Consider the following 133,791-nt stretch of genomic DNA (forward strand, 5'->3'; position numbering starts at 1 on the left):
TGTCATCGTTTAATTGGTGTTTATTACTCTGTGGTAATCTCAATTTCAAGTCTGCTCTACGCATGCGCTAGGCTCGTATCTCACATAATCTCTACCCACTACCAGTACTTCATGAAATGAAGACCAAACTTCATACTTAAGTAAGTACTCGTTTAATCTTTCCATTATGTTCGCCCAGATTCTTCCGTGTTTGAAAGTTTGAAGGTGAATGGTATTCATAGAAATAAGCGAAGGAGAGGCTGTCGTGGTGGTAAACATGTTTTTAAACAACGTAATTCCACAACTGTTTTCAATTCTACACTGTCTCCAAATGATAATACTGGGCCGGCTGGTGTTAATATTAGGCCTATAGTTAATAATAGATCCCTAGTTGAATTCTGTTTAGAATGCAAGGTCTCTTAGAAATAAAACCTAAGAGTTTGTTGACTTTGTTGCTTCCAATACACTCGATCTTGTTGCAGTCACAGAGACATGGGTAAAACCAGACGAAGACATTGCCACTGGTGAACTTACTACAAATGGTTTTGAATTCAAGAATGTTCCAAGGCTAGGAAGAGAAGGAGGCGGAGTTGGCGTTTTGCATCGATCCTCTCTAATTGTAAAAGGAATGAGATGTCTCCAGTTTTCAACTTATTCGAGGCCATTCATTCAACTGTCAAGTCTGATTCGCAATCAGTGCATATAGTCAACATTTACCGTCCTCTTGGTTTTTCTCATTTAGACTTTTTCAATAATTTTCATATGTTATTGACAGATGTTATGCTACTACCATCTGATGTAATTATATGTGGTGATCTTAACATTCATGTTGATGATCCACATCCACGTCAAACAGCAAAAATGGGACATTAAGTGTTCCGAGAGCCGTTTTCATTGTTTAAGTTAGCCGGAGCCTTTTTCGATTGGCTATAAATAGAAAGTTACCGAGCATTTCGAGCGACGCGAGTTCTGACTTCCGTGTTTTATAGGCTGTCTAAATTTCCCTTTCAACGGGTTTATATTAAATTATATTGTTGTTTGATTTATTTCTGTTTATAAAGAACATTTATATTAAACACAAACCACAACAATAGCAATTTTAGTTGATTATGGATTAATTTATTCGAATTCTAAGATAAACGTCTAAGCCAAGTGTAAACGTAAACAAAGCGAGTTATACGGCGAAAACAAAAAAGTGAAAACTAACTAATTTGTTAAAATAGCTAACATTAATTTGCAATTTTTAAATGAAAAACGCTATAATATAGTCTTATATGCATTTTCAAAGATTTCCAAATATAAGCTTGGGGTTATTTTTCAACATTTCCTTTGGTAGTGTGGAATCCCTATTGTTCACAGCACTGTGTGAGCTGTCTGGCCAGGACATTATCCTATTAGTAGGCCCCCAATCCATATTCAATTCAATTCATCGACATTTTTATTCCATAATCAAAATAAAAACATATACAAATACAATACAAATAATAAGATAATGGAATGGGATACAAAATAAGCACAAGTGCTTTAAGCATGTAACCCTAACAAAAAGATCAAACAATTAGTACAAACAAAAAGAACAAACCAAAATAACATAATGTGATTTACTTAACTTAAATATTTCTATTGTTATAATATTGCTTTAATCTCTGTTTAAACAAACTTAAAGTGGGGGATTGTTTTATATAGTCTGTTAAATTGTTCCAAATATGTGTTCCTTGGTAGGAAATACATTGCTGTCCGACTTTGGTGCGTTTTAGTTGTGGACAGTAGTTTGACCTGTTTCTAGTTGAGTAATTATGGAATGAGGCAGATGTACTAAATAAGTTATTAAATGATTCAGGTAATAGATTATGTTTATATTGATACATAAATATAGCAGTGTGTTTCGTATAAAGGTCAAAAATATTTAATGTTTGGGTTGAAATAAAAAGTGGATGAGAAGGATGCATAAAATGAACATGACAAATATTTCTAAGTGCTTTTTTCTGGAGAATATGTATACGGTTTAAGTTTGTAGCAGAAGTAGCACCCCATACTGTGATGGCATACGTTATTCTAGGTAATATAAGTGCATTGTATACCGTTAACAAGATTTTACTTGATAACATAGACTTCACTTTGTTTAAGACACCAATTATTCTAGAAATACTGTTTGCTACCTCATTTACATGATAATTAAACGATAAAGTTTCATCCAGAAATAAGCCTAGAAATTTAACTTCAGTAGCTTTTACTATACATTCATTTCCCATCCTCAATTCTAGTGAGGTAGTGTCAGCAGACTTATTTCTAGCCTTAAATATAACATATTTTGATTTGTTTACATTTAGCGTTAATTTGTTAGCAATAAACCAGTCCGAAAGTATAGATAACTCCTGGTTCATTGTATCAAAAGCTTGAGTAATATCATTGTGACTATAAAACACATTTGTGTCATCTGCATACATAATCATGTCTACATGGTTACATGCTAGACTAATATCATTAATGAATATGAGAAATAATAATGGACCCAATATGGATCCCTGAGGAACTCCAGTGTTTACTGTCATTTTACTAGATGCAGTATTAACAATAAATGTGTATTGTAGTCTTTTTTTAAGATAGTTTGAGAACCAGTTTAGCGGAACTCCTCTTATACCATAAAATCTTAACTTATCTAATAATATATCATGATCGATTGTATCAAACGCTTTTGATAAATCAAGGAAAACTCCTAGTGTGAACTCTTTATTCTCAATAGCGTTTGTGATTTTTTCAATCGATTGTATTAAAGCATGACTAGTTGAATGGTGTTGTCTAAATCCATACTGTGTTTTACTCAGTACGTTATATTTTGAGAGGTAACAAATCGTTTGATCATACACAATCCTCTCAAATATTTTGGAAAAAAAGGGTAAAATGGAAATAGGCCGATAATTATTTATATCGGAGATGTCACCATTCTTAAATACCGGGATAACTTTAGCAATTTTTATATCAGCCGGGACACAGCCCGATGATAATGACGTATTAATAATATGCAATAAAGGTTTTAAAATAAACGGGGAAGCAGATTTTATGAGTTGGGCACTTGTACCATCATGGCCAGGAGAAGTATTCTTTGTGTTTTTAATATAGTGGTTAAGTTCATGTTCAGTAACAGGCTTAAAAAACATTGAAGAGGTAAAATTTCCCTTTAAGAAAGTTCTGTGGGTGATTTCTTCATTTTGAGATTCATGCCTAAATTTATTATTTAGTTTTTCTCCAATATTAATAAAAAAAGAGTTGAATGCATCAGCTTTCTCATCATTATCAGAGAAAGTCTCAGTACCCAATTTTATTTTTGTAGGCAAATTGGTAGTCTTTTTCCTACCCATTATATCATTTAGGATTGTCCACGTTTTTTTAATATCTTGTTTATTTCGTTCAAACTGGACCATATAATATTCTTTTTTCCGATTTCTAATAGTAGTGGTTAACTTGTTTCTAAAATGTATGTACGTACTTTTATTAGTAGTGGTGTTATTTTGTTTGTACTTTTTATATAATTTATGTTTTTGAGAGATAGCTCTGGCAATTTCAGCTGTGATCCAAGGAGATTTTAACTTGTTCGCCTTATTTCTAATTCGTTTTAAAGGGAAACAATTATCAATTGTTTTATTTAAAGTGTTTGTAAAATTTTGATAAGCAACATTCGCATTATTTGAGAATAGCACATCATTCCACTGATTACTTTGTAATTCTTGCAAAAAATACTCCGTTTGTTGAGGAGAGTATTGTCGTTTATATACAAATCGAGGATATTGCTTATTATGTTTTTCCAAAGTATCTACACAGAATATTGGGAAGTGATCAGAAATATCAGTAATAAGTATTCCACTTTTAAGGGACGTAGTAAAAGAATCGATGTTGCAATAAATGTTATCAATTATTGAAGCACAATTATCGGATATTCTAGTAGGACTTTTTATGATTGGCTGAAATGACTGAGAAAATATTGTGTCTAAGTGTGATTGGATAGTGTTGTCGGTAGATTGTTGGAGTAAGTTTATGTTATAGTCTCCCACAAGGTAAGCTTTCTTTTTTTCTAGATTAATCATTTGCATTACACATGTTAATTCATCATCAAACTTTTGCAAGGAACGTGAGGGTGGTCTATAAACTATACCACAAATAACATTATTTCCTGATTCTAACTCAATCTCAATAAAAATAGTCTCTGCTTCAGTCATACAAGATGACAGATCATTTCTAATAATATATGTTAGTTTGTTGGTAACATAGAACGCTACCCCACCACCTCTCTTATCTTTCCTATCATTGTGAATCAAACTGTAGCCTGGTAACTGGTATAGATTAATATTATCTTTTTCGGTTAACCAGGTTTCACTGAAGGCAATGACGGAGAAGGCATGTACGAGTGAGTCTAAATAGTTTGAGATTAAGTCAAACTTATTAACAACACTACGACAGTTTAGTCCAAATATAGAAAAGTTTGATGATAAATTAGAATGTTCAAGTGAAGAAATTAAGTTATCTTCGTTAAAATATTCTGTGCTCACATTTACATTATCAAAAAGGTCACATTCAAACATTTAAATTAGACAGAAAAGGAAATGACAAATGAATAAAATTGAGCAAGCTGCTTACAGCAGAGAATAGTTAACACTATATAGCCTAAGTTAACAAGTATGTACAATAAATTACAATATATACAATGTAATATGAATTGTTTTATCATGACATACCAACAACAACTAAACGACAGGCAGCGAAACAATAATGATGATCATGGACGCCAATTAAGTATTTGGTTAACTTAAAAGATTTTGATCAATCTAACTCACCGATGTCCAGAATGTATTATTATGGCAAGTTATCGTTACTCACTGGTAAGTCAAACATCGCCGGTAAACAAACAGCTACGTTGAAACGGTCTAGAACATGATGTCTCAATAACGGCGCTCACTTATTAATCACATCAGCCACTTAATGTTGTTATAATTTGTCATTATACATCACTAGTAAAGTACGGATAGTATAACTTAAATACATTTAGTTGTGTTGTGTTTCATTAAAACGATGTGTTTAACGTTTACGAGTTTGATCAACCCAGTAACTCATCGATGAATTACCGGTAAACAACTACGTTGAAACTTACATCGTCAACAGCCACTTAATTGTTGTTGGTATTTCTCATTATGTAACACTATCGTCGCACACCTGCCGTGGGTCACATGAATTAAAGTTTGAATGGACAGAGATATCCAGAACATAACACTAACAGCCAGGTGCGCGACATAAACAAACAAACTTCGTTTATTTACAATTTATAACGGTAGAAATACTACTACAATCACATAATTAGTCTACGTTCTACAAGACAATGATAGACTCTGCGGTAATGTAGGTATGAAATATAATTCATAAACATTAATTAATTGTGTTCAATTGAACATTAATTAATTTGGCTTAATGACTTAATTATAGTTATTTTAGTGGCTTGTATGGCTTACCGTCGATAAACAGTTGTCCATTTCTGAATACGGGCTTACGTTTTTCGGCATATGCCTGCGCCATAATTGTAGATAATTCTCTCTTTTTCTTCATGTCCGCGTCAGGTAAATCTTCAGTAATAAATACGTTTTGTGATTTACTTTTTAATTTTACTTTTCCTAGTTTTAGGACTTGGTTTCTTTGTGGACGGTACAGAAATTTAGCTATTATATGCCTCGGTTTGTTATCTAAACGGCGTTTCCCGGTGCGATGGCAATTTTCAATTTCGATGTCCTCGAGTCCGAGTTCTTCGCGTAGTACTTTTTGCAATAAGTCCTGGGTGTTTTCTGTAGCATTTTCTATAACTCCTCCAAACCTTAGATTAAAACTCCTACTGTATCTTTCTTGTTTTAGGATTGAATTTTCCATGTCCGCCATTTTATCCTGATAAGCCGCCATTTTGTTTTCATACTCCTCCATTTTCTTGATTTCATTTCCAATTTTTTTTATTTCTTCCTTCGTTTTGTTAGTTGAATCATGCGCATATTCCACACTTTTTTCTAGATCTTTGACAGTTGTTTCCAGTTTGGTAAGCCTTTTGTTGTAGTTTTTTTGATTTTCTAGGACTTTATCTAGTTTACCATTAAGTTGTTCTGATAGCCTACCTAGTTGATCGGCGAGCGTTTGAGTTTCCCCCTGTCGATCGCCGGAGGCTTCGATTGGATCATCTGCTTCTAGACTTTCGGAGGGTCTAGCTTTTCTTGTTAAGTCAATTGATTTAGTATTTGCCCTAGTAGGCCTATTAGTCGCCATCATGCAGTCTTCTTTTAGTTAGTGTATACAACTTTTAAAAATAGTAGAGTTTGTTGGCTATATATTACCTTTAGTCTGAATTTAAGATCTTTTTCCCTGCGTGTAAAAGTTAGGTGTTGTCTCTACTCGCGCATGCTCGATACTATGCTATGCTAGATACAGTTCTTCAATAGGGCTTATTTAAACTCTCCCTTATACAGGTTAATTTTAATACATTGTAAATATAATAAACTTGATTAAATTTAATTAAATTGTGTACATAGATAGTTTTCTTAATCCTTGTAAATAAATAAATAATATTAATAATAATAATAATTAAATGTATATATTTTATCTGAATTTTAGGTAATCATTTACTATATCGAATTGTTAAACAGGACATAGGCCTTTCTAATTTATTGACTGAATTTATTAATTTCTTAACATAAATTATGGTCTATTATTCACAGATATTTATTGTTTTGATTAGTTTAGCTTTTTGCCGTTATTGTCTTGTAGTTCCTGATTCAAATTGTTTAAAGAATGGTACAGAGTTTATTAATAAAGTTTATTCTAGAGTTTATATTGGGATACCTAAGTACAAGTCAGTATATCGTAGGTCTATGCTACAACATAGGCATTTTTCAAAGAGCAGGGTGGCCCATGATACCAGTTCAGTGTCCACATTTAATATAGATCTTCTATCATTATGCGTCGATATCCACCCTAACCCGGGGCCTGATTCCACTTCTAGGTCGACTGATGCTCTAAAACGTTCTGAATCTAGTATTGTAGGTAGGTCTGGTGTGACAGGCTCTATTATATGTGGTACTTGCGCTAGTAACATTTTTCGGAACCGTCAGCAGGTTACTTGCTGCAACTGTCAAATGGTTTTCCATGCTAGTTGTGTCTCGATTTCTCAGGTTAATTATAGACGGTTTTATAAAGGTAGGAATTACACCTGGACATGTTTTGTATGTGCATTGCCGCGGTTGAATGACTCTTTTTTTAGTGATGACTTCTCACTCAACTCCACTTTGGACTCTATCCAAGATAATCAATCGGATGCTAGTGTTCACAGAAACAATCCATGTCTGACTGGAGTATGTATGAATGCCCGCAGTTTGAAGAACAAACTTTCCTGCTTTGACAATCTGGTTCATCAAATGGACTTAAGTCTGATTGGATATCCATAATGCCTCAAATATGTTTTCTTTTCTGTTGTATGCTGATGACACAACCCTTATTTACACTGATAAAAATATAGATTCCCTTTTTAAAATATCAACCGAAAATCTACCCAAAATTTTAACATACTTTTCTGCAAACAAACTTTCTGTTAATCTAAAAAAGTGCTGTTGTATGGTGTTCAAAAATTCACAAATACCACTAAATACTAGTACTTTTAAACTAAAAATTAAAGATCAATTAATACCTATTGTTGAGAAAACTAAATTTCTTGGTGTTTATCTGGACTGTAAGCTAAATTGAAAACATCAGATTACTCAAGTCGAAAACAAAATATCCAAAAGTTCTGGTATCATATTATATAGATTATCATCTTTCATCCCTCAAAACATACTCCGGATTCTTTACTGTTCACTAATCCTCCCTTACCTCACTTACTGTAATATTATTTGGGGTAATACATACCCGTCCTACTTAAACAAACTGTTATTGATCCAAAAGGAAACCGTAAGATACATAGCAAATGCTCCTCCTTTATCCCATTCCAATCCTTTATTTTCTTCATTTGGTCTTCTTAAAATTCAGGATATTAACCATCTTCAACAAAGTGTTTTCCTCTATTCATGGCTAAACTCGATCCTGCCATCACACTTTAATGATTTATTTAGTTTCAATCTTAATTTTCATAACCACAGTACTCGGAGCGCAAATCAAATACGTATTCCTTTTTTTAAAACTACTTCTTTTAAACATAGCATTAAGTTCACTGGTCCTAAACTTTGGGATAACGTACCAGTTAATATAAAAAGTGCTTTGTCTAAGAAGAGTTTTTCTTTTAAATTGAAACGGCACCTCTTATCTAGTTATGTTTAATTATCCTTTCACTCATTGTAGTTTTGATATTTAGTCTTTTCGGTACCCTGAATCTAAAAGTCTTCATTACTGTTTTTGTCCTGTTTCCGGTTCCCGTGTTGTCCTGTTTTTTTTTTTTCATTTTCTATGGGCTGCCTTATACAAGCTTTGCTTTTTAGGAATGTTGCCCCTCTTATTTTAATAATTTTTACTGTTAATTTTTATTTTCTATGAAAGACAAGAGAAATAAATGTTACTTTGATTGATTGATTGAGTCACAGAGAGTTGGCTTGATGACACAATCCTGGATGGCACTATCTCATCTCAACATGTCATCTTTAGAAAGGATCGTGCTACCCGTGGTGGTGGAGTCTTACTGGCAATAAAACCAGAGTTGGACCCTAAACGCATTTTACATCCCTCTATGGCCGATATCGAATGTGTTTGGGCTGAATTCAGTTTAAAAGACGGAAAGTGGCTATGTGGTATATATTACAGGCCACCTGGTGATGCCAATTCTGCCATTCATCTGGAAGAAGTACTGCTGAACTTAAACATCCAACAGTTCAAAGGAGTTGTCCTAATGGGGGACTTTAATATCAACTGGTTGGAAGCTGGTTGTAATCCGGCTAACCAGCTACTTACTAAAGTCTCCGAGTGGACTTCATCCTTAGGCCTTCGTCAGATGATTGAGGAGCCAACGAGAATTGCAACCAGTTTAGATCGAAATAGCACTCTCATTGACCTACTATTTACCAACTGTGATCAACAAGTGTGTGAAATACGTGTTATGGAACCATTCTCAACCTCTGATCACTGCATGATTTCCTTTCGGATTCGCGGTGAGCCTAGGGTCATGGCCCTTCCGATAAGGACAAAATACCTGTATAATAAGACTGACATAGAATTACTTAACAATAGTGTCAGAAGAATCACATGGGACTCAATTTATGATGACAAATCTGTTAACAAAACATGGGAAAAGTTCCAATCATTATTTATGGACTGTATCAATGCTACAATCCCTAACAGAAGACAGAAAAAGAAAACCAAACCGTGGATTTCTCCGGATATTAAGCGTCTTGTAACATTAAAACGTCGACTATTTAAACGTGCAAAGTCTTCAGGCACTGTTGAACACTGGAATAGTTACAAGAAAATTCGTAATAAAGTAAAATATGATATAGGTCGATGTAAAAGTCAATTTTTAAATGACCTAATGTCTAAGCCGCACAACACAAAGCAGTTCTGGTCTTATGTAAAATCTAAAAGACAGTCAGTTCAGTGTTCCATCTTTGAGGTCAATGGTATAGCATGTTCCGATCCTATCATTATTGCAGATTCATTTAATTCCTTATTTTCGTCATATTTTACTGAGCCTCCAAGTGACGAAAATTATACTATATTCCAACTCTGGAAAACATATATATTCACCCTGTCACTGTATATAAAAAATTGAGAAACTTAAAAAATGGAAAAGCACCTGGTCCTGACTGTCTGACATCGTCTATGCTGAAGCTATGTGCTGCTAGTCTGTCACCGTTGCTGACAGACATATACAATTATAGCTTGTCTAGTGGCGAAGTACCTTCGGCCTGGAAAGATGCAAATATTGCTCCCATTCACAAAAAGGGCAAGAAAGGCGAATTGAAAAACTACAGACCGGTAGCCTTAACTTCGCTATTTTGCAAAGTATTGGAGAGCATAGTTGCTGATGAACTTCGTATCCACCTAAACGAGTTCGGCCTTCTGTATGATGCGCAGCATGGATTTACTCCTGGTAAATCTTGTTCAAGCTTGCTAGCCGAGGCGACAACATCATGGACAACCTTACTTGACAAAGGTTTCCCACGCATTGATATTGTTGCACTAGACTATAGTCGTGCATTTGATTCAATTTCGCACTCTACAATGATTTCCAAACTAAAAAGAACCTATGGAATTGGTGGTTCCATGTTGCCTTGGTTGGAATCATTTTTAACTGGACGTAAGCAACAAGTTGTTTTTAATGGAAAGATGTCCGGCAAGAGTTGCGTAAGATCAGGGGTTCCTCAGGGGTCTGTGCTTGGACCCCTGTTATTTAATATATATGTTAATGATCTACATATGCACCTACATGCAAAACCATATCAATATGCAGACGACACTTGCATTGCTAAATGTATAATGACGGAGGAAGATAGTTTATCTCTGCAACAGGACATTGACACGATCTCCTGGTGGTCAGCACTTAATTCACTTTCCCTTAACCCTAATAAATGTCAAGTGTTGTCATTGTCCAGAAAACGAGATCCCGTTGTTCCATCTTACAATCTAAATGGACATGAACTCATGAACGTTAATGACATTACGTTACTTGGTGTGGTAATATCCCATAATTTGTCATGGGCACATCAGGTAGATAATGTAACTTTGAAATGCAATAGGATGTTAGGTTTTATACGGTCAATTGCCACAGGTTGTTCTACATCTGTTTTACTTAAACTTTATAAATGTCTTGTTCTTCCCCATATTCAATATTGCTCCCCTGTTTGGTATCCTTATCGTCAATGTCATATTAATAAGATAGAGAAAATTCAAAGAAGGGCAAGTCGATTTATCCTTCATCAACGAATCTTAGATCAGCCATATTCTGACCAATTAACTAGATTGAATTTGATGACAGCCGAATCAAATCGAGATTATTTTACCGTTATTTTTGTTACAAATATATTATATAAATTACAGAATAGTTTTATTTTAAATATGTTGATTATCAATTGTAGGCATTTGGATGTTCTGACTTTTAAACATCTTGCATCCAAAACTGATAGTGGAAAGTATTGTATCCCAACCAGATTTATTCGTCTGTGGAATGCACTACCGGTCAATATTACAGACGCCTTTGTTTGCGGAAGTTGGGTACAATTTAAAAACATGTTAATGGACCACTTTAAAAACACTATGCCTCTTTAATGTATATAATCATAGTATTTATATTACTTATTTACATTGTTTTATGTTTTATTGTATGCTTTGAGTGCTGGTGTGGTACGCCTTATGGCGACAGTGGTCCTTCGACCTCTTTTGCCACTCCTTGGCACACTCAAAGTCTATGTATTGTTTTAATTGCTAAAATTAATAAATTAAAATTAATTAAATTAAAACAAATTCTATAAGGAGTTGAAGATAGTGTATTTTGAGCGAAAGTGCGGTGCGCGTAGGCCTATGAAGAAGCGGCAGGGCTGGAATACTCGTTTCCTTTGGCGACGAGAACGACGGAAGATGCGCTCCATCACTGTGCTCTCAATTTTAGTTCTTGTTAAGTGTATGATGCAGAATCTTATAATATGGGCTTATAAATTTTAAAATAAAGTGCTCAACTTTCATTTTTTCAAGATTAGTGTGAAGTGGTGACTGTCTGCATGCCTGAACGGCTGACTTGGTAAAATACTGAAAAATCAGTCAATTAGTTAGGCCTAGGCTAATTAATTAATGTACAGTATATAATGTCATATTTTTATGAATAGAGCTAAACCTACTAGTAGGCTTACTAGTAATCTCATAATAAATCTGTTAATGTCACCTGTCACTAACATATGATTGATTTAAATATATGCTGAAAATGTTTGCTTTTTATCGGAGCTAAAATGAAATTTCACGGTTCCCTGCTTTTTATTATAATAATGGAGCAATAAATGAAATACAAATACACACCAATTAACATTTTAACTTTTAATATTATCACAAATTTCACCTTAAAAATCAGACAACAAGTTTTTTAGATCAACTTAGCTAACATTTTTTGAACTAAGCCTAATCTTCAAAAGATTTACTATTACTGTAGTAGGCCTATTACCATTATTTATTTGCCGATTTGAAATGTACATTTAAACTTTATTAAACTAAACAACCAACCGCCACTTGAACCTAAATAAGTAAATTAGGATAAGTTAAAGTTTTTAAAAAATACATGTCTTTGTGGAAATACATCTATAGATATCCATAATTACAGTATTAATAGTGCTTTTTCACATTATATGCCAGAAGTAAATTAATATGACTCATAAGAAATTGTTGTTGATTTAATGCTATTTGTATTGAAGTATGTAGAACAATCCTATGTGGTCTGTAAAAAAAAAACAACATTCAATTAATAATAATCATTATTTAATTATATTTGTATATTTATTCCTATTTTCTTAGGCCTATAAACAACGCGCGCCTGACAATGAACACGCGCCAATAATGCACGCACTACTAAAGCCTGGCTCTCCTACTGTACTACTAGGCCTAGACTATATTGATTTATAAATAAAACAAAGAGGCTTTGTAGAGTTTTATGATTTAAAACAGCTTTCCTATATATTATATGTTGCCCTTATTAATTTACAAAACCACATTTTTTATCTTATGGCGTAAAAAATGATTTTAGCTACAACCATGTGTTCCATTTTCAATAGTGAAATACCTAAAAGGCACATGTTTTAGCAGCCATTAAAAAAAAATAAAAAATAACCCCAACGAGATTTTTTTATTAACTACTATTGAAAAATCAAATATTCAGAAACTATAAAACCCACCTTCTCAAAAAATTGCGTTGTTTTATTACAGCCTCAACAAATTAGACGAAATTTTAACATTCGAATAGCCTAAAATTGTTTAAAAAACATCGGTGTAATTCACCCTTGTTTCACACAAATATAATGGGTTCGTAGATGCCTTGTCAAAGGTTTTCATGAATTATTCATTAGTAAATAAAACCAAAAGTTCCAATTGGCAAGTTTGCAAAAACCTAAGATTTACTTTTCAAAACAAAGTTGCTTCCGGGTAATTGTCAACGCTGTCTCGTGTGCAAAAACGATTCGCTGTCAATAGAGGGCTCACTACTTTTTGTCCCTGGTGAATCGAGTGTGGATCCTCGTAATCCTATTATTATCATGTTTTTGGACATTCTTCGTCCAGTCAGCCTTCATCAACATGTGCATGAAACCACGCATATTGCTGGACATTGTTTGGATCTTGTTGTTACCTGTGATGATTTTAGTGGTATCAGTGACTTGAGAATTCATCCTGGTCTTTCTGATCATTTTGCGATTTTCTTCAAGTTGAACCTTAAAAAACATCCTCTTCCATGTATGTTAATTAAGCGACGCAATTTTAAAAATATTGATATGACTGATCTCTGATGATATTAAGTCAGGATTAGCAATTATTGAAGATGGTGGTCTAGGCCTTGGGGTAATCTGTTGAGATGTTTGAGAAGGTACTGCAGTCAGCTGTCGATCGTCATGCTCCTTTGAAGAGCAAGTTGGTTCTCAAATGAGATTAGATCAGAACGGAAAAGACGTCGTCAGTTTGAACGTAAATGGATCCGTAGCAGGAGTACAGAAGATCGGAAGAACTACTGTAAGCAAAGGCTGGTTGTTAACACCACGATTGAAGAGTCAAAGGTGGCTTACTACTCTACTAAGATCTCTGATTGTAGTGGTCATCAGAAGAAACTGTTTGGAGTTGTCAACGAACTAATGCAGAGAAGAAATGCGGCCATATTACCAAGCCATGGCTGTGATAAAGTACTTGCCAATAGCTATGCAGACTTCTTTAAGAACAAAATCCAGACATTCGTGATGAACTGCACGGTGATAGCAGCAACATCCATGATGTCTCTGTTCATGATGATCTTCTCTCTCCAGTTGAGAGTCTATCATTAGCAGTTCATCCTGTAAATCTTCAATTGACCTCGATCCAATTCCAAAATCGCTTTCGAAGAAATGTCTTGATGTCGTGTTACCATCTATAACTAACAGAAGTATTGCAGAGGGATTTTTCCCTGATTCTCTAAAGATATCGAACATTCGACTTTTAATCAAGAAACCTAACTTGGATACTGATGAGTTAAAAAATTATAGGCCTGTGTCCAACTTGAAGTTTCTCGGAAAGACCATTGAATGCTTTGTCTCAATACGTCTTGCTCAACATACTGACGTACACAGTTTGCCTGACTCATTTCAATCGGCGTACCGACCACATCATAGTGTTGAAACTGCACTACTGCGTGTCTCCAATGATGTCCTACAAGAAATGGACAAGGGAAATCTCATCGTACTTATTTTACTCGATCTCAGTGCAGCTTGACACAGTTGACCACACTGTTCTATTGGCGCGACTCAAGCATTACATAGGGCTGGATGCCAAGGTTCTTGATTGGTGTTCCTCATACCTTTTTGGCCGTCCACAAAGAGTGTGTGTAGGGAATTCAAAGTCCGATTCTTTTGTACTGGACTATTCTATTCCACAAGGGTCAATTTTAGGACCCCAGTTATTTAGCATATATTTACTTCCAATTCATGAAATCGTCTTAAGGTTTAAAAGGTCTTACCATATATGTGCCGATGACACCCAGGTTTACATTTCATTTAAGTCAACTGGGGATGTAGAGGTTAAGACCTCAGCTTCAGCATCGGAGAGTGCCATATTGCTTGACTCATCAATGACCATGAGTAGACAAATTTCCAGAATAACCAGTAGATCAACCTATCATCTTTGAAATATTAGAAGGATAAGGAGGTATATTTCAAGGGAGGCAACTGAGCAAGTCATACATGCATTTGTGACGTCGTGCCTTGATTTTGGAAATTCTCCTATTTATGGTATTCCTAAGGAATCCATACATCGCCTTCAACTGTTACAGAATACATCTGCTCAAATCATAACTGGAACAAGGAAATTTGATCACATCACTCCGATTTTGAAAGATCTTCTTCACTGGCTGCCGGTCTCCTATAGAATAATTTTCAAGATTTTACTTATAACGTTCAAGACATTAAATGGTGAAGGTCCACGGTACCTCCGTGATTTTCTGGTCAGGCATGCGCCAGCTCGAAATCTTAGGTCTAGTAGTCTGCAACAACTTATTGTGCCTAGGTCCAGGCATTCATGGGGTGATAGGTCATTTGCTGTTGCAGCACCTCGTCTCTGGAATGCATTACCATCCCATATTAGATCTAGCAAGTCTACTGATGTGTTCAAGAGTGCGCTTAATACACATCTGCTGTCGGCTGCCTTTGGAAATTTGTAAGGTTATTGTTTAGCTAGATACCCACATTACTGAGAACACATGTGAGTAATGTACTGGCAGGTCTGTGCACCTTAAATTGCCGGTAAACGGAAGCAGTGATGTGGGTTCGATTGGTCTGCTTTTAAGTTTTTGTTGTTTTTAGTTAGTATTTTTCATGATTTTCACAAGCGCCTTGAGCACTTTGTGGATATGTGCGCTCAAGTAGAGGGTCTTTACAAAGAGATATTAAAAGAGTATGGAATTGATGTAAAACTTAGCCGTGAAACACTTAAAACGAATATTCTCAGAAATATTGAAAATGCTGTCATCACGCCTTCCTTTGGCAATAAACAGTAGCATTTACATTCACAATTAGCTGGGAAAGTTGCAATTAATAGATCAGCTGATGATCAGAAGACACAAACAAAGAAATTGTACAACTGTGCGAAAGGCCTGGAAACACTTATACGGGATAACAGACCTCATCAATGAAAGTTTAACGGTTATCTGGTGGGTTCATTAACAGAAGGAATTCCAGAGCTCCTTGGGATAATCCTGCAATGGATTATACAGGGACCACGTAATGCAAAATCACAAGAGAGGAATGCTACCTTGAAACTAAATGCAAATCTGATATTCCAACAAATTCTTTACAGTTATGTTTCTGATCGGCAAGTAATTATATGCAAAGCAAAATCGCAAATCTATCGAACAATTGAAACCCCACCAGCAATCGGAATAGCTTTTCACTGCCATAAAGCACATAGAAGCCGCAGAGCTGTTAGTTTTTTAAATGCTGCTAATGTTGGTGCACCATACCACCGTGTCAACGAGATCAACAATCAAATTGCATGCAGTGTCCTACAGATAATGAACACCGACGATGGGATTTATGTTCCTCCAGGCCTCCCGAATTGATTGCTAGACAGACAGGCTAGACAGACATACAGGCTAGACAGACAGACAGGCCAGACAGACAGGCTAGACAGACAGGCCAGACCAGACAGGCTAGACAGACAGACAGACAGGCTAGACGGACAGGCCAGACGGGCTAGACAGACAGGCTAGACAGAAAGGTTAGACAGACAGGTTAGACAGACAGGCTAGACAGACAGGCCAGACAGACAGGCTAGACAGACAGGCTAGACAGACAGGCTAGACAGACAGGCCAGACAGACAGCCTAGACAGGCTAGACAGACAGGTTAGACAGACAGACAACCTAGACAGACAACCCAGACAGACAGGCCAGACAGGCTAGACAGACAAACAGACATGCTAGACAGACAGACAGACATGCTAGACACGACAGACAGGCAGGCTAGATAGACAGACAGGCTAGACAGACAGACATGCTAGACAGACAGAGTCATTGTCACAGCCTTTTGTATTAGAGCATCAACCAACAAATGCTAACCAGATGAAAAATACACCTGTAACTGTTGTTAAGATGAAATCATGTAGAATTATTGGAACACCCGAACTGACACAGCATGGTTACTTGCACGTTACCTACAACGACAGGAACCACTAGTGGCTTCAACAAGCTCAGATGATCAGCCTCAAACCATACCAGTATGACGAGCGTATAATTTAGCAATATCGTCTTTAACAACCAGGCCACTAGATAAGTCACATATAACACCGATCATTAACGCACCAGCTCATGAATGGCAGACAATTGTAACAGCAATGGATGGTGTATACAAGTTAAATCAGTTAGCTGGCTTGATGCGAAACTATACAGTTCAGTTGTAGTCAATCAAATAACAAAAAAGGAAGTCACTATAGGCGTGCAGTAGCAGAACATGAAACCACACTACAAGCTTTATCAGATCTTTGGTTTGATTCGTTTTTTACAGAGAAGTCAGAGGTTTTGAATGTTCTTACTGATGGCATCAGTAAACTATCTGATGTGTGTGAAACCGAGGACAACACATTAATTAGGAAAGCACACCAGGAACTTCTTTCTTATTCAGTTTGAGAGCATTAATCTTGAGGTGCAATTTAAGGCGTATCATGAGAGTCATATGCAATATCCTTTGTATAAGCGGCTCCGTATATATAAGCAACAGGTCGAAATTCTATTGCAGTTCCATATATCCGTACGTCAGCCGAACTTCTTCCTCTATTTGGCATCTCTTGAAGATATGTCTACATACTTCTTTGCTTATCGAATGGAATATGCTCAAAATATCATGGAGTTTTAGGCACGTGCATCTGAATCAAGAGAAGTGCAGAGTAATATCTGGGATAGGTTAGTTTCTGCAAAATGTTCAGTAACCAAGAGCAACATTCCATTCACAACAATTGGAGCAGACCATGCCCAAGAACAGATAACCAGAGAACTCAAAGGCGAAGGTGGATTGCAGGGTATCACAAATAAACCAGCAACTTTGCTAAGATATTGCCTTGCTGTCCCTGTGTTAACGTCGCATTGCAAAAGAAACAGAAGATATGTTGGGAGTTTTGACATCAAAGAGAAGCACCACCTGCCGAGAGCTAGAATCAATAAACAAGAGGAAGCAGTGAGGGCGATGAAAGAGATGCTTGCTCCAATGAAAATATTCAATGATGAGAACAGTAAACTACATCATATATTAATCAAACAGGTATTGACTGAAGATGCTCAGGAGAGTATCTTGAATCTTGTTGACAGAGGGCAAACGGCCAAAACTAGCTTTGTATAAGAGCGTATTGTTGGTGAAAGACATTTTTGGGATCGGATGTGAAAGTGAAATATCTAAATTGGGATACGTTAAATAAAAAGAACAAAGAACTTTCAACTCAGAGCTACAACTAACTTATTCAGCAGGCTTTTGCTAATAGTCACGTCTGGACATGACCTAAATTTACAGCAAGCAATATCAGAGTACGAATTTAGTAATGTAAATCCTTTACTTATGAAGCCTGATGGTACATTAAACCCTTGTGTTAACAAAAGTCACATAATCTATGCCCTGGAAGGTCTTGTGGAACCTGAAATTAACCAAGAAACACCACAGCATGCTGATGCATACTAAACTGTTACAGAATTAGAAGGTCGGGAAATCACATCACCTCATCCTGTGAATCGCTACCTCATCATCGATGGAATGGCATTTGTTCAAACTCTTATGAATGTTCAGACTTTTAACACCTGCAAAGATTTTGCGGAGGCATTTGTAGTCTATATAGATTCTACCATATCAACAGTGACGCAACTTCCGGGTTCCCATGAGAGGCACGACCAGTGTCCGCTAAGATCATTTTGTACTTCCAGAACCGCGACAGGTCAGACGTGTGCGCTAGTTGGATATTGTTTCTTTAGATACATACGGCGTGAGGATCATCGCAGTTGTGGGCTTCATAAAAGGTAACGTTAAAATTTTGCTTTAGGTGTAGTTGTAGTTGTAGTTGTAGTAGTTGTTAGGAGGACTGGGCGGAGTGTATTACCGTACGGACACCCTTAATTTAGCCTATAATGTCTTTATTTCTATCTCCTTATCTTATGATGAATTCGGAGTAGGCTATTATAAATTGGGAATGATGGCGTGCTAGTGAGGCTATATGCGTGGCCGCCATCTTTAATGTGGCATGCCGCATATGTTTGTTAAAGGGAAAGTAAGTTACTCGTTTCCGTAATGCAGTGTTTTGTTTTACACCTGCACAATGGAGAGTAAGCTGATAGTCTCCGTTCACTCAATTAACCAATGCGTTAAAAAGGCTATAATTTATAAATTCATTGCTATATCAGGCGGTTGTTGGGCCTTCTACTATACTACTAGGCCTAGAGCTATTACCATAGAGATATTATAATTTCTCTATGCTATTACTAATTAATAGTAGGTATTGCTAGCTAGGCCTTGACTGGCAAATGTGCATGTATGCGAGTATACTAAGCAGGTCATGACCTTAATGGTATGTCTGTTGCATACAGGTGTTATAACAAGCCAAGCGATGAGATTTCTTGGGTTGATGTACAGTGACTAAGCTATATAGTACTGTTATTCTAGTGCAGCTTCTAGTGTTAGTGATAAATTAAAGGAGGAGTTGATTAACTCCATGTCGTCAATGGTGGCCAGCATGAAGCAAGATTTGGTTCAACAAGTCAAAGATATGGTTGGCTTCACAGAGGAGCCTGATGAGGGTCAGTCCTATATGCCTGTGTGGTCGGATGATGAGCTCCCCGCTGCAAAAACAGCACAACGCATTGATGAGTACACAAGTGGGCCAGCGGAGGTAGCTACAGCTAGTCAAACCAGTGATTTTGCTGACTTAGCAGCTGCATTTAGTACAGCCACACTTACAGGGCCAGCTGTGGATGATAAATGGGCTACAATTGTAAGTGACCTAATTAGTGGAAGGATACCCCCTGCAAGATGACTGAGCTTACGGGAAAATATCTTCGACCACTCAACTGTGAAATGCTAATCACACCCAAGGTGAACTTACCTGTGTGGGGCCAGTTGAAACCTTCTACCAGGACCAATGATGTTGGGTTGCAGAAAGTGCAGGCACTGTTCGTAAACTCTATGTATGCTGTGCTCCAAGCATGTCACAAGGCCTCAGGTGATTTGAAAACTACATTGACGCATGCACTGGTTATAGCGCTGACTGCAAACCGGGAGTTTAACCTGAAGCGAAGGGACATGTTAAAACCAGACCTTAACGCACGATTTGTTGCACTCTGTGGGGTTACGACTCCCATAACCACAGAGCTCTTTGGAGATGATGTTACCAAACAGATAGACGATCTCTTCAAATCAAACAAACTTGGCGAGAAATTATCAGGTGCTAGAAGAGGTCGGGGTCGTGGATACAACCCATATGCAGGAGCCAGACGAGTTGGTTTCCGCAGCCGAGGTGGAAGTCGCTCAGGGTTCCAGAGGTACCAGTCAAACAAGTCTTTTTTAGAAGGAAAGGGCTCCTACCAACGCAGACAGGGAGCCCGGCTGGCTGCTCAACCAAAGGGAAATCGAGAGTAGAGGTCAGTTTTGTTAATCAGATTGATAAAATTCTTAATAATCATGGTAGTTTTATTGCAGGTCAATTAAGGTTCTGCGTGGACCGTTGGAAAGAGATCACTACGAATCCCTTTGTTCTGTCATGTGTTACCAATTGTGAAATTGAATTTGAAGCTATGCCTGTGCAGGCTGGCTATAATCAACAATTAGAGTCGCAATTTTCTGTTGCTGAGCAACGAGCTATTGACTCAGAACTTTCATCTTTTTAGGCCAAAAGGGTTATTGACATTTCCAAACTATGTAAAGGAGATTTTGTTTCGCCTATCTTTATCCGTCCCAAAAAAGAACCGGGTAAATATAGAGTTATTTTCAACCTTAAGGAACTTAATGAGTATGTCACTTATAGGCATTTTAAAATGGACACGATAGATTCGGCAATAAAGCTTATGAAGCCGGGGTGTTTATGTCATCCATCGACCTCCGGGACGCTTATTATTCGGTGCCTATTGCAGCAAAGTATAGACGGTTTCTTAAATGTTGTTGGAAAGGTGTATTTTACCAATTTAATGCGCTACCTATGGGCTTATCTTGTAGCCCTCGCGTTTTTACAAAGCTGCTGAAGCCAGTTTTTTCTACTCTAAGGAGTAGCTTTGGTATCTCATGCCTTGGTTATATTGATGACTCGTTTTACACTGACGACACATTGGCGGGGTGTCAAGAGGCTACTTTGCAAGCTACAATGCTGCTAACAAAATTAGGTTTTTCAGTGCATCGGGAAAAATCTGTACTTAGACCCACTCAGCAGTTAGAATACCTAGGATTTCAATTAAACTCGGTGTCTATGTCTGTTTCGGTTACCAAAGCAAAGATATCAAGCATTGTTGGCCTTTGCAGAGAGTTTGTATTTAAGAAATCTGGTAGCATCCGGGCCTACAGACATCTTGTCCGAGACAAAGACTTGGCATTGCGGCATTCAGCCGGTAATTTTGAGGTGATGATGATCCTCTCGGAGGAGAGTATAATTGAACTTGAATGGTGGATAACATTTCTCCCAACAGCCTCAAAACTGATTAATCATGGCCCTATTAACTATACGATCTTCGTAGATGCTTCCCGCAAGGGCTGGGGGGGGGGCATAGTTGACGAGAGCAGAACGCAGGGGCTGTGGTCCCTAGAGGAAGCTGTTCACGACATAAACATTCTAGAAATGCTTGCAGCGCTATTTGGCTTACAGGCACTTTGTGGCCATTTGCACAAAGTGCATATTCGTATTATGTCGGACAACGCGACCGCTGTCTCATATATAAATTGTATGGGAGGTACGAAATCGTGGTCATGTAATTCGGTTGCCTACAAGATTTGGTACTGGGCAATAGAGCGAAATATTTGGCTTACCGCTGCTCATACTCCGGGCATAAAAAATGTAGAGGCAGATGTTCTGTCTAGAAATTTTGTATCTGGGTTAGAATGGCAAATGAATGCAGGTATTTTTTCTAAGATTGTTGACTGTTTTGGAGTGCCGGATATTTACTTATTTGCTAGTCGAATTAATCATAGGGTACCGGCATATGCGTCTTGGAAACCAGATCCAAACGCTGTTATCATTGATGCTTTTACCAGTGATTGGTCAACATTTAAACAATTTTATGTTTTTCCCCCTTTTTGTCTGATAGCTAGATGCCTACAGAAAATTTGACTGGAACACCATCATGGTGGTGCCACTGTGGAGAACACAAGCATGGTTTACGAGAGTTCTCGACTTACTCATTGACACACCACGCTGGGTGAGGGTCAACAAGTCAGTGTTAGAACACCCACTTATTCATCACCATCCACTAAGCTCACAGTTATGTCTACTAATTTGCAAGTTGTCAGGGAAATCATCGCTGACGTCAGCCTACCGGCAGAAAATGAGGACGTCATCTTATGTTCTTGGCGACAGAGCACAAGGAAGCAGTATGACGTACACATCAGAAAGTGGCGTCAATTTTTGTTTTCAAAGGAAAATTGATTTCTTGCACCCCGTTGTAGGAGATGTCTTAAAGTTTTTACATAACCTTTTTAAAGAAGGTCTTTCTTACTCCTCGCTTAACACGGCTAGGTCAGCGTTAGCATGTTGCTTCACTGACTATCAGGGCAGGGAGGACCGACCCCTTACACATCATGTACTAGTGTCCAAATATATGAAAGGGGTTTTTAATTGCCGGCCTCCGGCTCCAAGGTACGCAGTTACCTGGGACGCTAACATTGTTCTAGATTACTTAGCTCTAATGCAGCCATTAGATAAGTTGTCACTTAGGGATTTATCGTATAAACTAGTCATGTTGATGGCTCTAACGTCAGGGCAGAGATGCAATATGCTGGCGGGACTAGACACTAAGAGTATGATAAAGTCGGAAAACAGCTTTGATTTTTCAATTACTGTACTTGCTAAACAGGACCGGCCCAATAAACTGTTTTCATCCCTAAGATTTAAGAAATATTCAAAACAGGAATTGTGTGTGTTTAATACTCTTGAATCATATTTGGACCGTACACAGCCACTGAGAAGCGAGTCAAAACTGTTGATCTCGTATGTTAGACCATTTAAATCCGTTGGGGTTAGCACCATTGGCAGATGACTTAAAACACTACTGGGCCTAGCAGGAATTGATACAGCTACGTTTACTGCGCATAGTACAAAGGCAGCTAGTGCTTCTAAAGCCAGTAGGTCCATCCCGGTGGATGAAATTTTAAAACACATAGGTTGGGCCTCTGCTACTACGTTTAACAGGTATTATAATAAGCCAATTGATAATAGTAACAAAAATGCATATGATGTTGCAGTATTACAATAGAGCAATAAAAATAACGTTGGCATGGCAACAAGTATTCTGTGTTGGATAATTTGTCCTTGTGTTCACTCTGCTTTAAAGTCTCATGGGAACCCGGAAGTTGCGTCACTGTTGATATGGTAGAATTGAAAATTAAACGAGGCTTACCTGTAAGGTGAAGTTTGATGTAAATTCTACCATATCAGCAGTGGCACTTCTGGGTTAACATGCCCTTCCCTATTAGCTACCCGCCCTTATCGGTTTTTTTCTTACCACGTCGGATCGTGCACACAAGGATTTGAAGTCTGATCTTAGCGGACACTGGTCGTGCCTCTCATGTTAACCCAGAAGTGCCACTGCTGATATTGTAGAATTTACATCAAACTTCACCTTACAGGTAAGCCTCGTTTAATTTTCAATTCTCCAATTAACAAATAAATTGATGTTGGTGGACGTGTCATCTTTGACAACTATGAGAAGACACTTTCGCTTAAAGACGATATCCGATATCAAACATCTTCTGTAGCAGGGTAACTTAGCACTTTTTTTGTGCACTTTGTGACAAAAGCACCAAATTTGGCACAAACCTTCTTTAGGGTATATCTAACAATCCTAGAAGGGGTGCCCAAAAATCGGAACAATTTAACGACGTCATTTGGACCACACCCCTTTTTTTAGTATTACGTAATTAGGTGAAAACTTAAATCTTCGTATATACATACCAAGTTTGGTATCAAATTAAAACTCATGACATGTACATTGCAATACACACATAAAAAATATATGATTTCTCTTTCTCGGAATATATAGGTCAAATAATGTAATTTTCTGTCATATTGAAGGGGATTTCAATCAAAACGCGCCAATATTGGCCTATGTTATGAACATTGTAGTTATCAACAACATTCATTTTTGTAATAGAACAACTAATATATATTTATCCTGTACCAGTTACTTTCCTTTAACATAATATTAGGAACCACTGAAAAAAGTATATAAAACATATACTGTATCAAACTTGGCTCAATAACCACTGGACTATTAGTAAACCGACAAAAGACCATTTGACTGACAATTATGGCGTTAGCATCCATAACAATATATGGAGGTGATTATCAACTTTACTTTATGAAATTATTTATCTGGAAACAAACACTTATAATGGTACAGAGTTGCTAGATGACGAACAAGTTCCACGGCATGGATAACAACGACCAGTGCACTGCTGAACGGCACTTGCAGTTCCCTGAGCAAAAAGGCAACATTTTGCAGCCACACTTTAGCAATTCCCTACATGCCTTGGATGCTTCAGGTAGTATTGTCCAGACTGGTGTCCATGTACTGCCGGTTTTAGTCCAACCAAAGTCTTCTGGTGATGGAGCATTCTGCTGTGGCTGTAGACTGGTGGTCCAAATGCATGCTTGGTATATGGATCCGTTGGAATGCTGTAAAAGTGCATCCTGCAATAAACAATTTAAAGATTGGTGTTACCTTTTAATGAAAGAAAAACATGAACCTGATAATAAATTATTAAACGACAATTGACAATTATATGGAAGCTCCCCTTACCTGTGTAGGAGGAATGTTGTCCATTGTCCGTGCCTTTCTTGAAAAAAGATCTTGTCTTAGCTTAGTAACACTTCTTAAAGTACTTGTCTTGTCGTATAGATGACATGTAAACTCCTCTAGCAACTGGAATTGAGATGAGTTGACTCATGGAGGTTTAATACCTCCATGGTTGACTCCTAGAGATTTGAAAGGGTGATGTGCCATGGAAAGAAAGGCTTCGGTGACTTCTGGAAATGAGTTCCACGTCTACCATGCGGAGTGTTTTGCTTTTCCGAAGAACTGGGATGTAGTATCGGACACAGTAAATGCATGAAAAACTGGCAGCCCTCTTGACTTATCCTCTCCTAGGTTATGGCAGATAGTATTTATATTAAAATATTGGAAGTGCTTACCCATGCCAAATGCGACCCAGATACACGTACCAGGATAACAGGCTATTAGATTGCAGAAAATACCAAGCAGGATAACAATGACATCAGTATCAACTGTATACGCACCAAAATAACCCTGCTACCTTTCTTTAAGGCATGATGAATGTGAATGCACATCCTGGAGTCGGCCTCTTCATGGTCGCATATTGACATAGGTTGAGTAGATGTCAACATACAACAGACTCGCCTTCAGGACATATATCAAGAATTACTTACTAATTTAATATGCCTTTTTTAATTAATGGTATGAAACTGTAGGCTATAAGTAAATTAATCGTTTGGTTACCAACAAAATAAATTAGTATGTATCATAATAAAACTTACCTAATGTAATGTAAACTTCTTTGCAGTCAGAGTAATAATGGGTAGACACCTTTGTAGTTAAAAAGTTAAATAACTCCTCTTTATTTACTGGAATCTTTCCTCCTGATCCCTTTTCCTCTTTTTTCTCCTGTAGACTGCTTAAGACTATCTGTTCTGTAAGTGTCCCACACTATATCAATTCTGTTACTATTCTGCAGCTGCTGTCTGGTCCACGGTAGAAAGACCTATCATACAAATGATACAAGAATAACGATCCGCATATAGAAGTGACCAATTATGTGGTGGTTAAACAATAGATACAATCCTGAATGCAAAGAAATGTACTCACCTTATCACCGTAGTCATCAAATGTAAATGCATGGTTGCTGGAAAGAGCATGGACAATAGCAGCTCCGTCGAACACCTTTACGTCAACATATGTAGGAGGTTCAGGCTGGCCTTCAGTCTCCAAATGCTGTAGCAACTCAGACTTATTAGTTGGTAGTCGAAGCTTTCCATTTACTGCCAAAGAGGGTGGCCATGGCTGGTTTTCATGCATGAAGAAGTCTTCCAAATCTCCATCACGAGATTGACTTGCAATATACAGTCGACTGAATAGGCTGCCGTCACTTTTTAAACTCTTAACTTGTTGCTTTGTTTTGGACACTGATTTTGACCATGGTGTGTTGAACAACGACATCTTATTCTGTTTGATGGCTTGTTGAATTGCAACACTTCTGTCGAGAATAACTTCCTTGAAATATTTTTGGTACTGGGTAGTACCTACATCCTGAATTGTACGAACTGTAACTACTGCACTTTCATTGGCACAATCTCGAGCATCCAAGACCAGAAGTTCTGAACAATTATCGAGGAATGGGTTGCCTGCATTGCTCAGGGAACTGCAAGTGCCGTTTAGCAGGTCTTTCTTGCACTGGTCTTTGTTACCCATGCCGTGGAACTTGTTCGTCATCTAGCAACTCTGTACCATTATAAGTGTTTGTTTCCAGATAAATAATTTCATAAAAGTAAAGTTGATAATCACCTCCATGTATTGTTATGGATGCTAACGCCATAATTGTCAGTCAAATGGCCTTTTGTCTGTTTACTTATTCCAGTGATTATTGAGCCAAGTTTGATACAGTATATGTTTTATATACTTTTTTCAGTGGTTCCTAATATTATGTTAAAGGAAAGTAACTGATACAGGATAAATATATATTAGTAGTTCTATTACAAAAATGAATGTTGTTGTTCTTATAACTACAATGTTCATAACATAGCCCAAAATTGGCGCGTTTTGATTGAAATCCCCTTCAATATGACAGAAAATTACATTATTTGACCTATATATTCCGAGAAAGAGAAATCATATATATGTGTGTATTGCAATGTACATGTCATGAGTTTTAATTTGATACCAAACTTGGTATGTATATACAAAGATTTAAGTTTTCACCTAATTACGTAATACTAAAAAAAAGGGCATGGTCCAAATGACGTCGTTAAATTGTTCTGATTTTTGGGCACCCCTTCTAGGATTGTTAGATATACCCTAAAGAAGGTTTGTGCCAAATTTGGTGCTTTTGTCACAAAATGCACAATCTTCATAAAAAAATGGAAGTTAGCAACCCTGCTACTGCTAACATTGTGGAAGTTATTGTGGAAGATTCCACACCGATTAAAAACAAAAAAATATTCTTGTCAAGCAACAAGACAAAAGATCAACTCACAGTTTATCTTGTCGATCGACAAAACAGTACGAAATTGTAAACATCCTATTGTAACAGTCACGCGTCAACACCTGTGAGCACCCAAGAAGAGGAAGATACCTCCTCACGCTTTAGTCAAACTCGTAGAAGACAATATGCCATCTTTCAATATGAAGGCAGGATGCGAGGAGTTTCTGTCTTCTTGGAACGAAAAGGGTGTCAGCCAAAGATTCAATAACCCTGAGATGGAAACGGTTCAAAACACTGCCAAATAATCAAGGTGTGGAAAAATTGCCACCAACTTCTGGAGCGTTGCACATACTACGTGCACATCTCCAGGCTAATTTATGGAGCCAATATATCACTATTGACCCAAAAATTCCCGATAACGGCAAACTAAGACCAGTATTATCTGAAAACCAGGCTGCTCCAGAAGCAGTTGTGGAGTCAAACATACGAACATTGTTGTCTACATCCGATTCAGACAATGATAGTGATGACGAAAGTAACGACGAATAAGTAAAGTAATACACAAATATTATTATGTTGTTATGTTGGTACTGTTATATTATGTATTTAATCAAAGTTAAAGAAAAAACAATTTGATTATGTGGCCATTTCAGATTTGTGTTCATCATGGACCAGGCATTGCCAAGCCACTTTGTTATAACTAGATGGTACGCTGGCTTCGCTCGCGTACCATCTAGGTCGTGCCCACAGATGGTTCTCGAATACATAATAATTTCAGCGTTAAAAAACTGGCGATTTCAAATGTACGTACCGCAGGACAATAATACATGTCGTTTACAGCCTACAGGAACGAATAAATAGATACTGTGATTTATTTACTCAACTAAAATTAGCACCATGGGAATTACTTCCGAAAGAGAAACCAATTGTTTAAGTCAAATTTAAACAAACTTAATTTGTGTTTTGTATGTAACATTAGGGTTGAGGGATGGGGAAGAGGATGGGTGCAAAAAGGAACAATTTTTAAATATTATTCTTTATCCATTTAGTAACGAAATATTAATTGAACTTATTCAACCTTATGTTCCTAAGCGGTCTCTGAGATCTAGATCTGAGTCTCTTCTTGCCCATATATTTCATCCTTCCACTAAGTTTTATGGAAATCGTTCATTTTCTTCGGTATCCGTTTCTCTATGGAATGCGTTGCCTATTGAAATCCGTCAGGCTACTTCCACCAGTGTCTTCAAATCTCTCCTCAAAACCCACTTTTTAATTTGTAAATTTCTAAATTGTTCTGTCTTTGTAAAGCGCATTGAGGCTTTCAGCATAATGCGCTATATCAAATACCAGTTATTATTATTATTATTATTACTACTATTCTAGGCCTACCTAGGCCTAGGCTAGCTAGCTAGAGGCCTAGTTAGGCTTCCTAGGGCCAAGCCTAAGATAAGCTAAATATAGGCCTAGCTAGGCCCCTAGACTAGGCCTAGGCTAGTTATTTAATCTTGGCCCTAATTAATAGCGATATACCGTACTATGCGGCGACTATAATAGTCCGGCTAGGCCTAACTTTTAGCTTAGCTGACTAGGCCTATGCAACTAGTTTTTAAAATTGGTACCAACTCACCTCACGCCCAGCCAGGCGGCAAAAGCCGCATCACTTAGTTAGACGTACCTAGGCTAGGCCTAGAATAGAAGACACTGACAGAAAATTAAAATACATGCCTCTAGGACCTAGAATTATTTATAAATTTGGTGAAACAGAATTTAACCATTTAATTATTTGTTCTATATAAATTGTAGCCTTAAGGATTGACACTCAAAATAAACATAGATCGGGTCAGTCGGTTGATTTTACTTCCCCCTTTTTAGTGTAAAATGGCTTTAAGGGTAATATAATAAATTCCCCTTAAGGCATCGATTGTGGTATGAAAACGTTAAGGGGAAAGGCCAAAAAGGTTATATCTGCCATTTTACCTACAAAATGAAAACAAACGATTGTATCGTAATTAGAATCATTAAAATATATGTTAAAACGCAAAAAAGATTATATTTAGCCGATATTTTGGTTTAAAACGGTTGTTTTCCTTATTTTCCCCTTAAGGTCAGCATTTACACACTTTCCCCTTAAGGTGCCTACTAATGTACGTGTTATTATTATTATTATTGTTTTCATGTTTTACAAATAATATACCACTAAACACAGTAAAACATTGCGATGTAATACTTTGTTGAAACTATCACCGTCCTAGTCGATTGAAATAGTACAGTAGGCCCTACATGTAACGATACATCACTACGACGTGTATATGTTTATATAATGTAAAACAATTTGTGAAAACCACCTATTCGGGAAAATCATAAATTCGATTTAATCGTCAATAAATATTAAATTATCTAACTCAACTTAATTAGTAGGCCTAATGGTTTTCAATTGTTTCTTAGAGCCAATTCATACTTAAGTTGGTTCCTACCCTACCCACCAAAGTTGTTCTGCGTTTAGGGCATTTGATGTACTGTAGGCCTATCCTCTACTGGTTTTACAACGCTACTCATGCCAGTGAGGGAAGGGTGATGATGTGGGTGGTTTAACTGCAATAATAAAGACTTATACATAATATACGGCGAGTGAAAACGCTAGCTCTTTATCCGTTTAAAAATTTATATCCAACCTCTGCAGCACAGATTGAAAAAAAAAATGGATCGAATTTCTGTTATGAGTATACAGTACTTGCCTTTACGACGCCTGAGGGAATAGACACTTGTGGAACAGAGATTGGAATCTTCCATTCATCGCAAATCAATACATTTGTATAAACGTATATTAAATCTATCAAAATAGTATTTTTTAAAGAAAATCGGCCTGTCTTCAACATTATGATGCTGTACTCGAGCTGTTCAACCGGTTTTCAGCCATTAAAAACAATTATCGTAGGAGGAGATAGGAAAATGCGAAGCATCCTCGTATTATCGTCTGCGGGTATTTTTCAAGACGGACATCCATTAGACAGGTGTATACCACGATCGAAAAACACCCCTATTTGGGGCAAATCGTTGAACCTAAATTCGTTTTAATCGTCAATAACTAATTATCGAACTCAATTTAATTAGTAAACAGGGTTACATCAGGCGGTTAAAATCAATACCGAAAGTACGAACCAACTTTATATACCATCGAGTAAACATTCTAGAAATAACGCGTGATTTACCGAATTTTGCCCTTACGTAAATTTATATATAGATAATTCGCCTATCGCTTGCGCATATCTTACCCATCACATAGTCATCGAGCTTTAGGTTGAATTCCACCCCGACTCTCCTGTCCCATTGACTCTGAAAATGGAAGTACATTTTTAAGCATTTATTATAGTCTAAATTTTATTGGATTGCTAGTGAAAGTTATAATTATTATTAAAAATCAGTTTTCACTATAATATCGGTATTTTAACTGACCTTTTCTTTTTGTGAAATTCTTAATCCCATTCCTCTAAATATGACCATCGGCCGTACCCTAGGGATTCCATCTGCAAATATAGTCAACTGAACCGTACACTGTCGTTTCTCGAGACCAGATGAGCCACTCGCCACCCATATCTCTTTCTTTCCTTCTACGTCATACGTCCTTCCATCGGACATAATAAATGGCAGTGGTGTTTGATCCATGTTAGTTATCTCACTATCTGCGAAGTCTCGCATTAAACGTTGTCTTCGGACGGCTTGGTGGAAGAAAGTAATGGCTGGACCCAAAGCTGTCGGTGGCTTTTGTGCTTGGTACGTTTTCCTTCGATGGCTTAGTTTATTCCTCTTCTTGAAATTCATAAACCATCCATTTGAGGTTTTAAAGCCAACTGCTCCCTCTTCTACTGCGATTTGCTTAGCTCTAGACTCTATCCACCATCGTTTCACTTCAATACCATTATTCCGATTTTCTTTGAACTCTTGAAGAAGCTTTTGCTCAAGTGTCTCATATGGTGTCTTTCTTCCTCGCACGCCAACGAACGAACAGTTCTTTGAATGTATTGCAGCAATTGCGTCCTTTCTCTTTTTACACTCTCGCACCAGCTTACGATCAATACTAAATTATTTTGGAGTCTTTGCGACACAATTGCCATTAGTGCTATGCCACTGCAAAACATTAAAGACACCTTCCCTACAATTGTGACGTTTTGTAAAAATAATACATATATATTACTTTAAAAACATTAAACCAGGTCATTCCTTGTCTTAAATGTACGTTTTACGGTAAATTATAATAAAAAGTGAGAAACAATGCAGTATCTAAGTAGCTCGCGGCGAGTGACCTCTCGTGGACGGTCTTTAGGCCTAGTTTTGTAGGCCTAGCTGGTAAACATCGGTAACGTACGAACATCGTACGCTAGCTATACCTGACGTTGTATAGTTACTGCATTAATTGTCTTTCTATTTTTGCCAGACTCCGTTGATACAGATTGTTTTGGCCTCACGATCGATCGAAAAGTGGGTAAATTACAGAAAAAAAAAATATCAATCCGCGCGCAATGCATTTTGGGATTTATAGCGGGACGCTATAATTATTAGAATCGACTTATTTTTCACATTTTTAACCATTTAAAGACGAAAAAAGTTATCGCAATAGGACCATATAGTATTATTTTTACATTAAATATAGTTTGTGATCTTAAATTATATCTAAAAAACGTAGGAAGGTGTCTTTAAGCGTATAGTCTCGCGTATACACTTTCCTCGTCTTTACCATTTTGCAAAAGCAAAGAAAAATAGCGAATACACACACAACGTGTTGTTTACTGTCACGTTTGACAAACTACGCAGTGCAGGCACGTCACTATTCGCTGTGCGTACCGCGTATTGTCTAGGCTCAGACATTTTTTACTGGGGTCTTATACTTTTGCTTTAGCTTGTACATAATATATAAACAAATAATACAGTAAACGAAAATGGCTACACCAAGTGCTATCCACAAAGTGGCAATTGTTTCATTACGAGTAAGGGCGTGTGGCGCAGTGTGTTGGACGTTGGACTACCGATCGTCAGACCTAGGTTCGAATCCAACTCTCGCCGCATTGCTTGTATCCGTAGGCAAGATACTTTACTTATGTTGCCTCTCTCCACCCAGGTGTATAAATGGGTACCCAGTTAGATCTAGACACAACTTTGCGCTGGTTACCGGCTGCATTATGGGAATACTGGGGTAATAATGCTTGTAAAGCGCATTTGAGCATGATTACTCATGAAAAGGGCGCTATATAAATGTGGTATTATTATTATTATTATATATTACGAAATAAACGAAGAAATGATATGTAAACTGGAACCTGAAAAGAAAAGTCTAGCCAGAAATGCAATCGAGGTATGTTCGTTGAATGGTGCAGATGTTGGACATGTTCCTGAATGTTTGGCTCAGATAATAGCTCCGTTGATGAAAGATAGGACAGTAGTGCAGCTAGCCAAGATAACTGGAATGGAACGAACGGCCCCAGAAGGAAAATGTGTACTTGGTGGAGGTGTGGAAATTCCCTGCCGATTTTACATATTTGCCAACGAAGCAGACAAGAAAAAGATACAAGATGCGATCAAAGGGCTTAGGTGAATTTATTAATTAGTAGAGGCCTACATGTAGAATACGTGCGTATGCGCTGCATTAAATTTTAATTACTCACAATACAAGCATCGGTGGCGTGCCATACAATTCGGCTTTTTAATCCGGCGGCCGAGATTGTCGGCGGCCGAGATGGATCTAACCCGATCAAAGCACCATTTGGACGACAATAAACTATAAAATAAATGTATGATAAACACAATCATACATATTAATTATTATCATCAGTCTGCATCACAAGTATCTGGAATTAAATTATCCTACTACAGTAACTCTTAATCACGTGTTTGTATTGTTTATTTCTGTTCCTTTGACGTTCAGTAATAATAAACCTACATTCTTAATACAGTATAGTAGTCTATCTCGAAAAGAAGCCCATACTATCTTGAAAAGAAGCCCAGGGGGCTTCATTTCGAAATGGGCTTCTTTTCGAGAGTACTTTTGCAAACTGTAGAGGGGGGCTTCTTTTCGAGATGGGCTTCTTTTCGAGGTTTTACGGTAGGCCTATATGTAAATCAAAGTTTTAAAAAAACTATTTAATTGATATATGTGTCCATTTTAGATAAAATGCCGGTCATCTTGGATAAAATGGCGGCCATTTTGACTTGTTCCGTTAAAAAAATGATGTTAGATGAATGAATAAGTTAGACATTTGTAAGTCTCCTGGTCCAGACAAAATAAACTCTCGAGTTTTATAGGAAACAAGTCTACAATTGGCTGATCTTTTGAAGCATTTGTTCACTAAACTGATGAAGCAAGGAGCTATCCCCCTATCTTGGGGCCTCGCAGACGTTATACCTATATTCAAAAAAGGAAATAAGTCTATACCTTTGAATTATAGACCAGTGAGCCTGACTTCACTAGTATGTAAAACTATGGAAACATTCATTAGGAATAATATAATGGATCATATGGAAAGCAACAATGTGTTTACCAAAAGTCAACATGGTTTTCGGCCAGGTAGGTTATGTAATACAGCACTACTAGAAGCGATTAATCAGTGGACCAAATGGTTAGATGAAGGTTCGAGTTTCGATTGCGTTTTCTTGGACTTTTGATAGCGTTCCACACAAAAGATTAATTAAAAAGCTGAAAACATATGGTATATAGGAGGAAACTTTTAGTGCAGTGGATAGAGGCGTTCCTTACTAATAGATCACAAGTAGTTGTAGTCCTCAAGGAAGTGTTCTAGGACCACTGCTTTTCAACTTGTATATCAACGACCTTCCTTATCAAATTGATTTCGAGATAACAATTTTTGCAGATGACACCAAGATTTTTAGACAAATAAATAATTTAGATGATGCCAAAAAGTTACAAGATGACATTGACAAGCTGTTTAAATGGTCTATAAAATGGCAACTACCGTTTAACTTAGAAAAATGTAGTGTCATGCATTTTGGTAGGAAGATCATTAAATTTCAATACAAGATGGGCTATGCATAAAACAAGAAACTACTACAATGGGTCTCCAAAATGACAGATCTCGGGGTCGTAATTGATGATAACTTAACTTTCGAATCACATGTTTCTCAAGTTGCTATGAAAGCGAACCAAAAGCTGGGAATCATAAATACGTCTTTTAATTATTTATCCTGTCACTCCTTATCTCTTCTGTATAAATCGATTGTAAGACCATCCATGGAATATTGCAGTACTGTTTAGCTGCATGCTTTTTTTAAAGGAATCTGATAAGTTGGAAAAGGTTCAACAGCGTGCATCAAGAATGATAACAGATTTACGCAATAGGGTTGGTGAACATCAGTCCAAAATACGCAGAATTTTTTCCAAAATACGTCAAGTTGAGGGCGCTATACTAATCCAAAATACGCGAGTCTTTCCAAAATACGTCAAGTTGAGGGCGCTTTTCATTTTCCAAAATACGCGAATTGTCCAAAATACGTCAACTTGAGGGCGCTATTCATTTTCCAAAATACGCGATTTGTCCAAAATAAGTCAAATTTTGGGGTGCTAGTAACTTTCCAAAATACGTCAACTTGAGGGCGCTATTTATTTTCATAAATACGCAATTTCTCCAAAATAATTTTTGGGGCACTTGTTCCAAAATACCTCATACCTAGGCTACTATTAATTTTCTAAAAATAGGAAAATTATCCAACTTAAAACAACTTTTGTAGCGCTATTAATTTTCTACAATAGAAAGTTATCCGACATACCCCCCAACTTGAAGACACAGTTTTCTCAAATACGCGAATTTTCCACAAAATATTCGAACCTTCAAAACGCGAGGCTGTTTTCAAAAATACTATAAAGGATTGTATCTTCAACATTGAAAAGGAGAACCATTTTGGTAAGTTTTAAGTTCAGTTTGTATCATATAAGATATCGATAATACAGTAGGTACGGTCTTGTAGTAGTCTCATTGGCTATAATATATATCAATATTTGTTGTATGTTAGGCCTATATCTATATTGTCCCAAAAAGCAATAGCTTAAGTATACGTGTAGGCATATAGTTTAATTGGTATACTTAACTACCTTAGTAGGACAATGCAAGTTATGTTATTTTGTAATAAATGAATGAAATAATAAAAAGAAACAAGAATAAAAATACTCTAGATGATTATACTAGGTTATATCATTTGGTAGTGGTGGTCCTGTAGCCATACATTTTTTTTCTGAAAACAACCAAAGTTATACAAAGTTTTCAACCTACAAAAATACGATAACCAGTTACTATTTTTGATGAAAATATTTTCTCAAATCAACTAAATTACGTTGTGATAATAATTGAAATAAATTAAAATCATACATACGATATAACGATTTCATTTTGAATCATTTAAAATTTTATAAAATCAGTTTCATCTAAGGCAGTATAAATGCTTGTAATAGTTCTAGGATACACATTTTTTCAATACATTTTTGTTTTCTGTATAAATATATAAGTTTATTTATTGTCGACGATGTCGCCCACAGTTAATAGCATTCAACATAAGTATACCACAACTGACCAGTTGCTCTAACCACGCACGATACGTAGCCTCCCAGGAATAAAGTTGATATAACCTCATGACCTTTTCCATCGTAAAATAGTTACAAGTGGCAGTTTTAAGCGATTTTTGACAGCATTATTAATCAGCCCCTAAAATGTGCAGACAACTTAGGATGAAGCAAATGTATATGAATATCAATTTCAATTCATTGGTGGGTAGATGTTTGATTTTAGTGGTATAGGGCGAGAGAGTCCTCGTAAATTGAGGCTGAGGTGAGAGACCTTTTAGATGAACCTTTAGTTGGTCGGAAATCACTCACAAAATCACAAAAATAAAAAGAATAAATATTCAAATGTTTCAAACAGCATTTAATATACCTGTCGATGTACAGTAAAAAATCTATAATTTTATTGAAATTTAAAATGGTATAATTAAGCCTATGACTGATTTTGACTCCTGAAAATTTAATTGGTGGGGAGGGTACAATCCCGCCGTTCATTCTCAAGGCTGCACAATTTTTCATGGTACCCATAACCAGGGCTTTGTATCTGCCCGCCCCAATCCATGTAATTCTAGATAGAACCAGGTAAAATGAAACAAAAATAAATTAGCCTATTGCATTCATTATTATTATTATATTATCATATTATATATTATTATGTTTATGTCTTCTTTCCTAATGTAATTATTTGTTTGTATTTTTAAAGGATACTGTCAATACATATCGACACATCGATTCCTAAGTATAATGTTTAATAGGCAAACCAAGATGAAGATGTAACAAAGGTATGCTACAAGATATAATAATATGTGTGCAATGCATCGTTTTATCGAGTTAATAAAAACTAGATTTATTTATGGTACTGTATCTAGATTTCTCCAGTATAGGAATATTCACATGTATCTATCAAAAACCTAACCCTTAGCCTAACCTTACTTGGTACAGACTCCAAATGTGATACACACTACTGAGAAGAATCGGGTAAAATAAGTATTAATACTAACTTATTTTCCTTAATTTCAGAGTTTGTTGCTGTTTAATTAAAGAAGATTTTACATAAAGTACCACTCTGAGAATTTCTAGCAGAGAGACAAACACAACTGTATATAACTATATATATATATAGGTTTTAGAAAAAAATGAAGTGCCCATATTGTCAAAAAACCTGGTCAAACAACTCTGAATTAAAAAGACACATTTCTTGTCACGAAAAACGATCGGTATTTATCCCAGCCACAAACAAATTAGCACAAGTACATGTGCTTGCTTGTAAATGTGAGGAATATTTGTATAAATGTGAGGATAGGTACCATTACCATTGTCCACATTGTAAACTAATAATACGAAGGAAGAATGAAGTTATTCCGCACATAAACTCACATCATGATAATAATGCTGAAGTTCCAAGTACTCCAAAAGACGCACAAGCTATCAAACAGGACAAACGGAAAGCCATCGATGACGAGGGAAAGCTTAATAAACGACCCAGATTTCAGCCAGGTGTATGTGTTGACATGGTAGAGGGTATTTTTCTTGTGAGGAAATGCATGCATGGTGGTGTGGCATATCCATGCCATGTTCAGAAGTGTAACATAAACAGCAAGATATCTATGTGTGAAGTATCAGAATGCCGCATAGTGATGGATGTTGCTAACAACAGTGGTATTCCGGTGTATGAGTGCTCTCATTTACAAGAAGCATCCAGGGTTTCGTATGGCACGTTTACTGGTCTTGAAGAACATGTACTTACAAGTCTGTCCGAAGATGGATCTTACAAGATGTTTAGCAAGACAACGACAGAGCGATGTACTGTTCTTCGGGATGCTGCTTTAATTGGTGGAAAAGTTCCAGTGGCCTATTATAGAGATGGTCGATACACCCATCTATCAGTTTATGATGGTGAAACCGGATATTACAAAAGGTTTAAGAGAGTTGCGTGCACATTTGATGCAAAGACGAATAATATATCTTGTGGTTGCTGCAAACTCAAGTTTACTTGTGTTCATAAGGCCATGTGTTTTTGGCGCATGGTCCAAGACAACATTATCCCAAAAGCAACACCAATCAAGAACGTAAATGACCAGGAAAGCGAAAAGAACGACAATTGTAAAAAAATGGATCTAGGAGTGAAGACAACACCGAAAGATTCAGTTGCTAAAGATACGGTATTATATATATACACTAATAAACAAATTCCAGAACCATTCAATCAGTTTCTCCCAGAAAATAATGACTGGCCAACTGAATTAATACCATCTGAAAATATTTGTCATAAATGCAATGCCAAATTGGGGCAACCTATACGTATTCTAAGGAAGTCTAGTCTGCTTACAATGACAGGAACGCACTTTGTACAAGTATATGTAAAGAAATGCACTGAGTGTAAATTAACAACCTATTATAAGGAACATCAACAAGGTGTCTTCAACTTTAACGACTCATTTATTCTTGGTTTTGACGTTTGTGCCTGGTTGAGAGCGGGAGTAAATCATCATGTAGCAATAGGGAGTGTTGTAAAACAGATAAAAGACATTCTTTCAATTGATCTTGACGAACATCTTGTTATCAACGCTTACCTAGCATTTGAAGCCTTAACAGAAAAAGAACATCCAATGAATTGTGTCGTGTGTGGCTATTATCCTACTATTATAATCATGGACGTTGATCGAAAAATACATTTTAGAATTCCAGTTTCAGATCTTCGTAGACCACAACATGATGATCATATTAACGAGACAGTAGATTGTGAGACCTTTTACAGAAAGGTGGATCTCCACATAATTTCACGAGGCCTCATAAATGTAGCACACGAGAATCCATTTCCTATAGAGGTGAGCTTTGATAACTGGGCACCCTACATGGGAGAACATACAAGAGGATCAATTGAGCTATTTAATACTGAAATAAGGAAAGTAACATCGGATGGAAGTCTATCTAGCGATTGCCGGGAGATGAGCGAAGAACGTCTGCTTGAGATGTTAACACAGTCTAACCTGAAAGAGGTTAAAAAAATTGCAAAGATTCTAAATTTGAAAAAAAAAGGAGCAAAAATTGACATTATTTGCGCAATAAGAGAGTCATTAGCAAAAAACTCTGAAAATTTTAACAAAGTTATGAAGAAAGTATGGGGATGTTCAGGAGGAATTTTGACCGCTCACTGTCCCCACGGAATTATCTATGGTTTCAAATATATCGTTAAAGCAGAGAGCCCACGAGACTATGTTGACATTATTCGGTCTATGAAACACAAGCCCAACATAGTTGTAGTGGATATGTCCCATATTGTTGTAAAATTTGCAAACAATTTCCACTACACTGATCAAACAGACCCAGTTTTTTTTCCAAATGATGGTAGATTGGCTGAGCCGACAAAAGAAAACATTGATCTTGCAAAGTCCAATAATCTTCAGGTACCCATGACATGGCTTAACTCCTCGTCGAAAGTGTTTGACAAAGGTCATCCTGTAACCGGAAGAAACGAGACCTTTGCACTGTTTGACAAGTTTCACGAGAAAAATGCTAAGGGTGCAGAAGAAATAATCAGGAGAGTTGATTTGGTTCCACAATTAAAGGGGATACTTAACACACAAGTCGCTGAACAGTTTTATTCAGATCTCAACAAATCCAAGCATTTCCTCAACTCAATGTCGATTCCAAACCACATATTTACAGCAAGGATGATCATTGACATGTCAAACCAAGTTCTCAACAGAAAACACATTAAAAAAATTCAGAAATCAGTAAACGTTCAAGTAACAAGTGACCTCATTGGTAGGATTAAAATGACTATTGGTTGTGCTGATGCAAGAAATATACACCATATCCCAGACGATGATGCATCATGTTCTTCCCACAAATTCACAGACGTACCAACATTAATCCCAAAGGCAACTAACCCAGCCTCAGATTGGTGGATAAAAGATCTTGGTTTGAAATTGGAAGACAGGAATCGGATTGCGCAATGGGGTTCCGAATTAAACGATCGCGTAATAAATGCTGCCAGTTCTGTACTTAAAGACAACTTTCCAGATAAGCTTGGACAGCTACATAACATTGTGTGTCACTTCCTTGCAACTGAGAATGACGAGATCGTCTTAGTCAGAGAACGAGTTCAACAACAGTCTGGAAATAATACATGTGGTTTCTATGCAATAGCATTTGCAAGTGCCATATGCGACGGTCTAAACCCCAGTTTATTACAATTCAATACAGATGAAGCAACGATAAGAGAAACTCTCATAAAAGGTATGGAAGAAAGAAACTTAAGGAAGTTTATGAGGACAGGTTACAATATCGTTACCAAAGAGAGTGTTAAATATGATGATTCATGGAAAGTAAGTGTTGTTTGCAGTTGTCGTATGCCACCAGATGAAGATACCACCATGTGTTCATTGTGTGGTAAGCATTTACACAGGAAATGCATACAGAATAAGGCTGCTGGATGGTGCGATGAATGCGCCATCAAAAGAAGAAGAGAAGAGGAAGAGCGACAAAGGAAACCAGAAGAAATGAATCAAAAGGTGAGAGAACAAATATCATCCAAGAGTCCACACAAACTCCTTGAAGAAATCCATCATCTATACTCAACCATAAACGGTCTAGTATACTTCGGAAAACTTCCAAATCCAGATGGCCATGTATTCATCCATGAATTAACACGAGATATATGCGTACATAGATGCTTTGGCCAGACTTTGTTTTTGGGCAAGTCGTCCAGCTTTATAGTACTGGACCCAGGAGTAAATAAATGTCTCAAAGATTACTACGAGACACTCATACACGAAATGGGGCATATGTATATTTTCAGTGTTAATGTAAATGAGCAGCCTCATGGACCAAAGTTTACAAGCCAGGTTAAGAAGTCTGTTTCCATTTTAAACAAGCACAGGAATTCACTACCAGGGCAATTTAAAGATATGATTGCAAATAAAGACAAGGTAGCTAAAGCAAAAACATCCTCAAGTAGTATTATCTAGTTAAAAAGAATGTTTAGACATTGTGTCGGGCCAATTTAGAGCGTTTACTTTTCATAAAAATTTAAGATAATTATTATAGTTCTATTTGAGTATCATAATAATGTTACATTTTAGCATCACAGGCATAGAATAACTCAAAACCGCCCGGTGATATACTGAAATTTAATTAATTAATCTGAAACGATAACGACGAGGAAATCTGTGAGAATAAGAAAAAGTCATTAGACCACTGGGGCTTTCATTGGATTAGTTCAAACTCGATTGGATAGCGACTCTTTATATTATCGGCGTTGTACGGCGGAAAAGCACTAGTCCCTTAATTGTACGCACGCGCACCAGGATCAAATTGATACGCCCTCATCTTATATATATAATTATATATATATATATATATATATATTTATTTCGAAAAATAACTCCAAACTAGTCACCTCATTTTTCCCCTTCTCGTATTAATCATTTCATTTCAGGTATTTTTTAACAATAAAACACCCTAAAGTAAATGTAATCATATGTATATAATATACATATACATATATATATATATATATATTTTGCCGTTTTTGCGTAAAAAACAATTACTTACTACTTATATAACCAAATATTAATATTATTTGAAAAGTTTTAACAATAATGGTTTTTAATTATTACTTACTTTTCATAAGGATTGAAGATGATATTATAGTTCAGTTTGAGGATCATAACAATGTTATATTTAGATCTCTCTCACTCAACCGAACCATTTTGAACTTTAACTAACTGTTTTAACTATGGGTATTTTGCCGACGTTTTCGTGTAAAAAATAATTACTTTAATTTTTCCAACCAATTATTGATATTATTTTAATTACAATACCATATGCTTTTTAATTATATAAAATATGAAATAACTATTATGTTAAGTTTTCAGATTAGGTAACTTGTATTAGACCATAAGTACATTAAATTGAAAGCGATGTTGGTCTGTCGAGCTCGGAAAAAATATCAATTTTGTAGATCACCAAATATATAACACATACCTATGACTATACTTGTACATGCTGTTTTTGTAGCCGGTTTATGCCTCATTTAAACAAGCTACGTCTGGCAATGAAATCGTACATCGTTCAGACATTATTAATGTATATTATAGGCACTGTCTATTGACTGATGTTAGCACATATTTGTTTTTATTCAGTAATAAATAATAATTGGCTACTCTATGGCATTTTATTTACAAAAAAATCTGCCTTCCAATAATTTCATTTATAACTAAAATGTCCTTGTTTGTTTTAGTCTAAGAAACTTTTTTTTATTACATTAAACTCTCAATATGATATGGTATTTTGGAAGAAAGTTTGCCGCCCTCAAGTTGACGTATTTTGGAAAATTACTAGCAGTCTCAAATTGACGTATTTTGGACAAATCGCGTATTTTGGAAAATGAATAGCGCCCTCAATTTGACGTATTTTGGACAATCACGTATTTTGGAAAATGAAAAGCGCCCTCAAGTCTACGTATTTTGGAAAGACTCGCGTATTTTGGATTAGTATAGCGCCCTCAACTTGACGTATTTTGGAAAAAATTCTGCGTATTTTGGACTGATGTTCACCAACCCGACCCGATTTACGTCAGCTTTTCAAAATGCACCTTCCTACTCTAGAATACAGAAGATTGAGACCCGCAATGATTGAAGTATTAAAAATGTTCTACGGTTTTATTAAATGTAACAATGAGGATTTTTTAGGTTAAACATCGAATCTAGAACCAGAGGACACTTTTTGAAAATTAGTAAACCTCGTACTCATTCAAGGATCCGGCAGAAATGTTTTACCAACTCTGTTATCAACAAATTGAACAACTTTCCTCAGGATGTAATAGAAGCTGCAAATGTTAATCAATTTAAAAACCGATTAGAAAAGTTTTGGAAACACCACCCACTAAAGTTTTTCCCACATGATAGGACATGTAATAGAATATACCAGAGGGACACACAAGCATTGCTTTAGATGTCCAAGATCAAGGTAAATTCAAGGTAAATAATAGAAGATGAATTCCATATAAATTATTCCACCTTTTTCTATCTGAGAGTGTGAATAAAGTTATTCTTTATTCCTTGTTGGTTATTCCTTGTTGGTTGTTATTTGTTATTATTATTATTATTATTATTAAGCTTTGAGTGCAATTCTGCCTATTGCTTTACTTTACTCCAACAATATATTTGTACTGTATTAATAAACATTTAATTTCAGTTATGATATTTACTCTTGAAAGGGTACATTTGAAATGTTAAGGGCAAATCATTCCAAGTTTAAATTCTAAATGCTCCAGTATCTGTAAGAACGTCTCCTATAACTAAATCTGGTACTTACATTGTGTGTATTAAAGTATTCCATAGGTTGATGCAGTGTTTTGTAATTAAATTAGGTTATGAACAAATTTAACTATACTTAATTAAGCCATCAAAATAAAAAAAATTAATAGATCTCTGACATTTTTGGATAAGAAAAATGTAGCCAATGCAATATAACTTTCTACTTTACTCTTGAAAGGGTACATTTTAAAGTTAAGGGCAAATCATTCCAAGTTTAAATTCTAAATGCTCTCCTATAACTAAATCTGGTACTTACATTGTGTGTATTAAAGTATTCCATAGGTTGATGCAGTGTTTTGTAATTAAATTAGGTTATGAACAAATTTAACTATACTTAATTAAGCCATCAAAATAAAAAAAAGTAATAGATCTAAGACATTTTTGGATAAGAAAAATGTAGCCAATGCAATACAACTTTCTACTACACTTCATTTAACATTTCAGTTTACATCTGTATGTCATACACCAAATGGCATCTAGATACTTTTCGTTTTTCCACCAAATTACTTTCTTTTAAACTCGATCACCAGCTCACAATGTAATGTCTGGGGAAACATATCAACTGGAACAGCGTTAATTGGATACCAGGCTTTTCTACTAGCAGTCCCTTCTCCCTCTGGTTGACATAATCTGAAATTTCAAGACAGAATAATAATACAGTAACAATAATTATTTATTAATATAAAGTACCCTGTTTATGGTCTCAAAGAAAATATATTTAGGTATAACAGACTCATTAACTAGCAGTAACCTGCGCTCCGCACAGTCTTTTTTTGCCTTAATATGTGGTTCATGGGCAAGTATAATATAAAAGCGCACTCTGATAAGTACTTTGACAAATTATCAAAATAAAAACAAATTGTATCAAGAATAAAATTCTAAACTATTTACGGCCATTGATTTTTCTATACACTATACCTTCACTTTGAAATATATGTAAGCTAAAAAATGAAAGCAATACTGGATATGGAACTTTAGACTTTACTTTTGACTGTCAGACTTTATGAAAATAAAAGATGCTACAGAAAAATTGTGCTGTGTGAATTAGTGCTCGCAAACACATAACGAAAGTATAAAATGCCAAACTATATTATTGTGGGTGTTTTTCATGGTGTATTCATTATTTGATACATATAGGTAAAATAAAAAAGTGGACTGTTGTATACTAAAGATGTTTGTGGATTACAATTGATTGTTTATAGACCTCATGACTTAAACACAGTGTAAACAATCGTCCATTTTGTAAATCAGTATTATTTCAACATAGGTGGCGCTATACTAATATTTAGGAGTATCTGAGAATACTATAGCTATACATAATACATTACAATTCTCCCAGAAATAATTTAAAGGTGGGTTAAACATTTGGGCGTGTGAACAATATGAGTTAAAGTTATTTGTAAGAATCTTTTTTCTGTTTTATATTTTTTTATATATATTTTTTTTTTTTTTTAAAGTTTTATAATACGATATATACAAAAGAACATTCAATAATTGTATGCTATAATACAAACATATTTAAAATTATGAATCTGTAAAGTGAATATATCTTAAGGTCCCTTAATAATGATAATTGATAGTGAACAGTTTAGTGTTCATCCATTACATATATATTGTTGTACAAGGTGAAAGAGAATAATTGAGATTTATATATGAATTAAAAATCAATGTTCAGTTCAAAAGTCTTGTGTATTTTATTGGAAGACAATGAGTTCATTATATTTCAGCTATAAGCCTTTTAGGGCTTTTGACCACTCTCTTGGATCGTCTTGGTATTTTAGCATTCATGATTTCTTTATTTACTGCTTCTTCGCTTTGCTGATTGTTTGCAATTGAAGGTGGTGTTTCCTTTGTTGGTGTTGGTGTCGCTTCCGGTATGTACTGTGGTGTCAATGTCGGTGAGGTGATTTCTGTAGTTTTCAATAGCGTTTCGCGCAATTGTTCGACATGTCTATTCCACAGTCCTCCTTGTTGTGTTTTCACTTCGTATGACAGTGGGCCATTTACTGCTATAATTTCAGCTGTTACCCATTTATCCTCATTTCTGTAATCTCTAGCTAACACTTTTTGTCCAATTTTGAATTCACGTTGTTTTCCTGGGTTTACTCTTTGCTTGTTTTGATTCTCGAACACTTTCCGCTTTAGATCAGGTTTAATTAGGTCAAGTCTTGTTCTCAAATTTCTATTTAGGAATAACTGTGCTGGACTTACACCGGTTGTAGCATGTAGTGAATTCCTGTAGTGTACTAAGAAATTGTCTAACTTTAGCTGTTTACTTCCTTTGTCCAGTTTTGCCGTTTTCAAGGCATTTTTAAATGTTTGGACTATGCGCTCTGCGAGACCATTAGTCGCAGGATGATAAGGTGCAGAAGTAATGTGAGTGATACCATTGCTTTTCAAGAACATTTCGAACTCACTTGACTTAAATTGCGGTCCGTTGTCTGACACAAGTATCTTGCATAGGCCGTATCGTGCGAATAGACTTCTCAGCATGGTAATGGTTTTACTCGAAGAGGTATCTCTAGTCGCTAATACTTCTGGCCATTTGGAGTGCGCGTCTACAACTACTAAGTACATAATGCCGTCGATAGGACCTGCGTAATCGATATGGATGCGGTCGTATACGTTTTCAGGCCACTCCCACGGGTGTAATGGTGCTTTTGGTGGCTCTTTCATGTTAAGTTGCCAACCTGGACATGCTTTCGCTAATGTCTCAATATCGTGGTCCATTCTGGGCCACCAACAGTAGCTTCTCGCGATAGATTTCATTTTTACTACCCCGAGATGTCCCTGGTGGAGTTCGTCGCTTACTTCTTTTTGTAGCTTGGGAGGAATAATTATTCGGTTCCCCCATAATAAACATTCATAGATTAGATTTAATTCGTCCTTTCTACGGTAAAATGCTTCAAGTTCGTCGTCTCGTTGGCTGGGCCAATCGTTTTTCGTGTACTCTAGTACTCTAGATAATATTGGATCACGTCTGGTATGTTCCTTAATTTGTTTAAACGTGACAGGCAGTGCTTCAAAGCAATCCGCGTAAAATAACTCTATGTCGTCAGGTTTGTTTGACTTTTCGCTTTGCATGTGTAGTGGTAGTCTCGACAATGCGTCAGCATTCATGTTATCTGCGCTTGGACGGTAGACGATTTCATAGTCAAATCCTGAAAGAAAAATTGCTTGTCGCGTTAACCTGGCTGCTGCCGTAGCTGGAATTGCTTTCGTTGGGCTAAACAGTCTTGTGAGTGGTTGGTTATCGGTTAACAATGTGAACTTTCTTCCTAACAGGTATGCTGTAAATTTCTTTACTCCATAAACGATACCTAGTGCTTCTTTGTCTATTTGCGAGTAATTCTTTTCCGCAATTGTAAGGCTTCTCGAAGCAAATGCTATTGGGCGTTCTTCACCGTTTACGACGTGTGATAATACGGCACCAAGACCGTATGGGGATGCATCAGTTGCTAATCTCACAGGTAGCTTTGGATCGTAGTGCGCGAGTACACACTCTTCCGCTATCATGTTTTTTACTTTAACAGATGCTTTCCATTCGCTAGACCATTTCCATTTTTTTTCTTTCTGTAGTAGCTGATGTAATGGGTAGAGAGTAGATGACAAGTTGGGTAAGAAACGATGGTAATAATTGATTAAACCAATAAACGATCGTAGCGTTGATACGTCTGTGGGTGCTGGGGCATTTACCACCGCGTCAATCTTGTCCAACGACTTATGAAGACCTTGTTTGTCTATCACATGACCTAAGAAGGTTACCTTTGTTTTCAGAAATTGACATTTGTTCTTATTCAGAATTAGACCACTTTCCTTTAGTCTTTCTAAAACTTGTTTTAGGCGCTCCAAATGAACGTCGTCATTTTGACCAGTTATAATCATATCATCTAGTATGCAGGCAACTCCTGGGATACCTTGGAGTACTTGCTCCATAATCCGCTGCCATATGCCGGTCGCTGGGGTTATACCGTAGGGTAGTCTATTTACCTGGTATAGCCCTTTTTGTGTGTTAATGGTGAGTATTCGTTTTGCTTCCTCACTCATTTCCAAGTGTAAGTATGCGTTTTTTAGGTCTAACTTTGAGAATTTCTCTCCTCCAGCTAGTGTTGCAAATATGTCCTCAATTTTTGGCATTGGGTGTTTGTCAGGTTTTATTGCCGGGTTGACAGTGACCTTGTAGTCACCACATAATCTAATAGACTTATCAGGTTTTACAATGGGAACTATAGGTGTAGCCCATTCGCTGAATTTGATCTGTGTGATAATGCCTTCTTTCTCGAGTCTGTCGAGTTCCTTGTCTACTGCTGGTCGCAGTGCGTAAGGTACTTCCCTGCTTTTGCAGAATTTTGGTGTAGCGTTCTCTTCCATGTGAAGGTTTGCTTTTTGTCCTTTCAGTAGACCCACTCTTCCTGAAAAGAGTTCAGCGTATGTTTCTATCAGCTGAGTAACTTTTGTATGAGCTTGGCTGTTTGTATTTACGTTGAAGATTTCATGCCATGGCAGCTTAATCTTGTTCAACCACGCTCTTCCAAATAATGGAGGTCCACCATTTTCTACAATAAACAATTTGCTATCTACTGTTTGTCCATTGTAACTCACGTGAGCATTACAAGCACCAATGCATGTGATTGGTTCGCCGGAGTATGTTTTGAATTTTTCTAGAACCGTATCTAACCTCGTGTTCGGGAAATACTTGCGAAAATCATTGTGGTTCATAATTGAGTAAGTAGCACCAGTGTCTAGCTCCATATTTACTTTCACTCCGTTTATGTATGGTTGGATCCAAATTGGAGTCGTATCAGATTCAATATTGTCAATTGTCACTGTAATTTGATCGAGTCCCTTTAATTCAACGTCATCGTCCGACTCTCCCTCGACATTGTGAAATTGTTTAAATTTATGACGGTTCGTACCTTTGTATGCAGGTTTCGCCTTTGAACCCGCTTGACTTTTCTTCTTTTTGAAGCAAGCTTTTTCAATGTGACCTTTGCCCTTACAGAAATTGCATATCGTGTCGATAAATTTGCATTTGTCAGATCGGTGCGTGTTGCTATCGCATCGGTGGCATATTGACTTAGGCTTAGTGTGCTGTGCTTTGTAAGTTTTGCGTGCGACGTAATCAGTGCTGGCGGTTGGTTTACCACTTATTTCTGTGGCGTCTTTTTGAGCAGATTCCATTCCTAAGGCTAACTCGGTTGCTTTTGTAAGTGTTAAGTTGCTTTCTGTTAGGAGGCGTTTTTGTATGGCTGTTGACTGCAATCCTACAACTAGTTTATCCCTGATGGATTCGCTTAGCTTGTCACCGAAATCACAGTGTTTAGTCAGATGCCGGAGTTCAGCTAGAAAGTCCTTAATTGACTCTCCTGGTTTCTGATTTCGTTTGTAAAATCGGAACCTCTCCGCTATAACTAAAGGCTTGGGTGAGTAATGCGTGTTTAGTAAATCGCATAGCTCTTTAAACGTTTTGGTTTTTGGTAATTCTGGTGTGCATAGGTCTTTTAACAGGCCATATGTTTTGGGTCCTATCACTGTCAGTAGTGTTGCTACCCGTTTATCATCCGCTATACCATTAGCGTCAACATAGGATTCCAGTCTTTCCGCATATGCGGTCCAATCTCCCGAATCGCCTTCGTAAACTTCTATGTTTACAAAATTGTAGGCATTTTTGGTTATAATTGTTCTATAACGTTACCTTATTTTAATCTTCGTCGCCAATTTGTTGTATACTAAAGATGTTTGTGGATTACAATTGATTGTTTATAGACCTCATGACTTAAACACAGTGTAAACAATCGTCCATTTTGTAAATCAGTTTTATTTCAACATAGGTGGCGCTATACTAATATTTAGGAGTATCTGAGAATACTATAGCTATACATAATACATTACATGGACATCGAATGAAAAACACGAAACTGCGGAAACACGAACTGTTAAGTTGTTTTCATGTTCAACGATATATCAAACGATTTGGAATCATTTTGTTTGTGTGTGTTCATTTTTATTCATTTACATTTTTTTTCAATGGCTTTGATATTTTGCAATTTTTTTTGTGTGGGAGATTTGTTACCTATTTGCTACTTTTATAATTAAATTGTTGTCTAGCCATGTGACGTGTGAATATTAATCTAGGGTGCGCATCAGAAAGTGACAATGCACATTAAGTCCGTCAATCAGTTAAAAACCTTTTAATGATAAAATATGAATTGGTAATTAGTTATAAGAATTAAGATGGAATATAAAAAAATCAACACAAAGTGTGTGGTAGTTGAAATTAGATCGGACACAAACTGTAAAATTTTGGAATATTTTGTGGAAACACGACACCCATTTGGATTCTTTTATTTTTTATTTTGTTATTGTTCATTTACATTTTTTTTATTTCAATGGTTTTTTTATATTTTGCAATTTCTTAGTATGAGGTTTGGCATCTTTTTTGCTATTTTTGTAATTACATTGTGGTCTAGATTTGATTTTTTGCTTTAAGCGGTGAGACTTATTATTTACAATTAAATCGCGGATTCAAATTCGAACGTACTAAGCAATGGCCACAGCATTTTACTCACTGAGCCACACAGTGATTTACAAAAATCCTTCTGTTCAAAGGACAGGTGTAATTAATTTCGAGAGACTTGGTGGCCCGGCATGGTATTTGAGATCCAGCTATGGCGATACACAACAAAGTAGGTTGCATAGTTTATACAGTGACGTAACATGGTCGCTTAGACGTCAAATTACTGTTATTTTTTCGCTTTTTTTTGTTTATCCTTAAAATTCAGAAAAGTGACATAGCCTAGCGTGTGCGGCCCCTCAATAAACATCAGTATGCCACATTTGAGCACGGTACGTTCGGTGGTTTCGGAGGAGATACGTAACATTACGCAAACAATTTAGTAGCATTAATATATAGATAATTACACCATTATAAGAGATTGATTTCTAAGCCAACAATTTTATCTAAAAAGTATTGAAAAGATTTTTCTTATTACATGTTGAGTGACAGTCTGTTATCATGCTCATCAGACAATGCTTTTGTACAGTACATCCAGGCAGCTCATCATTAATTTTGTTAATGTATATACATTATGTAAAATATTATTGTAAAATATGTGTGAGATACAAGACATACTTGATAAAATCTTTGAATGAATTGCCGTCTGGTTTACAAGAAACATAGATCAACTTGCTAACTGATTCACAATTACGTAATGATTTCACAACATTTGAATCTATAAAAAATAAATTAAATTAAAAGATAACATTATACAAATAATGAATGTTTATGATGGTAAAGACCTATAAATAATTTCAACCAGTTGATAGTTTTCTGTAGGCAAGGTCGATTTCTTGGTAAACAGTCACAAACTGTATAGCAATCACAAATATGTTCCGGGTACTTTAAAATATATTTCAACCAAATTTGTACTGCCATTTATATTGCCAAAATTACAGCATCTTCATAATTTACTTACGAAGTCCATTGCGGGATGGATCAACCACAGCTACAACTTGTTGGTTTGGTTGTAGAGATGCAAGTATCTGTGGCAATACTTTCTCAACTGATCCACACAGGAATTCTGCATTTGTAATACCTTCAATAATAAATGCATACTGTATAGATATATTCATAAATCTACAGATATACTGTAGTAAATAGTTTATCACTTATCAATGATTGTAAATCACTGCATGTTTATCATTCAGCATCAATTCTTTTCATTTTCTTTTTAAAATCATTCATTTCATTTGATTTCATCTATTCATGGTCAACACAGTAAAATATAGTAAGTATAGAAATTATTTTCATTTGTTCAAAGTTAAAAATTCACTTAAATATATAAAAATTTGTTAAAAAGGTTAACATTTGGTAAAATACAGATAAAATACATTGGTGTGTGTAAGGATATAGCATAAAATAATTAACGTTTCTATGTTTCACTTAATTGCCTCATTGCAGTAGGGAGAAACAAGTTCCTCATCCTATTGATTTTCCACCTTGGATACACTAAACGCCCTGACTTTCTAGAGACATCCAGCATAATTATTTTTAATTTATATTAGTGTTCTTACTATCTTTCTATTATTCTGTAAGCTGTTTTACTGATTTTCTCTACTCTTTTCATACTATGTAATATCGAGGCTGTAAAACAAAGTTATTGCACAGAATGTTAAAACTGATAAAATTACTGATTCATAAAACAACACCAAGACTCTATTGCAATACAGCCTAAAATGCACAAGACATGACAAACAGGGGTGGGGAAGGGTGTTGGCACAGACGAAATAGTTGTTGAAGACGGAGAGGCGAGACCTAATGCTTATGAAACCGCCATAAAGAAGCTTGATGCTTATTTTTTAACATCAAGTGAACTCACCGTTTGAGTGATCACGAACATATTCAAATTCAAATATTCTTTATTCATCATCAATCATGAAAATATACAACAATATATGAGAACATAAAAAAAAAAGATGAAAAGGAAACACATAAAAACTCAAAAGAGCTTGATTAATTGTGTCCTCCTACATCCCTAACTAGCCTAAAAACTAAAACATAAATAATAAAAAAAGCTAAATCCTGCAACAAGTATTATTTTAAAATTATTTGTAAAATGATAATAAATGTTCTTTAAACAATGATTTAAATATAAATATTGATTTGGTACTTTGTAGTTCATAATTCAAGTCATTCCACAATTTAGGTCCCACACATGACACAGTAAAACTAGTAGAAGTACGATTACGTTTTCTGAGTCTCATTTTGTCTTTAGATCTTGTATTATAATAATGGTAAGAACCATTTTTAATAAAGAGCGATGAAAAACGCACGTCCTGATTAGTAGTAACATTATACATGAAAAGCCCAATTTGGTACCTATTGATATCCGCAATTTTAAGAAGTTTAAATTTATAGAAACATTCAGTCATTGAATCATTAAACTTTGACTATGTTATAGCTCGTAATGCCCTTTTCTGGAGTTTAAATAAATCATCTAGATAACTTGGAAATGTACTACACCATATTATGTTGCAATAATTTAATACTGGTTCAATGAGTGATTTGTATATTGTCCAGAGAGCATAGGTTGGTAAAAAATGTTTTACTTTATATAGTATGCCTACATATCGAGATATTTTCCTAGCTGTAACATTGATGTGATTTTTATATGTGAGAAATTCATCAATATGTACTCCAAGAAATTTAGTCGATTTAACTCTATCTATTCTTTTATTGTTGACATAAATATTTACATTCTCTAATTTACTTGGATTTCGCTGATTGCGGAAAATTACGTAATTAGTTTTTTTAACGTTGATTGATAGTTTATTGCACATGAACCAATCCGAAACATTTTTTAGTTCACTATTAACTAGATATATGAGCGTATCCAAGTTTTTGTGAGATGCAGATATGTTTGTGTCGTCAGCAAATAAAACAAAAGATAACGAGTTTGAGCAATTAAATACATCGTTAATGTACAAAATAAAAAGTAGAGGCCCCAGAATTGAACCCTGTGGTACACCGCAATTTATATCCATCAAACACGAACTTGTGTTATCAATAGACGTAAATTGTTTCCTTTCACTAATATAGTTTCTAAACCATTTAAGTGCCGTACCTCTTATGCCTTAGTGTTCCAATTTTTTTAGAAGTATATCATGGTTGATGGTGTCAAACGCTTTTGACAAATCAATAAATATACCGATGGTATTTTTTTTCTTATCAAGCGCATCGGTTATTCGTTCAACCAGATCTATAACGGCCATAAAAGTAGAACTGTTTTTTCTGAAACCATATTGTGCATTATTAAGGATGTTAAACTTTGTGATATAATTATTCACTCTAATTTGAACAATTTTTTAAAGAATTTTTGAAGCGGTAGGCAGAATAGAGATTGGCCTATAATTACTGACGTCACTTTTATTGCCAGATTTAAAAATTGGAACTACTCTAGCTACTTTCATACTATCAGGGACCATGCCTGTCTCAAGAGAGAGGTTAAAGATATGTACAAGAGGAGATGCCACAGCAGCAATAATATGTTTTAGAATGCGATTACTTAAGTTATCAACACCTTCTGAATTTGAATTTTTGATTTGAATAACTATTTCAATAACCTCTTCTTCATTCGTAGGATTGAAAAATATAGATTGGGATTGACTCTCTTTCATATATTGTTTAAAGTCAGAATTGTTTACATTTGGTATTTTGTTTGCTAATTCATTTCCAATGTTGGAGAAGAAGTCATTAAAAGCGTCAGACATACCTTTTGGATCACATACCAAAGTTTTATTACTATGGTTAATTACCTCGTTTGGCCTAACACTCGATTTTTTTCTATTTAGAACTTCATTTAAAACTTTCCATGTTTGCTTTGAATCGTGTCGAGCCGCATCCAGTTTTTTGGAATAATATTGTTTTTTCCGAATTCTAATTAAATGAGTTAATTTGTTTTTATACTTTTTATATATTTGTTTTAATAATTGTGTTGGGTTTTTAAGGTATTTTTTATAAAGTTTATTTTTCTTTTTTATTGAAATCAAAATTCCTGTTGTGATCCATGGGTTTTTCTTTGTATTACCATTTGGCTTATTACTTTTTTTAGGTATGTTATTATCTATGAGATTGGATAGTTTTTTTAATAAATAGGTTATATGATGTATTGGTATCTGTGCATAAATATAGTTCACCCCAAACCTCATTAGAAATAGCAATAAGCAAGTTATTTAATGTTGTATCATTAATTATTTTTTGTTTTGTAATTGGAGCTTGTGTGTTAGTATTTAATGACAGGTGTGTTGTCATGAAAATGGGCAGATGATCGGTCTCCACAATGCGAAATGTTATCATCATTTGTAATAATATTATCTAAAATTGTAGCAGAAGACGATGTTATTCTGGTGGGTAAGTTAATTAATGGATTAAAAGATGTTGAGTAAATAATGTTTGTGAATTCCTGTGTTGTTTTTTGAATGTCATATTTTAATAAGTCTTGATTAAAATCTCCTAAGATATAGCAGTTTTTGTTTTCGCGATTAAGTTTATGTAAGATTTCTTCCAGATCAGAGTTAAATGAGTTGACGTTTGAATTTGGTGGTCGATACAACATACCTACAATAGTATTTTTGCCGTTTGTGTTTATTATTTCTAGAAAAATTGAATCAATGGAGTTATCATTAAATACAAAATCATTACGTGTTAAGGTGTTGATTTGTTCTTTTAAATATAGACAAACTCCACCACCGACTCTACCTTCTCTATTACAGGTGTACATATTGTATCCATTGATATTTAATAAGTCAATTGGCCTGTTCTTATTTATCCAGGTTTCCGAGAAACCAAGTACATCAAACGCACGACCTATGGTATCTAACAGAATGCTAATTTCGTCGGAAGTGTTTTGGAAGACTACGTGCATTCATGTGTAACGTTGTAAAGATACCATTGTTATCAATTTCCGTCTGTAGCTCATTAAGTTGTGTTGGAGTGAAATATTTGCATAAACCAGCCTCGTCACTTTCAAAGCAATCTATGGAATGTGTAGGACTCAATTTATTTTCATATTGAGTCGTGCTCATAAAGTAGTATTGGAAAAAAGAACAAAATACAATCAATTCACCAAAGCTTTTAAGCAAAATGGCGTTCAACTAAATGACTAAAAACCAGCAGGTTAGCAATACAATAATTAAAAAAAAACACACACCAAACAATTAATGCAGTCTATAATTTATACAATAGTTAAAATTCTGGTTTCAGGGCAAAAACAAGAAATCTCACAATTTCACATTCAATGTAATACCACACGGTAAGTTAGGTGGAATGCAGTTTGTTGAGATCGGAAAATTTTGTTACGACAATCTTCTTATTATTCTTAGTTAGTACATGTATGCGTCCATCTTGGGTCCAGACTGCGGTCAAGGCGGAATTATGCTGGGTTTTGATGGTTCATCATCAACATAATTGAAGCACTTTGACAAATATTTAGTCAATGGGGTCTTCCACAAATCGTAGTTTCGGATAATGGAAGTCAGTTTACGGGTTCAGAATTTAAGGATTTTATGAAAGCATAAGTATTCATAATTATTCATGTCCAGGTCATCCGGCTACTATGGTCAGGCTGAGAGATTCGTTCAAACAATGAAACAAGGTTTGAAAGCCGCAATTGATGATAAATGTTCGATTCAAACATGATTAAGTAAATTTCTTTTAGCATACAGAAACGCTGAACACAGTGTAACAAAACAATCACCTGCTCAATTGTTTGTAAAGAGACAGCTGAGAACAAGATTAGATTTACTTAGACCTAATGTTAATATAACAGTTAGAGATCACCTACATAAAGAGATGGAAAAATCTAATAAGAAAATGAGAAGTTTTGTTGTAAATGATAAAGTATATGTAAGAGATTTAAGAAAGGAAGGGAGTCACAAAATTAAAGGGCTCCAGGAATCATAGTTTAGAAGAAAGGTCCATTAAAATATATTGTTAAAGTGGGATCATACACATGGAAAAGGCATACAAATCAAATCAGATCTAGAATGGCTGATGTTTCAGAAACCGAGACCGGTAATCTGGAGGATTTGTTAGACCAATTGCTTGATGATGTTATTTCAGAAAGTAAAGTAATAAATGACAAAGTTACGGTAGTACCGGAAAAGTCCACAAGGACCCTAGCACCAGTGCGAAGGTCAAATAGAATTAGAAAAGAAAGAATGAGATTAATTGAAGAATGTTATCTAGGAAACGGGTAGAAGAATTAGTAGTGAAGAAAGAAACAGTCACAGTATAAGATAGGAGAATTAACAGAATGATGTTTTATGGAATGATGAAAAGATTGTTTAAAACATTCTGAAAATGTTTTTGTTGAAATAGTTAAAACAAAAAAACATAACTCGTGCAAATTTATTTCAGAAGATAACTTTTAATTAACAAGGGAGAATGACAAGTATTTACACTTGATTATAATATTGTAATGTGATCTTTGACACAAAACCGAATAAACGGCCTCACGAACCCGAACGAGCATGTATGACTTGAATGATATGATATTCTAAAGTCTCAAAACATGTCACTACACTAGCATTTAAATGCTAGTGGGTGAATGCTACACTAGCATTCGAATGATAGTGGGAGAATGCTACACTAATACTATGCAAACTAGTGAGCAAATTACATGTTAGCAGGAAAATGCTACATAGCATTATGCTACAGTATTGTAATAGGAATTCAGGGTTGCAACAAATCAAGTTAAAACTCTCATCAGACTACAGTATGTTATGATGTTAAACTAGGACCTAAAATAAAAGGCAATTCAACACAATATTCAGACATTTTAAGTACAAGGCCTTTTTACTTTAATTGTTTTGATATATTAATAAGATGCTTCATTTATCATCTAATGGGGTAAGGACGTTACCTCGCTAAGGTCTTATGTCCCACATAACTTACAAGTTATATTATAACAATTATAAAAGAGCTTTATATTTTTGAATGTATACTTAAGAGTATGTTTTAGTAAAGAAAAAAGATTTTCCATTTTATTTTATTAGCAATCTATCATTTTCATATTTTACAACAATTGATTACTGATATAATTTTATCTTTGAATTATGTAAATGTTTTGAAATTTAAAGCATGCTCCATGGATATTTATCAGTTCCAATACAAGAAACAACCACCCTCTTTGGTATTAATAAAATAAACACAAAACTAATTACCATTTATGCTTGAATTTACAATAGCATCTTGTACAGCTTGAGGCACAATCTCAATTCCAATCACTTTCTGAACACTCTTAGAAAGATATAAACCAATAGTCCCTGTCCCACAATACAAGTCCAGTAGCAATATTTCCTTTTCACTATTTGCAATGGCAAGTTCTTGAATCGTTGAATATAAAACCTCAGCACATTTTGTATTTGGCTGGAAGAATGCGAGTGGTGAGATCCGGAAAGTAAGATCATGGAGTTTCTCATGTATGTATTGTTCACCAAATAGCAGCTCAATAGAATCATCATCATATGTCTTTGTTTTTGAACTGAAATTAATGGAATTAAGGAAGATCACTGATCACAACAAATTCTGATAATAATGTGATGCAAGGCCTACTGTAATGAGTTTCTTTTTCTTATTACTGGCAAGAAATACCTTTTTGTTGATGGTGATATCATTTCTACTAACCTGCATTGTAAATACAGTGATGATAAACTGCCTGGGTTGAATTTCAGAAAGAAGTTCTTAAGATCTTCCTTATAAGCATTTAACTGAAAAGTGTTCAAGCCTTTTGGATTAAGTTGTGCAATGGCCATTGTGTTTCCTGCTACATTAGTCCGAACAGCACACCCTCCTAAGTGGCCATCACCATAAAAATCCCTCATCACATCAAGAGAACATTGTCTTATAAATTCCTGATACAACTAGACAACATTTTTTTAATTAGTGAACCGAATAATTGGTTATAAGAATAAATATTAAAATTTTAAATGCTAATAGTCTCTTTATTAATACTGATGGAATAAAAACAACCCACTGACAACAATTACCTACAGTAATTCTCTGTAGGTATATAGATTGTTCATATTCATTGTTCAGATTATATATGTTTTTGAACATAGTATTATTCAGCTTAAAGGGGACCTGAAGTGAAAACCTAATCTGAATATGCTTATCATGTTGGAGACATTGATTATCGTAATGCGACCACACTTTTATTTAAGACAATTAAGAAAATGTTTTATTTCTTGATTATATGCCAGAATACTGCATGTCTTTGCGATTAAGATTGTATTGAATTGTGAGGGCCTTTTCGTGATGTCATAAAATCATTGTCCAATCAGATGTCTTCTTTGTTAATTACCTAATAACTGTTTATTAATTAATGAAAGCTCATTTTGTACAAAAACAAGTTACAATCTTTAATTTATATATGTTTACAGTACGTAATTCAAAAATTTATTAATTCAAGTCTCCCTTTAAGTTGAATAAAGTGGTACAAAATGTAAAGAATTTTAGGCCGTGTTTCTGCAGCCAAAAAATAATCGTAATTAAATCATTCAAATCAGATAATTTGGTTGTTCGGTAATGTCTGATGAAGCGCACTTTATTTTTTTAATTATCTGATTGGTAAAAAAATATCAACAGATAATTTTGTTATGATTGCTGAAACATGGCCCTAGAAAGTTGCTTTGGTTTCTAGAAATGGATATGGTTGGTAAAATTTAATTTATTTATAAAATTGATCCAACGATTGTACAGTATTGGTAGTATACAAAAGCATTTCAAAGCTTAAGGTTGGCAGCAGCAACCGCAGGACAGGACGCAAAAAAGCTCTAAAACCACACAAATGATAATTCAAATTAACAATTTTCTTTGTGCTAAGGATAGAAATAATGTAGTTTGCAGATTTTATAACATGTTTTGTTTCATTCTTTAAGTTGTTGAATCATAGAGCTATTCAATTATGTTTGGTGCCCCCATTTATCTCGCTCTCTCTGCCAAGCCAAAAGCAGCTGAATGCAAATTTCCAGAAACTTAAGCCTGGTTTCCATTAAATCGCTACACTGTCGCTATGACAATCGCTACGTCGTAACGCTGTACCCGATGCAATTGGGAAGGCTCCCCAATTCATAGCATTCAAATCGGCAAAGTTCAACCAGGTTCAACCTTGCCGATTTGTCGGGGACAAATCATAACTATTAGCCAACACACGCTGAATATCAGTCGACGTCACTCACAGCGGGAATCTGATTGGCTGTTTTTTCCATCATCATACACGATCCACACAACATCGCGATGATGATGGCAGAGACAAACAATTTCGACCTGTCTCTTCTTAATGAAGTCAGGGAATTTCGTCAAAAGAACTACGACAAGTTTGACTTTAGTAGCTAGATCCACTTTCGTATGCACTTTGAGGTCCAAAGAATTTGACTTCAGAAATTGGTTTAGGATGGTCAAACAATCATTTTTGACTTGGTTACACATTTTGAAAATGTCAAAAGGTGCGAAAGGTCAAAAGTTCAGGGTGAAAGATAACACCAAACACCAATAGGTCCTTAAGACTCGACAACCACTGGTCACAGCAAGGTAATTTTAGTCTCAAAATGTTGAGAAGACATGCATTCATATTCAGTCTAATACCCACATACCAGGGCATCTTTATATCTATGTATAAGTACTGGTCATAGAAAGTTAAATTTGGTATCAAATTGTTATAAATATACATATTTACATTCATTCTAACAGAAAATTTGGTTAAAAGATGATCAGAAATACTATTAATTACTAATGTTTCAAACAAAAAACATATCTCTACACAACTTATTCTTAGACAGTATAAATGTTAAATAACTGATGCTTTAAATGGTTTCATTATAGGAATTACAAATCCTCTACTGTTTGTAATTGTACTTTTGCCGATCAAACATTGATAGAAACGTCGAACTCAACAGTTCTTTTCAGAATGCGAGAAATAACCGTATTTATCCGAATAAACGCCCCGGGCATTTATTGTTCAGAGGGGTGTTTAGGGGGAGGGGTGCTTATTCGGTGGAGGCATTTATTTTTTTTTGGTGTAATATGGTAACATGTATAATCAAATAAATACACCATAGATATAAAAAATACAACACAATTAATATCATAATAAGAATAACTGGATTAAACATCCTTCCGGGTGCAAGTACAATCATGATATTGAAAAGGTATCGGAGACAACTATAATAGACCAATTCATTGTCATCAATCTTCTGCATAATATTTTTGAATGTCACCGACAAATTATCGTCTGTTCCCAGTGTACATAATAAAACAACATATATTTCTGGAGATTTATTATCAATACCACTAGAAACTTAGGTTTTTTTACTTTTTAAGTTCTAAATGCATTGACAATAAAAGCATCAGAAATGTATTTTAAAATCATGTTATAGATCATGATAAAATCATACTACAACACACAGTACACACAGGTGTTTTCACGAAAGCTGGACATATTGTACAATAGTAATGAAACTATGTATTGACATATGCAAAAGACAGTGTTGATTGTTGACAAATTGTAGTGACAAACAAACAGATGATAGAATGAAGATCCATATGACCAATTGTGTAATCGTGTCTCATAATGTGTCATTGTTTTATATTATTATACTGGCACCTGGAGTCAATTCGTTAAATGGAGCCTGTGACAGTGTCACTTTTTTTCTAAAAGACAGAAACATTTTGTTACAAAAGCATAAAGAGGAAAATGAATCATGTAAAGTACCTTTTATAAGTGAGAAACGAATTATATATCATTATTAAAATTAGAGTATTTATTCAAATAAACACCCGCTTTGAATAAAACCCTCCCTCAATAAACGCTCCCTTCGATTTAAACGTCCCGCCACATGCATAAACACAACAAGGCCATATATATGGCTGCAGTCGCGTGCTCCAAGTTGAGTTAGTGTTTACCGACCAACCGTCCGACATAGTGAGCTGTAGAGTCATGTTGCACGCGACTAATAATTGTATCACAACACATTTCACTGACTACCAAAATCAATTTACAATTTACCAAGCATTTTTGTTATCACTTTTTAATATTAATTGTGCTGTATTTTTTCACGCTGCTGCTCTAGCCCGCGACGTCACAAGAGATGACTCCTTTATTAGATGAAAGCAAGCAGCAGTTATAGTACTAGACACTGACATTTTTGCAAAAAAGGATTCTTGACTATAATCTATAGGTACCAGCTGCTGGACCCAAAAAAACGTCTGGGAAAAGAGTCTAACGGTTGAATGACAAATCCCAAAGCATTTCTGGTATTTTTTAGTCCCATGATATTATATAATACTGTAATTCGCTGTCAGATAATCATTGAATTATTATCAAAACAGTCAATGAAAGTTTTTGTTTGTAATAGGATAAACTAAATTGAGTATGTGTTTCATATCAAAGTTATTCACGTCTGTAACAAAATTCACATATAAAAAGAGAAAAGAAACGTTTAATTATAACTCAAAAACCATTGTCTGACAGACAATTTAAGTATTTTTTGGCTTTAAATTACATTTTTTTCAGGTAAAATAACTATTATGTGACAATAAAATGACACATTCAAAAACAAATTTGAAACAAAAAATATTTTTCAGAGGGACAATATATCTTTAAAACTGTTACGTCAATAAGCGAGCAGCGTTTTTTGTAAGAAATATTTCTTGTTTATATCTACTGTAGTTAGTACTGTATTTATTTGATTAAACATGTTACCATATTACACCAACAAAAAATAAAGCCGCCCACTAACAACCCTTCTGAACAATAAATGCCCGGGGCGTTTATTAGGATGAATTCAGTAAGTTACTTCTAGAATTCTGAAAAGAATTCTGTTGGGCTCGACGTTTCTATCAAAATGTTTGATCGTCCTCAGAAGTTAACAATACTTTCTAGCATATTATATTATAAGCAAAAATACAATTACATTTCTGATCATTTTTGACTAAAATTGCATATTAGACTGAATACGAATGCATGCCTTCTTATAATAACCTTTCACCCTGACCTTTCGCCACATTTTCAAAATGTGTAACCAGGCCAAAATTTATTGTTTGACCACCCTAAACCAAATTCTCTGTGCATACGAAAGTTGATCTAGCTACTAGAGTAAATTGTATTTTTGCTTATAATAATGCTAGAAAGTATTGTTGACATCCGAGGACGATCAAACATTTTGATAGAAACATAGAGAAACAATCGATAAAAAATGCTTGGTAAATTGTAGATTATGGTAGTCATTTATATATGTTGTGATACAATTATTAGTTGTGTGCAACGCGACTCTACAGCTCACTATGTTAGTCGGTCGGTTGGTCGGACGGTAAACAGTAACTCAAATTTGAGCATGCAGCCATGGCCTTGTTGTGTATACTGTATGCATGTGGCGGGGCGTTTAAATCGAAGGGAGGGGGAGCGTTTATTCGAGGGAGGCTTTTATTCAAAGCGGGTGTTTATTTGAATAAATAATAAGTAATTTTAACGTAATTATCGTGTCCCTGTCATTAAACATATAAAATCCAGCAAATTCTCGAGTATGATGATTTTTACTGTAATTTTGGTGATTCGGCTCCTCAAAGAAGACGAATTATTATTTATTCGCCCTACCTGATAAAATTATTATTATTAATGTAGACTTATTGATGGAAATTAATGTTATGACCTAGGCCTAAGTGAATATTTTATTATTCAAGGAATCATTAATTAGTAATTACTCTTTGCAAGGTAAAGTTAATGCAACGTCTATTAGGCAGGCTATGATTGAAAATGTTCATCTGGTTTGTAGGTATAAGTATATTGAAAATATTCTTTTTTCCAAACCAATAATTAGTAAAAACTAACCTTGACAGTTTCGCTGTCCTGATCGGACAGCTTCTTCAGAAATAATGACGATCTATCATCAAACAGACTGACCTCTAGAGGGCCTATTCTGTTTAATGACTGGGTCATTGTTAAATTGTAGATTATGGTAGTCATTTATATATGTTGTGATACAATTATTAGTTGTGTGCAACGCGACTCTACAGCTCACTATGTTAGTCGGTCGGTTGGTCGGTCGGTAAACAGTAACTCAAATTTGAGCATGCAGCCATGGCCTTGTTGTGTATACTGTATGCATGTGGCGGGGCGTTTAAATCGAAGGGAGGGGGAGCGTTTATTCGAGGGAGGCTTTTATTCAAAGCGGGTGTTTATTTGAATAAATAATAAGTAATTTTAACGTAATTATCGTGTCCCTGTCATTAAACATATAAAATCCAGCAAATTCTCGAGTATGATGATTTTTACTGTAATTTTGGTGATTCGGCTCCTCAAAGAAGACGAATTATTATTTATTCGCCCTACCTGATAAAATTATTATTATTAATGTAGACTTATTGATGGAAATTAATGTTATGACCTAGGCCTAAGTGAATATTTTATTATTCAAGGAATCATTAATTAGTAATTACTCTTTGCAAGGTAAAGTTAATGCAACGTCTATTAGGCAGGCTATGATTGAAAATGTTCATCTGGTTTGTAGGTATAAGTATATTGAAAATATTCTTTTTTCCAAACCAATAATTAGTAAAAACTAACCTTGACAGTTTCGCTGTCCTGATCGGACAGCTTCTTCAGAAATAATGACGATCTATCATCAAACAGACTGACCTCTAGAGGGCCTATTCTGTTTAATGACTGGGTCATACACGTGACTGAGTTGTTTACACAATCGCTTACACAATTCAACACAGTTCTGCATAATTCTGATGGTAATCCTAATTTAGGAGGTGCATATCTTAAAAAATGGGTCGTAAATCTCTCCAAGTACAAGTTGACAAACTCACAATCGAGCGTGTTAGCAAAAGGCTTAAATTTTGCACCGTCACCAAGCAAAATACCAGTGGACGACTACATTGTAGCGACCGAATACGCCTGCAGCAAAATCAGAGGCAACAACACAGCTAGTCTCCGGTCACGCATGGCTAACATTCTCCGTAGTGCTAAAACACCGAAGCCTAACATCACGAAGGAAGAACGCAAAGCTATTTCCTACGGTAGAAAACATCCCTCGTATTTATGCTACACCTAAGATACACAAAGAAGGTAAAAAAGTTAGACCTATTGTGGACTATACAGGATCCATAGCATATCAAACCGCTAAAGCCGTTGCTGATATTCTCCCCCTTAGTAGGAAGCACACAACATCACATAAACAACTCAAAACATTTAGCTCAAGAACTTACGGAAGTCATGATAGAGGAGGATGAAATTTTCAATTCCCATGATGTTGTTTCTCTGTTTACCAACATTCCAATAGAAGATTCCCTGACCGTCATAACATCTCGACTACAAGAGGATAATGACCTAAAAACAGAACACTATATAGATGACATCATGGAGTTATTAAAGTTCGTCCTAACTACCACCTATTTTACATTCCGAGGGATTATTTACCAACAAAGATTTGGGGTAGCCATGGGGAGCCCAGTCTCTCCCATTGTAGCGAACCTGTATTAAGAATTTCTAGAACAGAAAGCTATAGCGTCAGCACCCTTAGAATGTAAACCTCGGTTATGGAAACGCTACGTGGATGACGTTCTTGAAATTGTTAAACAAGACCAAGTTGAAAATCTCACACAACATCTCAATTCATCTGACCCAGCTGGCACCATAAAGTTCACCTATGAGAAAGAATATGAAAACAAGATCCCTTTCCTCGATTCTCTCATCATTAGAAAACCAGATGGATCTGTCAAACTTCTAGTATATAGAAAACCGACACATACGGACCAGTACCTACATTTTGATTCCCACCATCCTGTACATCAAAAACTGGAAATAATCAGAACACTATTTGACCGTATGAATTCCATTGTCACTATGGATGCAGATCGTAATACAGAGGAGGCCAATATAACATCAGCCCTTTCCTAAGTGACCTAAGTGGTCATTCAACCAAGTAAAGAAAAAAATGAAAGAAAATAAAAAAGTAACATCCAAGAAGAAAGAAAACACCATGGAAAGCAAAGGATTTGTCGTCGTCCCTTACGTAGCAGGTCTTTCGGAGCGAGTTAGTAAAGTTTTTAAGGAGTTTGGCATCAACACAGCTATGAAACCCCACACTTCATTACGCCAACTACTTGTCCACCCAAAAGACCAAGTTGACAAATTGAAAGTGGCTAATTGCGTCTACGAAATCTCATGTTCTAATTGTGATCACACCTACATTGGAGAAACGGGTCGTTGTTTTGGCACAAGGTTAAAAGAACATAGAAAAGAAACAGAAAAGATAACCCAACAGAGAAAGAACTTCACTCGTCAATCACATAGAGAATCAAAAAATGAACTGAGCAAATCAGCTATAGCAGATCATGCCGTCAAGTTAAATCACATAATAGACTGGACACAACCTAAAATCATCAACAGGAAACCAGTTACAAACAACCGACACATCAGAGAAGCCATCTGGATCCGCAGACGAGGAAACCAAATCATCAACAGAGTCGAGGGCACCCACCAACTCAGTCACGTGTACGACCCTGTCATTAAGCCCTCTAGAGGTCAGTCTGTTTGATGATAGATCGTCATTATTTCTGAAGAAGCTGTCCGATCAGGACAGCGAAACTGTCAAGGTTAGTTTTTACTAATTATTGGTTTGGAAAAAAGAATATTTTCAATATAACTATTAGGCAGGCTATATTACAAAGGAGGCCTAGCTACACCCGACCCAGCAGTAGATATTCAACTTGTTGTTGGCTGTGTAATATAACAGATATCGCCTTTTATATCGATAAAATATAATGTTTTACAACCACTTGTGAATGATAATTTTTTTAAGGGAATATACAGTATTTCCCTCGAACAAAATATCATTCCCTAGGGGATGTCAGATCTTATATTTAACCTCTAATCTGTATAATATCTAGGGTGTATTTATTTGATTATACATGTTACCATATTACACCCAAAACAAAAATAAACTCCTCCACCGAATAAACACCTAAAAACCCATATGAACACTAAATGCCCAGGCGTTTATTCGGATAAATACGGTAAGTTATTTCTAGCATTCTGATAAGAACTGTTGAGTTCGACGTTTCTATCAATGTTTGATCATCCTCAAGGGTCAACATTTTCTAGCATTATTATAAGCAAAAGTACAATTACAGTAACAGTAAAGGATTTGTTGTAATTCCTATAACTAGATGGTTCTCGAATACGTAGTAATTTCAGCGTTAAAAAAACTGGCGATTTCAAATGTATGTACCGCAGGATAATAAATACATGTCGTTTACAGGAACGAATAAATAGACACAGTGATTTATGTACTCAACTAAAATTAGCACCCTGGGAATTACTTCCGAAAGAGAAACTTGTCACAAAATGAGACCAATTGTTTGAGTCAAGTTTAAACAAATTTAATTTGTGTTTTATATGTAACATTAGGGTTGAGGAAGAGGATGGGTACAAAGAGGAACAATTTTTAAATATATTCTTTATCCATTTAGTAACAAAATATTAATTGTTTTTATGTTTTACAAATAAACCACTAATATACCACTAAACACCGTAAAAATTGCGAATGGTTGAAACTGTCACCGTCCTAGTCGATTGAAATAGTACAGTACATGTAACGATACATCACTATGACGTATGTTTATATAATGTAAAACAATTTGTGAAAACCACCTCTATTCGAGCAAATCATAAATTGCTTTAATCGTCAATAAATATTAAATTATCTAACTCAACTTAATTAGTAGGCCAAATGGTTTTCAATTGTTTCTTAGAGCCAATTCACACTTAAGTTGGTTCCTACCAACCCAATTTGTTCTGCGTTTTGGGCATGTGATCCTTTGTACCACCGTAGGCCTATCCTCTACTGGCTTTACAACGCGACTCATGCCAGTGAGGGGGGGAGGGTGATGGTGTGGGTAGTGTAACTGCAATAATAAAGATTTGTATGGCGACTGAAAACACTAGCTATATATAACCTATATACAACCTCAAGTAATTTGAGACCATAATTATCACTTTCTGACCACTGGTTGCTGAGATATTCATATGGCCAATTTCTTGACCAGTGCTAAGAAAAGGGGTTTCCGTCCACTGGAGAACAAACTATTGTAATGCCAGTAAAAGCATTCCGCAAAACATTCCAAAAGGCATAGACAAGTGTGGACTGTACTGGCCGAACATTAACGCTGATATTGAAGCGATGATTCGTGAATGCAGCCTGTGTCAGGAAAACCACAAAAAAAACAGAACCGATAATAACAATCAAAGCTACAAATGTTTGGGAAGTAGTAGAAACAGATTAAAGAATGCTGGTAGTAGTATGGCTGCAGATGAAGCCATAAATGTCAGTGCAGGACCAATTTGGCATACAAAAGGACTTCATCAAAACATCAGCACAAGCAATAAGAAATTTGCTAACATGCAAATCTATCATTTAGAGTGAAACAAATTACAAACAGAGATTTTTCTTTTTTAAATGGTCACATATAATGAGGAGATTAAAATTTGAGCATCACACCTCTGGCACTCATCCCGATGATATGCAAATTAGCTTAAATATGCAAATTAGGGTGAAATTACAGGGTTACCATATCTCAAAAAGTACTAGTCCGAGAGAGTTGATTTTTTTCACAGATTTATTCAAAATATTTATATTTACTGTAATGAAACATTTTATAAAAAAATGAGTGGAAGTACACCATTTGACCTTCGACCCAATTTCTCAATGTTTGCATACACAATGTGACTAAAGTGTCTGTAGAGACTTTATTTTGCCCTCAAATGACCCAGACATAGGTTCCTAATAGCCAGCATAGGACCAATTTATAATTCCCAAAATCACACCTTTGTCACACACCTCGAAAGTATGCAAATTAGTATTACAATTTAAATAAAATATGCAAATAAGGGGGAAAAATTACAGTTGTCCTATATCTTGAAAACCACTAATGCTAGAGAATTGATTCAGAATGTACATATATTTGCTCCAATGAAACATTTTACAAAAAATTGACCGGAAGTATGACATTTGACCCTCGACCCCATTTCTCAATATTGCATAATTATATAATGAAACTAAAATGTCTGTTGAGACTTTGTTTTGCCCTCAAATGACTCAGATACAGGTTTCTAATAGCCAACATAGGACTGTTTAGTAAATCTCAAAATCACGCCTGTATCACTCACCTTCAAAGTATGCAAATTATTAGTACAAGTTACATGAAATATTCAAATTAGGGGGTGAAATTACAGGTTCCTATATATCGAAAATTACTATGGCTAGAGAGAAAAAAAACCTTGTTCAGAATGTACATATCTATATTTGCTCTAATGAAACATTTTACGAAAAAATGACTGGAAATACAACAATTGACCCTCGACCCCATTTATCAATTTTTGCATACTGTATAAATGCAACTACAATGTCTGTAGAGACTTTGTTTTGGACTCAAATAACTCGGATACAGGTTTCCTATAGTCGGCATAGGACCACTTTGTAATTCCCAAAATTACGCCTTCATCATGCACCTTGAAATTATGCAAATTAGTAGTACAAATTACATGAAATACGCAAATAAGGGGGTGAAATTACAGTCTTCCCATATCTCTAAAACCATTAATGCTGTCTTGGGTAGAATTGTAACTGGTGAACCAGTATCTATGGTCATGTTCACTTTTGCTGAATGACCTATCAGTACGTCAGTGCGTAATTTTCTGTTAACCATCACATTAACAGACATGACTTCATCAATATTTTCAATTTCAACACTTCTGCAAACACTAGCAAAATGTCCTATTTTACGACATTTATTGCATTTAGCTTTCTTTGCCTTGCATTTGACATCATTTGCTTTGTGCGATTTTGAACCACAACGAAAACAGTACTCACTTGATTTGTATTTTGCTGGCTGTTGTTTAGGTTTGTAATTACTCTTTCGTATCTGCTCAACAGGTACTGGTAGTTCAGCTTTACCTATTATTTGGCATTCTTTTGCAGCATGTTCGCATTGCCTTGCAATTTCTATGGCAGTATTTAATGTAAGTTCAGGTTCCAGAAGTAATCTTTCGCGAGTACGGGAAGATAGTTTTCGCAACTAACTGGTCTTTTATCATTTCATCGGCTATTACACCGAAATTACATGACATTGATAATTGTCGAAGTTCTCTTACGTACTCATCTAATGTTTCATCCTGGAGTTGTCTACGTTGACGAAATTTGTATCTTTCTGCTACAACATTCAATCTTGGGTTAAAATGTTCCCGCAATTTGGCAACAGTTGCATCATACGAATTAACATCATCATCTGGATCAATTTCTCTTTCTGGTAAAGAGCTGTAAATACGTTGACCCTCAGTACCAAGACAATGTAGTATAAGTGCTTTTCTTCTTCGATTTGTTATATACCCCCAGTACCTTTGTACAGTAGTAATGTATTGTAATGTATTGTAAAGCTGACTCAAAGAAACATGTATTCACTTCGACTACTTTTTTAACAACTATTTTATTCACAACTCTATTATCTATATGACTCATACAAATTGGTATAGGTACAGGTGGTATTTGTAAACCAACTGATAATACAGGAAAAAGTGTACTGATAACAAATGTATCATCTTGCCTACTGGCACCATAGCTAGACATAACATCTTCCAGATATGAAAGACTGTAATTTCACTCCCTAATTTGCATATTTCATGTAACTTGTACTAATATTTTGCATACTGTACTTTTGAGGTTTGTGACAAAGATGTGATTTTGGGAATTACAAAACTATGCTGACTATAGGAAAACTGTATCCAAGTCATTTGAGTCCAAAACAAAGTCTTTACAGACATTTTAAGGCCAACTCAGACAGCGTCGTACGATGAGGCCCGACGAGACGTCTTGTCTGGACTTGACTCGTCCGTGCTGTCTGAGTTGAATCCAGACGAGACGGGTCGTCGTGAGATAGCGTCGGGGGTAGTTTTAGGTCGTAGTGAGCATATTAAACATGTTTAATTTTCACCCGACGAGACGACTCGTTTGTTGGGTATTGACCAATCACAGGCGTTTAAATTATGATGGCAGGTCAAGAGGGGAAAAATTTTTATCGAAGAGCGCGAAGAAGTAATGTGCTTCGCGGGGATTATTTCCATCATCATGGCGGTCAGTGGTGGTGGTGCACGTGAAGAAGATTTATGGTCAGAAGAGGCCGAGTCTTGCCTTATTGACCTTTGGAGGAATGAAATGTGTCTATATGACACTACCTCCAAAGAGTATAGCAATCGACAGCTTAGGCAAAAAAAAGTAGAAGAATTCGCCGTAATATTAGGAAAAAGTGGTAAGTCCAACAAATAATATTAATACTAGCCTAGGCCTAGGCTAGTACTAGGCTAGGCCTATAATAAGGCCCCTCCTAGGCTAGGCCTAAAATAATAAATATTTACTACTAGGCCTAGCCTAGGCCTAGCCTACTAGGGGCCTAGGCTAGGCCTAGGTAGATGGATTGTACCAATTAGCGGTTTGTCCCAATTAGGGATAGGCCTAGGCCTAGGCCTATAGGCACAACAGCTATTTTACTAATAATAATATAGCCTAGCTAGGCGGGTGTCACGAAACCTAAGACCACGAAAGCTAAGACCCCCTAAGACCTAACTAAGATCACGAAAGCTAAGACCCAACACTAAGATTACAAATATTTATCTTTCGCACCTGCCTTGTATTTTAACTCCAAACATTTATTCTGAATACCACACCTTAGAATTGGCACTTTCATGAAAAAGAATCACATAAAAAGTAACAAATACATTTTTAAATTGATGATTTTACAGATGTTTTTCTCGCACACAAAATGACTAGCCTACAGTACAGGGTGGACCCAGTACAGTAGGCCTACCCCATGTTCAATGTTTTTGTATCTATGGAACGTCAAAAGAGCAAACATTATATAGAGGGCTGAAAACTCTGTGGAGTCCATCTACAGTGTGGATGGAACAATGTAAAATTAAAATTGTAATGATAATAGTATAATCATGCAAGTACGAAGAAATAAATACTGGCAAATAAATTTTAATTTAAAAATCATGATAAGTTTTTTTGTTTCGTTTTCTTTCTGTTTTTATACTTGTACTATTATTGTTGCTCTTTTGGCGCTCCATAGAAACAAAAACATTGAGCATGGGGAGCTCGAGGAGTTACATTGTCATTACAGTATACAAAGAAACACATCTGTAAAATCATCAATTTAAAGGATTTATTTATTTGTTATTATGTGTTTCTCCTTCTGAAAGTACTTATAAGTCCTAATTTTAAAGTTTGGTGTTCAGGATAAAGTTAGTCAACAAATTTGGAGTCAAAATACAAGAAAGGCAGGTGCGTAAGAAAAACATCCTCTGAACCAACACAATGGAGTAAATATATACCAACAAACAACCCGTCAAGTTTGTTTGTTGTAAAGAAAAAATATACATTTACTCAACGGGTGAAAATAATGTGAGTTTATCTATGTTTTGCGGTAGTATTAAATTATATTTATGGTAATAAATTAAACCTACTGTGTTTAAAATTATGTATGGATAAACAAGTATTGTTTTTAAGCTGTAGTATATCTTAGTATTTGTAATCTTAGGTGTTGGGTCTTAGCTTTCGTGATCTTAGGTCTTAGGGGGTCTTAGCTTTCGTGGTCTTAGGTTTCGTGACACCCCTAGCTTAATTATTAATTATTGCCAAAAATGAATGACCCACACTCGACTCGGGTGTCACGAAAGCTCAGACCACGAAAGCTCAGACCCCCTAGCCTACCTAGTAGTAGTAGCATTAATATATAGATAGTAGGCCTAATATTATGGGCTAGTATTAGCCGGGTAGTAACAAAGTGCGAGGCAGGGAAGGCATGCGAGGCAAGTCAGAAATTTATGCGAGGCATCGTTTTACCATCATCAAAAAATGCGAGGCATCATTTTATCATTTCTCAAAATTGCAAGGCAGGAAATCACCGAAATTGAAGTAGCCTAGGCCTAGGCCCGCTAGGCTAGTTTCCTTTTGCACCTGCCTTGTAATTTAACCAAGGCTTTATCCTGAATACCACAGCTTAGAATTAGTAGGCCTACTTTAATGAAGAAAAATCACATAAAAGTAACAATAAATCCATTAAATTGGTGATTTTACAGACGTTGTTTTTCTCGCATTTCGCACACTCAATGTTCAATATTTTGGTTTCTATGGAACGCCAAAAGAGCAAAATTAATTAGAGGGCTAAAAACTCTGTGGAATCCATTTATATTTAACGCATTATTTGGTGAAAATCAAGTACAATTTCAATAGATTTTGTCACTGTCAGTAAGGAAAAATGTTACTGTTGATAATGTACACGGTTTCGTTAACCTTTTAAAGAATAAAATAGAAAAATTCATCATAATATCCTTAGTAGGATGTCCTAGGTCTAGACTAGGTAGTGATGTTGATTTAGGATCGATTATTATTCTTTGAAAACAGAACAGTATCAGCAGTAACATATTACAACATTTTTATTGACAAATTAACAAATATATTGAAATAAAACGTGTTTTTCACCAATAAATGCATGAGAAATTGACGCATTCCACTGAGTTTTAGTCCTCTATTATCGTTGCTCTTTTGGCGCTCCATAGAAAAAAATATTGAACATTGAATAAGTGAAATTCGCGAACAGTGTGCGAGAAACACGCCTGTAAAATCATTAATTTAAGGATTTATTTGTTACTTTTTATGTGATTCTTTCATTAAAGTACTCATGAGGTATACTTCTAAGGTGTGGTATTCACACGATAAAGTTAGTTATCAAATTTGGAGTAAAAATACAAGCGAAGGAAACTAGCGCCAGGTTTATTAGTACGTACATGGACAACAATAAATAAAAATCGTTCGTAATATACCTAGCTTACTAAAACAGGAATAGTGTATCATTATTAAATATTATACCAACTATTATTTTATCAAAATTGATTAAATTATTTTCTACATAGGCCTCTTATCTAGGTTAGGGCTAAGCATATTAGCTAAAGTTTAATTTTAGGCCTAGTATTACAATTGTCGGACGCAAGTCTTTTTTCACACGCGCTCCAGAATTCTGTCGCAATTTTTTTCTTTGCGGCATGTTATTGGATCGGCATATCAGTTACCTTTTATTCACCGCCAGTTATTGAACTTGTCCTGGCAATCGCTGTTCACCTTATTTGCGAGAGAGGTACACGTGTTGTTCCTAGAGAATGGAATGTCAAAAATGTCTTTGGCACGCGCCGCTCAGAGAGAAGTCTGTGCGTTGCTGCTGGAACCACGTGCTATAGGAGGGGAATGCACCACAATCCTCTGAGCTGAGGGCTGAATCATTCCGCTACCTACTAAATAGTAAAGAGGGATTTTCCATCTCTCGGGTCTACCGGATCTAGGCGCAGGGGTGTGACAAAATATTATTTTCACTCTGCTATGTTCGAGAGACATGTGAGTGAACACGCTCGAAATGCCAACAAACATTGCAGTCATTTGATGAGTGTGTCGCTATAACAATTATTGTTTATCGAAAGTTGAAGACTGTCGTTCAGATTTTTGAACCGTAGTTTGGGCACTTTTGTAAAAGTAAAATTTGACACGATATGACTTGAATGAAAAAACAATCGTTACATAAAAATAAACAACATGATGAGTGTATACACGAATCTATTTAGATACGCTTGTATCGATTGATTATTAGGCCTATAATATAGCATTATTAACAGCACGTTAAGATATGCCTCGCACCTTTTTGAAATTGTAAACTATATGCCTCGCACTTTTGGAAATGATAAAATGATGCCTCGCACAAATATTTGGCATGCCTCGCTTGCCTCGCGAGCCTCGCTGCCTCGCACTTTGTCAACACTCGTATTAGCCTAGAGTGTTGACAAAGTGCGAGGCAGCGAGGCACGCGAGGCATGCCAAATATTTGTGCGAGGCATCATTTTATTATTTCCAAAAGTGCGAGGCATATAGTTTACAATTTCAAAAAGGTGCGAGGCATAGCTTAACGTGCTATTATGCTATATTATTGGCCTAATAATCAATCGAGGTGTCACGATAAATATGGTCCGGGGCCAAAATCGGTCCGGCCGGACCAGTTTTGGCTCTAAAATTGTGGCCAAAAGCAGTCCGCCACTGCCAAAATCGGTCCGGGCTTTTCTTCTGTCGATTTTAATTGAATTACTAGGCCTATGATGCTGTTTTAAATTGTTTATGGCTATAAAAATATCCCATGATATATATTAGTAAGTTATCTTGTCGGATAAATACTATAAATAAATGTATTTTATCTAAAAACATGACTTAGGTGTTCACTCATATTTCGGCCTGCCACACACTCACATGAACGGGTATGAGACGCTGATATTGCCAGCTAGATTTGATTTATGATTGAGGTCTTTTTCCTTTTCCTCAGCCTAATCAATATTGGATAATTTTTTTCTAATAATTGTATTGAATTGATATATTGATTGATTAACCATAAATAATTAATAAATTAAATTGTTTTTAACATCATGGGGAAACGAAGATGTTAAAAAAGAACAAAATGGATTAAAAACAGGCAGAGATACATATTGTATACAAAAAGCCTAACAATTAGTACTTATTATTGATGAGTTACTACTAATAATGATAATAAAAAAACAGGCTTAATTTATAATATTAAAATAACAAATAAAACCCCATAGTTTTCAATATAATGACTAATCATGGCCTTTTTTTTTAATGATATATACATTATGACTCATATTGCGCACCATATATTTGTAAGACCGGACCATATTTGGCGGCCAAAAACAGTCCTACTGCCCGGACCAATTTTATCCAGGCCGGACCAGTTTTGGCGGCCAAAATTGGTCCGGCCGGACAGGTTTTGGCAGCCATAAATGGTCCCCCGGACTGATTTTGGCAGCCAAAACTGGTCCGCCGGACCGATTTTGGCCCGGACTGATTTTGGCGTGACAGATACAAGCGTATCTAAATAGATTCGTGTATACACTCATCATGTTGTTTATTTTTATGTAACGATTGTTTTTTCATTCAAGTCATATCGTGTCAAATTTTACTTTTACAAAAGTGCCCAAACTACGGTTCAAAAATCTGAACGACAGTCTTCAACTTTGGATAAACAATAATTGTTATAGCGACACACTCATCAAATGACTGCAATGTTTGTTGGTATTTCGAGCGTGTTCACTCACATGTCTCTCGAACATAGCAGAGTGAAAATAATATTTTGTCACACCCCTGCGCCTAGATCCGGTAGACCCGAGAGATGGAAAATCCCTCTTTACTATTTAGCAGGTAGCGGAATGATTCAGCCCTCAGCTCAGAGGATTGTGGTGCATTCCCCTCCTATAGCACGTGGTTTCAGCAGCAACGCACAGACTTCTCTCTGAGCGGCGTGCCAAAGACATTTTTGACATTCCATTCTCTAGGAACAACACGTGTACCTCTCTCGCAAATAAGGTGAACAGCGATTGCCAGGACAAGTTCAATAACTGGCGGTGAATAAAAGGTAACTGATATGCCGATCCAATAACATGCCGCAAAGAAAAAAAATTGTGACAGAATTCTGGAGCGCGTGTGAAAAAAGACTTACGTCCGACAATTGTAATACTAGGCCTAAAATTAAACTTTAGCTAATACGCTTAGCCCTAACCTAGATAAGAGGCCTATGTAGAAAATAATTTAATCAATTTTGATATAATAATAATTGGTGTAATATTTAATAATGATACACTATTCCTGTTTTAGTAAGCTAGGTATATTACGAACGATTTTTATTTATTGTTGTCCATGTACGTACTAATAAACCTGGCGCAAGTTTCCTTCGCTTGTATTTTTACTCCAAATTTGATAACTAACTTTATCGTGTGAATACCACACCTTAGAAGTATACCTCATGAGTACTTTAATGAAAGAATCACATAAAAAGTAACAAATAAATCCTTAAATTAATGATTTTACAGGCGTGTTTCTCGCACACTGTTCGCGAATTTCACTTATTCAATGTTCAATATTTTTGTTTCTATGGAGCGCCAAAAGAGCAACGATAATAGAGGACTAAAACTCAGTGGAATGCGTCAATTTCTCATGCATTTATTGGTGAAAAACACGTTTCATTTCAATATATTTGTTAATTTGTCAATAAAAATGTTGTAATATGTTACTGCTGATACTGTTCTGTTTTCAAAGAATAATAATCGATCCTAAATCAACATCACTACCTAGTCTAGACCTAGGACATCCTACTAAGGATATTATGATGAATTTTTCTATTTTATTCTTTAAAAGGTTAACGAAACCATGTACATTATCAACAGTAACATTTTTCCTTACTGACAGTGACAAAATCTATTGAAATTGTACTTGATTTTCACCAAATAATGCGTTAAATATAAATGGATTCCACAGAGTTTTTAGCCCTCTAATTAATTTTGCTCTTTTGGCGTTCCATAGAAACCAAAATATTGAACATTGAGTGTGCGAAATGGGAGAAAAACAACGTCTGTAAAATCACCAATTTAATGGATTTATTGTTACTTTTATGTGATTTTTCTTCATTAAAGTAGGCCTACTAATTCTAAGCTGTGGTATTCAGGATAAAGTTGGTTAAAATACAAGGCAGGTGCAAAGGGAAACTAGCCTAGCGGGCCTAGGCCTAGGCTACTTCAATTTCGGTGATTTCCTGCCTTGCAATTTTGAGAAATGATAAAATGATGCCTCGCATTTTTTGATGATGGTAAAACGATGCCTCGCATAAATTTCTGACTTGCCTCGCATGCCTTCCCTGCCTCGCGTGCCTCGCTGCCTCGCAGTTTGTTACTACCCATTAGCCTAGGCCTAGTTAGTAGGCCCTAAAAGTTCCACAAATAAACTACAGTAGTCTCTACTACTTTGTCTTTACTTACTAGTTCTAGCCTAGAGAGAGGCGCCTAGGCATATTATAAATTATCAGCAACATTCACATGAATTCATTCACTTTCATTGGCAAGAAAAATAAATAAGCAAAACTGCGCCTATTATTATATGCCCTATATAGGTAATTTAATTATTAATATTTATTATTTGTATCAATATCATATAATCATATACACAGTATATATTCCAAGTAAATTTAAACATTAAATAAACAGTAAAATATGATATAATTTTATTATTAATAATTGTATTTATATTATATACACAGTATACATTCCAAGTAAAGGTAAAATAAATTGTATAAAATATAATGTAATTTAATTATTAATATTTGTATCAATATCATATATCATATACACAGTATATATTCCAAGTAAATGTAAAATAAATGGTAAAAATGGATTGTGATTATATAGATTATTAATATATTATGATTTAATTATATATATATATTTGTATTTTAATAGACATTGAGATCAAAAAACATATAAATTCCCTGAGGACACAATTTATGCGTTACAGAAAGAGCCTGCCTAGTGGGAGTGCTGCCAGGAAAAGAACAGCTAGGCAGCAATGGGTGCTGGAGCGATGTGACTGGCTTACTCCATACATTAAGCAGAGGGCGTCTCAGTCCACATTAGATGTAAGTAATACTATAGCCTAAAGATGGTTGTATAAAGTAGAGTCCTCAATGAGAATACTGTAAAACAAATTGTGAAAATAAAAGGAAGCATAATAGTTGGAATTTATGTAGCACGTATACAGTATACTGTGTATCTAAATCATTTGGTCTTGCCATTCAATGGATCCTTCTTTTGATGAAAAGTATGTGGTTAATATTTCTCTCTGTTGCTTGGCAGCAGATGTAAAATTGTTGTGCCTATCAAGTTGAAGAGGCACCATGGATGGTTGCTGTCGCCACTGTCCTTCAACAACATTGTGCGCCCCATTTTCCAGGTCAACAAAACCTGGTGGATTGTAGGCACTATTGCTTCTTAGCATGTTGTGCAAAGCAGCACATGCCAACACTAACGGTTGAAGGTGTTCCGGCAGTATTTTGATCGTCGTCAAGAATACACCAAATCTATTTGCAAAGATCCCAAAAGCATTCTCAGAAACCCTCCTAGCTCTTGACAGACGATAATTGAATACTCTTTGTTGTTTCGTTAAATGCCTTAGAGGATGTGGCTTCATAATGTCCTCCCGCAATGGGAATGCATCGTCTGCTACTATCATATATGGAACTGTCGTATTTGTTCCAGGCAATGGACTCGGGGTTGGTACTCCAATTGCTTTGTTCTTAAGGCCCTTATCCAACGAGCATTTTGAGAACACCCCACCGTCGGATACACGTCCATTCGTACCGAAGTCGACATATAAAAATTTATATGATGAATCTACAAGGGCCATCAGTACCAGGCTGAATGAATTTTTGTAATTAAAATATTCCGAGCCTGAATTGGGTGGTGGCCGAATACTGACATGTTTTCCATCTAGTGCACCCAAACAATTGGGGAAATTCCATTTCATTTGGAACTCTTTTGCTATTCCCATCCATTCTTCAGATGTTGATGGCGTCTGTAAATATGAATATAAAAATATGATAAACTTTCTAATAAAAAATAATAATAATACATTATAACTGACTGATCATTGCTTTTTTTTTTTTACAGTTGTCAGATTTAGGATTAGAGGCAGATCACGATGATGATGTATCCAACATGAGCGAAGAAAATAATGTTAAGACAAAAAAAAGTTCAACAAAACCAACAAAAAGAGAGAGAGACAATGAAGAATTGAATTTGATTCGTAATCTTACAACAATATTAGAATCTCCTTCAAACGTAAGCGAAGAAACAGATGCCGATTTACTTTTTGGTCAGTATGTTACATTAGAACTTAAACAAATACAAAATAAAAAAACCAAAGCAGTTCTGATGAACAAAATCCAAAATGATATTTTTGAAGTAAAGATAAAAGATCTAGATTAGTTTCAAATAATATATATAATATCAAAATGTACTGTCTAGCCAGTCAAATCCTCACTCATTTTTCCATTTACACTACAGTTTCCTAGTGGATAACAAATTAAATTTATAGCCTAGAGTACACAGTAATTTACCTTCATGTATTGTTCTTTCAAAACAGAGTATATTGCATTACATGTGTCTGGTACAATTTCACCAATTGTTGTGGCCCCAACTCTGTATTGAAATGACAGACTTTTGTATGTTTCACCTGAAATTAACAATTTGTTTGACAAATGAATGGTTATTTGCAACTACAGGTGATCAGATTGTTAGTATACTTGAAAAACCTGAGAAAGGATAAGGGATAGAATAAATTTGGGTTTTTGATGATTTGAACATGTTTACTCACCAGTTGCAATAAAACGAAGCGTAATCGCTAATCTATCTCCTGGAGAAATACTCTGGCGCCAGTTGGTGTTTTGCTTCTTTATAATGGGCTTGACCAAACTCAGGAGGTTGTCGAATGTGCCAGTATCCATCCTTAAAAAATTTCTGTAGGATTCCTGGTCCTGGAGCCGCAGTTCTTGAATCAAATTTCCATATGCTCCTTGTTGCTGTCTTTTGAGGATCCAGGGCTTACACCATATTCTGCTGCTTCGTCTTCGCCGCCTTCTTTTTAAAAGCAACAGCAGTAAAGCAGCACATGATTTGCGTTTAATTGACACCATGATGTAAATACTGTATATTTAAAACAACATTTTTAAGAAATTTCATTATTCAGTAAATCTAGGAATTCAGAAAACATATCTCAGTAATTCAATAATTGTTGCTGCCATCAATTTATATTATTTAAAGATATGTATTGATTTTGTCTCATAAAAACATTATATAACATTAAGTTAAAGATGTATTGTCCCTTGAAACACAAAAAATGAAGGTCAAAATATACCGTAAATTTTAATTGGCCATATCAAAGTAATATTGAAGTTATTCACTTCAAGTCAAAAATTCAAGCCAAAAACAACAATTTTACGTAATTAACAGCTAAATTAATTTTATTACATTTCGTCTGGAAAATAGTCGTGAGCGAAAGTAAACAAAGATTTCAAACCATGAGTATGCATTATGCATGATGCTAATCAGGATTGTTTACAACTTGTCACGGTTGAGAAGGTGTTTTCACACAGATCGCGAGGAAGTTTTATGATTACGGCATATATACAGAGTAGCCAAACAAGCGCATTGCATTATAAGATATGTTTTGATCGAAAACTTTGACTGGAAGTCAAAGTTATTTTTTTAACCAAAAAACGTCTGTATTTCAGTTAAATGATTTTTTTTTCGACTAATTTTTGGTGAAAGTTAATAACTATTATGATAGTTCAAAATTACCCACTTTTTTTTCGAAATCTTTTAATTTTTATTTTTTTGGAATTTGACAAAGGGGCAATACATCTTTAATTAAATGGTTACATTTTGTTTCATCAATATAATATGTTGTGATTTAATATGTAATAACAAATACATGTAGTAAATAAATAAAAGTGTAATATAATTATGTTTAATTTAAATAATTTAGTTATTTGTTTGTTATTTGTATCACTAGTTAATGAGTTGAGTTTTAGGCTAACATGTCCAAAAAGTTGGTATGGCGCATTGCCACAGTGTGTTAATTTAATGTAAGGTATGGAGACGAAATGGAACCACTTACTTTTTGTACATAATTTGTTAATATTAATAATAAAAAAAACAATTTAAAAAAAGTTATATCTATCTGGTCATTACCTCTCAACAATGCTTATCAATCGGACATTTTAAATGATATATATGAACACAATTTTGTATTGAATTGTGTTCAATATTATAAATTTAACTTGAATTGTATAGGTACTCTAAATAAATAAATGCCTAATTTAGGCCTACATAAAAATTCCAAGGTTATGTATTGGCCTAGTAATTAAAAATGAAATCAATTGAACCGATCGACATGTGACTCTACCCTGTATCATATTAGACTTCCTATTCTGTATGTACTACTATGCCTAGATAAAGTATTTGGGTCTAGCCTAAGTTTCTACTAACTACCTAACCTAGGCCTTGGGCCCTAGCCTAAGTGACCACATATTTAGATACTAGGCCTAGGCTAGGCCTAAACTAATATGCCTACTAAAAGGCCTGGCTAGGGGCATACATGGGCCTACCAACTCTGTACTGACATGGATCCCATATGCCTAGTCTCAATCATTCAACAAAATATAAGCTTAAATTTTGTTGTTATTTTTATTAGGTAAAACAAACGGATTTATCGGTTTATTAATTATCAATTAAACTTACTATTACTTCCGTGTTTACAAATCATACGAACGTACGTACGTAGTGCGTACGCGTTGCATGGTTTGTTGCGTCATCTTGAATTCAACCAATCAGAAGCGCAGGCAATATAGTCGCGTCGGGGTTGTCGGGCTGTCTGAGTTGAGCCGTCGCGGAGCGTCGTGGCACGATTATCTGTCGGTAGGACTTTGGAAAGACGGGTCCAGACAAGACGTCTCGTCGGGCCTCGTCGTACGACGCTGTCTGAGTTGGCCTTTATTCGCATTATGTATGCAAACATTGATAAATGGGGTCGAAGGTCAATTGTTGTATTTCCGTAAAATGTTTTCGTAAAATGTTTCATTAGAGCAAATATAAGTATGTACATTCTGAACAACTTTTTGAAAAAATCAATTCTCTAGCCTTAGCAGTTTTCGATATATATGAACCTGTAATTTCACCCCCTAATTTGCATATTTCATGTAACTTGTACTAATAATTTAAATACTTTGAGGGTAAATCAAAGTCTCTACAGACATTTTAGTTTCATTATATATGAAATATTGAGAAATTGGATCGAGGGTCAAATGTCATACTTCCGGTAAATTTTTTGTAAAATGTTTCATTGGAGCAAATAGAAATATGTACATTTCTGAATCAACTCTCTAGCATTAGTGTTTTTCGATATAGGACAACTGTAATTTTTCCCCCTTATTTGCATATTTTATTTAAATTGTACTACTAATTTGCATACTTTCGAGATGTGACATTTATTTTACAATTTAAAATGGTATTTTGAACACAAAAATGTAAAATGGCATATTTTAAAAATCCTAATTATATTGTAGTAGCATATTGGCAGTATTTCGAAAAGAAGCCCCTCCCTAGTTTGCGAAAGTAATCTCGAAAAGAAGTTCACCCAAGAGTACTAAGAAAGGAAGAAACCTTTTTTGTAACTGTATTTTTTAAAACATTTAAAAAATTAATTAATTAGGTAAAATGATATTCGTACCTTTCCTATGTAAATATGTCGATGACTGATATTCAAACATGTATCGGCAGGTACACAGACAACATTTTTTCCTTGTGAAACAAAAAAAGAAATAATATTAAGGATGAATACAGTTTTTTCTATATTTTTTTCTAAAAGCTGCTACACACTAGGATGATATCGATATAATAATGATCAATGATAAATCGATAAACATACATTTTTCTTACATAAAACAAAACAAATATATTTAAATAATTTTTCTTTTGGATGATCCAAATGGAATAAAACCATAAAACTTACGTTTTTACTCTAGCTTTCGCTGGTTCAACGACGCAGCTTAGTCATGAGTGAGTCTATTTGACTTGGAATTGTTACCATAAGATCTCATATTCGTGCTCATGATTAAGCTGCGTCGTTGAACCAGTGAAAGCTAGAGTAAAAACATAAGTTTTACGGTTTTATTCCCTTTGGATTATCCAAAACAAAAATTATTTGAATACTATACAGAGATCCAGATGAATCTTTTTACTAATAAAACAAATCTAGTACAGGGTAACTATTTATGAGCGTCTTTCATAAAAATAATATTTTTTTTTTAAATCCAATCACATTACGTTATATAATCAATAAGAATAAAATCGCTGTAAACTCACAATATACTTGCTCTTACTAAACATGGCGTTATTTTATTATTGATGTGTTTAAAGGCAGCATTTTATCCTATTGCTCTACTTTTCTAATTTTTTTCATTGTATGTAAGAAAAATGTATATTTATCTAGTTATCGTCAATCCTATTGTATCCACCATTAAAGAAGAATCAATCCAAATCTCAGCCAGAAGAAAAACCAAGGAATGATTTAATCTAAATAATAATTTTACATCACCAAACATAACCACTCAACTTATTCATATCCCATTGCGGAGTTGCAGCGAAAATAGACCCATCTGCGGAAATTAAAGACTCCAGCAACCTTATCCTGATAGGGTCAGGTCATGTCAACCTTCTGACTCCAACAGAACTTGTAATACTTGAAAAGGGAAAGGCTCCGATTGCAGTCAATACTGTACAGTACTTGGTTGAACTCTACAAGGTTCATTACCATTTGAGAAGGGACTATAATACATGAGAATGTAAGACAACTTTGGAAGATAGATGTACTACCTCTCTTTAAACAACGAGCACCATTTATATTTGTAACCCCCTGTTTTGTGACACAAGTGGAGTGACACTTACAATAAATTTAAATTTAAAGGCCTTAAGTCTGATATCCCAGAAATGAAAACAACTGAGAGAAACTACAGAAAAAATCCTGAAGCAGCAACAGTACACAACCAACTTATTGATGATGTACTAAAGAAAATCACAAGAGGATAACCAGACAGAAGAATCATGGTATATCTCACATCATGTCAGGATTGTTGGCATCATTCTTCATTTTCGACAACAACCTGTAGCCATTTCCCAAGACGGATCAAAGGTGACCCCCAATTTGTTTGACTTGTTGTGCAAGCAGATAAGTCTCGGATGTTGTGACGTCATCATATGGCCCCCAAATATAAAATATATTATTTTTGTCTCTTTCGTCATAGCTCATCACATTAAATAGAGCGCATCTCGCTTATTCGTACCTCGATTTTATTGTATGTTTGCTCAATCAATTGTCTTTCATAAGAATTAGAAAAATTTCAATTTTTACGAGGTCATCATGTCAAAATTGTGGAATAACCTAAGGTCACTTATTTTCATCTTTTCAAATAATTTCAATCTGTTATAGCTCTTTAGAATAAAACTAAAATAAACTTCACCTTCCGTGTATATTTAAATATCTCATAGCTCTTCAAAATGAACTAGGTGACCTTGATGATTATAACTTATTATGAAAGCTGATGAAATGTAGATATGATCGAATTCATATAAAATTAAGCTTATAGGATGTTGTTACGTTATCATATGGCCAGTTGAAGTTAAAAAGTAGTTTTTAAATTTCTTTAGCCAAGTTATAGTGCAATAGTTTCAAATCTTTTTTATTTATTTGCTCAATTCATTAGTTATCCGCAATATGCGGATAACTCCTTGTTATTGTATTGGATTAACATTTTTTTTTTTGTTATCCGCAACTTTTGTTGCGGATAACCCTTGTGATTATAAATATCTTTATCATCTTTATTCTTCTTTTATTCTTTCCTGGATTTTTGCGCCCAGCATATATCCCCTATTGCTTGTGAACATATCTTTGTATAACTTGGTCAACATATGGACATTTACGTGAAGTTGTGCACCTCCTATTTTTGAATGACGTCAGCGTTACGCAACGTGACTACGCGCAATTTATGAATTTCAATGATTGACCATAGGATAAAAACCAAAAGTGATTTTTTATTGACACTTGGTGGAAGGTTAATTCTTATCAAGGGTCAAATTTTTGTGCACTAAAAATGGCATGTTTCACAGAAAGTTCGCATGCACACGTGTTTAAAATTTAAAAATACGAAAAATCAATTTTTTATCAACTTTCTATGCGTTTCATGTCATTTTGAGCATTTAAAAAATTCCCACGTACGCGCAAATTTTTACGTAGCGCTAAAAACATCTTTTTATTTTCGCGTTAATTTAGTTTTTCCAGCCTTTTATAGTAATTTTACCAATTTTTTTAAAAATTTCGACTTAAAATCACGTCATACAAGCACTTCGAATTCGCGCTCATTTTTTATGAAAAAGTTCAAAAATTCGTCAAAATTATGCCTTTTTTTGAAGTCATAGTTTCTAAACTACATGGTGAAGTTTATTGTTATTACATATTCTGGAAGTAGATGAGTTGTAGATATCATAATGGATCAATATGGCTAACCGGACATTGTGACGTCATCGTATGGCCACTCGAATATAAAATAGAGGATTTTTGCCTCTTTCGTCATAGCTCATAACATTTAATAGAGCGCATCTCCACTTATCCGTATTCCATTTTGCTCCATATTTTGATATTGTCTAGGTCAATCAATTATCTTTCGCATGATTTAACATTTAAACAATTTGTAATGACGTCATCATGATCAAAAGCGTGAAACACTTAAATTTCAATATTATATATATGCTATACGTCAACCTCAAAATAAAAAGTGATATTCATGATTAAAACATTTTCTGAAAGCCATTGAATTGTAAATATGAATTAATGTAAAAATGTTGCACATCGGATGTTGTGACGTCACCATGTGGCCAGTTGAATTACGAAAGTCGTATTTTTATATTTTGCGTCATAGTTCATGACATTTAAAAGAGCGTGCATCCATATTCTACGTATCCAAATTTCTTCAACACATTAATATGTTGTTGCTCAGATAATTCCCTTCCAAAATTGCTATCTACGCGTTTCATTATGATGACATCATCATGTTAAAACTTGGAATAAAATGCGGGTTCCGTTATTTCCACCTGTTCTGCACTGTATGTAGTATGTATACAGTATAAGTGTATACTGTATTAGACACAAAATAAAGGGCACACTAACATTTTATTTTCTTCGGGTCACAATGGTATAATCGTTTTTCTGTGCGCAATAATCTAACATATGACGTGCACGTCCATAGTGACGAGTTCAAATCTAGTTTTTCTGTATTATTCTTTTTTCTTTCTTCCTTTTTTTGTGAGTCGCGTTTCTCTAAAATGTGTAAACATAACATTTCATAACTTTGACAACATGTGGACATTACCTGAAGTTGTGCACTTCCTATTTTTGAAAGACGTCAGAGTTGTGCAACATGACTTACGCGCGATTTTATGAATTTCAATGATTGATCATAGATTAAAAGCCAAAAGTCATTTTGTACTGTATTTACACTTGGTAAAAATTAAAGTCATATCAAGGGCAAACTTTCTATGGATAAAAAATGGCATGTTTCACAAGAAGTTAATTTTTTACACGTTTTATGACATTTTGGGTATGTCAAAAATTTCCACGCACGAAGTATGAAAAACATGTTTTTTTCTCTTGAATTATATTTTTCAAGCCTTCCTAGATCTAGACATGAACTCTTCACTTTGACGAGTTAGTTGTTAATTTTAAAACTCATATTGATCTCACTACTTCAAAAATATCTAAATATGTTAGTTTACTTTTCAAAATTCGTCACTACCTTCCTTTAAGTGCACTCCTTTAAATCTACAGGTCACTTATGCAACCTCTTATCAGCTATTGTAACATTATTTGGTTTAATTCATTAATACATTACACATGATTATTTGAATCATAAGCTTTGCAATGGTGTTTATTTCGTAAAAATTGAGTAAATATTTAAAAAGTTATTACATTTATAAAACTTACAAATCATCCAATTAGTTTATTCTTCAACGCTTCAATGAAATTCTTTTTAATACGCGCTGAATTGAAAACTCACTCCGTAGAAACGCACTATTTTGGTCTAAGGCATGATGATGTCATACCAGGAAGTATGTGTGATATTTAGCAGCGTGGACATGATGGTCAGTTTGACTGATTTTAGATGCTGTTTAAACCTATTTAGTCACTTGAATTAACTATTTTGCATTTTTGAAAAGCAGCATTATAACGTCAAGCTTATTTTAACTGGTTTCGGAAGTGTTTACGATATTAACAGGGAAGAACCAAGCAGGCCTAGGCTAGCTAGGTCTATTCAGATTATTTTCGGCGTCATCGCATGTAAGACCTACTGTTAGGTGTTCATCAGGACGGGTCATGTCGGCGGTGCATCAACACGGTGGCTAGCTTTAGTAGTAAACTAGCCTAGACAAGTTAAGTGCCTTGCAGAGTCACACTTAATTGCTAGTTAACGTTACATTGTATTTGACGATTACATTTGTTTTTTTATAACGTGGAAGATTCGCTGTGTTGTTTGGGCTCGTATCCAATGATTGAAAAAAAAATGTATATGAAAGGACAATAAATTAAATAAATATATTAAGAGCCGATTGGATATATAAAATATATAAATAAAATTATTTATTGACAATAATAAGCTAGATAGTAGGCCTACATCCATAATAAAAATATATAAGGCCTAGCCGAAAATACAATTAAATTTATGACGTGAATTGTTTTTGACTTGTCTATTTTACTATAGAATAAACAATTGCAGAACACTTTACTTTGAATATTAAAATCGTTTTTTATTTTTTTATTTCAATTTACGATGCCATGTGTAAAATGAAAATAACCTCACAAAAACGTAAACAACTTGTTATTTCCGCGCGTATAGTAACATCTAGCGCATTGACCAATAACGTTTGTTATTGCGATGATACGCCATAGCAACACATGCAGTTCGCTGTTCCAGAAACTTCGAAGAACGGAATATTCTGAAATTATGTCATAGTAAATCAAAGTTTTCATTGGTTCCTTCTTTAAACTCTGCCCTAAAACTTCCATATTTGGAATGTCAAATGGATGAGCTTTATTTTGACGTGTGACCTTTCAACATTGATCAATCATTGAACTGGCGATCAAAATGTCGTCAAACTCGGCCACTTTCAATTCAATTTACACAAAACTTTAGCGTAGATCGTGAATAAATTGTTAGGCTTGAGGAAAATACATGTTTTTAAAACTCTCTTTTTTTCATAATTTTAATTAAATTTCGGGAGTTTAAATCAGGTAGACGTATTCTTAAATAGTGAAATATTTCGAAAATGCAAAAATATGTAATCTGCCAGGCTAGTTGATTTGGACGTATTTTGACTGAACGTGAATTTCGAAATGCCGACAAAGAGAGGGTTTTGCCAGATCAGGTCACATATTATGATATTATGACCATAAAAAAACAAAAACAAAATAGGAACATATCTATGAGTATATTCATAGCATGCTGAGATATATGCCTCCACAGGAATATGAGCAGGCCCTTATCCTTTACACATACATATTTAAAAAAAATATCTATTTTAAAAAATGACTCATTTATTTTTTATACTCACTTTTCCAATTGCCTACAAACATTCCAACAGTTTTTATATTTCCATCTTCGCCAACACCAACACTTAAGTCAGACTTATTGCGATAACCTTCTTCTTGTGGCTATCAACAGAAACATATTGCTTGAATTTATTTGTTTCTACAAGTAACTTAGTTATCATAATCTATCATCAAGACAAGCTTAGAATAATAAGTTAAACTCAAATTGCATCATGATCTATTTAGCTACTGAGTCAATTATTTTATATGAGACTACAGCAATAAAACATGTTCTGCTTATAAACCCTAATATAATGGAGAATGCTGAAGGATAATGATTAATCTCTGTTACTGTTAAATCAATTCATTAAATCAATATTATTAAACTAATCAGTATTAAGTTATCGTAAACTAAGTTATTGCAAACAGACCTTATATGAAATATATCAAGATGATGAACGGTAATGTATATATTTTTTAAACTAATTTTTTAATTTGAGAAATATTCTTTGAAAGTGTGAAATCATTTCTAAGTGCATAAGTTCACAAACCGAGGGAATAACTTGCGATAGATGACAACACAATCCATTGAGTAGGTCAGTTTTAACAAAAGTATGGAGACTACCATTAATAGCTTCCAATTCAATCAACGTGTTGGTAAGTTTCTGGAGTACTGATTTCATATGTAAATATTTTATTGCAAGTTGCATTTTATAAGATATCCGCCAAAGTGGAGAGGTTGCATTGCGCATCTGTATTTGGTAGTCTACATTACCATCATGTGAATTTCTGAAACATCTATAGACATCACTTTGTTTTCTACCAACAGAAAAAAAATATTGTTACATCATAGCTTTACAAGACTATTATACTATTTTTTATTTCATAAGCGAAAACTATGTCAACTAAGCAACATGATCAACAAAAACATTGCCCCTATATTTATTTAGTAGAAAAGTTAATGATAACATTAAGAAAGTAGAAAGAAAACCAACTATAATATAAAGTTAACAGTGTGTATAAATATGAATGTGACTTATGCGATGCAAGTTAATTTGGATACGTGCCAACACCTCTACCAACGCATTGTTGAACATAACATGAATGATGTCAGACAATTAAAACCTAGTCTGAAAAAAAAACAAAAAATAGATTTGAACTCGTCACAACAACAACGCCACGTGCACATACGCTAGAAAATGCGAAACATAACAAGATTACAGCACTTATGACCTCATAATAATATGTTCGTGCTAAATTCTGTGCCTATTCAGTATATACTGTCTACATACAGTGTAGCATAGTTGAAATTACTGGACCCACCTTTTATTCAACTTCACGTAAATATCGATATGTTGTTACGAAATGTTATGTTACACGTTTTAGAGATATGCGACGCACAAAAATAGGGTGGAAAGAAGAACTAGATTTGAACTGACGAGTTAGTTATCCGCACGACAAACGCCATGTGCACGTTATACATTGGAATTTTGAGCACAGAAAAATTGTTTACCATTATGACCTGAACTGAGGAATATGATATTTTGTTCTGTGCTGAATTCTGTCTATTTTGTGTCATATAGTATATACAGTATAAACTGTATAATCTGTATAAATATTACATACAGTGTAGAATAGGTGAAATTATGGGACCCGCCATTTATATCAATTTTTAACATGGTGATGGTATAAAAATGAAACACTAAGATAGCAATTTCGGAAGGTAATTATCTCAGCAACGACATATTAACGTGTAGAAGAAATTTGAAAAGTAACATAGATGCGCGCTCTTTTAAATGTGATGAACTATGACGCAAAAGATGAAAATACAACTTTTTTTATTCAACTGGCCATATGATGACGTCACAACATCTGATTGGCAAAATGTTCACATGATCTACAATCAAATAGCTTCCAGAAAACGTTTTAATCATACTAATTTTACATTCGTGTGGCAATACGATGACGTCACAACAGACGAGAGGTAAAAAATCTGCATGAATTCATATCTACAACCAGTGGTGGCGCCAGCGGAGGGGCTACGGGGACCAAAATGTGTAATGTAGTTATTTTCCAGGCGAAGTTTACCGACGGTTACGTCGTGTACTGTGTCGACGTACGCTACACTACAGCAAAAACGAATTATGTTAATTGTTCGTATGTTGACCAATTTTTTAATTTACAAGTAACCTTCTGTACCGTGGGGCACCTAAAATAAATATTTCATCCATTACTAAACAAAAAAACATGCCATTTTCGCTTAGCCAACATCTTATTATAGCTAAGTTATTAAAGTTTCAATGTCCTGTATGTCATGAATTTCTCACTACTCGGAAGTCCAGATGGTACGCACGCATACACTTGGGAGGAATAAACTTATTTCCCCGACTGGAAAAGGTCTACGCTTGCATTTTTTAAGCCTCTGGGCCTGATGTTTCCAAAGTATAAAATGCAATTTTTTGAAGACCTGCAGCTCTAGTTTTAAACTTTTTCTTAGCTCAGCCCCAACAATAAAGCTGGTCATATTTCGAAGTACAAGAAGTGCATTTTCCGGGACCTAACCTCTCTATTTTTCAAACATTTCTTAGCTCAGTCACAACCATGATAGGGACTTATATATTTTGTTTCATGTTTTGAAGTATAATAAGTCCAATTTCCGGGACCTCCAACTCTATTTTTCAAAATTTTCTTTGAACTTTTATTTTTTAAATTGAAAAATATGGATTGAAACAGTCATCGCCCATCGTTTTTTTTGCTCGCAGTATTTTATTTATGCATTATAAAAAATGGAAAAAATGGCTACCCTAAATCTGATTAAAATGACCTCAAATTAATGACGCTAAAACGCGTTGCTTCCGGGGGCTTCGCCCCCTGGACCCACACCGGGGGCCCTTGGCGGCCCCCTGGCCCCCAGCCTAGTGATGCTCGCATAGCCCCCTCGTCGGGGAATGTAGCCCCCGCGTCGGAAAGATCCTGGCGCCACCCCTGTAACAGCGGAAGATATTCACTTTTCCATCTCTCCCAGAAACGATCAGCCAAATATTGAGCTTGTTTCCAACTTCTCTGGAAGCAATTGGATTTCTCATCTGCTGAACAAAACTGTTCCACTCTAGACTTAAATTGTCTTATAAAACGTTTGAATTCCAAGGATTCACCTGCAAATTTCTTAATTTCCATTTGTGGCTTCCGCATAGTCCTTATCACCTCGTTCATATCAGTAGAACCAACATTTCTATTAGAAGAAAAAGAATCCTGACAACCCTGCCGGTTTTGCTGAAACAGATGAGTTTGCGTAACAGGAACTACCACAGGAGTCACTGTGTTCGAAGCTAAGCTAGGAATTGTAGTAGGAGCAGGATCTGCTTGAGCAAAGTTTTGGGTTGCCGTTACGTTTACGGGAACAGCAGGTACTACCACAGGAGCAACTGACATTAGCACAGGAATTGTAACATGGTCGGCTGGAGCAAAGGCTTGTGTTACATCACCAGGAACAACAGGGACTACAACAGGATCAAATGGGTCTAAATTTAATACAGGAATAGTAGCAGGATCCGCTGGACCAAACGATAACACATTTCGTCGGTATGCACTATCTAGAAACCCTTCCATTGATGACTTACTTTTGTGGCTACCAGAACCACTTTCGCTTGCGAAATCCCTTGCAACATTCAATCTTGCTTCGGCGACGTCTATCTCTTCTTTTAAAGCGTTTTCTTCTTTTAACTGTTTGAGTTTGAACTCTTTCTGTTTCAGTTTGAACTCTTCGTGTTGAATTCTCTGCTTTTCTGTGAGAATTTACCGCCGCAGACTGCTCTACCTCTAGCACCGCAAACCAATCCTCTACTTTACAGTAGCTTTTAAGTTTGCCAACCACACATCTTTGTCTTCAAACCATTCATTATACATTATTCTCTCTTCCTCGTTCAGCAAGCCACAAATTTCATCATGAAGGAACATAAATTCACCATACACCATTAACCAATCTTGATGCACCTTAATCAGATTTTCTCTTGTAACTTCCTTATTCAACGAAGCTTTCAGTGCTTCTGACAAAAATTTAACACGATGCCACAACTCTTTGATTCCTTTCAGCTTTCGTTCCTTTTCATACTCTGCACCCTTCTCGGTCTTACGTTTTACTCTAACAGATTTCTCTGAAGCAGCTTCAGCCATCGTGGATATATCTTTGTAAATTTTATAACTGCACAAACAAGTTTCTTGCAAATGCGGAATTTAATTGTTCTCCGACTTGATCCGATTTACTATAACAAATAAATAATGATTACAAAATAATATATACGGTATATCATACAGTACAACATAAATAATTCTATACAATAATAATAGACCTTACATGACAATCTAAATAAGTCATAGATAAAACAATACAATATAAATAATTCTTGGTTTAAAATAATTACAACTATAATAACACTAATAATAATAATAATATGATAAGTCTCAATTGCTTACCGAAGATATGCCTGGATAACATGTGCAGCTATAGCTATACACTATATCAATTACTACTGTACTACAGCTTTAGGCTTCTAAGTAAGCCTTGGTACATCTACCACTTCTATAGGCTTCTAAGTGGGTGCTGGTCAACCCGTACCCAAACCAACCCGTACCCATGCCAACTCGTACCCAACTTGGCTAACCCGTACCCAAATAATTGGTCAACTCGTACCCACTTTGGCTAACCCGTACCCAAACCAACCCGTACCCATGCCAACTCGTACCTAAATATTTGGCTTACTCGTACCCAAGTATTTGGCTTACTAGTACCCATTATTTGGCTTTCTCGTACCCATTATTTGGCTTACCCGTACCCATTTTTGGCTTACTCGTACCCATTATTTGGCCTACTCGTACCCAATTTGAATAATTACTTGTAATGATTTGATCGGCGCAAAACGGATGCTTTTGCCGTATGAATATTTTTATATTTAAATTGTTTTTTTATTTTACAGGTCTCGGTGAAATGTGTGCTAATAAAAAAATTAATGACCATTGATTTGATTGTAGACTTCGTTTAATTAGGCATATATTTGTTAACATTTATTTAAATGTAGTATTATAGTTTTATAAACGTATGTTTGATGTGTCTTTTTTATTTACGTAAGAGAAAATTAATTAATAAAAAAATATTTTAACTGTTGTATAGTTAGTATTACAATTCAATTAAGCCCAGGTAAAGTACCAACAACGTATAATTTTATACTTATCAATTTTTATTCTTTTATTTTATTCTAATTATCTTCCCTGATTGCATTCGATCAAGTAATTATTATTTCTATTGTATTTGTATGTTCAAAATTGGTTGAATTAACAACGCCCTGTTTTAAGCAAAAAGCCTGCAGGGGGCTATGGGGTCGAATTACTCGTAGATTTCGTGTTACGTGTTTTTGCTGACCGGGATTAACCTTTTATTACAAAAAACACGCATTTATAGGGCCGGCGTCAAAGAGACGACTCAGTAATGACGTATGATCGTTTTCCATATATTTTATTTATTAATAATTCAGTGAAATGATCATATACACGTACTGTCGTACTGTAAGGCAATTATTAAACATTTTGGCAGATTTTCTTCTATAACAGCTACGTACGTGTTTTTGCTGAATGGGGATTCCTCTTTAATATTTAAAAAAAACGCATTTGTACGGGTCCATTTGTATTGTGTCCAAAAATAGACAACGCAATGTGGCGTATGATCGTTTTCTATTTATTTTTTTTCTGAAATAATTCAGTAAAATTATCTGTTTGTTTACGGTAATTAAACATTTTTGGTAAATGTTTCCTCAATAACTTACAGCTACGTGTTTTTGCTGACGAGGGATTCCCTTTTTAAAAAAAAATACGCATTCTATGTGTCAAATAAGACAAATGAATGAACTACGATCGTTTTTCCATGGCAACGGATGTCGTTATTTACTAAAATAATATAAACGTTCTGAAGGCCTACCTACACGTGTCTGAGTACTTACGTATCTGTCAGCGATAAGATGATTTTTTTAAGTTTGTAGTATTTATTTCGGTTTTTAGTCATAATAATAAGCTACAGTAATAATCATTATAAAATGAAAACGTAATAACAGCAAATGTCGTCGTTTGTAATTAAATGTTAAATTATTGGGAGGTTACCTTTTATTATTACTCTCACATCCGTCATTGTATACTAGATAAACGGCAATAATCTAATCTACTACTAAGATGCTCATAGCAGCAATGAGGCTGGTATCCACTTAAATAGTTTCGTGATTTTAAAATACGAGTGACTACTTAAAAATGTATTAAATATTTTCGAAATGTTAAAACAGTTTAATAATTTCCAAAACTTGCAAAACAAAACAACAAAAAACATTCGTTTTAAAACGATTTTCAAAAAGCACATTACTTCATTATCTGTAAAATAAAATGAAAATACAAATTATGTATAAAAGATATTCATGTTTACTTTTAATAATTCAAGTTTTCATCATCACAGACTAGTGGGTATTTCAATTTCCGTGTACTACTATTTGTAGAAAATAATAGATGAATAACTCATAAATGAAAAAAAATAGAATGCAGCACAGCCGACCACTGACATCTTCCACAGTACAGAGCCATATAAAACAGCGCCCTCAAGTATTAACTTGACCAAATACGACGTACGCAATACGATGAAAGCTGTGCTTTTTTCGTACGAGTCTGTACATATTATTATACTTTTTAGGTCAATAGTTTTTGCCATTATAATATCGAACATATGATTGGTATCTAAAAATTTAATAAAACTGGGTTTAAATGTAATATAAATATACTTTAAATAGCATTAAACTTGGGTACGGGCTAGCCAATGATGGGTACGGGTCAGCCAATGATGGGTACGGGTCAGCCAAAATTTTGGGTACGAGTAAGCCAAAATTTGGGTACGAGTTGGTGGGTACGAGTTGGCATGGGTACGGGTTGACCTGTATTCTTCTAAGTAAGCCTTGGTACATCTACCACTTCTATAGGCTTCTAAGTAAGCCTTGGTACATCTACCACTTCTATAGGCTTCTAAGTAAGCCTTGGTACATCTACAGTGTACCACTTCTATAAGCTTCTAAGTAGGCCTTTTGTGCTTGCTAGGTCCTTACCCAACAAGCCTAACTATCCAACTGCCAGCCACAGCCCAAGCAAGCTATGCCCTCATTAGCATAACCCATACCCATAACAAAAAGTCTTAGTAGTTATAGCTCTATAGCGGTTAGCCTTATAGTCTATCCGGCTTAGTAGATATAGAGCTGTCGCCTATTTATCACCTACTAGTAGATAGATATTTGATAGATTTTTTATAGTTGTTAGTAGATTTTTGCCTCATTAGCATATTTCGCGATGATATTAGTAGGCGACACCTACTAAATACAACTATGATTAGACTACCAATAATCTATCTAGAATGGATTCTTAATTGGCTATTATTTGGCTTTTAAAAATCTACATTAATTTGCTATTTATGGGCTATTAAAAATCTACTAATTAAATGACTATTATTGGGCTATTAAAAATCTGTATAAATTGGCTATTATTTGGCAATTAAAAATCTACATAAAATGGCTATAATTTGTCTACTTAAAATCTACATTATTTGGCTATTAATATACTATTAAAAATCTACTAAATAATTGGCTATTATTCAACTACTAAAAATCTACATTATTTGCCTATTATTGGGCTATTAAAAATCTACATAAAAATGGCTATTATTTGTCTACTAAAAATCTACATTATTTTGCTATTATTGGGCTATTAAAAATCTACTTAAAAATGGCTATTATTTGTCTACTAAAAATCTACATTATTTGGCTATTATTGGGCTATTAAAAATCTACATAAAAATGGCTATTATTTGTCTACTAAAAATCTACATTATTTGGCTATTATTGGGCTATTAAAAATCTACATAAAAATGGCTATTATTTGTCTACTAAAAATCTACATTATTTGGCTATTATTGGGCTATTAAAAATCTACATAAAAATGGCTATTATTTGTCTACTAAAAATCTACATTATTTGGATATTATTGGTCTATTAAAAATCTACTTAAAAATGGCTATTATTTGTCTACTAAAAATCTACATTATTTGGCTATTATTGGTCTATTAAAAATCTACTTAAAAATGGCTATTATTTGTCTACTAAAAATCTACATTATTTGGCTATTATTGGGCTATTAAAAATCTACACTATTTGGCTATTATTGGGCTGTTAAAAATCTACTTAAAAATGGCTATTATTTGTCTACTAAAAATCTACATTATTTGGCTATTATTGGGCTATTAAAAATCTACATTATTTGGCTATTATTGGGCTATTAACAATCTACATATAGATATTATTGGACTATTAAAAATCTACATATAACTATTATTGGGCTATTAACAATCTACATATAGATATTATTGGGCTATTAAAAATCTACATATAAATTGGCTATTAAAAATCTACATAAATTAACTACTGTTAATTTAGATACTTAAAATCTACAGAAATTAAAAATCTAATCTTTTCTGGCTAAAATACAGATACAGAACAATAATTCATCTTATTGGCAAATAACAAATGTATAATGACAATAATAATAACAAATTAATTTTTTTCTCGTATTTGTAAACCTTAATCTTGTCCATACATATGCGAGTCCGAAAACTTTAAGCACATATTTTAACTCAGTTGGACATGTAAAAGGAAGAATACCAAACAACAACAGTTACTTTTGTAACAATTTAGACTTATTAAGTGAAACAAGACATTAGTAAACCAAATATACAGTATACATTTTATAAATTTATTTAACAAAAAAATAAGATAGTACATTATTTGTAAACCTTAATATCTTAACCATTGCACATGTTTTAACTCAGCTGGACATGTAAAAGGAAGAATACCAAACAACAACAACAGTTACTTTTGTAACAATTTAGACTTATTAAGTGAAACAAGACATTAGTAACCAAATATACAGTATACATTTTATAAATTTATTTAACAAAAAATTAAGATAGTACAGTATTTGTAAACCTTAATATCTTAACCATAACATTGCACATGTTTTAACATCACTTTTGTAACAATCTAGACTTATCAAATGAAACAAGACACAGTATCCAAATATACAGTATACATTTTATTTAAACTTCAAAATTCAAAACAATTCCTGAATGGAATTAGACCAGACAATAAGAAATGCACCAAATATTGTCACTATTGACATGAAAAATTAATTACGCAAAAGCACACTTCACCATAAATTAATCATCTTTGCACTTGACCATCAAATTTGTACTTGTATAGGTTAAAGATCGTCTCTCTGAAAAAATAATTGTTTAAACATTTTTGTGTTGAATATGCCATTTGAATTTTGCTATACAAGGGCTACCTACCAGTAACCTATTAACAGACTATAAAGAAACTGATAATAGCCAGTAACTATTAATAAACTATTTATTTTATATACTTAGGCCTACTAAGAATTATTACAAATAGATACAGTAGATATAGCTAGATGACCTAGGCCTCTAGGCCTAGATACTGCATTAGAAATCTATTATTTAAATATCACAGTTGTAATATCTATCAACTGCATACTTACAATAGCTATACTAGGGCTACCAATAATAACCTATTAATAGACTAGGCTTAGGCCTATTAACAAACTGATAATAGGCCTAGGCAGCCCAGTATAACTATTTAGTATTAATATTATAAACTAAAAAATCTATTTTATAATTGAACCCTGGAAAGTAGGCCTACAACTTGTGGCTTATTACTATGTTTTCATTTATGTACACACCTATAATTATATTATACTGTATAATGCCATTGTTGAATAAATAAATGTTTTTTGAACAACAAATAGGCAATGTAGGGCCTAGGCTAACTAGGCCTAGTAGTAGGCCTATAAGCCTAGGCTATAAAGTATATTAGGCTAGGCTATTATAATTATAAATTGAATGAAAAATGCCTAGTGCAATTTAAAAAAGACTAGGCCTAGGCTAGGGCCTACCTAGCTTAGTAGCCTAGCCTAGGCCTACTAACTAATACAGGCCTGGCTAGCTTATAGAGCCTACTAGAGGCCTACTAGCCTAGCTTCTAGCCTATCAAAAAGGAAAACTTTAACTTTAACAAATAAAATGTAAAGATATGGATTGATTCACTTACCACTAAACTGACATTGTGGTTGGAATAAAAATAAACATTCATGGTCTGATCGAAAAGGCCTACAACAAGCGAATGCTCCTTTTTTCTCTGATCATCTGCATCGTGCCTGCTGCTGCTGCAAAAAAGAAGCGGGAATTTGGGTGTAACAATTGTTATACACACGCACTAATATATAGACAACGGCTATCTATATCCTATTAACAAACTACATTTTACATTTTACATTTAACTTATATTCCATACCTACTAAATATCTATTATATATAGATAGATGGAGGCTACTACAAGTCTATTAGAAATCTATGAGTAACACAGTTTTGTATTAATCTATCAACTGTCTACTTATAATAGATAGACAGCAGCTATCTATAACCTATTAACAAACTACATTTAACTTATATTCCATACCTACTAAATATCTATTATATATAGATAGATGGAGGCTACTACAAGTCTATTAGAAATCTATGAGTAACACAGTTTTGTATTATCTATCAACTGTCTACTTATAATAGATAGACAACAGCTATCTATAACCTATTAACAAACTACGTTTAACATATATTCCATACCTACTAAATATCTATTATATATAGATAGATGGAGACTACTACAAGTCTATTAGAAATCTATGAGTAACACAGTTTTGTATTATCTATCAACTGTCTACTTATAATAGATAGACAACAGCTATCTATAACCTATTAACAAACTACGTTTAACTTATATTCCATACCTACTAAATATCTATTATATATAGATAGATGGAGACTACTACAAGTCTATTAGAAATCTATGAGTAACACAGTTTTGTATTATCTATCAACTGTCTACTTATAATAGATAGACAACAGCTATCTATAACCTATTAACAAACTACGTTTAACTTATATTCCATACCTACTAAATATCTATTATATATAGATAGATGGAGACTACTACAAGTCTATTAGAAATCTATGAGTAACACAGTTTTGTATTATCAACTGTCTACTTATAATAGATAGACAACAGCTATCTATAACCTATTAACAAACTACGTTTAACATATATTCCATACCTACTAAATATCTATTATATATAGATAGATGGAGACTACTACAAGTCTATTAGAAATCTATGAGTAACACAGTTTTGTATTATCTATCAACTGTCTACTTATAATAGATAGACAACAGCTATCTATAACCTATTAACAAACTACGTTTAACTTATATTCCATACCTACTATATCTATTATATATAGTTAGATGGAGACTACTACAAGTCTATTAGAAATCTATGAGTAACACAGTTTTGTATTATCTATCAACTGTCTACTTATAATAGATAGACAACAGCTATCTATAACCTATTAACAAACTACGTTTAACATATATTCCATACCTACTAAATCTCTATTATATATAGATAGATGGAGACTACTACAAGTCTATTAGAAATCTATGAGTAACACAGTTTTGTATTATCTATCAACTGTCTACTTATAATAGATAGACAGCAGCTATCTATAACCTATTAACAAACTACATTTAACTTATATTCCATACCTACTAAATATCTATTATATATAGATAGCTGGAGACTACTACAAGTCTATTAGAAATCTATGAGTAACACAGTTTTGTATTATCTATCAACTGTCTATTTATAATAGATAGACAACAGCTATCTATAACCTATTAACAAACTACATTTAACTTATATTCCATACCTACTAAATATCTATTATATATAGATAGATGGAGACTACTACAAGTCTATTAGAAATCTATGAGTAACACAGTTTTGTATTATCTATCAACTGTCTACTTATAATAGATAGACAACAGCTATCTATAACCTATTAACAAACTACGTTTAACTTATATTCCATACCTACTAAATATCTATTATATATAGATAGATGGCGACTACTACAAGTCTATTAGAAATCTATGAGTAATACAGTTTTGTATTATCTATCAACTGTCTACTTATAATAGATAGACAACAGCTATCTATAACCTATTAACAAACTACATTTAACTTATATTCCATACCTACTAAATATCTATTATATATAGATAGATGGAGACTACTACAAGTCTATTAGAAATCTATGAGTAACACAGTTTTGTATTATCTATCAACTGTCTACTTATAATAGATAGACAGCAGCTATCTATAACCTATTAACAAACTACGTTTAACTTATATTCCATACCTACTAAATATCTATTATATATAGATAGATGGAGACTACTACAAGTCTATTAGAAATCTATGAGTAACACAGTTTTGTATTATCTATCAACTGTCTACTTATATTAGATAGACAACAGCTATCTATAACCTATTAACAAACTACGTTTAACTTATATTCCATACCTACTAAATATCTATTATATATAGATAGATGGAGACTATTCCCTGTCTACATAAAAACTCTTAAGGTGAAAAATATCTATTAAAAACTACTAACAATGGTGTAGCTTAAAGGCCTACTTTAAATAGTGCTACATCAACTATGATACAACTACTTACTGTGTACTTTTAATAGGTAGTACCTATTATGTCACCTATCTATTTTATGTAGTCAGAAAGTAGTCAAAGAAATTATGATAAAATCCTTAGTAGCCAAGAGAAAAAAACTACTAACGGCCTATTAAGCCTACTAAGGATAGAGCTATTTCTATTAAAGACTATCTAAATCTACTTAGTTATTTCGTTATGGGTATGGATGGTCACCTGTTCACTTGACACCCTTCAGTGAACACAAGCACAGTATACCTAGCTTGGATTTGGAACTTACACTATACAAACAATCATTCATAATTAAAGTTGCCATTCATGAGAAAATTCCTGTATTCAAAAGTCATGTGATTGTAATGTAATGCACAATTACAAATTGGGTATACAACCCAGGATTACTAAGAGATCAGTACCTTTGTTCAAGTCAGTTCAATGATTGATTGCTGCATTGTTAAGGTATCAGCCGGGGTATCAGCAAACTAATACAGTAGGCCTACAGTTGTTTTATATGTAATCTAAACACACACTGTCGGGTGTCACGAAAGCTCAGACCACGAAAGCTCAGACCCCCTAAGACCTAAGATCACGAAAGCTAAGACCCAACACCTAAGATTACAAATACTAAGATATACTACAGCTTAAAAACAATACTTGTTTATCCATACATAATTTTAAACACAGTAGGTTTCATTTATTACCATAAATATAATTTAATACTACCGCAAAACATAGATAAACTCACATTATTTTCGCCCGTTGAGTAAATGTATATTTTTTCTTTACAACAAACAAACTTGACGGGTTGTTTGTTGGTATATATTTACTCCATTGTGTTGCTTCAGAGGATGTTTTTCTTACGCACCTGCCTTTCTTGTATTTTGACTCCAAATTTGTTGATTAACTTTATCCTGAACACCACACTTTAAAATTAGGACTTATAAGTACTTTCAGAAGGAGAAACACATAATAACAAATAAATAAATCCTTTAAATTGATGATTTTACAGATGTGTTTCTTTGTATACTGTAATGACAATGTAACTCCTCGAGCTCCCCATGCTCAATGTTTTTGTTTCTATGGAGCGCCAAAAGAGCAACAATAATAGTACAAGTATAAAAACAGAAAGAAAACGAAACAAAAAAACTTATCATGATTTTTAAATTAAAATTTATTTGCCAGTATTTATTTCTTCGTACTTGCATGATTATACTATTATCATTTTAATTTTACATTGTTCCATCCACACTGTAGAGATGGACTCCACAGAGTTTTCAGCCCTCTATATAATTTTTGCTCTTTTGACGTTCCATAGAAACAAAAACATTGAACATGGCCCATGGGGTAGGCCTACTGTACTGTAGGCTAGTCATGTTGTGTGCTAGAAAAACGTCTGTAAAATCATCAATTTAAAAATGTATTTGTTACTTTTTATGTGATTCTTTTTCATGAAAGTGCCAATTCTAAGGTGTGGTATTCAGAATAAATGTTGGGAGTTAAAAATACAAGGCAGGTGCGAAAGATAAATATTTGTAATCTTAGGTGTTGGGTCTTAGCTTTCGTGATCTTAGGTCTTAGGGGTCTGAGCTTTCGTGGTCTGAGCTTTCGTGACACCCACACACTGTCCCTCTGCCTCAGCTTCGTTCATCTTCTAAACATCTATTGAAATTTCTATCTCTTCAGCACAAAACCAAAACATATGGTCAACGTGCCTTCTCTTTTCAAGGCCCTCTTGGAACTTGTTACGATTTTCTGTTCGTAATTCTTTTTTGTAAATCATGTTTTCATATTTTTAATATCACAATTTATGACATTATAGCCTTTGCATTTTAGCCTCCGTATTTTTCTCTCTTTAGTAAGGCCACTTTTATTTCAGTATAACAAAGCATAATTGTAACCTATAAAGGTTTTATCATTTTCTTAATGAATATGTTTATAGTGCATAGTTATAGTTTTTTCTGACAATTTTTAAATTGACTTTTAAATGATAAACCATTTTAATTATTAACAATAACTTATACCTTAGGCAAATCCACTTAATATATCTTTTTATTTAAAGAATACTTATGGTGTTTGATTTCTTTGCCTCTTGTAATTTACATTATCTTATGGTGTTTGTAACTGCCCTAAAAATAATGCGAGTGATATTCGTTATTCAAGTCCAACACCCAAGGTGCTCCTTTATTCCTGTTTCTTGAATGTGAACCAGATTACTAAAACAAAACATAACAATGACCTATAAATGCATGTCTAGCAATATATGTGGCTCCTTAAGCGTCAAACTGAAAAGTTTTGTATTTAAGTTAAAACAAACAATATAAAAGACGATCCCACTAATTAAAAATGCAAAACCGTGTCGTCATAGCAACGGATAACAAAATCCTTGCGGTTAACTCCTCCTACAACGACGCGACACCTACATGCCATTGACATTTGTACAGCAATATGTAAATCAATTAATATGATCACATGAACTATAAAGTTTTGCGAAGATTATCATAACTATAGTATCCAGGCGCTTAATGCAATGCAGTAACTTTAACAATGAATTATTAATACTAATACTTAGTAAATTATTAAATTAAGGTACAACAGGTCGAAGCCATATCTCATCAATATATATAGGCCTAGGCCTAGCTAGGTACATAAACGAAATTAACGGCGTCTCAATAGAACTTGGCCTAATAACATTAAATCTGTATGAGTTATTGATCAATAAATGTAGCGGAATGCAGCTTACCGAAAATAGCAAAGTCACCCGCTATCTGCAGTACATAAACAATTCAGGTAAATATCAAAAACAAACAATATATGTCAATATCGTATAATTAAAGTCACTAGCTGTGATCATACATCCTCTCCTCTCTAATGCAAGATACCTCTCCTCACATGGTCCTAAAATGACGTCATTTTCTTAATAATGCGCCCTCTCTAATGCAAGATACCTCTCCTCACATGGTCCTAAAATGACGTCATTTTCTTAATAATGCGCCCTCTCTAAATATAAACTAGTTTGGGACCAAACATCCCGGCCCCTCTAATGCTATACTGAATTAGGGCATTAGCAAAAATAGTTAACAATTTAACAATAAATAAATTAATGTAACAACAATTTAACAATCTATTAAACAGCATCTGAACTACTGACTCTCTGCCTCCAGAATCACAACCAACTTCGTGATGGGCCGTACCAGTTCAGCGCTTGCAGTTCTTAGCTTAACAGATCTCACCAGTCCTCTTGCATCCTTATAAACTTCCAACACTCTTGCCATTGGCCCTGTCCTCTTGGGGAATTCTCCGCAATTATAACAATGTTATATCACATTTCTACGCGCTTTAAACCATTTCTGACGCTCCATCAATATCGCCAAATACTCCTTCCTCCATCTTGCCCAGAATACATTAACCAGGTATTGCGCCTGTCTCCATCTCTTACGATATACATCTGCCTCACTGAATATACCTGGAGCAGGTATATAATCTGCTTGTGCCAGTAACAGGTGATTCGGCGTAAGTGGGCGATCTTCCTTAGGATCATCAGACAGCATTGTCAATGGCCGTCCGTTAACAATCGCCTCCACCTCACAAAACGATGTCCTCAGACCTTCATCATTTAGTTTTATTGTCTGCTCCCTTAACAATCCATATAACACCTTTCTTATTGATCTGATCATTCTTTCCCAGACTCCCCCTTGGTGGGAGGCAGCTGGAGGATTAAATCTCCAATCTATTCCGTCTCGTCTTAATACTGTGTGAATCTGTGTGTTGTTCCATTCTTTCATTCCCTTTCTTAGCTCCTTGTCGGCTCCTACTAAATTGGTTCCGTTGTCCGACAGCATGTATCTTACAGCACCTCGTCTGGCAATAAATCGCCTTACAGCATTTATGCAGGAGTCCGTATCTAGCGAATGAGCCATTTCTAGATGAATCGCTCGTGTATTGAAGCATGTGAACACAACTCCGTACCGTTTTAAGACTGTCCTTCCTCTTTTGATTTCTATTGGACCAAAGTAGTCAACTCCAGATCTGGTAAACGGCTTCTCTCCGCTCATTAATCTTTGCTTTGGTAATTCAGACATTTTCTGGGTCTCCAAACGTCCATTATACCTACGACAAGTAACACACCTTGAGAGAATACTCTTTGTCAACTTAAGTGCTCTTGTCACCCAATACTTCTCTCTGAATCTTGCTAGTACGGCATTCCTTCCTGCATGACCCATGCGTTGGTGAATATCATTGATTATTATACCAGCAACTATGGATGTTTTTGGAAGCAATATTGGGTGTTTAGCTTCTAATGGTATAGATGCTCCTGCTATTCTTCCACCGACTCTGATGATTCCCTTTTCATCCTTAAAGGGGTCCAACTTAGATGTGTCATTGCCCATAGGTAGTTTTGAAGTTTCCGACTGCAGATATCTTATTATTACATCAAGCTCTGAGCTTGTTATTGGCTCAATCCTTCTTACTCTTCCCTTTGGTGGTGTACGGGTTTTGCAACGTTGCATTAAATTACCCTTGACTCGAAGCATCCAAGCGACAAACACCTTTAACCGGCTCAAACTAGAAAATCTTTCAAACAATGATTCAATATAATCACATGAATTAACTGTTGCTGCTGCTGCATATTTTACATCTGGGTCACTTATTGACAGCAAAGCCATTCCTAGGTTTCCCTTTGGCCACTTGTCTTCTTTGTTTCTTAAGAACACCGGCCCCTTTAGCCACATTTCAACCTCCACCTTCTTGCTTAAGTGCATACCTCGTGAAGCTATGTCTGCAGGATTATTTGCAGTATCCACGTGTCTCCACTGCTCGCACTCACTTCCTTCGTGAATGATTGATAACCTATTTGCTACAAAGGTGCTAAATCTTGTTTTGTTGTTTCTTATGTAGTTTATAACTAGCATGCTATCGGTCCAGAATATTACTCTTTTGAATGTGGTGTCAACTTCTTCTCGAACTAGACTTGCACATTTAACTGCTAGAGTTGCAGCGGTTAATTCTAGTCTGGGAATCGTCATCTTCTTAAGAGGTGCCACTCTTGATCGTCCATAAAGTATGTTACTGTCGATCGTTTCTCCTACCTGCGACCGCACATATATAGCAACTCCATAACCATTTTCGCTTGCGTCCGCAAACACATGAAGTTCTTGGTCGGTTCTAAGTTAACATGTAACAAACCTGGGCACACGCAATTCCTCAACTAGAGGTAAGCTCTCTAGCCAGCGTTTCCACCTACGTAATTCATTTCCCTCAACTGGATTATCCCAATTCTTGCCTTTCTTGATTAGTTCTTGAAGAAGAATCTTAGGTGTTAACATCACGGGCGATGCCAGTCCCATAGGATCAAACACCGAGCTTATTGTACATAATATGCCCCTTCGGGTACATGGCTGCTCTGTGATACTCGAAAGCTGATAACATAGACAGTCACTCCTTGGGTCCCATTGCACTCCAAGTGCCCTTTCGCTTGGGATTCCTTCTTCCTTAAATGCTAGGGCTTGTAGTTCCTTTGATCTGTTCTCTACTGGAACAGAGTTGATGACATCTCGTCTGTTACTGGTCCATTTAGCTAGATTAAACCCGCCTTTTGCACAGAGTTCCTTAAGGTTTTTTACCATATTTATACCATCAGATGTTGATCCAACTGACTTCAAGCAGTCATCAACATAGAAGTTGCGTAGTAACGTCTGCGAGACTTCATCTTCTGTAGGCCTACTTGGTCTATTGTCTAAAGCTGTTTGTCTTAAAGCCATATTGGCGCAAGCAGGAGAAGACGCTGCTCCAAACAAATGTGCTGTCATTCTATACTTGTTTCCAAACCTTTTGCCAATCGCCTTTCTTGCCTCCTCGTAACCTCTGTCACCTTCTGTGTGCATGTAACTCCTTACTAATTTATTCACATCTCCAATGGTAAACTGTTCCAAGTAATACAGTCTTTCACTATTGCTCTCTGTCTTGCTATCAACTTCGTGCTCGAATGCCTTTATGAATGCGTTGTACTCTGTTGCCTCACCATTGTATGGTTTAATTCTCCGTCGTGACAGCTGGGCCTTCTGCTGACTTGTAACAATTGCCTTTGCCATCTCTATTTTTTGACGGATCAGCATGTTCGTCGCATCATCGGTTGGGGCACAAGGCTTAACTGATTTTATTTCATTGGTTTGCCCATCTTCATTGTATTGATTTTCAAGTACGTTATCGTGTAATTCTAAATCTTCTTCGATCCTATCGTTTACAATGAATCGTCTCATCCGGTCTTGGGCTGATTCAACTGGTAAATTGACACTTAATTCTTCGTCTCGTTCCTCTATTTTATCTATTTCTTTATCCAGAGCACTTGCTCTTGCTAGGGATAGCTGCTTCTTCTCTGATATTAAGCAGTTCTAACTCTGCCTCTGCCTCGAGTTTAGCCTTGGCAGCAAGAGCTTTCTTAATCCTAAACTCCTCCTTCGCCTTGGCCACAGCAGCATCGGCCCTTGCCTTTGCTGCATTCAATCTGAGTGAAGTAGTTGACCCTCTACTTGATTTAGATGTGAGTCTTGAAGATGTTGTTGACATAGTAATAGAAATCTCCTACCTTATGTTATTTTCGTAATAATGTAACTGCCCTAAAAATAATGCGTGATATTGATAGTGATTTTCGTTATTCAAGTCCAACACCCAAGGTGCTCCTTTATTCCTGTTTCTTGAATGTGAACCAGATTACTAAAACAAAACATAACAATGACCTATAAATGCATGTCTAGCAATATATGTGGCTCCTTAAGCGTCAAACTGAAAAGTTTTGTATTTAAGTTAAAACAAACAATATAAAAGACGATCCCTTAAACTAATTAAAAATGCAAAACCCTGTCGTCATAGCAACGGATAACAAAATTCTTGCGGTTAACTCCTCCTACAACGACGCGACACCTACATGCCATTGACATTGTACAGCAATATGTAAATCAATTAAAATGATCACATGAACTATAAAGTTTTGCGAAGATTATCATAACTATAGTATCCAGGTGCTTAATGCAATGCAGCAACTTTAACAATGAATTATTAATACTAATACTTAGTAAATTATTAAATTAAGGTACAACAGGTCAAAGCCATATCTCATCAATATATATAGGCCTAAGGCCTAGCTAGGTACCCAGGTAAAAATTCCAGTTGAGAACAGTTGGAAATTTCAACTGGTCCAACTGGTCTTCAACTGGTCTAACTGGTTTCCAACTGGTTCAACTGGTTTTAACAACTGGTCAACTGGTTTTTCAACTGGTCTAACTGGTTTTTCCAACTGGTAAACTGGTTTTTCCAACTGGTCAACTGGTTTTTCAACTGGTCAACTGGTTTTTCAACTGGTCAACTGGTTTTTCAAACTGGTCAACTGGTTTTTCAAACTGGTCAACTGATTTTTCAAACTGGTCAACTGGTTTTTCAACAGGTCAACTGGTTTTTCCAACTGGCCAACTGGTATTCCAAAGCTCAACTGAGTTCAACTAGTCAAGTGGTCAGGCCCGTACCCAGGGGGGGTGCGTTGGGTGCAGACGCACCCCCCCAAGTCCCAAAAGGTCCACTATTTCCTCGGTTGGTATTTTTTCTTGTCTTGTTTAACTAAAGACAATATCATTATATATATACAAAATTTACATTATCAATGGTATACAAACAAAAATATGCTAATATAAAATGAAAAAATACCGGTAATTAAATTACGGAATCTGAACTGACTACAAACTCGATGTAAAACATGCGCAGTCGATCATGTGACGACAAGCAATAGCTTAGCGCTTCATGTACGCGGTACGCGGTAAAGTGTTTGCTGGAGAAATACAGACAACTTAACGTCAGGGAACACGTGTACTTTTTGTCGGGGAATATAATATACAGTAAAAAGCGTTCGCGTTCACTTCGTAGCTAGCTTCAGCGCCTAGAAAACCGCGACGTTTCATTGACCGTGAGAGTACGTCAGAGTGATATTATGCACTTTATATGCATTCATTATTGCCAGCGATCTAACTTACTACTAAACAATAGCTAGGTACGCACTTGTCTGGCGGTATCCCTTTGTACGAATCGTTCAACGTTGGGTCGAGACGCGTGATATCAAGTTTCATCCAGGGACCAAAATGTGTAATGTGTTATTTTCCAGGCGAAGTTTACCGACGGTTACGTCGTGTACTGCGTCGACGTACGCTACACTACAGCAAAAACGAATTATGTTAATTGTTCGTTTGTTCACCAATTTTTTAATTTACAAGTAACCTTCTGTACCGTGGGGCACCTAAAATAAATTTTTCATCCATTACTAAACAAAAAAACATGCCATTTTCGCTTAGCCAACATTATAGCTATAGTTATTACATTTTCAATATCCTGTATGTCATGAATTTCTCACCACTCGGAAGTCCAGATGGTACGCATGCATACACCTGGGAGGAATAAACTTTTTTCCCCGACTGAAAAAGGTCTACGCTTGCGTTTTTTAAGCCTCTAGGCCTGATGTTTCCAAAGTATAAAATGCAATTTTTTGAAGACCTGCAGCTCTAGTTTTAAACATTTTCTTAGCTCAGCCCCAACAATAAAGCTGGTCATATTTCGAAGAACAAGAAGTACATTTTCCGGGACCTAACATCTCTATTTTTCAAACATTTCTTAGCTCAGTCACAACCCATGATAGGGACTTATATATTTTTTTTCATGTTTTGAAGTATAAATAAGTCCAAATTCCAGGACCTCCAACTCTATTTTTCAAAATTTTCTTTGAACTTTTATTTTTTAACTTGAAAAATATGGATTGAAACCGTCATCGCGCATCGTTTTTTTGCACGCAGTATTTTATTTATGCATTATAAAAAATGGAAAAAATGGCTACCCTAAATCTGATTAAAAAGACCTCAAATGACGCTAGAACGCGTTGCTTCCGGGGGCGGGGGTCCTTGGCGGCCCCTGGCCCTCAGCCTAGTGATGCTCGCTTCGCTCGCATAGCCCCCTTGTCGGGGAATGTAGCCCCCGCGTCGGGAAGATCCTGGCGCCACCCCTGCTGAGTTGGCCTCATCATGAAAGCGTTAAGTTCTGGTGTCCATCGTTCAACTAGCCCAAGCCACAACAGAGAGTCTTACATCAGTCTTTAGAACGTCAAATAACGCAAATTTTTCCAGGGCCTTCGGCCCCTGGACCCTGACCGGGGCCCTTGGCGGCCCCCTGGCCCCCAGCCATTGTTGCTCGCTTCGCTCCCACCCCCCCATTATAAATGCTGCATACGGGCCTGGTGGTCCAATTGGTTTTTCAACCGGGCAACTGGTTGTTTCAATTGGTTTTGCAACTAGTTTTTTTCCTAACAACCAAAGGAATTCGGAGAAGAGCGAAAGCGGATGGCTGGGTGTACGTCGTGGGAGTACGGGAGAGGACCCAGGGGAGAGGTGGGGGGGGGGGTGTTCTGGATTGAGGTGACGGGAATAGAAGCATGGTCCGTAAATTACCATTCAAAATATAATTAATATTATTATTTGTAATCCTATATTATTGCAACAAACAATTATTTAAATTAAATCAAATAAAATCGAGTAAAGAATAAGAAATACTCCACAACTTTTTGAAAATAATGGAGCATGCGTCGTATAGGCCGGCAGACTGTAAACAACCAATCAGAAAACTGCAAGCCAACGGCCGGCCAAAAACGGCTCCCTTTGTTTTTGTGTCAGTGTAGCTCGGCGGCAAAATCGGCGATCACGCAGCACAGAGATGCCAGGTCTAGAATAGGTATTATTGGCTAATCGCATCAAATTAAGGATGAGGCACAAATCTTGCTGTTTTATAAAAGGTAGGCCTGACATATATGTCTATTATTATCTCTTATTACTATAGGTATTGGCCTACTAACTATGATCAAAGATCGACAACAAAATGGAGGCCTCGCCGCTCGCTGCTGGCTAGCCTAGCCTAGGCATATGCCACCTAGTAAGCTAGGCGCTTCAGCCTTGGCTTGCCCTACACCCTGCTAGCTGATTGATTACATGGCTGTGTACGACCGCAAATTGTGTTATTGGCCTCTACATAGTACTAGCCTATAGTAGGCTAGAAACAAAGCCCAACAATACTATATTATTAACCTATTATTAGCCTACATGTCATTACCACACAAACGAGATTTATTTCCATTCATTCATGATCACTTTTGTTATTTTGGCCTACTAGGCTAGGCCTCTAGTAGTTGTAGGCCCAAACTAGCTACAGTAGTACTACTGTCTCCCTGTTCTGCATGTTGTATTATCACTACTCTAGCTAGTGTCGTGATGACATGCATGGATGGCGGGTGTCACGAAACCTAAGACCACGAAAGCTCAGACCCCCTAAGACCTAAGATCACGAAAGCTAAGACCCAACACCTAAGATTACAAATATTTATCTTTCGCACCTGCCTTGTATTTTAACTCCCAACATTTATTCTGAATACCACACCTTAGAATTGGCACTTTCATGAAAAAGAATCACATAAAAAGTAACAAATACATTTTTAAATTGATGATTTTACAGACGTTTTTCTCGCACACAAAATGACTAGCCTACAGTACAGTAGGCCTACCCCATGGGCCATGTTCAATGTTTTTGTTTCTATGGAACATCAAAAGAGCAAAAATTATATAGAGGGCTGAAAACTCTGTGGAGTCCATCTACAGTGTGGATGGAACAATGTAAAATTAAAATGGTAATGATAATAGTATAATCATGCAAGTACGAAGAAATAAATACTGGCAAATAAATTTTAATTTAAAAATCATGATAAGTTTTTTTGTTTCGTTTTCTTTCTGTTTTTATACTTGTACTATTATTGTTGCTCTTTTGGCGCTCCATAGAAACAAAAACATTGAGCATGGGGAGCTCGAGGAGTTACATTACAGTATACAAAGAAACACATCTGTAAAATCATCAATTTAAAGGATTTATTTATTTGTTATTATGTGTTTCTCCTTCTGAAAGTACTTATAAGTCCTAATTTTAAAGTGCGGTGTTCAGGATAAAGTTAGTCAACAAATTTGGAGTCAAAATACAAGAAAGGCAGGTGCGTAAGAAAAACATCCCCTGAACCAACACAATGGAGTAAATATATACCAACAAACAACCCGTCAAGTTTGTTTGTTGTAAAGAAAAAATATACATTTACTCAACGGGCGAAAATAATGTGAGTTTATCTATGTTTTGCGGTAGTATTAAATTATATTTATGGTAATAAATGAAACCTACTGTGTTTAAAATTATGTATGGATAAACAAGAATTGTTTTTAAGCTGTAGTATATCTTAGTATTTGTAATCTTAGGTGTTGGGTCTTAGCTTTCGTGATCTTAGGTCTTATGGGGTCTGAGCTTTCGTGGTCTTAGGTTTCGTGACACCCCATGGATGGCTGCTATTTTAACATATCCTAAGCCTAGGCTAGCCTACTATTACTAGGCTAGGCCTACTAATCTAATAATAAAGCAAACTAATCCATGCTGTTTTAGTCTGTCTCCGTTTCCTTAAACTAAATATCCTACATTTTTTAATTTTCCTTCAATTTTTTTCATACACAATTGCAGGTGATTTCCAGTTTACTTGAATACAACCAACATTACAAGGCTATAAACCAAACAAGTACAGCAGTACAATTTGAAGGGTAAATATATTTATGTATACTTTCTTTCTTGGAATGATCCAAGAAAATAGTTATTTATATGGCCTTTGGCCCAAATAATATACAATGTAACAATTCAATCAATAACATTAGAGTGCGTTTAAGAATTCTGTTCTACATTAAAATGAAAAAAATATATATATTTTCCAAGCTTAGTAATGAGATATTCGTAGTAGACATAAGATAAATATATTTTAATTTAGAGGGGTTATTTGTATAAAATGAAAATATATTTAGTTCTAATATCTGAATAAAAGGGACAAACAAACTAATGTGAAATGATACTCATCTTCAATTGCTTGTAGAGAACATAATTTGCATAATCATTCTTTCATTTCTATTAATATATGATTCCATCTTCATTTTTTAGTAACAGTATATACATTGAGATTTGAATTTGATTTATTCTTTGTACTACCAGTATATTGTTTATTTAATCAATTTGTTTTGGTTTTTCTCTTTCAGGACTAATTTTGTCAACATGACTAAATAAAGAAGGTGGCCATAACTTCATAAATATATTACTGAATAAATGCTAGATCTCCATTTTCATGGACCTGTAAAAAGGAAACGGCAGGGACATGCTGACATTTGTGTAGATGTAAGGGGTTATGCACGTTGTTAAGACCTTTGTGGGGTAATTAACTACAGTACTGCAGAATTGAAAGTAACTACTGTAATTGTAAATATTAAAGTTAATAAAATAAACAGTTAAACAATAAGTTCTGTAGTTTGTGTAATTTGTTTTTGTACTGAAATTTACCAGTTGGGAAAATTCTCAACTGGGAAAATTTACAACTGGGATTGATCAGACCAGTTGGAAAATTCACAACTGGGATTGATCAGACCAGTTGAGAAATTTACAACTGGTAAAATTTACAACTGGGATTATCAGACCAGTTGGAAAATTCACAACTGGGAAATTTCCCAGTTGGGAATTTCCCAACTGGTATTCAACTGGAATTTTTACCTGGGTACATAACCGAAATTAACGGCGTCTCAATAGAACTTGGCCTAATAACATTAAATCTGTATGAGTTATTGATCAATAAATGTAGCGGAATGCAGCTTACCGAAAATAGCAAAGTCACCCGCTATCTGCAGTACATAAACAATTCAGGTAAATATAAAAAACAAACAATATATGTCAATATCCTATAATTAAAGTCACTAGCTGTGATCATACATCCTCTCCTCTCTAATGCAAGATACCTCTCCTCACATGGTCCTAAAATGACGTCATTTTCTTAATAATGCGCCCTCTCTAAATATAAACTAGTTTGGGACCAAACAGTGTTAATGGTATAGCAGATGTGGCAGATGTAGCAATGAGAGCAAATCGGAAGTTGGGCATGGTATATCGAGCTTTCAAGTTTTTAAATATGGATGGGTTTCTTCGTTTATATAAAGCTATTATTCGTCCGACCTTGGAATACTGCAACGTTGTTTTTAACTCGCTACATTGTAAGGAGGAAGACCTATTGGAAAAAGTCCAAGAACGTGCCACCAAGCTTATTTTTTCTATTCGTCATTTACCTTATTCAGAAAGGCTGAAAATTCTCAACCTACCTACTCTCGCATACAGAAGGCAAGAGCTCATTTGATACAGATTTTTAAAATTTTACATGAAGTGGATAGTATTTCTGCTGATTCTTTTTTTGTGCGTGATGAAGATGTTAGAACACGTGGTCATTCTTTTAAATTGAAATTTAAGTTCTCGCGCACAAATTGGATGAGGGACTCATTTGGTCGAAAAGCTATTATATTATGGAATTCGTTATCGGAGGATGTAGTAGCTTCAAGATCAACCAATCAATTTAAGTCCGGTCTTGAACAGGCATGGTCCAACCACCCTCTTAAATTTGCGCCATATTCAAGAGTTGATGTAATTATCGAGAGGGGCTTATAGGCATAGCCTAGCCTCGACTCCGGACCCAGCATTGCTGAGCTCCGGAAACAAGTAAACAAGTAAACAAGTAATACATTTGTACGTATTTATTTTCTTCATCTTTAAAGCATTTTATAGTATGTATTTAATTTTTACATTTATCTGTTACCTAAAATATTTATACTTTTATAACCTTTTACATATTTTTTATTGATCTTACTTTATTCTCACACAGTACCTTTGATAAATACTGTGGTATTTGTATAACCAGAAAATCACCATGTAATTAATCTTGGAATTCTAAATGTGTTTTCTAAAAAGTTTTTTTTTAATGTTATCAAAAAATAAAAAAATGATAATTCTAAATCTGGCAAAATTTATTTAAAGACCCCTTCCCTGCAATTTTGGACGTTTTTTGGAAAATAATACATATATATCACTTTAAAAACATTAAACCATGTCATTCCTTGTCTTAAATGTACGTTTTATGGTAAATTATGATAAAAAGTGAGAAACAATGCACTACCTAAGTAGCTCGCGGCGATCGACCTCTCGTGGACGGTCTCAGGCCTAGCCTAGCTAGGCTTAGTTTTGTAGGCCTAGCTGGTAAACATCGGTAACGTACGAACATCGTACGCTAGCTATATACCTAGCCTGACGTTGTATAGTTGCTGCATTAATTGTCTTTCTATTTTTGCCAGACTCCGTTGATACAAATTGGGGAAAACCCGGTATTTTCGCTGAAAAGTTAGGAGTCTTCCATTTGTTTTGGCTTCACGATCGATCGAAAAGTGGGCGAATTACAGGTGAAAAACAACAATATCAATCCGCGCGCAATGCATTTTGGGATTTATAGCGGCCGCTATAATTATTAAAATCGATTTATTTTTCACATTTTTCACATTTTTAACCGTTTAAAGACGAAAAAAGTTATCGCAATAGGACCATATAGTATTATTTTTACATTAAATATAGTTTGTGATCTTAAATTAGATCTAAAAAACGTAGGGAATGGGGCTTTAATAATTTTTATGTAAGTTAAATTCTGTATAATCATCATAAATAAAATACAATAATTAAGTAATTGAACTGCTACTGTGATCTTTTCATAAATTCGTTGGCCTACTGTATATAAATGTTAAAATAAAAATTAATATTTAAACAAATCTTTGAATGTAATGTAAAAAAAAAGAAATTCACGCTAGCAAACTAACATTTTGGTAGTAGATTTTTCATAATTGCTAGTTGAAAATTTCAAAACTAGCAAATGTTTTGCTAGTGTAATTTTTGAAAAAATACGTACTTTTTAGCTTAGCCACGCTAGCCGCCGATCGCTATGTCAACAATGGCTAATAGGAACCAATTTGGTGAAAACAATTGTTTCATTTACACACCGCCGATTTACGTCAAGGAAACGCAAATAGCACCGTGAATTATGTAATGTGGTAGTTGTTAACGATGTGCATTATAAACAGCAAGCTTTTTCCCAACACATTAAATCACGTGCATTTAGTATGTCGCTGAGTATTACATCATCAGTCACGTGATTACAGAATACGCGATTACAGAATACGCGATCAATTTAGGGATTTAACAAAATAAATATTTTGCCTACACAGTGGTCGAAGCGCGTTTTTAATAAGTTCTAGATAGTAAACACCCCATACTTAATGGACTCTACCAATTTTGTTTAAACGATGATCTCTTGGCACACACCACAAGGTCCTGTTGGGCGATGGGTTTTCTTACGTCTATTGTTTTTTCTGTGGAATAATTACACTTTTCGCATCACAACTTTAATTAATGATTTACACAGCAATGGGCAAAGGATTCAATAAGGAAGAATACATTGAATAAAAATTCACTTAAGAAATGCCGTAAGCTGTTCTCAAACTATTAATCAGCTCACTATTTAGTATATTGAGACCAACATCATGCTTCTCACGACAGGGAATTTCCTGGATAGATGAGTCGCGAGCGAGAGACGGCAGACCATTGGCCGATGAGTGAGGCGGGGTAGCTTGGACGGATTAGTTAGGGCCTACAATTTCGCTCGGTGGCAATTAAATTTTATGTTTTAATTACGTCTGGATATAAAAAATACAAAACTCAGTTTTGACATCGGCAAATTAGGCCCTAAATTACAGTAGTATAATTTATTAATCAGATTAACTTAGGCTAGCCTTCTCTGAACAGATAGATAGGCTTTTAGAGGCCTCAGTTCAGGCTTGCCCTACTTGCAGTGTGGCCAGCGATCGAAATGAAATTATGCTAAGTGGCAGCCAAAAAGTATGCTAGGTGGCAGCACAAAATTATGACAGATTATGCCAGACACAATTAAAGCCAAAATTGAACCAAAACAGTGTATTAGAGGGCGGTGTACAGGTATGGGTATTGTTTATGTACCACAAAGGTGAGAAGAAATGTTACCAGATTTTTTCGAAATTCTGCCAGATAATAGCTACATCATAGTGAATATGCTGTAGAAATGCGTTTTTCACATTATGCCAGATTATGCCAGATTTTCTAAAATTATGCCTAGCATAAATGCTAGATGGGTCACTCTTCAGTAAGTGTCTAAAATTGTGTCCCGATACTTTAGTGGGATAGAGACTGAAAATTCATCATTAAAAAATAAAAATTCTTGACTTATATCATAATCAACGTTATTGTAAATATAATTAATTACACAAACCAAAGATAATAACATTGATATTGTTAATTTTTATAAAAATGTTTCAGGCAACCCCCTAAAACCTCATATCATGTCCCAATCGTACATCTTCAATTTTATGATCGCCATATATATTTGATAACCGTTTGTTTGTTATTGTAAAAAGTTAGTTAACCATGATTTCATGCGATTTTACTATTCAAAATACATCTCTACATACATTAAATTTCAAACTTTAAAGTTTTAAAGTTTGGAAAAAGCTTGTCCCGCAGTTCTGTGTCATATCCGTCACATAATTTAAATGTGCCGTCTACAATTTAATGAACAGCGGGAGAAAAAATTGATTGTGCGTTGTAAACATGCGAAGATATGGAAATAAAACATCATCTATATTATAAGTGAGAGAGTTTGTCTGTTTGTCTGTTTGTTCGTTATACAAAATTTTGTTACTGCACATAATCTTACATATGGGGTATCAAAATGACCGCAATTGTACCGGGAATGTTCTAAGCTATATTTCAACATCATCCGCCACCTAGGATCCAAGTTAGGGACCAAAATGTGGTCAAAACCCCCACTTTCGATGTTTGTTCGTTATAAAAATTTCTGTGTCTGCACGTAACCATACGTATGGGGTATCAAAATGATGGCAATTGTACCCGGAAGGTTTTAAACATTTAAAAAAATTCCCCCGACTCCTGGGGTTTTTGTGGAATGGGTGGGGGGGGGGGGGGGTGGTTGTGTGGTGGTTTGTGATGTCATTTTTGCTAGGGCTCGGGGTTGTAGGCTATCGAATTGTAAAATTATACTACAAAAGTTTTACAGTATTTGAATTATCCTCAGCAAGGCGTTTGGGGAAATATAGATATAGCTATACATATTTCATTCATTAAACAATATGACACCTATTCAATTACACATTTAGCAAAGTACTTTAACCATATCCAGCTATTTGTTGGTCTCTTGGATTGCCTCATTACAGACATCCATACCTGTGTGAACATACACATGTTGTTTACTGTTACTGTGTTCAACTACATCACCAATCCTCCAAGGAAAAAAACGTACATTGTGGGAGAGTGGGGTTGGGAGATAGGGTTTGGGAGTTTGGTTTCAGGAGAGAGTGGGGATTTTGCTTACACCAGAATTGTGGTTGGAAACTTTTAAAGTATTTAATCATCCCTGGGAAGCGGATGGGAGTTTGGGGTGGGGATGTACATCTAGGCCTATCACCATGACCGAAACTATATTTGGAATGTTTTAAACTACATTTGAAAACTGCCACTGAGGGATTATGGGTTGGGAGTGATAATAATATAAATTGTACTGGAACCGGCTTCAACAGATCACCCAGTGTATCTGGCGTGTGTTTTTTGTAGAGGGAGGAGGAGCGAAAATACTAGCGTAATGAAGTAGCCTATATGATTGGATTGTACTAGGAAAAGTTACTAAATTTGAACTGTCCAGGGGAGGAGTTAAGGTTTGTTGATGGTGGCTGGGGTGGTGAAAGGAGAAAGAAGGCTGGGTGCCCGCAGTATCTAAATTACAAATTTTAATTATCAGCCAATATGACACCTATTCATTTACACAATTTACAACGTACTACAACCATTATTAGACCCATCGTAGTTATGAATACTCCTCTCAATTCGAAGCTTAGGTTGAATTGAATTTGTCCATCACTGGGAAGATTTTGTTTTTAAGAAAGAGTATGGGGTGTTGTTGAGGGGTCGATGTTGGTGAGTATAGACAGATACTGGCGTCGGGTGTTATGTACTGAGAAGGCTGTAAACTAATTTTGAAACCCGCCCTGGGGCGGGTATAATTGCTAGTTTTTAATAAAAGAGGAAAAAAGCTAATAAAACAAGGTTTTAGAAAAATTACAGCTGCATACCTTTATAGAATGTCATATCCGAACGGTATAGAACTCATTAAATAATTATAATTTCTGGTTTTTTTTCAACTGGAAGTACAATTTATTCACGGTATCTAGAAGTATGTACTCCGTCTCCGCTGTCAGACATGCCTACGAGGTGATCCTGGGCTGTCCTATGCCAAATACATCATCTCCGTCACGGTCAGCTCCGTCCCATTCCCCCATATTTCGTTGTGACAGAGATGATGGCCAGTGACGGATATGACATTTTGTTATTGCCAGGGGCTTTTTTGTTGTACATTTTGTTTTGTATATCTTTATTATGTTTTTACACTGTATATTAGACTTGCCCCAAGTCTGTATTTATTGTCTTTTTTTTATTTATTTGTTTTTATTTCGACCGCGATTTTTGTCTGAAACAGACTTGTGAAACACGTATAGAAATCGATTTGCAAACCGCAAACATCCGATAAGAATGACGTAGGTTATCATACCGTATTTGGCTATATGGGGCGGGCGGTATGTAAATAAGGATTTCGAATCAACCAATGATCATTTTATTTCAAAATGAAAAAGATCGAGTACCGTACGTACAGTGTGCTGAATGTACGATCGAGACTGAACTGTTGAAATATAAAATCGTGTTGCCAAGTTGTTTTGTTTATTAATTGTTCTGGCCTAGGCCTCCTTCGTAGGCGGGTTCGTAGGGCTACTACAACTCGTACGTATGACCTTCCAAATAAAACGCCAATAAGGTACAATACCACCACCGACCGGCACACAACAGGGCTACACCACCACAGAACAGGACAGGGTCTGGGTGGGAATTAAATCAAATTTTCTCCACATAATAATGATCCATTCAATGTTTGATTTGGCGGAGAACTAGCCTATCATATCACTACGAGTTTTCATGTTCTTGGGAAAAATCTCAAATGTTTACCAGACTATTAGGCATATAAAATCATTTTTAGCCTTCAGAAACTTTCATCAATGTACCCAAGTACAGTACACATTGTCTAAACGTAACATAGCGTATGCGCATCATCGTCTTAGACGTTGAGTCTTTGAAATTCTGAAATATGAATATTAAAACGACGTACGAGTGAGTAGCCAATGGCATGCGGCTGAAACTAGTCAACTGGATAATTTATGCACCAAGAATTCTTTGTGTCAAACCACGTGACTTATGCGTGTTTCCCCAGACGGAGTATCCAAACTCAAGTAATACACGTATGAAACGCCATATGTGCAAAAATATTAATATTTTTACAAAACTCCGTCTGGAGCCCAGACTAACTGTATATCTATGTGACTCTGGTCAATAAACATATTCAAATCATATCTTAAAAGTCATATCCGTCACATGATTTTTTAGGTTCGTCATATCCGTCACGGTTTCATCTCCGTCACATAGATATTTTATCCTTTTAAATCCTAAAATACTGTATTTCAGTTATGAACTTTATTATGTGGTATAATTGAAATATAAACAATATTCTTCTACTATGTCAATGGTTAGTAATATTAGTTTAACAGATTTTTGTAAGACATCAGTGACAGTCATACTATTTTTGGAAAATTTTTTTTTTTTTGAAAAGTAAATGGTTTTGAACGTATAACATCATACTAATAAATGTTAAATTAAAGCAATCATTTTTTCATTAATCGAGAAAAAAATACTGTATCGTATCAAATAATTAATAATGGAAATAATTTTATAATTCCTAACCCATTATTTTTTCTATCTCTGTAGCCTATCCATAAATGTGACGGATATGACAGCAACATGGAACCATGTATTTAAAAATACAAATAAAATATGAAATATATAATAGAAGATTGCGCCAAACATACATATGCTTGCCAATAAACTTTTAAAATTAAAAAGTTTTAAAATCGATTTTTTATAAACCTAAAATTACACACTTACTGAAGAATGACCCAGATGCCAGATTTGACCACTATGCCTACTTGCAAATGCTGTATATAAAATTAATTATGTATATAGCGCCCTCTGTCGCATTGACGGACGCTGCCATTGAAAATTATTGCGCAATAATTGGGTTGTCCATAAAAAAAGGTACGCATACTGGCCAAACCTACCCAACCCGTATAGATACGAAACTGCATTAGCACCAGTTGGCCTACCTTAACCTTGTCCTTGCATCAGCAGGTTGTCTGCTGAGAATCAATGGAAATGAGGTTTTTACAGCACGTCTACCTCTACCAACAATAGGAAAGCTTGCCATGCCCATTCCATGTGTTGTACCCGTACTCAAATCGTAGTAGTTTTGACAACCAAAAAAGCACGTTTTCTGCGCTCTCTCTCTCTCTCCCTCAGTCTCAATCAATCCTTCCTTACCATGTCCAAATAAAAACAAAATGCTCAGTTCCAGCTCAATCTGAAATTATAGTACTGTATGCCTAGTTCCCTAATAAATAGGTCTATTATACGTGTTTATAATGATTTCCTGGAAAACAATTTTCACAGAGTCTAAAAAATCTCAGTCGTCCAGGGCACTTATTTAGTTTACGAATGCGCACTTAATTCATGGGATAGATGGACCGAAACAAAGAGGTGTCTGATCATTTCGGCCGCCAGTCATTTCGGCCGCCGGTTATGGAATTGCCAAATTCATGAACCGCCAAAAAGGACAAAATATGTATTGTTCATTTCGGCCGCCAGAATTGTAATTATTCTTGAATATGTATGACACGCCATGTGTGTTAAAATGGTATTAAGCCGAATCGGCGGTCAGAAACAGCAGCGATATTTATGGCAGGATTGCCCGCTTTTCGATACATTAAAAACAATCTCATTTGCCGACTGATACGTAGCCCTACACCAGTTTTACTTAAAAATATATAGGCCCGGTAGCTTTTATTTTATATAGATAAAACGTCATCGTTTACATAAAAGGGGGAATGACGGATTTTGTAGTTTAGCGGCAGCGCGTGCATGGCACGCGTACAGCTCAATACGGCCGTTTCATCAGCAGCCAAAACAAAATATCGGTAAATTTTTCAACCAATAAAGGTGCGCATGATCAGTCATTACCAAACAACCAGATGCCCAATCACATTGCAACAATTTGTCCTTCACGTCAAAGGTTAAAAATTATCGCATTTATCCGATAATTATCTAATTTAAATGACAAAAAAAAGAATATCCGCGTATTTGATCGAACCCGCCAGTGGTGGCGCCAGCGGGGGGAAAAGGAAGCGGTTGGCCCGAACCATAAAACAGGGTCTGGTCACGTTTCTTTTCGCGCATAAATCTCGATCTAGGGTAGGTGGGTGAATGGGGTGGCTAGCCACCTCCCTCTTAATTCTAAAGGGGAAAAAAAAGATGCACCAAACCCGTGACCGTCGCTAGACGCGGATTTGACGCACTTGACTCTTTTAATTAAGTAGGCTAGAGCTATAGTTGTGTAAATAGGCCTACATAGTGAAAGAACTATTTATGAATTCAAGAGTTTAAAAAGAAAACGCAATTTAAAATCTTCGGAAAATACCCACAACTGAGTTATTTTCAAAACACATGCACTCCCACTACCAGCATCACGTTGTCTTAGCTCGCTCCTCGTGTGAATGCTGACGTCATCACTCTCCAAAAATACACCATTTTCCGCCCTGGTCCGTGTGCAAGCGTTAGCGTGGACCTGTATATTTACACCCCTGTACAGAGTAGAGTGTAATATCGTGAACTTTTTTCTCGCGTATGAAGGATTTTTATATAATGGTATGCAGTATAAACGATAAAAAAAACGATAAACATGATGTTCTTTTATTATTATTTCATAGGCATAAAAACATGAAATGTCTTGTTCTATGTACACGGCCGAAAAAACGGCATTTTATTGATTTGTGTTATAGACACGGCGATTACGGCAATCATCATTGTATACGGTACTAAATTACATTACGTTATTCACCCGGCTATAGGGTATATATCTGAGGTTAACAGACCACCAAAGCACAGTCGTACACTAAACACATGCACTATCGAGGCATTTTCGGATCAAAGTTTATTATTAGTTCGTCGAAAAAGATCCGTATTAGAGTATTTAGGAAAGATTTATTTAAATTTACATTATTATGTGACATTGTTATTAAATGTAATGGAAACAGTTGCTCTAGCCTATTAAACAGTGTGTAAGCATCTATTTTTTCAAAATTTTCTGAGGCTCGGGAGGGGGTCCTCCCAAACCCACCCCCGCTTTCGCGCGTACGGCCCCCGTGGGGGAATTCGGCCCCCCTGTCGGGGAATTCGCCCCCCCCCCCCCCCCCCGTCGGAGAAATCCTGGCGCCACCACTGGAACCCGCTTACTTGGATATTTGGACAAACAAATAAACAATGCATCGCGCGTCATCGCATGTTTATTGAAATTTAATATGAAGTGTGCAAAAAGCAAAAAAACATTATAAAAAAAAAGATACACCTACTTGTTTAGCGCATAGTAACTGCTTAGCGTCGGATGTTTAGCCTGCCTTTGTTTTTTTAATATATTTATATATTTTATGACGAAATGCGTCCGACAATGACAAGAAAAATATGTACGGTTATCGTTAGCGGCGGTTTCAAAGATCATTGTTTAATGAGCCTTGTAAAACGCATCCTATGGCATTTTGTTTGGAATAGAAATGAAACTTCCCTTATCGCAAAGCTATCATTTTTTTAATAAGAAGGAGGTGATGCTGAAGTTGTTTTATGTGCCAGTCAAAAACACTTTTATTCGTATGTTTTACATTTATTATATTCATAAAGAAACACATTTTTACAAAGCACACGCATCTTCGGGACCTGTAAAATAACAAAAAAATAAACATTTAATCAATATTCATTTGGACCAAAATATTCAGACGGTAAAATAATATAACTTTAAATCTACGGCAAAAAAAAATGTATTTACATTGCACAACTGATCTCTGGTTTAAATGACTATAGTTGTGGCGTTCCATAGACTTGGTAAAGTTATTTTTTTCACTGTAATACTGTACAGTTATTTCTGGCTATTTCAATTTGGCGCGCCATACTTGGCGGCCGAAATGATTATGCCATATTTTGTCCTTTTTGGAGTTTGGAGACTGCACTGTGACCAACAAAGATAGTGTAGTAGGAAGATGTTACACTTCCTATTCGATCAATGCAAATAAAAGCGAGACAACATGGAGCTAAATTTAAAGGGCGCCTCGCACGTCGAGTAGGGATACGGAAGGTTATTGTATAGGAAATAGGCTGTATAACAGAAGAATAAAATGACTGTAAAATTAAGATTTAATACGAATTAACATATAAAATGTACTGTTATCTTTATAGAAAGTGCAAATGAATCATATTTTTATGTTTTGGAATACAAATTTGTGTTTCAATTACCTGGAGTTGTTTAGGTACCTGGAATATCTACCATATTTTATTTCTTTTATTTTAATGTTTTTATTTGCAAATCAACTGAACTTTTTTAAAATTATTATTTACATTTTATTGTTTATCATTGGACAGAGATAGAGAATTTAATACCTAGCTTTAGAAACACTTCTTCATCAGAGTGAATACATATATTAGGGCCTATATTAGTGGTAATAATAATAGGCCTACAATGTGTATGCCTATAATAATCGATTACGTATGGCCGGTTTATTTCTAAATGGGTAAACCCTAAAAGAACATATATAGTGAGGCATGTGTAATCAATTAATCAATATTTATTGTAATCAATAATATTATACAAATAGTCGATCTGTCCATAGGGGGAAACATATACAATGAATACGGTACCAGCCTATTATTGGAATTTAGGACTACGAGTATGTTTTTTTACTGAAAAAAAACCAATTATTGTTAATTATCTATTAATTTTAATAATTTAATAATAACTAATTATTTTATGCTTGTAACACTCCGAACTTTCATGCATTCATCGTAATTTTATATGCCATGATTATGTAATGCCTAACAATAACATTATTGATAATATTATTTTAAGCCGATGAGTTCATTATTGGTAAGGTATATCAAGGAAAAAATATCCGTGGGGAGGCCTACTTTACCCACTTTTATTATACGATTCCAGGACGATTCGGCCCGGGACTATTCGGCCCACTTTTAGTGGGACGTTTCGGCCCAAAAGTGGGCCAAAACGTCCCACTTTGCGGGTCGAATCGTCGAAAAAACAAATGATTGTTAATTATCACGTATGTTTTCCCCTGAAATGCAGTACTGCGCGTGCGCAACGTACGCTCTGGTGTACGCGCGACTGTGTTTTTAAAAGGACGAGGTGCGCACAACGGATGAAAACTGCTGATTTTTAAACCTACACACGTCACTTTTAAAACGGTCATACGACTTTTATTTTAGAATAAATAAAATATTTTATCAAATAGGTCAAAAAATATCTAAAAATCAAAAAAATATTTTATATTTATGATAGAATATTATTCTCTTAAAGATTTGCATTTTAGTGACGTCATAATTATTATTTTTATACGTTTTACTACACCAGCAATATTTTAAAAAATAAAGTTTTTGAAGAGGTCATAGTATCTCATACATATTCATAAAGCGTTCAACGACGAAAATTACCACATGGGTTTGTTGAGCCTATTCGTGGTTTTGCCATGTGATGGGTGGAAGTTGTGGCCATTTTCAAGGTTTACATTTTTTTTCAGCGAAAATATGCCTACGTAATGTATGCTTGACAACGTTGTATCATAGAGGTGAGTTTCTGTTGCATTTTGGAATAAATAATAAGGATATAGGCTTATTTATAGTCAACAACTATTTGAAATTGAAGCCACATGGTCGACGATATCGCCCATGCTTGAAAATAATTTGAGTAAATAATTACATTTTATGGAGAAAAATAGTAGAAATTCATATAATATATAACATTTCTACTTTCCAAAATGTGTCAAATAAGTATTTAATGATAATTTATGCATTTCGGATCTTCTAAATTTTATTTTTTTCATTTATTTGATTTTTTAAATTAAATTGGTTTTATTACTAACCCTATTTTAAATGGTACGTTCCATGCGGCACTAACGCGCATGCGTACCTTCGGTTAAAAAGGCAACTTGGACTGTACCATTTTGTAGAAAGGTAATTTTATAAATGTAATTTATTTTGCTTATTATTATTGTCGTTTAAAATTGTTCTTGTATTTTTTTTTTTCTAGTAGTGGACCAAATAAAATTTCTTGTATCTTCTACTACTAGTACTACTACCCTAGTGACAACCCGTCAACCGATTCAGTTCCAAACCAATACAATCATTCACGAAAACACCACCTCAAGAGGAATATTTGTTGCCACAGACACTTACCTTTATTTTAGTGATGTTAATAAAGAGGCTGCAGTGAGGGTTGCCTAGGTATAGTACTAGGATTTAGCAGCTATTGTCGAATTATATCTATTGTGTAAGTGGTTGAACTGCATTTATTCAGTAGTAGTAGTAGTAGTAGTACAGTACATTGTATTGTTGTGAACACATAATAAATACACAGTATTGCTTAACAATCTCTTTTGGTTTTTGGGTAGCCCTGAAAAGGGCTGTTTGGTTTGAGATTGTTTGCGGTTTGTGGTAGCCCTGAAAAGGGCTGTTTGGTTTGAGGTAGCCCTGAAAAGGGCTGTTTGGTTTGAGTTTTTTTTGTTTTTTTGTTTTTTTTTTTAGGGTTTGGCTGCCAACATGGATGGCGATGTCTTCACCCAATGTTCCTTCATTGCACTGGTCAGAATACCAAGGTCATCGTTGAATCCACGGATGTTGGACTTGAGGGTGTTGAGCTGAGCGTGCATGCTCTCCCCTCCCTGCTCTCCATGGAATCCCAATCCAAACTTCCATCTTTTTATCCAATCAGACACATGCTCTTCCAGAATGTGCATCTTGGGAGGCTCTGTTTCTTGAAAGTGTTTCCGAAAGAACTGCACATAATCTTCAATGTCTGATTCTTTAGAGACAAAAAAAAAAAAGTAATAGACAGACAGGCTAGACAGACAGGCTAGACAGACAGGCTAGATAGACAGGCTAGATAGACAGACATGCTAGACAAACAGACAGACAGGCAGGCTAGACAGCCAGGCAAATTTAACTCAATATATTTACAAAAATATTGTTGGTGATGAAAGAAACTCATCGAAGAATTTAGTGGAGCAGCTGAAGTTGAGATTTTAGTAGAAAAATAATAAGTATTGATTTTTTTTACCAAGCTTCAATATCATCTCCTCTGTGAAAAATGAGGCACAATTGTATTGCCTGTGGCAGATCCCAAACAAATTAAATAATCTTCCGTATTTTGTTGTGACACTGACAACATTTTCTTCAATTTCTGGACAAAGTTCTGTTGCAGTCTTGCATATCTTTGTCATTAGTGTTTTGATATTTTCAGGCTAAAAGTAAATAATTCAATGATAAAATGAATAGTATAGTATAAAAGTCAAATGACAATGACATTAATATAATTATACAGTATAACATAAATGAAATACCTTGCAGCACTTATGGATGTGGTTACCCACAAACGATTTGCCGTGATATGCCTGTCTGTTTACCCTGAAAGATTTTAGCACATCATCAAGTTTTGCCACCAAAGGCCCTTTTCTTACTTCAGGTAAGTCATTTGAAATATGGACTGCTTCAGCTCTCTAAAACCAATAAATAAATTGTTAAAAAATAAAATAATTCTAAGGAAAAATGCCACCTGTATAGAAATGTTTTCTAATTGTCTGATTTAAACTTACAACTTGTGCCTCTTGTGCCTCTTGGCTTTGAATCTCGCTAATTATACTCTCAGTTGTTCCACTGGTGTCACCCAATAGCATAAAGACACTTAAGTAATCTTTAAGTTGGTCTATTCCATTGCATATGTCTTCTGCCTTGTTTTCTAGGTCTTTGATTTGATTTGACATGGCAACGTGCTTTAAGAATGTGGGGATATTGGTAGGAGTTTCGAGACTGTTTTGAAGCAATGTACTATCAGTAGACTTTAAAATGATGTCGTCCAGTTGCTGGCAAGCTGCCTCCAGGCTGTTGAAGTGTTTCAAATATAAGCCTAGGCTTATATGTAAGCCAGGAGGACATACCTATTTAAAAAAGTGAGGGAGCAAAATAATTACCTTGTTTTATGAAATTTAAGAGTCATGTAAGCTTTTAGAAAATAATGTTTTAATACCTACATGGTCAATGGGAACTTGTATCAAAGGTCTGGCAATTACATTATTGTAGTTCTTTGCTTTTGAAATATTACCACCAGCCTCTCTGAACCTGTCCAAGTCTTTCTTCATAGTGTCCAATGTCCTTGGGAGTTGGGATTTGTGTTTTTTGGTTGCATGGCACCACAAGCAGTAATGTCGTCCTTGAAAACAAAATTTAATACACATTTGCTTTCAAATATCCATCATTTATTAATTGCTAATAATTGCAGTACTGTACCTGTAATACAAATATTGTTTGTTTACCGTTTGCACCCGTTAGGCCATATATACGAGCCAAATACTCGTAGTCACCGAATATGAAAACTTTGACTTGTTTTCCCCTATTAAGAAAAATGAAGCCAGTTAATAATTTGTCTTAATTTACACAAATATATTTGTAAAATTTTGTGCAATATTTTACTTTTACAGATAAATGGTATATTTACCTTAATGAGGAATTTTGCAACTCTTCGAGTTGAGGCAAGATATCCTTGAGGCCAGTTCTTAAATTAAAACTGGAATCGGTGGCCTCAAAGCAATTGATGATGATTGTATTATTTTGGGCATTGGGGCGTGGTACATGGCAAAGCTGAAGCATCTGCTTGAAATTTCCACCACCCTTATCCCCTCCGATCTTTACCCACATCTCATCTGATGGGATGTGGCCATCGTGCCATGTTAGAAGATTTAATCTGTAAAAGGTATTGATATTTATTTGATTCGTTTTTTAAAATTCAGTAATTAAATTAAATCTGTTAATGAAAGCAAATAAAAAACCTACTTTTCTAGTTCATCATATTGCTGGCAGATTTTTTTGTTGAGACTTGCAACAGAAACACATGCAGTTTTTTTGATGATTGTATCCCCTGTGTCGTTGCAGGAATGTGCCATAGGAACGTATTCAGCAATGATGTTGTCGTCAATGATGATGTTTTTTTGCTGCCTCATTTTTGCCTCGCATTCTGTGCTGACACCATATTTTTTTAGCCAGCTTTTAAAAAAAAATAAAATATTAAAAACTATGTTGAGGGTGTTCGATTCAGATACTGCAGAATGTTGATTTGTTATTTACCATTTCAGTTCTCTGTTTTTTTTCCATGTTAGGCCAAGATTGGTTTTTAAAGATAGCAAATCACCAGTTGGAAGACGTATCGGACTTTTAAATTGAGAAAACTCATCATCTCTTTGAGCTTCTGAATCGCCTCCACTTACTGCCGACCGTACATCATCAATGAATTTACTTCTGTTGTGAACAGTTCTCCAGCCTGCATCAGATGAGCTTTTTCGTGGTATCGGCATCGCCATTGTTTTTAGTTTCTGGTTTTTAAAAAAGGTAATACATTTCTATAGTTGGTGTTATTTTTAGCAATAAAATTAAGTAAAGTTGTTATTTTTTATTAAATTTAAGTTTTTTGTAATAATTAACAATTTGATTATACAGTAATAACCATTAAAAAAGTACCTTTCCTTTAACACTAAACTCAGTTGTGTTGTTGTTCGACTGTTTCAATTTTGCTTTTAGGATGTGTAGACCAACTTCCTCCATCAGTGGCGTTACTGGAGTACCAAGTGGATGGTTTAATATGTCATCTATTTGGTTCGTTTGTTGTAATTGATCACGAGGAGTGACTGGCGTTGATGTTAAGTTAGTTGGCGATGATAGATAACAGTGGTCTGGCAGGCACACATGGTCACTGATACATTTACATTTCACTACAGTACGACATCTTTTACATACAACAGGAACAGACAGATAACATTCAGCAAAGATTGACTGAACATCGTTAATACATGAAAAATGCACAGGTACATTACATACAGAACATTGGACAGTATCACAATCCATATACAACGGTTGAATACAGGACTTGCACATAACGTGATGGCAAGATGTAACCACAGGAAAAGACGAAACAAGTTTACAAATACCACATTTAAAATTATCAAGTGAACTTGAAACATGAAAGGAGCCAGAAATTGGCTGAAGAAACGGAGGATTTAAGTTTTTAAAATGGGTTTCCACTGCAACGGTAGTTTCATGTTTTATTTTATAGCTTTCAGTTGCTAAACCTCTTTTCTTCTTCTTCGGTCTACCGCCACTTTTCTGTGTCTCAAATTGGGCACATGTACTACAGTCGCCTGTTCTATGATGGGGTTGCCACTGGGTTACATTGCATGGTTTGTTTTTTTGCAAATAACCCATGCACAGCAGACAGAAATACTTGGGGTGAACACCCTCAATATCTTGCAAAATGTTGATGTTTAAAGCAGTTGAAAATTGTGGTTGAAAGTTGGAACAAGCAAACCGCCTGATTTCCTTGGCTCCTTGTCTGGAGGCATAAGGTTTTAGCCTGTTCCCACATATACGACACAAGTAATTTAGATTTATAACATGCTTTTCCATATTCAATTTTAATAAAAGAATGACGTTTTACACAGTGAGTTGTAGGCGAGGCCTATACTAATATTAATATATTACTAGTATTATTTTGTAAAAGTACAGGAAATAGTCTTCTACATCGACCTGAAATAAAAAAAAATTAGAATAGGCTCAACATCAAGAGTGCATTTTAAGTTTTATTTGATAATAAATAAATAGTATCTTAGAATTGAATAATGACAAAAAACTCTGAAAATTTAATTATTACAGAAATTATATGCCTTGTATATTAATTAATGTTTTTATAATGATACTTTTGGTAATTTGATATGCCTATACTAAAATCGTTTTTTATAATTGTTTTTGCTCACTAAAAATTTTGAAAATTTCACTAAGTATGTATTAGTATATTAAAATTAAACATATATTTAAAAAAAAATAAATTATGAATTCTTACTGTAGTTATACGACTTTTAATTGTCTTTTTCGTCGGCGCGATTGTTTGTTTATCGTTGCCAAGTAACGAAACTACGAGGGTATGTTTACGCCCTCTATTGATGAGTGACGTAACCAGGAAGTATCGAATTTCAGGCTTTTGCATAGCGAGCGAACATTATATATAATGTTATACAGTTTTTTTTTTAAACGTCACAAAATAAACATGAATAATTCATCAGTTAAATTTTCTTGTTCCGTGTGCACCCAAGCGTATAGCAACAAGAAGTGATTACACAAGTGCGGTACGATTCTAGGCCTATCTCCGCTGTTGTTGCGGCGTGCGATTTCATAGAAGATAGCGGCGTTTTGTGTGGATTGTCGAAATAATCAGCCTTTAGTTTATGGTGTTTTTAATATAATTTATTACTAAAGAATTACGTGTTAAAATTATAGTTTCTATTAATACTATTAGGCCTAATTATTAGTCTCTAAACCCATCATGTCTATTCTAGTAGTAGTAGTAGCTGTGTGGGTGTGTGTGACGTGTGTGTGTTAGGTATGACCAAAGATAGTTATCTTTGGTATGACACAATCCGAGTAATAAGTCAGCAAAATTAAACAATAAACATTACACAAAAATACATTTTTTATTCTCGTGGGTCAAATCTTCCCATCTCATGTGTTCATATACGCGCATTTTTAAAGTTCCTTTGAGTACATGCATATTGTTTGATATAAAAATAGCAGAATTAAAAAAATACAGTACACAAATTATACACATTCTTTATTCTTGTGGGTCTAAGCTTTCTTTGGGCTATGTCCAATGAATTACTACTTAGTTTAATGTCTTGCCTAGCTGTCGATTAGCCTCGACTCGACACATTTTGTGTGAAGAAGAGTGTGCGAGAAGGCAATGACGTGAATTGACTTAGAATCTAGGCCTACCTGTAAAGTATCGTATCGCAGTTGTGTAATCACTTCTTGTTGCTATACGCTTGGGTGCACACGGAACAACAAATTTAACAGATGAATTATTCATGTTTATTTTGTGACGTTTCATGAGGGGTCCCCAACTTATGTACGAAAAAAAAAATCGCGTCCCAGGGCCGAATCGTCCCAGGGCCGAATCGTCCCGTTACCTATTTAAAAAAAAAATGTTCTATAGAATAATTATATATATAGAAGTTTTAGAATTCTACGTTAATCTATTATAGAAACAGATAATTTCTATACAAATGAATTTACAGATTCTACGGGCCCTAGAGTTTTATAGAAATACTTTATAGAAAATATTGAAATTGCAGAAGAATTGCGGTAACGCTTAAATTTATCGGCTTTATGCATTTATAAGCATAAAATAAGCATTTTCCCCCAAACTTTATTTTCAGAGAGACTGTGGGGTAGTACTACTAGGGATAGAGATGCAATAAAGCAAACATTTTGAAAACATTGTCGAAAATGATCAAACAAGGTTTTCGAAGTAATAAATTGAATATAAAATTACGTTTTTTTAGTAATTTATTATATATATTATATCAAGATTTTCAATATCAATAAATACGGATTGTTAAAACACCTTTAAAAACTGGATAAATACCAAAAAAAATGAATATGAATTTGGTCTAAAGTGAGACGTTTCGGCCCATAAAGTGGGACGTTTCGGCTCAAAAGCGTAAATGTGTTCAAAAAACATTATTTAATATAAAAAATAATAATCTAATATAATACTTTAAGACCACATAAATTACAACACATATTCTTGTCAAAACCAAAGATCGTATAGCGCCACGTAGTGGCGCAAGATATGGAACTGACGCTCAAAAAATGATAATTGCATGGGCAGCCATTCCGGCAAGCGATTTTTTTTTCCGTACGAGAGTTCCTCCATCGGTTCGTTTCGGACTCAATCGACTCTCTTCGGTATTCGGTAAAGTCAGCTCACTGATGCGTGACAACATAATACAATTTACATTTACAAACCGCGAGCTAACTTTCACACAGGCTCTCATAATAGTAAAATGAATCTACACTAATACGAGTTTTGATGACATTAATTAATAAATACTAGGCCTACTTAGTAATTACATTAAGAACCCAATAGCATATTGAAGATATTTAGGTCTACGACCCAATAGTAGGTCGTATCAGATATTATTTTTTGAAGTTGAACCATGGAGGTATAACCATGGAGGTATAACCTCCATGGTTGAACGACCTTTTGTCACGAACGAGAGGCCCATTTCTTATCGTTTATGGTATTGTTTGTAGCTAGCCCATGCAGTGTATGTTTTTTATACCTTTTAAAATAATATTATTAAATTAATATTTATATTGTAAGGTAATGGAAATTTTACGTTAAAGGTGTACGTATTAATTATCCCCAATCTTGAAAAATAAAGATTTCAGACTTTTAAAATAGGCAATTTTGGAGTTTTAATTAAGTTATAGGCCTACAACTAATATTATTGTTTATTATGTGTATATGTAATTTGGAAAATCATAAAAAATACATGCAAAGTAAAAAACATTCAATTACGGTACTGACACGACTGCAATAGTACAAATACATTAAATAAAACACATTTTCCAGGAAGCTTATAATTATATGTGATACTATCATCTTGTCATGAAGATCGGTTTTCTGTATTCCATATTCTTGATTTTATTTTTTTTATTATGGTTTCTGAAATAAATTTTTTTTTTTAAATTGTTCATTTTAATTCGAAATTTCCACCGGCCAAGATATCAATAATTATTAAATTAACACAATATTAAACGCTTTATAAGCAAGCATGTGTTTCTATACATTACAACTTACAAGAATACATGTTACTAATAGGCCTATAATGTATACAATTTTTCAAATGTTACACTTAAAAACCTGAAGACAATTGTAATTTTCTTGATAAAAACATCTGTTAGTGTTACTTCTGTACATATAATTCCTAACCTACTAGTACCTACTGCTGTACTTCATTATTAAAATAAAAAATAGTACTGTAGATGGAAATGTACTACATTGAATTTGAAGCACACGTACGTAGGGCTAGGCTAGCTAGGCCTTGCTTGTGACGACCAACAAAGTGCTGCTGCTGTATGTGTGTTACTGTTTGTGAATCTGATGCAGGCCCGTAGCCAGGGGGGTTTTTATGGTTCGGGCGAACCCCCCTTTACAGCGAACCCCCCTTAACCAACTGCGAACCCCCATCCCCGACATGCCCAATACCTCACCCTCATCTCCAAAAATCCTCCAAATACGTGCCCACCACAGTACAAAAAGTTGTTTGTAAATTGAAAAATTCGTAAACTTGTTCGTGAACCTTCTTCTCTGTATGAGCGTCA

At 35.2% G+C, this 133,791-nt stretch overlaps 6 protein-coding genes and 1 long non-coding RNA gene across 9 annotated transcripts; 4 read left to right on the forward strand and 3 right to left on the reverse strand.

Moving 5' to 3' along the window:
* The first annotated feature begins 8,713 nt into the window (after positions 1–8,713).
* LOC140055420 (uncharacterized) lies at positions 8,714–11,078 on the forward strand. The gene is made up of 3 exons (XM_072100759.1): positions 8,714–9,596; positions 9,770–10,653; positions 11,055–11,078. The coding sequence occupies exons 1-3, from the start codon at positions 8,714–8,716 to the stop codon at positions 11,076–11,078; spliced, it is 1,791 nt and encodes a 596-aa protein (XP_071956860.1).
* Positions 11,079–20,849: 9,771 nt separating this feature from the next.
* LOC140055421 (uncharacterized) lies at positions 20,850–21,968 on the forward strand. The gene has a single exon (XM_072100760.1). The coding sequence runs from the start codon at positions 20,850–20,852 to the stop codon at positions 21,966–21,968; it is 1,119 nt and encodes a 372-aa protein (XP_071956861.1).
* A 20,830-nt stretch (positions 21,969–42,798) lies between these two features.
* On the reverse strand, positions 42,799–121,244 carry LOC140054167 (tRNA (uracil-5-)-methyltransferase homolog B-like). The gene is made up of 9 exons (XM_072099057.1): positions 120,588–121,244; positions 88,183–88,450; positions 87,655–87,754; positions 81,725–81,795; positions 57,138–57,373; positions 56,675–56,994; positions 50,428–50,547; positions 50,085–50,184; positions 42,799–43,582 (listed from the first exon to the last, which is right to left on the reverse strand). The coding sequence occupies exons 1-9, from the start codon at positions 120,692–120,694 to the stop codon at positions 43,456–43,458; spliced, it is 1,449 nt and encodes a 482-aa protein (XP_071955158.1). The 5' UTR covers positions 120,695–121,244; the 3' UTR covers positions 42,799–43,455.
* On the forward strand, positions 63,576–113,110 carry LOC140054172 (uncharacterized). 2 transcript variants are annotated; one of them, XR_011846489.1, is made up of 3 exons: positions 63,576–65,108; positions 111,904–111,980; positions 112,464–113,110. It is a non-coding gene; the product is annotated as an uncharacterized lncRNA (long non-coding RNA). The 2 variants fall into 2 exon arrangements; XR_011846488.1 differs by lacking the exon at positions 63,576–65,108 and adding an exon at positions 107,862–110,152.
* Positions 68,684–78,960, forward strand: LOC140054811 (uncharacterized). The gene is made up of 4 exons (XM_072099905.1): positions 68,684–69,815; positions 76,900–77,075; positions 78,106–78,310; positions 78,815–78,960. The coding sequence occupies exons 1-4, from the start codon at positions 69,605–69,607 to the stop codon at positions 78,958–78,960; spliced, it is 738 nt and encodes a 245-aa protein (XP_071956006.1). The 5' UTR covers positions 68,684–69,604.
* LOC140054941 (uncharacterized) lies at positions 102,249–105,459 on the reverse strand. 2 transcript variants are annotated; one of them, XM_072100082.1, is made up of 3 exons: positions 103,281–105,459; positions 103,076–103,214; positions 102,249–102,548 (listed from the first exon to the last, which is right to left on the reverse strand). In XM_072100082.1, the coding sequence occupies exon 1, from the start codon at positions 105,357–105,359 to the stop codon at positions 103,650–103,652; it is 1,710 nt and encodes a 569-aa protein (XP_071956183.1). In that variant the 5' UTR covers positions 105,360–105,459; the 3' UTR covers positions 102,249–102,548; positions 103,076–103,214; positions 103,281–103,649. The 2 variants fall into 2 exon arrangements, with proteins under 2 accessions (XP_071956183.1, XP_071956182.1); XM_072100081.1 differs by having other exon boundaries at positions 103,076–105,459.
* A 2,967-nt stretch (positions 121,245–124,211) lies between the features above and the next one.
* LOC140054696 (uncharacterized) lies at positions 124,212–127,436 on the reverse strand. Its single transcript, XM_072099772.1, has 4 exons — positions 127,179–127,436; positions 126,927–127,082; positions 126,644–126,827; positions 124,212–126,388 (listed from the first exon to the last, which is right to left on the reverse strand). Exons 1-4 carry the CDS (start codon positions 127,344–127,346, stop codon positions 126,108–126,110), a joined length of 789 nt encoding a protein of 262 aa, XP_071955873.1. The 5' UTR covers positions 127,347–127,436; the 3' UTR covers positions 124,212–126,107.
* Between the last annotated feature and the right edge of the window lie 6,355 nt (positions 127,437–133,791).

The sequence above is a fragment of the Antedon mediterranea genome, chromosome 7 (assembly GCF_964355755.1).
Source record: "Antedon mediterranea chromosome 7, ecAntMedi1.1, whole genome shotgun sequence".
Taxonomy (NCBI): Eukaryota; Metazoa; Echinodermata; class Crinoidea; order Comatulida; family Antedonidae; genus Antedon; species Antedon mediterranea.

Bases quoted from the DNA above. Each gene is read 5' to 3' on its own strand.
- LOC140055420 (XM_072100759.1), top strand. From the start codon at position 8,714: ATGGCCGATATCGAATGTGTTTGGGCTGAATTCAGTTTAAAAGACGGA. The intron at 9,597-9,769 runs GTATAGCATGTT...AAAATGGAAAAG, and splicing joins TTCCATCTTTGAGGTCAATG to CACCTGGTCCTGACTGTCTG. The intron at 10,654-11,054 runs GTAATATCCCAT...TATCAATTGTAG, and splicing joins ACATTACGTTACTTGGTGTG to GCATTTGGATGTTCTGACTT.
- LOC140055421 (XM_072100760.1), top strand. From the start codon at position 20,850: ATGGGCTTATCTTGTAGCCCTCGCGTTTTTACAAAGCTGCTGAAGCCA.
- LOC140054811 (XM_072099905.1), top strand. From the start codon at position 69,605: ATGTGCTTCGCGGGGATTATTTCCATCATCATGGCGGTCAGTGGTGGT. The intron at 77,076-78,105 runs GTAAGTAATACT...TTTTTTTTACAG, and splicing joins CGTCTCAGTCCACATTAGAT to TTGTCAGATTTAGGATTAGA. The intron at 78,311-78,814 runs GTCAGTATGTTA...TTTACTCACCAG, and splicing joins AGATGCCGATTTACTTTTTG to TTGCAATAAAACGAAGCGTA.
- LOC140054941 (XM_072100082.1), bottom strand. From the start codon at position 105,359: ATGACGATTCCCAGACTAGAATTAACCGCTGCAACTCTAGCAGTTAAA.
- LOC140054167 (XM_072099057.1), bottom strand. From the start codon at position 120,694: ATGGGCATGGCAAGCTTTCCTATTGTTGGTAGAGGTAGACGTGCTGTA. The intron at 88,451-120,587 runs GTAGGCCAACTG...TTCTGTTGGTAG, and splicing joins GATGCAAGGACAAGGTTAAG to AAAACAAAGTGATGTCTATA. The intron at 43,583-50,084 runs GTATGTCTTGTA...TTGAAATTTCAG, and splicing joins TCATTCAAAGATTTTATCAA to ATTATGTCAACCAGAGGGAG.
- LOC140054696 (XM_072099772.1), bottom strand. From the start codon at position 127,346: ATGTCAAATCAAATCAAAGACCTAGAAAACAAGGCAGAAGACATATGC. The intron at 126,828-126,926 runs GTATTTCATTTA...ATTTACTTTTAG, and splicing joins ACATCCATAAGTGCTGCAAG to CCTGAAAATATCAAAACACT. The intron at 126,389-126,643 runs GTAAAAAAAATC...TTGTCTCTAAAG, and splicing joins GGAGATGATATTGAAGCTTG to AATCAGACATTGAAGATTAT.